General features: G+C 41.4%; 3 protein-coding genes and 1 long non-coding RNA gene across 4 annotated transcripts in view; 3 read left to right on the forward strand and 1 right to left on the reverse strand.

The window, feature by feature from the left end:
* Positions 1-9,252: 9,252 nt before the first annotated feature.
* On the reverse strand, positions 9,253-57,989 carry LOC306776072 (contactin-associated protein-like 4; the record flags this gene model as incomplete). Its single annotated transcript, XM_079266657.1, has 22 exons — positions 9,253-9,449; positions 10,393-10,464; positions 10,881-11,096; positions 15,421-15,508; positions 16,814-16,947; positions 19,577-19,801; positions 22,232-22,471; positions 25,946-26,164; positions 29,423-29,593; positions 30,586-30,713; positions 32,430-32,592; positions 33,739-33,939; positions 34,053-34,172; positions 37,171-37,277; positions 39,568-39,739; positions 41,384-41,530; positions 42,640-42,949; positions 44,348-44,494; positions 44,795-44,970; positions 52,952-53,155; positions 54,127-54,274; positions 57,789-57,989. 22 exons carry the CDS (start codon positions 57,987-57,989, stop codon positions 9,253-9,255), a joined length of 3,786 nt encoding a protein of 1,261 aa, XP_079122783.1.
* Positions 57,990-81,516: 23,527 nt separating this feature from the next.
* On the forward strand, positions 81,517-83,392 carry LOC306776993. Its single transcript, XR_013771944.1, has 2 exons — positions 81,517-81,640; positions 82,067-83,392. It is a non-coding gene; the product is annotated as an uncharacterized lncRNA (long non-coding RNA).
* Positions 83,393-84,638: 1,246 nt separating this feature from the next.
* Positions 84,639-96,128, forward strand: LOC306776820 (ceruloplasmin-like; the record flags this gene model as incomplete). The annotated part of the gene is made up of 24 exons (XM_079267678.1): positions 84,639-84,799; positions 85,631-85,875; positions 85,950-86,162; positions 86,632-86,805; positions 86,887-86,978; positions 88,585-88,747; positions 88,867-89,005; positions 89,256-89,395; positions 89,983-90,123; positions 90,241-90,285; positions 90,376-90,590; positions 90,854-91,010; positions 91,139-91,351; positions 91,829-92,033; positions 93,146-93,285; positions 93,424-93,552; positions 93,767-93,873; positions 94,039-94,094; positions 94,256-94,327; positions 94,761-94,852; positions 94,989-95,128; positions 95,229-95,285; positions 95,811-95,916; positions 96,018-96,128. The coding sequence occupies 24 exons, from the start codon at positions 84,639-84,641 to the stop codon at positions 96,041-96,043; spliced, it is 3,228 nt and encodes a 1,075-aa protein (XP_079123804.1). The 3' UTR covers positions 96,044-96,128.
* Positions 96,129-142,046: 45,918 nt separating this feature from the next.
* LOC306776074 (transmembrane 4 L6 family member 1-like) overlaps positions 142,047-144,179 on the forward strand; it is a gene marked incomplete at its 5' end in the record, with an annotated part of 2,885 nt that continues 752 nt past the window's right edge. Inside the window, 4 exons of the mRNA XM_079266659.1 lie at positions 142,047-142,088; positions 142,363-142,431; positions 143,037-143,179; positions 143,606-144,179. The exon at positions 143,606-144,179 is cut by the window's right edge and continues 752 nt beyond it. Coding sequence (XP_079122785.1) covers positions 142,047-142,088; positions 142,363-142,431; positions 143,037-143,179; positions 143,606-143,804 — 453 coding nt within the window. The 3' untranslated portion in view covers positions 143,805-144,179. The remainder of the gene's footprint in view (positions 142,089-142,362; positions 142,432-143,036; positions 143,180-143,605) is intronic.

The following is a 144,179-nucleotide window of genomic DNA, read 5'->3' on the forward strand; positions in this document are numbered from 1 at the left end:
CTATGTCCACAGGGAAACAGCTCAAACTAAATAAAAAATGTCTTCATACAGTAACAACACCATTTGATGCATTCTAATGTAAATTCATGTGATGGAAATTAAATTGCAAAATGCAGTTCTTGTTAACTCTCACAGTGTCAAGAAAAAAAACTTGATATCATACGTTTTGCAAAAGGACATTGAGGTGTAAATGTATTTGAAGGTTCAAGCTGTGTTTCGTGGAGGCTTATCTCTTCTCACCTGGTGAGACACATGATATCATAACAACAGGAATGATATTAGGAGGATAAAACATGAGAGCCTCCTATGTAATGCCTTTGAATATACTGATATAAATTGTTGGTTGAAAAACCCAAGTTGGCATTGTCAGTGTTGCATATTGCTGGGTCACACAAGCTAATATCTCATTTGGTGACTTTATCAAAACATGTAAATAAGCAGGTTTATTCATTTAGTTTGAAGCTTCTTCTGGAGGTTTAATGGAAAGCTTTGTTCTTCCCCAGTATGGATATAATATGTGGCCTGCCATTGTCATATCGTGTTTATTGTGTTGTTTAATTAATAATGTAGTGGATGTTAAAGCCCTTTGAGGCAGTAATTGTGACATACTGGATAAACACGTCATTGACTTGCACAACTTTGGACTCCCCTTGGGCAGTGAGAGTAATTACCATTTGGGAAACATGGAGCACCAGCTGAAAGTATGGCAGAAGTTATGAGGGAAAAACCTGAATACAGTCAAAGAAACGTTTTTGAAGTGGATGCTCCAAAAAAAAAGAGTCTGTGTTCAGAGTAAGGATTGAAGTTATCTAGGTCACGATTCATCAAATAACAACTCTTGGTCAGTGCCCCTCGGCACTGATATCGATGCACTACCCTTTCAACTAACTCTCAACCCACTTGCATCATCATTAGATGCTCAGAGTATAAAGAGCAAGACAGTCAATGCAGGCGGTGGGTCAAACAAACACAGGACTTTCATATAGGAGATGGCTGTTCGTGTCCCAAGCGAAACTAAAAGCTGACATTTTGTCACGTCTGTCGTTAGTCACGTGATTCACATGCGTCACTAGTCACGTGACCCGTTTGTCTTACCAGCTGACATCTAATTGGGCATGTGAGTCGATGGTCAGTCAAGTTAACATCTACCACGCTATTTTCCTAAACCCAACTAAGTGGTTTTGCTGCATACACCTAACTTCCTGTGTTGTCAGTTTGATTATGAAAAGACACTACGCATGTAACGAGTGGAAACCGACACGCCGTCCCTGACACGTCCAAAACTGACGCTATAGATCGAGCGTCACATTGTGAAGCTTCGAGCCACTGACCAAGCCACTGCCTGCTACAGCTGTCACTGTAAACTGAAAAGATGCTATGCAGGAACAGAGCATTTCACAGTTATAGCAACAGTAACATGGTTATTATTTCTTTTTTTGAGGACACTTGCAATTTATACTTTTTTGAGACCATTTTTCACCCTTCACAAGATGAATTAAGTATCATGGTTACTTGGGGTTACTGTGCAGCCCATTCAAGATAGCAAAGGACCAAATTAAAATGTACGATTAATAATGATCAACACCTTAGAATGACCTATGAATATCAAGACTACAACTCAGAACATTCTTTCAACTCCAATCTCTCACTATCAAGCTTTCCATAGAGCCATCAAAGCCCAGAGGAGCAACGGACGGTGCCAACTCAGACCTTTGAGACTGCCGCTGCTGACAACAAATCTAAACTGCAGCAAGGCCACGTACCACAGAGGGAGATGTTGAAGGTTGGGGTAACAAGCTGCTTTATTCTCCAAGTGCATTCAACTGAACCATGGCCGAACAAGAAGGCCAAAGCAAAAATAACCTTCCTTTCAAGTTCAGGGTGGATGCCAAGAGATTTCCCATGGCGTTCGAAACACATTTTCTTGGAAAATAAAGCTGCTCAACGGATGATTATTGAGTTGTGAGTGAAGAAGAGTTTGAGATGGAACAAGGCTGATTAGTCCTAAATTAAAAGACGTGCAAGGCAGAATCACTCATGGATGATCAATAGGCACAACAATAAAATGTGAAAGTAAAGTGATAACTAGTTTTACAAATTCTCTTATCGGTCAGTCACACCTACGGAAATACTAATTTCAAGCTAATCATATGGATTTTGAATCCGGAAAAAGTAACTAAGCTGAAGTGGATATGTTGCCCCTTACACTGGCCCTGTCTTTTTTTAACAGAAATAATGTGATTTGGCCTTGTGTTTACTGGTTGAAACACTGAGGCTATATTTTCACCCCACTCCACTCAAGTGTCAGAGAAAAGGAGTCTAAAAAAAGGGGGGCCTTTGTTGATTTGCTGAAATATTTCACTGTCTCAGAGAGTTCAAGCCTGGGAGACGATTCATCTATCACAGACTTGGCTCCCCGGCCTCTCCGCTCTGACCTTGGGCCATAAACAGCATAACTGATGTATTACAGTAGCAGAGGCTGAATAATTACACGGAGGAGTTTAGGGAACGACGCATAGCACGAGAGGCTGGATGTTGCCGGCATGGTTGGGCTTAAATACCGTATGTATTTGAGTCAAGATACGACATCAAAATCACATCGTAGGGCATGATTATGATTCATCTGGAACAATGATGGTTTATGATCCATAGATATAACATCACAAGCCTGCTTCTACATCTGTGCCTCCATGTCTGAACAAATGAACCGAACAATCTCATCTTCACTTATATATTTATTTATGGATGTGGATTTAGAGCTGTGGAAGACTTAAACTCTTGCGAATGGAGCTGAAAACAACGCATCACACCACAGCAGGTCCATACCCTACAGTGGGTGCAGGTGGAAGCAGAGTTAACAAGTGTTTTTTATTTCATATACTTGAATTCATTCATGAATCCTCTGATGCCATATCAAGCAAAAGAATCTGCGTACAACAGGGAACTTAATTCTCAGTTATGTTTGTCTGATTTACATCCTGTTTAAAAGGTGCAGGATACACACACCAGGACCAATGCCACTACAGTTGTAGAAAGACACCCACACATCTCTTATGTTAAAGTAATTACAACATAAAATCTAGTCACCTTAGTTCGACTGATGAAATATAAAAACGTTGCGAATAGGGTGATGGCTGCTTCAAATCCTCTTAGTTAGCATTGCATTGAAGTCATTAAATCATGAGGATAGTTGGCAAAGGTAATGGAAAATTGAAAGGGAGGAAGACAAATAACCTAGAGAGGATATGACTTACCATCAGTCTGGCAGCAACAAACAGGGGGGTTAAAATATGTGTCAGAATGCAAGTTTATTTGGTGGGATTCATGCCATGTACTGAATTAAAAGTTGTAGCAGAGGAGGCCCAGCCTTCTTAACTCCAGTAACAACAGTTCGTATTGGCCAAGGCTATGATGGACATGGACAGTGGATGCCCTTTTTTGAAAATGCTACAGGGTGTCTGCATACAAAGGTGTTCACGCATTTGTCAGCCTGTATGCTCGGCACAGGACTTGGTGGCCTTGGGTAGGTGATAAAATGTTCCATCATGGGGACTCTCACAGCCATGGGGATGCAGAACACTTGGGTTACTTGGGCTTTTATCACCGGAAATTATGTTTTTAGGAAAATGTTCGCATAACGTTTTTTCTCAAAAATACAACACATAGTAATAAAACAACTCAGTTTAGGTGTGTTTAACTCAAACCACTTGGGTGTAGGCCAGGGACATTTCACACTACCAGCAGAGAGAAGGAAAGTTTAAGACACTTAAAATTGGCTTCACATGTCAGAACCGGAGGTTGCCACCTGGGCTGGCCTGAGAAGAAAGTAGAGAAAGAAAGTAGAGGTTGTTAAAGAAAAAACTAATTTGGTTTCACAGAATATATTTGTATTCTTTAGTTTTTAGTTTTTGCTCTTAATTAACATACAGTATAACACTCAAGGGCATGAATATATTTTGGCGCTTCACACAAAATCTAATTTCCTTTTCCTGAAAAATACTAAAAAATTTGACCAAAAACATAATTTTACTGGAACAAAGTACACATTAACTGTATATAAATCCAAAATTGTCCGTGTATTGTTAATGCAAAACCATTGGTGCAAAGTAAACAACCGAGCATCTTTCACATATGTGCTGTACGTTACTGCAACACATCATCTGTCAAGACACTTGGAGGTGAGACTGAGGTCCTGCTGACGTCCTGTGTGATGAACTGAAGCAGTGAACGATCTGAAGGATGAACTCCGACTGTTTGCGTGCATAATATCAATAAAACATGAGGCGCTGGAGACTATGTGTCAGCCAGATTGTGTTTATTTATGAAGCTTCTTCTGCATAATGCTGCTGAAGATGTAATCAGTGGAGCAGCAAAGCCCAGTGATCTATGTCCGTACTCTTATCTGATCACTGGTGGGTTGAACCCTGGCAGGGCAGGGACGAGATGTAGCAATGTTCCGAATTGATAGTCGACATTGTTTAGATGTTGCGAGGTCAAAAACCAGCTACTGCTCTAAACCACATACACCTTCTTCCTCACACATATCTGTTGTGGCGATAAGAGACAAAGGTGATGTTGAAAAATGTCTCAGATAAAGTTATTATCTAACGTTGAAGCCCCAATATGGCTTGGTGGTGAGAATTGATATGTATCAGGAGGAATATTAATTCCCCTGGTGGAAGCATGCAGAGAGGAGACCCCCCTCATCTCCAGAGTAGCCTCCATATGTTACTGACCATTGCTATGTCTCCAAATTACTGAGATACCAAAACGTAGCAAAGGCAAAACCAAATTCTTGCATTGTTCTGTCTGAGGAAATACAACGCTACGTTGGTTTCTCTAGATGCTGCTTAATTCTGTCACTTTTGGAAACATACATACATTCTCTAAATACTGCACACGTCACAGTAAATCAAGTCTGTGTTGTCAGACATGCTTGCTCAATCGTATTTTTTAAAAACTCGACACAGTGTTTTGCCAACGTTAAGGCCACATTGCAATGCCAGATACATTTTCCAGAACAATTATGATGAATACAAACTGACAACAGAGGTCTGCGATGTCGTTTGTAATCAGGTGGGTGGCGATGTGGTTTCTGCCTGCAGCGCTGCAGTCTCATCAGATCACTGATCAGGGAGAAGGCCGCTGGGAATTATCCAGCCCACCTCCAGAATGCAGCAGGAAACAGCAGCCGAGTCACCGCACTCCTCGGCCTGCCTCCTCGGCCTGCCTCCTCTCTTCTTACCACTAAATGCTGCTGTTTCATCTGCACGGAGAAGCATTAATCAACTCTCTTCATTCAAGTGAGAGCCATTTACACATAACACTTGACACCAACCTTGAGTGAGCAGTGTGTTAAATTCGATTAACATTGCAGTGAGCCGTGGAATGCTCTTGCAAAGACATTACATTGGAGACAAGCAGAAATCCTAATGGTATTTAGGTCATTTTGCTGCTAATTTACACTTTTCAAGAGATACGGGCTACCACCTGCTAGAATCAGACAAAGCATTCTCCGTGCTTTCAGATTCAGCCATATTCAAACCCACATATCATCTCGCACGGGCACACTGGAAGCTACATTTCTGACACATCAGAGGAAGGAACTTGTGCACACCCTACCACCAAAATGGTCATACTCGCTGTCCCAAACAAACATCTATCAAACAACTCAGAGCAATGTATTAGCATCTACCTTCCCCAAAGCCGACATCTACTTCCCCACAATGAACGACCTCAAATCAATTAACACCATCGCAACACACTTTCCGCAAGAGGCATGCTGTGTACAGTAATTAAAACTTGAAAATTCCTGAATGACTGTATGATAGAGAGACACACAGAGAGGGAGAGAGAGAGACAGACAGAAAGATAGACAGAGAGGAGAGAGAGACAGAGTGAGTGAGTGAGACAGGCAGACAGACCTGAATGACTGTATGAGAGAGACACACAGAGAGAGAGAGAGAGAGAGAGAGAGAGAGAGAGAGAGAGAGAGAGAGAGAGAGAGAGAGAGAGAGAGAGAGAGACAGACAGAGAGAGAGAGAGAGGAGTGTGTGTGCGTGTGTCTCAGTGCCTCTGTGTGTTTATCAACATCAATTTGTTTTCTGCTAAATGTTTGATTTTGCAATACAATATATGCTTGTTGGGAGCATTATCAAGCTTTTTCTATGGTCATGTTTTGGCAACATCATCTTTTCTTTGAGGTTCAAGGAGAAGATCATAGTCTGGTTTAACAAAGAATAGTTAAAAATTGTTACACAGGTGAAAACAACTCAAACAACTCAACCCTGCTTGTGTCTCTCTCCCAGGAGGGCTGCATCCGTGGCAGATGAAAGGTCACTTTCTGTTACTTGTTTCAATTTAGATGTGAAGGTACTACTTTGTGGTTGAACTCTGCTCTCTGTTTAGCATCACCAACCACAACATTCAATCTGGCTTCATTTCCTGTCAGAGGTGTTTCTGAAGAGGTGTTTTCCATTTCCATCTCCTTGATGTTTCAGTTATTTAGTCAGCTGTCTTTATCTCCACTCCGCAGACAGAAGCATATTAATACCCATCAATAATGGCACCTACTGCACAGAACCCTCGCCTGAAAAGTTTAGGAGGAACAACGATCTGTGATGTAAATTTATGGTAATTAAATTTGCTCCAGAGGGGGAAAGTGTTTCTGTGTTTCAGCTTCATTTAACAAGGAAACAAAAGACCTCTGCTGCGTGTAACACTGTTTTTCTACCATATTTTCTTGTTACACTAATGATAATGCAAGGCTCTGAATTGGCGCAGAAGTTTACTTTCAGCTCATAAATTAAGAATATGAGTGAATCCGATATAAAAGCAGGTCAAAACTTAGAGTAACTTATTTTAAGAAGCTCATTTGACTGATGACATGCTTCATTAATATCAAGGGCAGCCCCGTCAGTCATGATGGGTTTCACCAGAAGACTAATGCAGATAAAAGGCTGCACATAACTTAAATCTGATCAAAGGCTGGGAGAAAGAAATCGAGCAGGTTAAGGTGTTAAAACGAGGGTTTTCTCAGCTCATATCATCGTATTTCCTCAGTTGCACCAAGGAGGACATTTATTACCCTTTACCCTTTAGACTCAGATTTAAAATATACTGCAAGGCTGATAAGGGAAGTGGGAACAGGTGAGCAGATGGGTGGGGCAGTCAGGTGATGGGGAATGGAGGGAACAGGGGTTACTGAGGGTCAGAGGGGAGTAGCTGCGTCTGATTAACAGGAAAATGAACAGACTGGGAGAAAATAATGACATGAATCAAGCTGATGCTGTGACATAAGTGAATAATTCAACTGCTAAAAACAAGTATTGATGACAATGATTGATGACAATGCCTACTGGTAATATGTTGGTCTCTATGCAGCTCAGTTTCCTGATTTTGTTTTAAATATGCTCGATGATTTCTTTTCAACAACGATTTTAGATTCAGCAAATGCTGCTTGTTGTCTGTGATACAATGGTAAAGACTGCACCATCAAGAGTTAATACTATATACACACTGCAACCACGAAATGTAAAAAAAAAAGTCGAATAGTTACTGCAACAATCTGGATTATTTTGTCGTGTTTGAAGATACAGACACTCACCGGCTGGAGGAGCAAACTGCATGTTTGTAGATTTATAGTCATCTAAAAAGTAGAACATCAGGAGGTTTCTCCTATGGACGGTAGTAAGGCGGAGGGGGTGCGGGGTCCGTTAGTTCGCTATTTATTGTTTCATTGGTGATCTGATAATCAGTAAACTCGTCAAACTTGCAAATAGGCTATCTAGTCACCAAAATAGGAAAAAAGACATTTTGGTAGGTTTCCTGCGATTGGTTCGAATGGTGTTGACACCAGAACAACTGCCACTTGCCAGCGGGCCGAGACCATCCCTTTGTGGCGGACCAATGAGCGGTTGTTTGGTCCGCACCAGTGTTCCAGACCTGAGTCTGGCGTTCACGCTAATCCAAACAAACGTCTGCACCACAGACGTTTTCAAAGACAGAGCAGGAGTCTAGAGTAGGCTAAATGCTTTCATGAACCATCATTGTTAATCCCACTCAATCATTATTGTGTGGGATTATTCTGTGCTTCAGTATCAAAGAGACATTTGTTTATTTGAAAAACATCTTGAAGACAGATGTGGGTGACAAAAACCAAATACTTCATCAGTAAGAAAGCAAAACCATTGAACATGAAATCATTCTGAATGTAGGAAAAAAAAACATTTCCAATGTTCATAACCCAGGATTTATATGATTGCAGAGACAAGGAAGTATAAATATCCAGTATTACTATTTGGATGGCTGGTTTGCATTGCATCATTTATATATCATTGTCAGCTTATCTTCAACTCATTCAGTTTCTAATATCATCTCTTAGTTTACTTTTCATTCTTATTGTGTTTTAGTGTACCTGTCAGGCAAACACAGATTAATGCTTCTGCAAAAACACATGAATTGTTGTCAGAGCGGAGGAGGTGACAGACAGTCAGTGTTTTATAGTCGGCGCTGCAGAAAGCTTCACTGTTGAAAGTTACTTTGAGATTTCTGGTGCAGGCAAGAAGTAAAAGTACAAAAACAAATAAATAAATCCAGGTCTCTTTGTAAAGTTTTAATTTTTTTCAGGATATAAAGAAAAAGCACAGCAAGTAACATAAAAGCTTTCTGACTAACTGAAAGCCTTAAAGTGTGAAAGATGATACCAAAGAAGTGACTTTAATATTGTATTCATATATACAGCATGTGTTGAAATCATGTTTGCTTATGACAGATGGATTTTAGTCGATTCGGAAACTGTGACACAAATGTCAATCCTCCGCTCATTCTTCTCACGTTATGACAGATAGTGTATGGCTCTGACATCTTACATTGCAAAGAAAGTGCATCGTCCTTGTAGAAAAAGTGCTTCATAAATGAAGTCCAAAGTGTTGTTCAACTGGAACAAAGTTGTGTTTTGATCAACACATTAATTCTGCATTTTTCCTTTTGATAAATTATTTTCAATACATCGGAGAACTATTGTTCTGAGCACACAAATTACCATTTACATTTTTGAAATATTGAAATCCTTAAATTGAGAGCAGAAAGGACCTAAAGAAACCCTTAATAAATTGTTCTGTTTGTGACTTCACATCTCATTGATACACCGGTGCCAGTGGCTCAGAGGCTCTGTGTGTCTAGTAACGCACTGAGCTCTCGGTGAATCCTCCAGCTCTGTCCTGGCGGGTCAGTGGGCGCTCCGGGCTCCTGCTAAATGAAATACTCCTTTTGGTTTTCACTGGGAGCGCTCAGAGAGTCTGCCTGGCTGCTGAAGGGGAGCTCGTGGCCATCTTCAGGCTGTGCTGCTTTGACTTCCTGGTTTCGATACGTCTCTTTCCTGCTGCAGATGAATCTGGCCATTATCGCCAAGGCAGACACAGTGACGAAGATCACCACTGCAATCACCCCTAAAAAAAAACACGAAAGGACTTTTGATTTAAAATCACATGCATGGAGGTAAAAAACAAGGTTATTTTCGGCTTTTTGAAGAACATCCTAAAAGTGAAGAGTAACTTTGAGTCAGATATCATACAAACCGTTGTATGAGGATATCATGAGACAGAGACTGGAAATTGGGTTTTAGTGAGAAACAATCAATGTAAATATAACTGTACTTTGTTTACAAGAAAACTTCAAAAGGCACCTTTAAATATGGAGCTATAGGTGGGAGGCAGTTTGCTAAGACTCAAGCAACAAGAAACGGTCAGCAGGTTTTGTAGATTAATTCATCACCTTGTTGAAAATGTATGAATATGGTATAGCGAGTAAGGGAGGACCATACATCAACTTATATATATGGTTATATATATCAACTAGACATATACTGTATCATATGCCGATGTCTGTGAAGACAAGGGTGTGACATGACAGGTTTACTAGCTGCAACACTGGTATTGTTTTAATTTTGTTATTCTGTGTGTGTGTGTGTGTGTGTTTGTGTGTGTGTTTGTGTGGCAAAATGTGGTCCTGGAGTAGAGGGAACTACCACAGTGGTGGTTTTGAGTACTTTCCCATGTCTGTCAAAATGGTCTCTACTTCTCTTCATCTGTGATTTCCATCCCCCGGAGGAGGAATCTGTATCCAATCAGTAAAAAGTCTAAAAAAATAGTTTTTGGTAACAAAATAAAATTGACATTACCCAAGCTTACGCTTTTATTTGTAAACCAAACTAACTTTTGCGACACAAATAGCCACTTGACTGAGTTGAACGCTGCATTTAAGTGGTTTTGAAATGGAAACACAAATCTAAAATTATTTTGTCAGCAGTAAGTTTTTTTGCGTAAAATCTGATTACACACTTTCTCAACCGTTAGGATATTTACTTCCTCCTGCTAAAATCAATTGCATTACCTCCAATTAGTGCTGAGTCACTCCTGATGGCGTTGACTAAAGGTTGACCTGGATCCACAGAACCAGGTTGGTCTGTCGAGAGAAAGACAAAGAAGAAGAAAAAAACAATAAAAGCAGAAAAAGAGTCGAGAAAAGAAAGGTAAAAAGTACAGACAAGATATGAAGCGGGAGAACAAAGAAGATGAGGTGAAGGAGTGTATGGGGATAGATAGAGTCACTGCGAGAACCATCAGTCAGTGCAGACAGTGCTTGTTTGAAAGCCTCGGAACAGCCTCAAAGGACTTCACTAGAGTTGTCTGACTAATCTCATCTGTTGTAGTGCCATCACTTTGTCTGCTTACCGTGGAGGATGGTTAATGAGCCCATAAAAAGTCGAATGAACAGCCCTAAGAATACTATTGAAGACATACCAGAAAGGGAGAAGGGTGGGCTGGTTGCCTAATGATATTCAGTATAAGGGATATAAGGGCCGAGTCTGCTTCTTGTACCTGATAAGGAGTGTGTGGTTTCTGTCGCGTACGGATTGGCCGGAGAGGAAGAACCGCAGCTCGACTGGGCCAACGGACCACTGACAATAACAGGGCTGTCAGGGTGCAGCAGAGCGGCTTTCAGAGGACTGATGGAGTTGAAGAAAACACCTGACAGACAGCCGGAGAATCCAAGAGAGGCCAAGCTGGCAAGCCCTGCATCCAACTCAGCAGCATCTGAATACAGAGAGAAACACAAAGACTGAGTGAGAAGACGCATTTGTTGTCAGCAAGTTCCAATTACATATTTGACATAAACCAGTGACACACATGTATCTTGATGAGGGCACGTTTGTGATGATAAGTGGTATCTATCTAACTCTTAATGATTTTAATATCCATTTTGATGCTGCAAAACTTGCTGGAAATGATTTTGCAAAATAAAACTCAGGATGAAACTGAAAAACCACACATCACGTTCAAAGGCTTTTTCCATGTTTCGAAATGTTGAAGGCCGTGTTTTAAAACAATTATTCCTATAATATTCATGCATGCTAACTGCAGTCTGGTTCTATAATCGTACAGGCTTCGCCATCTAAAGGCTGTCGCTATTGGGTTGATCCCCACGCACATGTGCAGTCTTGTGCCCTGCATGGGCCTCTTCTGGGGTCCGCCCAGCGGCCGGACTGGCTACATCCTCCAGTCAGACCGTCGTTCCAGCAGCATAGCAGCCTCAGTGCTGTCCATGCCGGGCTAGTGCTTAACCCGCAGTCCTCTTGCCAGGCTGATAGAACTATAGCCTGAGGGGGATTGAGCATGGGTGCGATGTTATTTGCTGTAACCGCCGTATGAGTGCAGTGCGGCGCGGCGGCCATTGGACTGAAAATGTGGCCCCCTGAAGAATTTAGCTGAATTACCCTGCTGTATAGTATGAAAGTGCCGGGTGAATACCTTCATGTTCCAAGAGCGGAGGCAAGTGAATATTTGTACCTGATGATGTGTATGTCACTACTAACAGTTATAACGTTCAGCATTTTGTCACTCACCAGATTGCCTCCCAGCTGTCATAACTTTGAAAAACAAAACACTGCCCCTGAGTCTCACTTGTGGTTGATGCGCTGATGTCATTATTTGTGACAGAAGGTGCTCAATAAAATCTTCAATGACTATAAATGTCAGTGTAAACAACAATTATTCCTGCAGTGCAATTTGATTACACAGCACATTAAATGCCACTCATCTCAGTTATTACTGGTGAGAAGCAACCTTTCACCACATGAATGGGCTACTGCAGAGTGGCCTGGCTGGAGAGGGCTGTTCATCAGCTGTATATTTGATCAGGCTTTGATTACGTGATCCTCTGAGCAGCAGGAAATAATTTGACTTTGAATTATATATCTTATGACACACGTATTGAGCAGCCTGCAAGGTGGAAGGCAAATAAATGACAACGGGAGAAAAAAATGTCATGACACAACAGATCTAATTGACAACTAAAAAAAACACTGCAGATGCAGTGCCTCGTGGCATCACGGTGTGCACCATGTGCCGCCCTTAGCACCAATAGAAAGCGCAATGCTGCAGCCCATCTATTTGTTCTTCACATGGTTAATACTACTTTTTGTACAGTAAAATAACTGAGTACTTCTTCCACATGTGCACTACCTTAAAATCATGTAGAGATGCTCACTAGCAGATTCTCAGAGCTATGGATCGCCCTGCCAATGTCTTCATAGACTACTGCAGGGATGACGTATTTTCATAGGCCAGCCCCAGATGTTAGCGTCGCACTGGTCCCCTCGACAAAAGGCTGATGGTATTTTTCCACTGGGTTTTTGATAAGTGCAGAAAATAAGCTCTGTGGCACAGTTTACGATACTTGTACATTTTGTTCAGGGGGATAATCTTCACAAATGAAGACCACTTTTATGATTTTTGAAGCATGAATGGACAGAAGTAAAAAGCTAAGGCTATAAATGCATTACACCACAGTCGCATGAGTGCGTGTATCCACAACAAGGCTGTAAAGTTGCACTAGAGTTGGAGACGTTTTGTAGTCTCATTTAGTCTGTGGTTACAAAGCGTCTCTTTTTAAGAGAAAATTCATGAGAGCTGTATTTACTGACGTATTCTATAACGGACAGCAACATGTTAAAATCTCTTTCAGTTGTTTTCACCACAGATCTTATTTCAGGCAGCTAACCAAAATAAATAAATAAATAAAACATTCACTTTGAGATGACGGAACCGGAAGTGCAAAAATGTGAACTCATTTACAGAATTCAGGATTAATTCCTGCAGCACTCCATCACGACGGGATTGTGGGTTGAGATATTTCTCGATTTTAAAAACCTCTTTCCTCATCCATCCATTGACATGCACCAGAGGAGAGGAAGTCAAGCTGGCATGGGAGCAGAGAAGGCGAGAAGAAGAGGCTGAAAATAGGACAGTGGTGTGAAGTGGCGTGGCGCACCGAGTGCCAGCATGCGCACCGAGTGCCAGCATGCGCCTAGGGGCGGCTGTTTTGACGTACGCTGTTCGGCGGCAGTGTGTCTTGGCTCTTAGTGTACCTTTTTTTTCTTCATTGATTAGAAGACTTTTTCTCGATATTAGCTTCACTGTAGCCAACTAGCTATTATGTAGTAAAAAATGCTATATTTGTAATAATATCTATGAGGAATTTCTATGAATATGGTGAAAACAAAACCCCAATATTTGAAACCAAACAACTAAAAGTAAGTATAAGAGACACTAGAATGTGTGGTGTTTCTTTCAATGAAGAAAAAAATAAATAAAGATAAAAAATGTGCGAGCTGTTAAACCTTACACTGACAGCACTGTACCGACAAACTGAGGATTACTGTCCACCCACACCAAGCTGTTGCCCTTTACCTACACCTCTCTCTGTATCATTATCTCACCCTCCCTCTCTTCATCTCTCTCTCCCTCTCTTCATCTCTCTCTCCCTTTCTCTCTCACTCTGTGTGAGCAGCTCAGTCTCTCCATTCTTTCCTGGTCCATTAGTTAGGCTGATAGATGACAGCGCTGGCAGGGAGTGACAGTATATCAACTATCTTGCTGCCTCTGTGATACTGATATGACTGCCGAGTCCTCTGGCTCAGCAGAGGGAAGGCTGGGTCACACAGCAACATGCTCTGGGTCAACAGCAAAAACAAATTCAAGGAGCTGAACGTAAAAACAGGACCGACATCAATTCTAAGCCTATAGGTTGGGATATTCTATAGACTTCAGTTCTGTTTCTGGTTCTTCTTCTTATCATTGTTTCAAATTGTGTCATATTATGTAAGAAAGAAAATAAACCCAAATTATGTTGAAAGCAATAAACTTAAAGTAGGTAAAAGCAGGCATACCTTAACAGCCAGTTGACCTTTTGATCAGCAAACTGTCGAGCATGTACCCTGCTTCTCACCCAATATGTGCTACGTTTGCAGCTCCAGAGACCCTCAACATGATAAGCAGGTTAAAAAAAGGATGGATGGACGGATGGATGGATAGATGATCAGATTTTATGTAATTGTTTAATGTCTCCATCAATGAAACATATGCCATGTTTCGATGGGATCTGTTTCAGTTGAACTTCTTTCAATACAAACACTGCTGGTTGGCCCTCCACCAGCTAACAATTCAATGACTTTTATTTGTCAACGACTTTTGGTCACCAAAGTGACTGAAAAGTGAATGAAAGCAAGACAGACCCACATGTTTGTGACAGCATTTGTTTGGCGCTGTCCAAAAGTAAACACAGCAGACAATAACACAAAGGCATCACAAATGTGGTACAAAGTCGTTCCCCTTGAAGAGGAGCTTGGGACAGACGGATCAGTCCTGAGGACAACAGGATTGATGTGAAAGTAAAATGTTCTGTCAGGCAGAGAGAGGCTGAACTATACTGTCTGACTTCCTGGTTTAGTTTGACCCCACACACATCAGCTGAGACTTATTGGTTGTTATGCTACATTGCCGGGTGCTGACTCCAATCTTCCAAGTAATTTGTTCTTTTCAATCTCTCCTCATTACCATACAAAGTGAAGGACCTTTTCTAAAGTTATTACCATTACAGCTGTCTGAAGCCCCGCTCAGCGAGACAGACATGAAGACTGAATTACTCACCGCTTCGATAACAAAGATAGAAGTTCGCCAACGTATACTGTATAATGTGAACTTATGCATTACTGAGAACAACAATGCCATTTGCACAGATACTTTCCCTACCTCCCTTCAAAATGCATCTAATGCCACATAACAGCAACTTAAGTGGGTGGCTCAACCTTTTGTCATTTCTAAGGTTCTTATTTTGCATCTCCACAGTAAAGTGCTCTCTCTGTGACCGTTTGAATATGGATGTCAAGTTGTTTATAAAAAGCACCACAGCTGTTGCTCAGACTGCAGCTTTCCCTCTGGTCCACCCAACATGATGAATAGAAAACAGCATAAAGCTCCAGAACAGTGTTTTGTCGCATAGGGCACCAGACATCTCAGTGCTGTTATTCAAATTAATCTGTTTAAGTGCTGGAGTGTGAGCTAAGAGAGCCTCACTTACCCTGCACTCTGCCCAGAATGAGTGATTTGATGCCGTTGAATTCCACATCAGATGTCAAGGTGAAGTCCTCCCTGGTATTCTGGTCGATCTGAAAGATAATGTACGTCACATCTGTAAAGGTAAAAGTTTAGCAGGTAGAAAGCGAAACCTGATCGCAGCAACAAACTGTGGAGGACAACTTTCTATTGTTAAGTGTTTAAATAAAGGATGCTCTGTGATGAAACGACGAATGGCTGCAGCGAAGGAAGCAATTACACATGAAGAGCTAGCCGGAGGCTGAACCTCTGGTTTGACCTGCATGTTTAAATGGGATTCAACCCCAAAGATGGAAAACAATAGACCCGTGAAGCACGGTGGCTGAACAGAGAAGTGGAGCAGGTTCTGAGATGGTAAATGCCTCAGAGAGAGACACTTTTATAATAAAAGAGCATGCGTGATGCATTGCTTGAAAACACAGTGATTTGGATTTTAGTGGATCATTTATCAATAAGACATCCTCTAATGTTGATCAACCTGAGATGAAATGGGAGCCACTGAAAAGGAGGCGATAGAAAGTAGCTAGAAAACAAAGAGGAAATGTAGGATTTATCTATTATATCAGGTTTCTAAAAGCTTTTGTTCAGAGGAATATCTCCAGACATTTTGATGCCCGCGGTGAGATATCCACTGGCACGCCTAACGGGATTGATCCTTTAATCATAACTTTCTATCCTTTGATGATATAATAATGTGAAGATTATTGCTTGCCGACGTTCACCGTCATATCATCAATTGAAACTGCTGGCTGATGTTTCTGTATTCTGTGGTTGGTCAGTGTTTAACTGAGCACATTGGGATGACATGATGAATGACAGCTGTCAATTGGAGAGCAAACATCTGGATTTATAGCCAATACCTATTAATCACAATTCCTGGATTGGTCATCTGTTGCTGTGGATGGGCTCAGGACAACCTTACTTTTATTTTCATTCCAGCATGTAGATTATTCAAAATAATTTTTATCAAGTTACGGATGCTCCTTTGCACAAAGTTTTATCCCAGTTTGGATCATATTACGACTTGGAGGAACATAATTAAGCTGTAGGCTCTTGTAAACATGATTCATTTGCTGTGGGAGAATGAACCATGGGGTCGCAAAATAAGTATCAGCCAGCAGTTGTAATGAATCATATGACAACTAGCGTTAGCGTTCCTGTGCAGTCTTCCTTTCATTATCAGGTATTGAGTGCAGTGTGAGCAGTGGGTTTATTTACCAATGGCATGCATTTTTGGATGGCATACTTTTAAAGGAACATTGAGCATGCAAAATGAATTAAAAAAGATGTCTTCCTACGCTTTGGTTTACAGTGTTTGTGGTGATCTGTGAGACACAGTGCGAGTTATGTGTGTGTACCTGAACAGAGACGGTGTCTGCCAGTCTCCTGATGATCACCGTGTGCAGACGTCCATCAGCCAAGTTGGTGACTCTGCTCCCCATCACTTCCACATCTCTGCTGCTGTGCAACTTGTACCTCAATTCCAGCTCATCTTTGCAAACGCACAACACCACAATCTTACTATTTAAAGCAAGCATGTACAAAATCACAGGAAATCAAGTTTCAATCGTCTTTTCTTTGTCAGTAATGAAGCGTGATTTTAACTTAAATCTATTAGATAATAATGTCAAATTACAACATTCAGGAAGAGCTTTATTTGTCCCTGAGGGGCAATTTGAGTAGGGCACTGAAGAATGAATATTAGACATAAAACTGATGTAATACAAGCTCGTGCTCAAAACTATTTAAGTTATATATACTATACACACTACAATTGTTGATCACTGACAATAAGGGGAAGCAGAAACAGAAAAGAGAAACGTAAAGAGACACATTTTAACCAGTCTCTGATTCACGAAGCACTTTATCCTTAAAATGTCCATGTTCTGTCTCTGAACATCTTAGAAGACATATTCACTCCTTTAAAAGAGACATTTCATCCAGAAAGATACCAGCTGCTGAACTAAGACTATTTAACTATTTTATACTTTGCGGATTAATACTTTATCTCTATGAATAACTCTCCAATATTAAATTATCCCTCCTCCCCTCTTTTTTTTTTTTACAGTGATACACTTAATAAATTCCAAGTCGCTGAGATAATTGAATACTCCAAGATCTGCAGACTTAACTGGTTAGTAACAATGATAGGAAATTGTTTTTTTTCAGGGGGCAAAGAGTTTCACACTCTGAGTGAGTGACTTAGACAGTAAAGTGTCTTTGTTTGCAGCAGCTAAGGCTCCTGTTACTACAGCATCAACAGAGAGAAACATGAGAAAAGCCTTTGTGGTGCAGCCAAAAGAAACCTCTCGCTGGAATATAATTAGACACTTTAGCGGGACGGCAGATACCTGATGACGACTTGATAAACTACACAAAACCTTTCGTCTATTTCTCTCACGAATTTAAAAAAGCTGAAAGTTACCTCTACTAACAGCAGAGTTACAGTATTTCTCAATTGCTAAAACACTGAAACCCATTGGCTGAACAAAGTTCTCAGTTGCCTGAACTCATTTAGCTAATTGTGCAGTCTGTTGTCAATACCTTAAACTGTGTCACATGGTGAAACACAATTTGCAGATCTCACTTAGACTTTTCAGCAAAACTCTAAACACATTCTCAGTCTCAAAACACATTCTGCACTCTAATGCACATGTCATCCATACTGGTAAACACAAGTGGCAACAATCAAATAGAAATAGAGAGCACATGTCATTGATTAAACACAATCACTCAAAATTGATTTCACTTGTATCAAATGATGTGACACAACCAATATTAGCCAGTTTAGAGAGCAAACAGGTGGTTGAAGGTGATGTCGACGAAGTGCTCTGGCCTGACCCAGCCCAAAGACAAGTGGAAGCACATTGATGACATGTTGACTCCTTTGATTTTTGTCCCTTTTACTGTAGTATTGTATACTGTAGTAGGCCTACAGTGCATTATAGGCTGTATAATGTACAATACGTAAACAAATTGTATGGCCTTGAACATGGTGCTTTCTATTTGTTACAGTAACAGTACTGACTGCTCAATAGATTTTGACTGGTTGCAGGTTCATATCAACAAAGAACAAGAATTACAGAATCACAGAGACAACGGACACGTTTGTGAGATGCAGGGTACAGTACTGTAAAAATAGGGGTACAAGGAGGAGGAAGAACAAAATAAATTGCAAAGAGCAAAGCACAGTAGTAATTTCTGATCAATTTTGAGCGACTGTAATAGAACATGTTTTCGTTCATATGAAATTTGTTTTGAGATTAAAAATCTACTTCTCCCTGAGAACTATATGTTTTGAACAATGTGTTTTCTATTTATTGGTGTATTGTTTACTGACTGCTTGATGGTGTATATTATTTTGATCACTTTGTTTATGATTTGAGAGCAGTGTTTGATTTTGAGCACAGGTAAAACTGTTTTGAGGCGAAAGTTTCATTTTGCAAGAGGATTCAGAGGTTTTGTAAATAGTGCTTGAAGATGAGGTTTTGTGTTTACAGTTTTGAGAGAATGGGGGACCGTTTCAAGAAATGTGTCTTAGCAATCGAGAAAAACTGTAATAACAACCATAAATAAATCATACCAATGATATTAAAAGTACATTTCACCTAATGGCTTAAAGGATCCCACAACATATGTTCATCAATGGTTCAGTTTGCTACTTTTTGTTGAATAGTACAACATAAATCTCTAACACCTGAACTCAACTTCACACTGGCAAAACAACAACATGTAATTCATTCACATTTACAAGTTCCTAAAATCCTATTTTGCTATGCAGGAATGCAGGAATGCTGGCATAGCTCTTTGCTAACCAGAGCTCTGTGAAGCTCTATGGCAAAGCCAGTGATGAAAATGTAAACACAACAAACAATCACAATGGCAAGAACAAGGGAAAAAGGACCCCCTGCTGCAAGCAGAATTACATTGTAATAGTAACTGCACCTAATGTTTTCCTTGAACCGTGCACTATAGCAATTAGCCTGACTGCGTGACGATTCGGGCAGCAGAGGATGACAGACTGAATGCAGAGGGTGAAAAGAAGCGAGTGAGATTGAGATTTAAGAAAATGTCTGGCTGGTAAAACCAACATAAGAATAGAAAAATGTCATTGTCCTCACCATGTATGTTGATGAGCAGTGCCAGGTACTCCCTATAGAAAGAGTTGACGTAGAGTAGCAGAGCAGGACACTGACTGGTCCTGAAGCTCAGGGAGATGTTTTCTCCTCTCAGCGTCATATCAGAGTAGATGGAGAAAGGCAAGGAGCTGCTGTTCCTGTTGGGTTCATAGGGCTCCTTGAAGTTGTAGGCGACAGACGTTGATGACTTAAAGCTGGCTGAAACCTCTGCAAGTTAGAAAATTGATAAGTGAACTTCCTATGTGTGGCTTTCACTCTGACATGCTCCTCTCTATTGCATCGGTAATAAACTGTCGTCACTGGATATGGAAGGAAAGACGTGATAAGTATACAAATATCTTTCTTATTTGATTTATACGTTTAATATGTTGGAAACATAATAAAAATGCATTTGCAATATCAGCATATAAAAGCTAACTGAACCACACACATATCCTACGTAGAAGTAGTTCCTTAAGATGAACGCACAACTTTATTTGTAGCCACGGTCATTTTCGATTTCATGTCTAAAATCCAATACTTTTTTGTTGAATGTTCTTAACTGGTAAATTTGGTGCACTGCCACTATTTGGCAGGGGCGGGACTTGTTAGTCCCCTCTCTGCGCTCATTTGCTCGATAGCTTCTTTGTTGTTTCATGTCACGATGCTAGATGAATCAGAAAACTCGGTTGAGTATGCAGGCAAATAACTTCCAGTTCAGGTTGCCTGGATTCAGAAGTGTTTGCTGAGTTTTAGGAGATGACTTCAAAACTCCATTTACTGTGACCAGCCTAGAAACAGTAATAACCATCAGTAAAACTGCAAGTTGTTTGTATGCCTTGGGTTTTGTTCAGATTTTAAAAATCAAATAAAACAAACAAACAAAACAACATGTCAATAAGTGAGCTTTTAGCCAGGCTAGCCATTTCCCTCTGATTCCAGTCTTTATGCTAAGCTAGGATAACCAGTTGCTGGCTGCAAAACACACAAACACGAGAGTTGTCTTCATCTTCTCTCTAACTCTCAGCAACAAATTGATAAGTGTATCCTACAAAATGTTGAGATATTCTTTAATAATATATGTCCACATACTGACAGTGTGTGATATGTTGACTTTCAACACTGTACAACGAGCCCTCGATGCATCGCATGGTCGACACAATGGCATGGTGGGCTAGAAGAGTCTTTTAACATCATCCCGATGCTTGACTTTCACGACAGAACAGGCTCATTATGAACCACTCAAAACGAGCGTCGAAAGGCCAAGCTGTGCAGACAGTGAACGAGAGAGACAGTCAGGGTCAGTCTAATGTCTGCCGACTGAAGGATCCTCTTCAGAAAGCAGTCCCATCTTTGCCCTCGGCTCCACATTTGCTGCACTTAGAAAATGATTGTTATGATAGTCAACTAGAAGCATTCAAAAGTCAGCTGTTAACATTTGGAAGAGACACGCAGGCAGGCAAAACAGTTTCATTAATGAAAAGCTTGCTTTTGTCTTCCTCTGTCTGATAACAAGGACCACTTGTTAATAAAATCAGGTGGTAAATCTGCAACTGTTGGGAACTGTGTGAGAATAAAAAGCTTGACAGGCAAAGCATCAGTAACTAAGGGGGGTGTGGCTTAGCATACTGTAACACAGTGGAGTTTCTCTTTAGTTACACAAACAACGAGGGATGGTGAGCCAGATAAAACCACTTGTTTTTTAAATGTAGAGAAATTGCTAAAGGTATGTAGATTCTGACTACTTTACTGGCAAACAAATCTCTTCCCCTTTGTTTGGATAGCCTCTGAATAGAGCGCACAGACTAAGCTGGTCAAATGCAATAGAAAGCAGTAGAACAGGCAGGAGTCGAGAGTTGCTATACTGATACCATATGAGATATTATAAACTCAATGTTGAGTGGGTGCAGTATAACACATGAAGAAATGAGGTACTAGGACAATTATGCTAAATTGAGGGACAGAAAAACATCACATGTAACTTCTTAAATCTTTTACCCTATTACTGTTGTTAACGTAATCACTCAAATATGACTGTTGTAGTCACAACCAGATACCTTCTGTGTCTCTTAATATTATAGGAACATTATGCAGTGCTTGAAATGATGACATTTAAAATACAGTTTGAGTATAATTGTTGTTGTTAAAACCGGCAATACCAGATCATTCTCCTCTCTTTCTTTCTTTACCCAGAGAAATGTGTCAGTTTTATGGCATACAGCATATCTGCCCTCCGTGGACACAGTAATGAACTCAATGCTAAATGTGCTTCTCTCATCTCTTATTCACAAGGAAAATAAATGGTCAAGGCTATTGTTGGGACAAAACACTGAACTTGAAGTTGGAGGAGAGACTGTGTTTTATCTTTAAAATGACATCAGACCATGTCTCTCTCAGGCTTTTTCGTCCAGTATGTCAATCTGTCCGTCAAATATAATTGAATCCGAGAGTGTTGGATCTTCGAGCAAACTTAAACTTCACAGCTCTGAAATCATGTTATCTGTACTTGTGATGAAAGTTCACATTACTAGTATCTTGAAAGAGAAAAATGTTTTTGTATTGATATTAAATTGTTACTTCAAGGCACAGAACATCAATGATAGCATATCAGAGTGTTTATTGCCATTCAGTCTCCAGTGTATATTTGAATGCACGTACCTTCATGACAGAAGGCTCCAGTGTAGGCTGACTGGTCACAGTTGCAGGAGAAACCATTAACTCTCTCCACACAGCGACCCTGGTTCTGGCAGAGCAAGCCGTAGCTGCTGCAGTGGCCCGGGCATCCAGGCCTGACACCTGGGGTGATCTTCGCCCTCTCCTCCAGGTCCAGAGTCACACCATTCAGCTGCAGGGAGCGGATGCAGCCGAGAAAGCCCTTCTGTCTCGAGGCGGTGCCTCCTGCAAACAAAAACAGATACTGTACACACTACACACAACTACTAGCACACTGTGTCCATTACCTCAGATTGGACTGACACCAAGTAACCCAATCAGAGCTTAAAACCTGCCCAATAGTCATATGTTCAAAAGCATCTCAGCTATATGCCTCTTATAATCAAGCCAACCCAAATCAAAGGTAACAATTGTCAAAAGAAAACCATCTCCACCAAGTCCTTTAGATCATTTTGCATACAACCCAAAAAGTATTCACTTATATGGAGAGATGTACCTTTAATTACATTTCTATTGTGAAGCTCACTTAACAATGACAACCTGACAATTACCATTCTAATATAACAACCTCACACTGTTCACAGAGTTTAGACTTGGACAAATTACAATTCTCCCTGCGTTCAAAGCTGGCAGCGTCTTTATTTTACATCCACGCATTACAGTTGTTATTGTACTTGGCAAATGGAGTTGGCAGGGTATTACTCTCACAGTTTGAGTCTGGCAGAACCTCTGCGCCTCTAGTTCCCATCTGCAGCAACAGTTATTAAACACAAAAAGCACACTAAGAGCAGAAATAGCGGGAAATTGAAGTAATACTTTCTGTTGGCTCAATAAAGAAACATTTGGTTCTGCTGAATCAAAGAAACATGCACGGTGAACTTTTATTAAATGATGATTTAACCAGGAAGACCTGAACTGGAAAGATGGTAGAAAAGACTGGTTGGGACTGCACAAAACGATCAACGTTTTAGTGCACTTTGGCCAAAAGACCAATAACATACTTGTGAGGGACAGAAACTTTGACAGAGGGAGAGAAACAAAGGACAGGAACTGCCAGAGAAAGAAGTCCTGCAGGACTCAAAAAAAGACCCTGTTAGGATGTCGGCCCCTAAAGCAGCTTTTGAGGCTCACCTCATGGTGTTACAACACCAAAGGGGTCTTGTTTTGCAAAAGAGCTGCAGTGTTTCATTAACATACTGTGGGAATAGAGTATTTTAGTCAAGTGAAATTAATTGTGTAAACATGTGCTTTAAAAGGTAAAAGGTAGGTCAATTAAAATGTACTTTGGGTAAACATTACTGTGGTTACATACCTCAAAAAAAGAATAATTAAAGAACACCTTTAGGCTACAAAAGTGCAATAAAATGTCAACCTATACACGAGCGGAACAACACCCACCGTTCGCAAGTATGAACCGCACCACATAACCCTTATGTCCAAACCCTTTAATCCTGAGCACACAATTGATTATAAATTATAAAAGTCATTCCCCAAAACACTCCGACACACTCACACTCCACCAGTAAATGTATACAGATAGATGTATGTTTTCCAGATGATCAGATGAGGTCAGATTTAGTCTTCTCAGGAGCTCTGACCTCCTGCAACAATTTATCCTGTTTCTTTGTTGTCATAAACACAGATATTTGCTCACAACCAACACAGACACAAATACAATAACGTATTTATATGAGTATTATCTTAAATATAGATCATACAAGGATGTTTGTTACAGTGTGTACACAAAATGAATAGCTTCCTATGGCAATAAATAAAGTTGAACAACTTCGTGTCGTATAAATTTAACCGAAGCAATATTACGGTTTAGTAATTTAAAATATGGAATAATCTGTCTCGTTTAGTTTTACAAATCAATTTTATATATTACAAATAGGACACACTATTGATAGCGGTATCATAGTCTCTGCAGTGTAGCGATTTATGATTTCACAGATAAGAGGCTGCTAACATTATGGATTAACAATAACAACTTCCGGAGCACATGGCCCTTCACTTTCCAAAACAAGTGAAGGAGAGACACCCAGCTGCACATTGCTTTGCAGCGAATCAAGTATTTGTCAAACACAAACGCAAACTTTCGATCCCACAGTCTATTTCATAATCCCATCACATTTCCATTCAAACATATGAATATCTTTGCATCGCAGGTAAACACCAACCCGGGCAGCAATAACCAGGAGAAAGACATGATCACTTCTTTCTGGCTGTTCAGGATGGATTATTAGCTTATTGCTGCCAGTCAATCAATGCCCGCCTCCTTCTCTCTGCATCTCTCCAATCTCATCCTTCGTTGTTGTTTGCTTGTCTCTTCAGAATGCTTGTTTACAAATGAACGAATATCCAGAGTATTTGCTCGAAGATAAAGCCTGCAATGAATGTAAGTTGGATTTGCATCCACTCAAACACAGTTAGACAGATAACGATGAGGGGGTAAACAGAATTATGAATCTGTCTGTGGAAGAGATGAATTGAAAACACTTTAAGCTGATGAAGTTGAGAGGAACAGCGAAAGACAGAAAAGTGGAATTGTTCAAAAGTTGACCCAAAATGTACAACCCTGTCTCAAAATGATGTTCCTATACAACTAAACTGCATTCTTAATTCAGAAACAGATTTTGAAACGTAAATTGAAACAAAACAAAAATGCAACAAAACGACTTGGTTTGTTAAGACATCATGGTTTGGCTTAAGATAAGTAGGCCAATGTTTGATACCTTCTAAGTTACAGACATAAATTGAAAAAGGTCAATAATGACTTTTGGTTTCCTGGGTAAACGTACTGTGTTTATTTGACCCGCCCGTCCATCCCGACCTTCTACCTACACGGAGCCTGTTATGGCTTATTGTTTTGTGCCATAGAGCTCCATTATTGTCCAAAAACACCTCACACATACACTGTCCTGCTTCCAGAAATAGTCACTAGTGCACCACATCTTTGTAAAGCTTTATATCACCACGACTTGGAGGCAAGTGTCTCAAACAAGGTAGAAAAGAAAAGTAATGAGAGGTGCCAGTCTATAGCGCTTCTTACGCAAAGATTCCTCAACACTGCCATAAAGAAGATCTGCCTTTATCCAACTCCAGCTGCCCATGTGGGACTTCTGTGGTGCAGAGTACAACATTGATCCCATAATGCGGTTTAATATGAACTGAATGGAAAAGAGGGCAGACATAGCAGAATTTACTTTGTAAAATAAAGTCCACCAAGGTTAAACTGATCTGAATAGCTGTCTGCTTGTTGTTGAGACAAAAAAAGACTAATCTCCTGGATTCCTCCACTCAGCGAATGCAAAGTGCATGTGTTGCTGTAGTCGCTGTCACAGATAAGAAAAGAGAAGACACGACAGCAATTGTCACTTGCACTCAGCTGCTAATGAGATTACTGTTCAAACACCATAAATGACTCTCCCCCTAATGCGTAATCTCAATCCTTACTATAACCTTAAACTCACCCTGACTCCCTTTAACATAAAATCCAAATCCTAACACGAATAAAACTTTTCAGTTCTCTCACTTTGCAATTTTCTTACATTTCTAAGGCATTGGGAAACACACACACACACACACCTACACACACACACACACACACACACACACACACACACACACACACACACACACACACACACACACACACACACACACACACACACACACACTCTCCCTCCTGCCCCTCACCTATGAATAACTGGCTGTTGAGCTGCAGATGACTGTGTCCGTCAGCAGGAGCCTCTTGCGTGGCGGCAGGGAACTCGTCCACACGTAGCGACGCTTCCTTTACATTCCGATCGGCTCGTATACTGTGCCACCGGTTGTCGTTCAGCTGGACGCTCGTCTCCACTCGAACCTCCAGCGGCCCGTTTCCCACGTCGAAAGAGAAGACGACCTCTGAAGCAGCTGGAGAGGAGGGTGTTGGTCGGCACAGTTTCAGCAGTTAAAGAAGGAGCAACAAATGAAATTGGTAAAAGAGAGAGATTGTTGCACACATAGACTGTTTATTAAGAAGCATTTGGATGCCTGGGTGACAGTCACACCAGCAAAGTGAGTTTGACGTGTTCCCGCCAAATTCTACCAGGCTGATTAACAAACATTCCCTGACACTTTTAGATAACGGTGTCCTCTGATGAGTGAGACATTGCAAACCCCTCATGTTTCCCAGCTCCGTCTTTGCACAGAGAATAACACACTTTAAACGATCCATCATGGCAGTGTGTGTAATGGTGTTGACACTCTTAAAACTGTAGTGTGTTGTGTAGGTTCTGTTTAATTATTCATATATGATCAAAATGAATTTGCTGAATTTTCTGACGTTCTAAGTGAAAATGTGTGAAATCCATTCAACCAATGAGGAACTATGGCAGAAGTATGAAGACCCTATTCTGTCAATTATTCTTACACAGTTAAGTATGTGGGTGGAATAGGAAGAGGGAGGGGAATTACATTCTTTAATAGTTTAAACATGATCTTACCATAAGGAGCTTTAAGAATTTATTCAGAAATATTATTGTTTTCTAACCATTTACTATTTATTGTAAAAATGCTTCAGACAAAAATGTGGATTCTTTTTTTCTAACACACTGTTACATTTTACTAGACTGTGTCATCTTTCATTGAACCCATTAGTGAGTCGTGTTCCTCCATCACAATATGTTGGCGGAAGTTTGAAGTCACTTCCTCCCATCAGACCATCTGCTGGCAGGATGGACAGACAGCTGGACACAGATCTGAGATGATCCAGAGACCAGTCCAAGGCTCGACAGAAAGGCTGCAGCTACAGACTCACATCTGTTCGTTTCTCTGTGTGATTGTGCCAGCACTGCTGAAACCAAGCCTGAGCACCAGTCAGAGATCATGCAGTTGTGTGGTATCAACCGTGTCTATAGCTATTACCTTCTTCAGTCTAGCTCTGCATAGTCGGCATAACAAGCAGCACATCTAACGACAATTTCCACATCCAGTGCGGATTTTGTAGGCTCACTGTGAATGACAAGTGTGTCATCTGGCTATGATTTGCTTAATATTCTCAATTGGAACTAGTTGCCTTGCAAATTTATGACTGAAATATCTAAACAAATATTGGACAGATTGTTTTGAAATGTTTGGATGAATAATGACACCCTGACTTTTCCTGTAGCGCCACAAACAGGTTTACATCTGTGGTTTTGAGTTCGACATCTCCACAACTATGGGTGGATTGTACTTTGTAACTTTAGTGATCCCATAATGTTTCATCTAGCGTCATCATGAGATAAAAACTTATATTTGTCCAATACTTTGATTTATGACTAAATACCTGCAAAGTTGTGCCTAAGTACAGCCTCAGCGAGCCGATAACTGCAATAATAATAATAAGTGGTCGTAAGCTTCACTGTTCTCCACTTTGTTCAGAAGTGGAAGAAATAGATATTTTACTAAATTAAAAGTAGCAATACCAGAAACACTCCATAACAAGTAAAAGTACAAATTGTGTACCTTTACTAAAGTAAAGGTTGTTGATTATATGTTGCATTATTCATTTGAATCTGCAAAGCAATAGCAGTAGAGTAAAAGTTCAACACAGTATTTGCCTCTGAAATGCAGTAGAGTCAAAGAAAAGTCATCAAATATAAATACTCAAGTAAAGTACAAGGGCCTCAAAATTGTACTTAGCTACAGTTATTGAGTGAATGAACTTTACAACCTTGACTTTGCTGATACATCACATAAAAAAATAACATTCAACTTTTGTAGCAGAAAGCAATTTTAAGACATGAGAATGTACCATATGTCATCTAGTGGACACAAATCCAATGCAGTGCACTTTCTTATTAAAGTAGGTTGTAAGTATGTGCCATCACGGTGGGACTGAAACACCAAACCTAATGTAGGTTAGCATGCTTAAGTCATTAATCTCCACAGCTCTATTAGGTTAACAACTTAACCTATAATGAAGAGAGGTGAGGATGAAGGCCACATGGAGTCCGTTCACCCATCACAACACTGCCAGCATGCCTACACTCCACATTTCGGGGTGAAGTTATCAGAGAGGTGAGATCTGTGCCTGAACACAACATCCTCATCATCATCCCTCATGAATGACACAGACAGTGGAGGTAAAGCTGTACCACTGTGGGATTGTGGAACCAGTTGATAGAACAATCCAGAGGCTTCATTGAGAGGCTGCTCTCTGGCCCAGCTCCAGCCATGTTACTCTGACAGCAGTAATAACGACACAGAGTCTTAAGGAACACCAGCTGTCATAATCATAATATTGATAACAGTAATAGAGCTGCAGTGAGATAAGAGATGCGTGTCACTGTAACAATACCAGGGTTTCCCTAACGAGGAGGGTTACCATTTGTCTTGTGTCGTGTGTGTGTGTGTGTAATTCCCACAGATCATGTCACACTGGATTACATGCAACAGACTTCTTTTTCAACTTACACAAAACTAAAGCATTCCTTCCTCTGCAGCAGAATCATTTATGATTACGCTATGAAAAACATTAATTCTAGGTCTCAGCCTTTCCTGATCTGACGCAACTATCAGCAGGACATCATTTAAAAGTGCCTTTCAAAACTTCAAAAAAGAAATAAACCCAATTTCTGTTCTTTTCTATTGTTAAAGCTTGGAAAGGTTTAGGTACAGATCATGACTTTGGTGAAAATAAGTACCGTACTTTGTTCGGGAAACATTATGGTTTGTATTGCATTGTCATGGTTAAAAAGAAACCAACTCTGACTTTCAGTAGAAAACAGGAAATAAACAGCGCTCCCCTGTGTCAAAATCAACATAATGTTGAGCCATCCAGGTAATCTATCCAAGGATTCGATCTTCAAATTACATCGACTCACTTTCCCAAAATGAAAAATCGAATCCATGAATATGCTTTTTTTTTCATTTCAAAAGTCCAACTGACACAAATGCCACACATTGTCTCCTGCTTCCACAATGGGATGTCACAAAGTCATGCTTGTATGTGCACACCTTAAACTAAGAATTCAGGTGAGCACAGAGAATCTTTCCCCTTTCAGCTGATGACAGTAAAAACAGAGGGACTTTAACATCATCATGCCATTGTTGGTTGTTGCTCTCTTTTAACTTGAGAGTCTCCCACTACCAGGTATTTAGAAGACAACTGATAATGACGCAGAACATTGTTTAGATTACACTTACAGCTGAGTTCGATCCGAATGAAGTCCTTGATGCCAAGATTTTCCAAGAAGACCCCGGAGGAGGACTTTGTCTTGAACAGGAAAGCAATGTCTGCATTCAGCTCTCCGTGGAAGGTGGGAAAGTGAAGGTAAGATGTCTCCTTGTCAAAAAACGCAGCGTTCCAGAAGTTCTCTGAAAGTGTCAAACAAAGTGCTTAAATGCTTCATATGCTTACTCTTTTGTTTCCTAAAAAGGGGGTACATTTATGTTTACTTTTTCAAAAAGTTGACATATCAGTCTGGAACGCAGCTTATTTAAAAGAAATCTCATTATGATGGCTGTATAATGAAAAATCGTGTAGTAAACAAATACACCAACTGTAATTAGCCGACAACAAAGTCATAACTCCAACAACGCTATCTCATTTATGTTGATTTATCTCGCATGGTGCTTATTTATTCATTAATTTACTCATTAAACTGAAGGCTGAAATTAGAGGCAATTAAAACAACGTAAAATGAATCACTTCGATTCGTTTTATTAAATAGCTTTTCACTAGAGGTTGTTATTAAAGAGAACAAAGTAAGTCATATTTCAGTTGCCGGTCTGCTAATTAGCTTGTGTAATTGGCCTATTAACCAATTGTCCATTAAGAAGTTAAATGGCAGGGGGAAGATTGGATACAGTTATTCAAGTAGTTCAGTTCACACAAGAGTTCAACAATGGGCAACTGGGGCTAAGTCGAGAGCAGGGCCGTCTGTCAATCAGAGGATCGGCAGTTCGATCCCCGGCTCTGGCTCCGCTAGTTGAATGTAGATGTGTCCTTGAGCAAGACACTTAACCCCCCAAAGAAATTGCTGTGTGTGTAGAAATGTGATAGAATCTGAATTGTAAGTCGCTTTGGATGAAAGCGTCTGCTAAATGACTGTAATGTAACGTAACATGTTCTCACCTCCAAACCATCAAATAAGACCGCATGGTCAGTAGCTCTCAGCTTCAAACTATGACGCTCTAGTTACCTTTTAGCATCAGTTTTGGACCTGTCGGTAAGAATGGTCTCTACAGCTGAATAAAACAGATTGATTGAATAATTTCAAATTCCATAAAAACACTATTGTCAACGAAGTGTTAACATTGGCACCAACTTCTTGTCAAACAATAACCAGCAACTGAAATGGACTTACTGTCTCCATGACAGCGTAGGGGTCCCACCCTGTAGGCAGCCTCTGACCCCGCCCGCTGAATGTCACCCAGCACCAGAGACCTGACTGGGAGGCTCCCCTTATGGGCGAGTAGACCCGAGTCATCAGCCCTGTAGGAGAAGGAGGATGAAAAGGACGAGGAGCAACATAAAAAAGACAAAAAGGAGGGGGCATTTTAAGCATAGCCTATTCAATCAATTAAGCATAGTAACACATTTCTGCCCTGCTAAAGGTACTTCTTCCGCTTTTAACAGAATTTGTTTCGTGTTTCCATTTGTCTTAGTTGAAAAAAGGTAGCTGTCATTTCTGTGTAAGTGTGTTTGTGCACTGCCAAGGAAGTAGTTGTTACAATTACAATGTAAAACATGTGCCCACCTGAACTCAAATCAAACCGTTTTAGAGGGAGTGGGACACACTGTAACACTTGAGCTCTTGACTGTCTTCATTTGTTCATTGAGGTTCACAAGTAGACAATCAACTGAAGACATTTCAGCTGACACAACATGTCTCAGCAGCCGTTTGGTGGAACCGTTGTCCTAATGAACGTAGGCCGAGCAATTCATCTGCACATTCATCGCCACCATTCACTCTCTCAGCTTTGTGGTGTTTCAAATTTTGCTTTGCTGCTGAGAAGATTTTGTCAAAAAATAATTATAGGACTGTGGGCCCACACAGCGCCAGCAAATGTGATGAGAGATTGACGGCAGATAAAGTCTATAAGAATAAAGTAAAAGTCGCACAGAATTAGGCAGTGAGATACTAGAGAGAAGGACCTTTGGCTATGCAGACAGTTGCAAGATTGGTTTCAATATGGGAAAATGAGTCAAACTGCAAAATTGGTTCCAGGATTGGGGACGGTGACCTAAATACAGAATTGCTTACAGCATGGATAAAAGGATTTAAATACAGGATTGGATAAAACATGGAGGGATGCTTGAATATCATGGGATTCATCCTGGATGTCTCATGGCTCTTTTCTGTCCAGTACGGCAGGATGCGATGGAGGTAAACACTGACTTGTTAATCAATGACTTAATTGGAGCAGTAGGACAGATTCCACTCAATCATTGACTCTAATGAGTAAAAGGTTTCCTTTCAAAGACAATCTTACGTTGTTTTATACCTGTCTTTAAAATTAACATTAAAATATTTCCTTTTACAGCTGGTCCATCCAAATCATTGTCTTGATAACATTACATTTCATATTACAATAACATTTTTAATTATTTACTGTTACCAGCTGTAATTACACACAGTGTTGCTTTAAGCTAAATGGTTACAACAGCATTCTAACATGCTCACAATGATAATACTAACATGCTGATGTTAAGCAATTATACTGTTAACTATGTTTACCATCTTCATGGCTGATCAATAAGCTATCAATACTTGTCAATGTATGTTAAAGTGCAGGTAACCATAGAATCCACACCTCACTCTACATTACCAGTTAACTCATTGGTGAAACTAACCGAAACATGGGCTAACCTGGAATAAATGAATACAACTTTGACAACATAGCCTCCATTATTTTCCTTTTGAGCAATAGTGCACTCCAAAGTGTCGCAATATAGGAAACAACTCTGTAAAGTGCACATTGCCTCATGTTATTGTGAGGAAACCCTATATGTTGTATGCATTGGGTACTCTGTAAGACAGCTGATCATGCATTATTGCTTACTTTATTTTGAAAATCAAAAGGTCAGATTCTAAAGATTGTTTTCATCAAGATAAGATAAAACCTTTTTTTGTCCCTTCACGTGGAAATTTGTCTTGCATCACAAAACGTCCTAACTTTTTCTAACTCACACAATAAGGTACAGTACCATTGGTCGTAGTCAGCGTCACAGTTGCAGTAGTGATTTGAATCCAGACAGTTGTCCTGCAGACCACAGGCACACTGCCGGCTGCCCGGCAGAGCCCCGCCCCAGTACGTCTGGATCTCACCTGGATCTGGACCTCCCACCCACCAGGTGAATGGAGCACCCTCTGAAACACACACACACACACACACAAATATACACCATTACTACAAATCCTCAGTCGGCAACGTCGCTTACGTCACTTGCTCTGACCGAATACAAAACATTTGGCATATAATGCATTCTGTGGTTTGCAGAAACGTCGGTGCCAACATTGTTTTCCGAGCAACTGGGCTGATAAAGATAGACACACACACACACAAACACACAAAAAACACACACAAAACAAGCACTAATTTGCAATAGCTGTGACCATGTACGCACATGTGTGCACACGCTCCTGCGCTGACATGGTCACAGCCATTGCAAATTAGTGCTTGTTTTGCTAATTTGATGAAAGATGAATTTCACATGAATCCACAAAGAGGTAAGACAATGACTCCTACAGCTGACATTTGAATGAAAAGTGTTTCCAACTGAGAATTCTCACTCATCTATGTTCTCATAACAACACATTTTGTTGATGCATCTGCTTAAGTCAGCACTCTTGCAAATTGATTTGCAAATCAAATGGGACACAGAAACATCTTTCTGTCAATTTCCTTCCCCTTCCCCCTTTATTTGTCGTCTTCCATCTGGCTGTCACCAGTAACAACACCCATTCATTTAGGATTTCAACACAAACCACTACACTTGTCTCTCTTACAGCCTTGCACAGCCTTGGACAGAACATGGGCAGCTACTTTTTGAAGACATCTCTCCCTAACATGTATTCTGATGCTTTGTAGTGATACTCAATGATGGTTCACAGATGACAAGATGGGCATCTTTCTTCAGAGCAGTTTGAAACTCAATTTCTATTTTCCCTTTTAGATGAGTAAAGGTGTAATATTTATAGTCTTTTAGATTTAATTTATGTTTTAATTATGTTCTAAATTAACTAAATCAGCAATTTACATCACCCCTTTCTTGTTCTAGATATAGATCCCTCAGATACAGAAATCTGGCTTTGCAAAGACCTGCTTTTGAACCTACCATTCCCATTTTAACAACACCACGCCATCCTCCTCCATCTTTAAACACACTCAAACTTACGAAATGCAACAAAACAACATAAACAATGCCAATAAAACATACACATCTCACAGTTCTCCAAAGTATGCCATCTCAATAACTCAGACACACAGAAAACATCAGTGGGCATAAGTCTTACCGGGTGTGTTGAGGATGCGGGACTTCCTGCAGTGGTAGGACAGTTCCTGCTCACAGTGCTCCGATTGGCTGATGATGGCTGCCAACTGCTCCTCTTCAGAAGCGTAGGCAAAGTGGGCTGAATGTTGGTTTCTCTCAGGGGACGAATACACTCTTGTCAGTTCTGTGTTATTGTGCTGGATCACCATCCATGCCATGTCCTCTGGTGGACAGACAAAAAGAGACAGACAGACAGATGGAGAGAAATAGATGAATAAATATACTAATGTATTGTGTGTGTGTTCAAGTGTGACGATGTGTGTCTTTGTTTGTTACCTGTCATGTTACAGTAGATGAGCTGGGGTTTGATTGGTCCACTGCCGTCCACGTCTATGTGATAATGTCCTGATGTGTTGCCTTTGTGTTTGTACGCCTCACATGACTTTTCATATCTCGCTGTGAAAGAAAGAGCAACAAAAGCATATTAACAATACTACATCTTCTGGCAATCAGATTTGAGAGGAAACATTGCCCCTATCAACTCATACAAGCAAAGTTCAAGACTACTACACTTCCATCTGCTTTGCTGGCTCCATTTCAGACAGAGCTGCTCATGATAAAGAAATAGATAATTTAGTGCAAATGGTTATAAAGTTAGAAACTTGAGGGAGCTCTGAAAGACTCCAAGCAGCAATAAGGAGTCTGCTTGGAGAACTACCCATGAAGATAACTGTACCAGAGCTGCAATGACATATGGAGAAGTTGGAGTGGTGGAAGGAGTTGCAACAACAATCAGTTGAGTGGGACTTCAGTGCTTGGCCTAAACAAACATTATGCTTTACAGATGTCAAACATGCCTGAATCAGGTGTCATGTCCCTCTGAAATAGTTAAGAAAGTTATAATTCAATTTGTGCAGAACAAGATAGACAATATCCAAATCTGTTATAATTTTACCTGATCACCAAAAACAATAAAACACCATGTCATATATCGTAATTGTCCTCTCACCAAAATCTGCCAACAATAAAGATAATTTAGCTTATTTATAATATATTTGAGTTCATTGTCATACATAACCAGTAGGCAAATAATCAAAAATAGCTTCTGATAAAAACTGCAAATGATTAACATAATCTGAGGAAAGCTACCTTATAGGTGAAAAGCATTCATATAACGCCCTCTGGTTACACACACACACACACACACACACACACACACACACACACACACACACACACACATTAGAAAATAGTGCAGGAAAGAAAAGGTCAGCGCATTTTAAACATGCGTTTTTTCTTTATCTCATGTCAGTGAAGCTCTTCAGACCGTTCCCCGAAACAGCTCAAGCTGATCATACCACCAGAGTGTAAAAAGATTCAATCACAATTTGGCAGTGTAATCAAAGCCTGAATCGCTTTCATTTCTAATTTGACTCACCTAAAATACTGTGGGCAGTCTCTATGTTGAAATCCATTTATGTAGAAAGAACAGTCTGCCGTAGGACTCACTCTGCTCTTCTGCCCTCTTGCTCCTATCCTCACCCTCCTTATCTTTCTCTCTGTATGACTTCTTCCACTCATTTCTTTTTTTTGCTTTCATCTTTCTATCTTCTCTCCTTTCCATATGGCCAGGGAGTTAAAATAATGTTGCGGTTTGTTCCGAGACTAACAAGAAGTCTTTCATTCTAGTTCAAATGTTCTGACAGCAATATTTAGAACTGGTTATAACAAAAAAACATCATATTATAGTTGCTTTCAAGGCTAAATATAAAAACCCACACTTTTAAAAACTATCTCAAAGAAACTTTCAATAAAGAAACCCAGGGTTCTGTCCCCAGAATTAAAGAAGGGTTCAATATTAGATTTGTACAGAAAAATAGTACCGTAGTTCATGTTTAAGCGGAGGAAAGCTACGGCACTGTCTCTATTTACATATAAACGAGAATTAATGTCTCTGTATCTGTGTGCATGTGTGTGTCATTACTATTGTTTGCCAATACTGTTGATCTGTAAGTGTTTGAGAACATATTAATGAATGGCCTGTAAACCTCATATACCTCTAAAATCAAATCACTAAACAAGTAGCAACACCTCTTTCTCCGACTCTGTCCTTGACGTGTGCAGTTTGAAATAGACGAGCGTTAAAATTGTGTCTTTCATCTTCATCAGCAGGCCAGTGTTCTTTCTTCAGTTGCCTCGCAGTGGAAAAAAGCGAGACTTTATTTCTGTATTAAGTATTATCAATAAGGCTATTTTTGTTAAGAAGCAGCACATTCTATTTGAAGCAAACTTATCCACACGCTTGTTTCATTTATTTTATATTAAAAGCATATTTAATGAGATTTAAACAGTATCTGATGAGGGAAAATGCAACAGAAGTGCAACAGAAGTGTTCAGAGATGCTTTCGGCATTGTTTAGAATGCTGAGTCACAGAACTGCAGCAGTTAGAAATTAGGAGCAAAATATTGTCATCGCAAAACTGACCTTTAATCAAATCAGCCTGTTCTGCGAAAAAAAAGGGTTTTTCACTTGAGATTTTTTGAGACACATGAGTGATTGCTTCCATGTCTTTATTCATTGTTTATGCTCCCAAATATGGGGAATTGCGTTACCCTGTGTTTGTTTGATTTCAAATAGAAGATGTCTGTGACCAAATGATACAGTTTGAGGGACGGGTGTTGAACCTCTGCCTCATCACTTTAGACTGGGCTAGAGTTGCGCACACATACATACATGTATCAAACAAATATGCAAACACATGTAAAATGAACAAATCAAATAATATAGTGTGCCATCTGCAGGTGTGAGGAAGCAAAGCTTTTAAGCGTTTCAAATTAAATGAAAATTGAATTTACTCAGTATAATAAAGTACCAACAATCTGTTTAGTCTATTCCCGATTGAACACAGCTAATTAAAGTTCTGAAACTATGGAGTTGAAAGTAATTTAAGTGTTAGGGGACATGAGGTCTCACTGTCATTAAAGCAGAAGCAATGAGAACATTGCTGGAGTGCTGTATTAATCATATTTTCTACTAATTGAAGACTTCCTTCACAATGTGTTAGAGTTTCTCCATCTTTGATATGAAACATTGCACATAAAGTCAATAGTTTCCAATATTGACTTTTGCTTTTTCAGTTATCCAAGACACAAAAATCTTAAAACCACAAAAAAATTATAGTAATAGGGGTGAAATATGTTCAAGTGTTTTGTATAAGAAAAACACAATAGCTCATGAAATAAATAGTATTTCACTAACATAAGCCTCTACTACCCAACACATGCATCATAATAACTTGATGGTGATAATGCCCTTACAGCATAATGACAGATAATAAAATAATTTAAAAGTATTGACCACATTTCAAGACTTTAATAACTTCCATTCTCATCGTTATAGTTTAGGCATCAAGCATTTCAAAGACCTGCAGATGCCCTGTTGCTGGTTGCTTACAGCTGTGGCAGGTGGCTCCTCTGTAGCCGCTGTTGGAGCAGTTACAGTGGAAGGTGCTCCACGACTGAGTGCATCTACCTCCATGTTCACAGTGACTGGGGGAGCACCTGAGAGACAGAAAGAGATACAGAGAGAGAGAGAGATACAGTATATAGTGTCTGTTAAAACTTAAAAATAAGGGATTTTGGTATGAAAAGGAACAACAGGCATTCAGCACATTTGTCTGTTCAGAAAACTTTTTTTCAAGACCATGTTTTGTTCCTTAATTTCCAATCTACTGAGTTGCTCCTTAATTAAATGTAGACAGGACATTTTTCTCAACAGCCTCTGATCAAACTGTTTTGTATTTGTGGTTGAAGTGGTGCTATTAGAGGTGAGGGGAGGTAATTTGCTGTTGAGGGCCGATAACATTAAGAAGTCAGCTGCAAAACAGTTCCAAGTGCAATTTAATTAACTCTAGTTGAGTACTAATAAGCTAATTCCAATAAGGAGGTATCTCATTTAGAGTGAACAATAATTTATCACATGGTGCACAAAAGAAGAATAGTGTGAAGAGTCCTTGGCGAATAGACCTCATCGTGACACAGTATATTAAAGGGGGTCGTGATGCCGTGGTTAGTTCAGGAATATTCCCCCCTGGATGAGCACAGCCTGAGCCAAGCCCCGCTTTCCCTTTCTGATTCGGTTTGCCAAAACCTCCCTGAGGCCAAATTAAAGTCCTTCACTATTGTCTCTCCAAACACCCGTTTTTTTTTTTGCCTTGGCAACCGCTGCCGCTCTTCTGGCCAACCGGGACCTGTCTGCTATTTCCAGAGACCCGTGGACTAGCCAAGCCAAGACTTTGCATCTGTCAGGAACCTGACAGAAGCAAAGAGGGTCAGAATTACTGCCTTGTGACAGCTTCATCGATCTCGCTTCAAAACACATTCTCATACAGTGAGGAGAGAGGTCGGCAGGAGGGAGTAATAAGTTCAGTGATTTCAAAGCCTTGGACAGCAAGTGTGTCCTAAAGGTGTCAGTATACTTCAAACAAGTGCTTGTTCAAACAATGTCTGACACACCCTCCCCCAACACTTTTCACATGTCAGATTTTGGAGCCGTGTCCAAAAATGTTATACTTTTCCAAAAGTGTAATACCCGAAAAATAAACTGCTGTCTTGTTTTTTTCATTCGCGACACAATTTCCGTGACTTTTAGTATTTACAGCCGAGTGCAACTCCATGAATGGCACCAGCGAGCGAAAAAATGGTGCGCCGTTATCCCCACTAGCATGATTCACTGATTCACTGTGTCAGACCTTTTGCCCTGAGTTTACAAATGCAGTAAACTCTGAAATGAGAGACCACTGCAGCGCTCTCCAAGATCCTGAACCCTTAGTCAGCAGCAAGAGCCGTCTAAGGTACTGCCTTCCGTCCATGACAGCCACTGGGACAGTCCAACCAGTGAGCGCCATTTATAATCCTTTATGCCGTATTGGTGGTTTGAATAAACACCGTACTAGTTGTGTTGTGGTTGCTGAGTCTTTAATACTACTCCCCAGTTTATTCCCTAGTCTGTGTTTCTCAAACTGCTCAGTTAAAGAACAAGGCTGGCGATATTCTATATTTTTGTTATTATCAACACAACGCATAAAAAAACCAAAGCCAACAGTGCATTCATCTGCCTAGTTCTCAGCCAATTTGTTGCAACTGAAAATGGAAATCTTAATGAATTCATGAAGAATATATATATCTACTGAAAATGAACTACATTGGTCAAGTTTATTGTGACATAGTAGCTAAGTGGTGCAGAAAAATAAGCTATCTCAGGCTTTGGATACAGAGACAATACTTGTTAGCAGGATCAGTTCATTGTTGGTTTTGTTTTCTAACAGATAGTGTGCTTTAAATTATTATTCCCTTGTCTAGGTGTCTATTGTTGAGTCATAGATTCCCAAGTCTAGTTAAGAAGCACTGTTGACTTTAGTGGTTTTTGTGTCGTCAATAAAAGCCCCTTGAGGACGTCTACAGTTCCCTGATTCTGTATATACTTGCATTCTCAAATGACTTTAAAGAGGACAGCAACAAATAAAATACAAATTTTCCATCTGTGTATCTAATTGAGCATGGTAAAGGAGAGACCTGTCTCACTTATAATAGGATATTTTAAATGTGCAGTCCAAACCAGGGGAAAAATGCAAATAAATCACAAACTGAGTGCTTATTATTATCACTGTTTTCACAAATCCCAAATTGACTGTGGAAACCACTTCAAAACAAATCAACACACAAATCAGAAGAACATCATAAGAAAAGGTAATGATGGCAGCCCAACACACACACACACACACACACACACACACACACACAGGGTGCATGTAAACAGCAGTAAAAAAACAATTCAGACGGTGATACTAACCTGTCGATGATGCCACACATATCAATCTGCAAGTGGCTGTAGTTTCCCAGGAGCCTTTGTTGCACCTTGATGAGGTCAACGGGTTGGTTATCCACAGTGAAGAGACGCATACAGCCCTGAAACACTTTGAAGGGGTTCTTACACTCCTGACTGCGCTCCTGAACAGGGCATCCTAGGGAGGGAACGCATGACACCCAATCAGTGGTTGGTCTGCTGCTTTGTATTTTGTTTGTATGCCGTTTTCTTGGTAGGCCCATCCATAAACATGAAATTAAATCAATTTTACTTGAAAAACAACAACAGTGTCAGTATACGTCTAACTTCATCACTTCATGTGGGAAGTTACGGATGCCAGCTTTGTTACAATGTTTAAACTTCACTGTAATATTCTACAGGGGGTTAAAACACACACGCTAGCAGTGTATAACGTAGCTGCAATTAGCTCCACCTTTACCAGCTGCAACATCAAAGTGATGTACACATTAATGCAGCAATCATTATAATCCAATATTACAATATGCATTGTTCTTAAATAGACCATTCTGCATCATGGATACTTTTACTTTCATTGTTTTAAGTTTATTTTACACTTTTTTACTTTGACTTATGTCAATTTGTGAATGAATTCCTTTTACTTTTGACAAAGTATTTCTCTACTCTGTGGTATTTATACTTCTGAGTACATCTTCCACCACTGCATCTAGCATTTGCAGATTCAATGTGTACAAGTAACTTATTACTCAAACATTGCTGCAGAATCTACTACTTTGGGTTTTGTTCTCTACCTTGTTATCTGTGTATCTGATGAGACTGATTTTTGATTCTCTGTTTACCCTCATCTAACCCATTACCGTCGGTAGACCCGAGGTGGCTGTCATATAAAACCACTCTTCGCCAGAGGGTGTGAATGAGCTCAGGATTAATGCTTGAAGTTGATCCTCGATGGTGGCAATCTGTGGCCAAATACAGCATTCCTGCTCCAGGCTCTACGTTGCTCTAATTATAGTCAGCCCATCAGGCGCAGAGTTCAATACCTCCCAGCAGAGGAGGGAGGAAGGACGAGTCACTGTTTCTTGTCACTTTGAATTTCAGGAGCTCAAAAGGAGATTTAGTTGGAGCCGCTTTCCTCTTGGCAGTGATAATGACTCACGGAGGAAGTTTCCGATATGTGGTGCTTCACATTGAGGAATAAAAAAATCGCATCACCACTTGAGTCAAACTCACTGTATTTTTTTTTGCCCTATAGAGACTGTGTTCTATAATCTTACATGTGTGCAGTGGGTTAATGTTTACATCTACAGCATATGCTTTTATTTGTGTGTGCAAGTATGTGTGTGGACAAATGAGGGATATTAAATACACGCACTGCAGAGACAGGATGGGGGGGGGGGGGGTATAAGTAAGTTTGAGGTAAATTAAAAGGGAAGGTGTTTGGAGAGAGGGGTATGCATGGAAGAAAGAATAGCAAAACGGGAACTGGGAAAGAGGAAAGGAAAGAAAAGAAGAGGAGAACCATCATTTGAAGGAAGGAGACATCAAAGAAAGAGAGGGGAGTCTAGGCAGCGTTATGACATCACTCCTCTCTGGGCATGATGATAATTATACCCCGAGTACCTCGTGTCAGCAGTTTTCCTATCTTGAGGTCTACTTTAAGTACACTTTAAAATATTTGACAAGAGAAGGTTTTTAGTTCAGAAGATACATCCCTTTTGGCAGCTCTCCTCAGCTGTGGCTGCAATCAGGTGAATCCGTTTAACTGCTCAACAACAGATAGAAACAGTACATGTGATGCAGGTTTTATTTCACGTCTTCTTACCACCGAAAAAGAGTTGACTGTCTGTGGTGAGAAGTGGGATGCTGGTGTGAGCCGTGGCTCCTTCGTCTGTGTCCACTGTGATGCTCAGATGATCTTGTCTGGAGTTCAGCTCCACATGATGCCATTGACCATCATTCAGACCTGAGCCTTTATGCACACATAGACACAAACATAAATGCCAAATAAATGTACTGTTTGTGTTAGTTTCCATTTTCATTATGACCTTCACGTACAAGTGATTTAATTTTTTTTTGCTATCTGTGTTTTCCAGCAAGTCAGGAACATGACTAGTTCCTTCAACTTGATGAAAGTGTTATGGATATGTTTGCTGTTGTGATTTTAAAAGTGGAAGAACCAAGAGTGGGAGCATTTTGTTTGACTCTCAACAGCTCTCTACATGTTGACAGCAAGCCGGCGGCACATAGCTGGGGGCGCTATCAGTGCCAACATTGCTAATTATGGCAAAAGTGTTGACAGAGCAAACAGTGTTTACCTGACGGGGAACCGTAGGGTGGGTGCTACGCTAACACAATGGCGCTATCAGATGGGACGGCATTATCAGCTGCAATTGCTGTGTGACAGCAGTGCTAAGCATCGTCCATGAGCTTACCAGTGGGGCACGCGCACATGCACTTACATGCACTAAAAGCACACGCGGCGAGCCCGGCTATGCCAAAGTAGCAAGGAGAAGCTCCGATAACAACACACACAGAGGGAGAGCAACTTCAGTTGTTTGCTGCTATATTAACGTCTGCAATGTTAAATACAGCTCCTTTAAGTATGTAGTTAGTTAAGTTGTATTGTGTGTCACTTAAATTACTGTAATAATGAGTAGCCAAATCTGGAGAAATATGAAATTTCAAGAGTTTAATGAGTCAGAAGAAAAATTTGGATTGAGCAAAAAAATCTTAGCTTCCAACAACATCTCATGGTCTTCCACTGCAGAGAAAGTTTGACAGGGGTTACGACTTTTCCTAATATTATCATGTGTCAGAAGTTCAACACTGCAGAGCCATGACTGAGCCAACTATCCACTGAGGAAGACTGACATGCAATTCAAACCTTGAGACAATGCTTTTGTTTTTTTAAATCAAGAAACAACTTGCATGCTTCAGATTTCTATTGAACATTCTTTCGTTCGTTTTTGTGCTTGGATAAAACACTCTTCTGGTGTTGTATGTCTGCGGCATGAATCTGAGCTATGAGAACTTGTTATGTCATCTCTGCTACAAAACTGAACAACATGGGTAACATACCTCTCTGTAGGTGTAACTCAGCAAAATCCTGCTTGGACCAACCTGCGCTTAACTCCAGCTGGGCCCTGCCAGCTTTATTAATCTGTAGGCGGAGTCTGCCCTCGCTCAGGTACAGCCAGACTGTGCTCTCCTGCTGTAAGAGGTCGAAGGTCAAGATAAGCCCAGCCTTGTTCCACGTGCGAAACTGCAGCGCCACGGAGACGACACCTGATGACCAAGATGTCAGTCCTGGCAACTGCAGGAAGCTCTGGGAGTCAGTGAACGTCACAGCAACTGAAACTTGCTCAGCACAAGAAAAGGTCACGTTGCCCTGAGAAAGAAAGGAGGGAAGGGACGGAGAAAATGATCATGAAAGAGATAATAAAACATTAATATTCATTAGTTGCAGAGGCTGACGAGGTTTGACTCTATGTCACCGAGGTCTCATCAGCAGCTCTGTGAAAAAAAGGAAACTGAAAAAGGACATCTTTATTACCATATTGATATTGGGTGAGCAGTTAAAATAAGCTAGAAAACTGGAGGCATCAGAGTCACTCAGCATTTGCACCCACCTACACTATTTGTCTCATATCTGCTCATCTCAATATGACATTGGGAAACAGAAACTCTACGATGAATAAAAACATGAAATAAAGCATGGTTTAAATTTCCATAACACATTCGAAAAACCAAATAACCTATGGAGGGAAATAAAGATACTCAGCACAATGAATATATGGTGTGGTTAGTATATAATGTTTTCAGGGAGATCTCCTGTTGAGCACAATGTGAGGCACAAGTTGTACATTGATTCACATTATTCTAAACTCGTATGAAACAAACATTTCTGTGAAGTCTACTACACAGAAAGTACCAGTTTCTCACTTTCCTCCCCGGTTCCTTCTTTCCGCCCTTCTCCTCATTTTCATTCTATACCTCCTTTCCTCCCTGATTTATATTACTCAGTATGAGACTACTTTTCTTCTCAAGTTTGATTGCGTCGGGCTTTATAACTTGAAAAATGTGCAATGATGACATTGGTGATGATAATGAAGGATATTATGAGGATGCTAATGACAATGGTGATGATGATAATGGTGGGTGTAAAAATGAAGACGAAGATGACACAGATAATGAAAATAATGATAATGACAATATATGACCAGAAGCATGGTAATGACATTAATGCATGAGGAATAAAATAAATTTCGATATTGTAACCCTAGTTCTATAAGCACAGACGGAGCCCTCTATTAGACTCTATCGGTAATACTCGTTTCCAATCACGAGCACACGTTTGCCCACTGAATATTTCCATAAACATAGCCGGCCAATCAATGTGCCTATACAAATACATGCTGACTTGACAGTATATAAGGCAGCAGACACCGCTGTCTGCCATCCTACACCTTCTTGGTAGAGGCTCACACAGGTCCCGCCCTCAACTGGGTACAATGGCGCGACATATCATTGACCCAAACACACTAATCCTGACCGACTGATCCTGCAACGTCTGTTGGAAATGTTGCACTATATTCAGTCTCTCTCCTGCTTTCTCTACGCCTCACCGCATTGTTGTAGCGTATAAAAGAAAAGTATAACAACATGCTTATGCACACGTCTGACACTGTAATTGCCCATGTACAGTCACCTACTTGTCCTAATGATGAATGCGGAATGTCAGATTTCCATGATGATGTTCGAAAGATGCAGCAACGCATTGACTTACCACCACAGAGGCCTGGTGGTTGTTCCGTTTAGCCAGGTGGATCAGGTTGAGGTCGTTGTAGAGCAGGTTCTCCATGCAGCCATGAAAGTTCCTGTTGGACAGGATGGGTTTCTGCAGTCCATGGCTTTGGACAGCTCCCAGACTTAGCTGCACAAAAAAACAACACACAAAAATAAATATATAACAGCCATCACCCCCTGTAGGATTCAAAGGTTTCTGAAGTTTTGACAGTGAAAATGTATTCTCTTTATTCATAGACTCAGTATGCTCAGGATTGCAACCAACATGAACTCAAGCTGATTATAACTTCCATATTCCATAAAGGACAAAACTACAAACGTTTTGCAGCCAACTTTCAAGTGTACAGGTGTTTGGTATATAAAAGACATTCTAAATAGAGTACCACTTCAAAACATGTGTTTTTGTCTGCTGAAAAGTTTCTCTCACCTGGTGAATGTCCCAGTGGCTGAGCTCAGCTGGTATGTGAACCTGATGAGTGTTTTTATCCACAGTGAGGTTGAGGTGACTGCTGAGCCTCTCCAGCTTTACATGGTGCCAGTGCTGGTCATCCAGCAGACTACCCACAGAAACAAGAAGCTGTCCATCGGAGGATGAACTCACATCTGCAAGGAAGGCGAGGATGTGAAAAACAATCGATTGTGTTGTCTTGATGGTGGCTGAGCAATGTCTTCAGCTAATGCAGAAATCCTCGTATGTGGAATTCCTGCTGAGGACATTTTTTCCCTGAGGTGTACTACCCTAAAAAACACTTTGCAGTTTGCATTCTGTGTCCTTCTAATGCACTTTTAACAACGCTTTAAAGATGCTTTAAAAAACATTTTGAAATGCTTCCTATTTCAAGGTTCATGTTTTATTTTTCAAAAAAAAAAGTCGTGGAAACATTGTAGCTTCAGTGAAATATTTCCATCTTTGTTTTAAACAGGGAGCTGGTCTCTGAGGTCACCCTCTCTCATTAGAGAGCGCACATATCTCGATGACGGCAGGGAGGAGGAAGAAGCACGATACATGATGAGGCTGCAAAATGACAGCAGGACATAATTAATGACAGACCCAACACCAGCGGGTCCAAATTGGTGGGTCCATCTCTCCATCCCCTAACGTTTTTGGGAGAGAAAAGAGTTTCTGCTGACAGAAGGAGCTACAACAGAAGGAGCAGGATACACCAAGTCATTAATTATGAATGACATTTTCTTTAAAAAGGGGAGAGAGAGATGGAGAGATTGATATCGAAAAAGGTAATGTCACTTACTTCCACGTACTAATGGTACAGATACCTTGTCTGAAGGCTGGTAGTAATTTTGAAGCTCATGGCAGCTTACATTTATTTGTTTTCATTCGTTGCAACCAAATGTACCTTTTTGTGTTTGTCTGCTTTGTTTTCAGCATTGAAGTTACAGGTGTCGTTGCAACCTCAACAGCTTAGTTTTGAATCAAACTGAAGCTTGGTCAGGACCCCTTGAGTCATAAAATGCTTGGAAGCCCAGCTCGTCAAACTATGATGGTTCGCAGTAAAACACGTGGGTGACGTTGTGAATTGAAACTAAAACACTTGCTCAAGTTTAACCATCATGGTTGGGCTTAAAAATAATTAAGTGAACTAAGCAAAAAAATACATAACTTCTAAATAATTCAACAACACTTTTAGACACAAACACCGGTCTCCTGGTCGAAGTCCTTGTTTTGTGTTACCCACCTGCCCTGTGTGTTTTTCCTGACTACTTGGGGCGACCGTGGCTAAGTGCAGAGCAGAGCCGACCTTCATTCAGAGGATCGGTGGTTCAAATGCTGGCTGTGTTATGGTCCATCGACATGCTAGTCGTATGTCGATGTGTCCTTGACCAAGACACTTAACCCCAAAATTGCTCCCGTAGCTGCGCCTATGGTGTATGAATGGAAATTGTAGAATTGTAAGTCACTTTGGATAAAAGCGATCCCTAAATGATTGTAATGTACATCATCACACTCCCAGACAATTTTGTCGAATAAGATCATGGATGGGTTGACGTTGCTTGATTCAGCTAGTTTTACATTTTCACAAGTCATGAGCCCACTTTTAACAAACAACTCAAGTTAAGTTTAGTTCACTCACGCTGTTAAGGCAGTAGGGAACTTTAGATGGAGCCACGTGTATCGTCTGCTTCCAGTTTTTATGCTAAGCTAAGATAAACCTGGCTCCGGTTCCACGCTTAAATGCACAGACAAGAGAGCTGATAACAGCATTTCCCAAATGTCTAACTATTATTTCAATGCCATTTGATGAGGTGATGCATTGCGTTACAACCTGAATAACTGGAAATAGAGAGGTGGTGATCGATACAAGAAGTCTGAGGTAAAACAATTATAGAAACACTTTCATTCATGAAACTCTCTCTCCCTTCCAGTCTCAAGTCTCTTCTCTTTTCCTCTCCTCACCTTCACGCCTGTGAGGACGCTGTGAGGAAGGAGGTTCAATCTGAGACCACAATATTATATTACATATTATAGAGTCGGCTAATATTGCATGCTCTTGTCTTTAAGCTATGAAGTCTACGCTGAACACTACTTTCCAGGAGTTGAGTGTTCCAGACAGCTCCCTGAGGCAATATCACCTAATCATATTCTGTCTGCTACTCCATTAAGGCTCTTTGCTCAAGCTGTAAATCTGTTTATGAAGGACGACAATGACGGGTCTTATCACGAGGTGCCATTATTTGAAATACAGCTAGACTATAAAAACGATGTACTTTCTCTAAACCAATTCTCAGCTTTAGTCACAGTTAGTAATTTAATTTATCACCATAAAACAAACTGGGGAGAAAAGGAGACGGCACAGTTACATTCATGGGAAGAATGTCACTTCATGTGTCAGGTCTGTCTCTTCAGTTCAATTAATATTAATACGACATGCTGTTTTAAAAAAACAACAACAAAAAAACATATCGCCAAAGCATTTTTATAAACAGACATAGGGTAAATAATACATAAAAAAAGAATTGGACTTAAACAACGTATTTATATCCTTCAACACTTGATGACATTTGTAAAACAAATAAAGATTCTAACAGATCATCTGTCTGTCTGTGGGCAGATTTAGTCAGCTTCACAACCAAATAAGGCAAATGTTTATCAGCAAGTCTGGGTAGAATTTGTCGACTTACATCCTGATGACAGAGAGTTTAAAACACTGACCATGTAATCACGATGTCCCTGGTTTGAGTCACACCATGGACCTTTGTTGCATGTCATCCCTCCTCTCTACCGTATTGTCTGTCACCTCTCCACTCTCCACTATCACAAATGAAGGCAAACCTGTCCCAAAATGTTGCTTTTCAAAAATGTCTCTCTTCTCCACCATCTTCAGAGGCAAATCATTTACATTTCCCTGACTGTTTAGCTATATGTGTAGCTTCTCTTTATTTTGAGATACAAACCGTATTGCTGCTGCACACAGAAGAAATCAACAGTAAGCAATTTATTATACAGCAGGGGAGTGTGTTACAGTAAGAGTCCCATGGCTATTTTAGCAATCTCAGGCTCTGGAAATACAGAGGCTGCTTACTGAAATTCGTATGAGGCTGCTAACAACAGAAACGCCTGGAAGCTCACTGTAAATCACTGTTCAAAAAAAGTGGAGTAGAGTACGCAAATGCAACAGTAATTACCACGATTCATTGTCTTCTGTTGTCTCACTCAACAAGGCAAGGCAAGGCAAGTTTATTTGTATAGCACATTTCAACAACAAGGTAATTCAAAGTGCTTCACATAAAACCATTAAAAGCATCAAAACATAAGGCAAAAGAAAAGGAGATTTAAAAACAATTAAGAACATTCATTAAAACATTTTAAAAAAACAGTGCAAGAAATAAAATGCAGTAGTAAAATGCAGAAATGCAGGAAATTGATTAATATATTAATTGAATGTGGTTCAATTAAAGGCAGCAGCAAACAGAAAAGTCTTCAATCTTGATTTAAATGAGCTGAGGGTCTCAGCAGACCTGCAGCTTTCTGGGACTTTGTTCCAGATATGTGGAGCAGAACAACTGAACGCTGCTTCTCCATGTTTAGTTCTGACTCTGGGAACAGATAGTAGACCGGTACAGGCACACTTTGGACAGAGATTCATCTAAAGCGATAAGAGAAATGATATGTGATCATGAGGATGTTTCATAACTGTAAAATCTGAATTATTCAGGGATTTTTGCACCATACCACAGCCAGAAACCAACCACAATATGTCCTGATCCAGAGAAAAGACTGGATTTCGCTTAACGTTCAACTTGGCCTGCACGCCTCTCCAATGCCATCCTAATTCAGTCAGCAATACTTAACACCACTCGTCCAGAATGCACTGCAGCGGGACACACCAGCCCTTGGTGCATTTACTGTTGTGGATTACAGCTTCCCTGTGACAGTTCAGAAGTGAACTGAATTATGAAGCAGTTTTGCTACATTGGAGCAAACTGACACTTTGATAAATGTAAATCAGAGAGGATATGTGATTGTTTTGGATAGCGGACAAACATTCTAATGAGCCAACCAATTCATTTCAACTGCTTGGACAATCACAGGATAGAGGGGGCTTTACTATCTCACTGCTGTATTTATCTGTTTGCTATACTGCATATATGTCTGTCTTACTGTTTTTCATCATCATTGATTCATGCTAATAGTAGTTACACAGTGTCTGACAAAAGCACATCTGCTCTAGCCGAGCTCTTTACGTTTGTGTTTGTAAGCTACACACATCCCTGACGCTCAATGTTAGCCAACGTTTGCCATCTTTAGCTCTTGTGTGTCAGACAGCTTGTTAATCTCATGATGCCACATGGATCACAAAGAGAGGCCCAGGACCAACGGGATCAGGCTGCCAAATGGGAGAGATAAAGTATGAGGAGCCCAGAGAATGGCCCACACTCTGGAGCTATGGATACAATGCATTCAATCTTCAGGTTTTATCCTTGCTACCATAGTTTAAGCTTCTCTTTTCTTCTCTTGAGCCAAGAGCTGACGGTGGAGGAGCATGCTGTGGCTCACGGTGGATGCTCCAAGCAATTGATCTAAATTGCATTGTCTGCAAACTCCAGGGAGAGTGTGAGGGAAATACGGGATGTGAAAGAGAGAAAGGAGAGAAAGGCAAATAATCACCACTGGAAAAAAAATATAGCATAATTGGGGCCACATAGGAGAAAGGCTGTAATAAATAACAAAAAAGCTCCAATACAAAAAGGAAAACTGTTTAGATTAGTTCCCGGCTACGCTGAGTTGGTTGAGCAGTTTGTTGACTATCACCTCAGGTCTAGCAGGGAGATGTGACAGGCGTCGTTCAGAAAGCCGATGTCAGACTGATTGCTGTAGCAGATAATGCCTCTTCTCTACTGGGGGCAGATTTCCAACCTAGTGAAATCCAGCATGTCTCTCCAGTAAAGAAGGCATAGCAGCACAACTACTGCCACTGCATAGATCAATTATTAAATCAACCAATGCAGAGCATAATGCAGCATATATTGGCTGTTGTGTGTGGTTGTTTGAGAAACCAAACAATGAAGAGAGAGGGCAGCAGTCAGATAAGCATTACATGTAATTGCAATGACTGCTTTTAGTTTTAACAGATGTTAAAATGCAGTGTGACCAGCTACGTTGAAGGAATGCAGGGAGGGTCCTATCTACATCGCCAGTGGTGGGAAGCGTGAAGGAAATGAGTTGAGCACAACTTTCCCAGTGCCCGTTCTTGCAAGTTTTCCAAAATCCCCAGATGGGAAACTCTGGGGATCAACTGCTGAACTTGTTCATTATATTTCATCAAGGAAACTTGCTAACAGTCCCACAATTTTCCCTCTTCAAACATCATTTCAGGGAAAAACTTGGTCGCAGACATGTTACTGTTGTATTAAACAGACATAAAGATGTGGCTCAGGGAGCCTGAAAGTGACATGAACTCAAAATGATTTTCCCTGCAGAGAAGCCAAAGACAAATGTCCGCTGCAGTGGACGATAAAGTCAATCTAATCTAATGTAGTGAATGAAAGATGTCTTCTTCAGACATCATTATATACAATGCAACTGTTGTAGTTACTTGAACATGCTAAAATACAACTTTGAAATGTCATTATTACTTTATTAATCTTCGTGGATCAACCTTTCCACTGGAGAAATGTCTTCCAACTGCATTTCATGCTAACATTAACATTGGGAACTAAGTCACTGACCACTGTAACATCCCAGTTTGCGCCACTTAGGGGACCACCATTACATTTCATTCACCATTTCTCTCTCATATCTTATGTCAGTTATCTAAAAAGTCATAAAATGCCAGCTAAATCACGAAACAAATAGCTTGCACTCAACGTGCCTGAATCAGACATGGGCTCCATTTTCAAATCAAAGTGCAGCGTGTCCTTAACAGGTGAAGTGAATACAGTATATAGCGCTAACATTACAGCTAAATTCCCAGGAACAATTCTATTGTTAGGCCCTGCAGATTTTTATCAGACTGTGCCATCATACATCATACTGGGCCGTCTGACAGGAGATAAGGTATGCTTTAGGGCAGGGGTATTCAATTTAAATTCCAAAAGGTCCAGATTGAGAAAATCTCCTTGTGCAAAGGTCCGGAACATTAAAATAATATCTAACTTGCGCTATTTGGTGCCATGAATATATATATATATATATATATATATATATATATATATAAAATATATATACAATTTTATATATATATATATATATATATATATATATAATCAGGAAGCCTAGTAGTAGTAGTAACAACGTCTCTGTGTAGTCAACAACTGTCAAAAGCAAATAAAGAAAGTACACATCAATTATATTTTAACAAATATTATTCTCAGTTTTTAAATTTAACTGGATAAATAATACATAGAAATAAATAAATAAATATTCTTCTCTCATTTCAAGTAAAATAATGGCCCCATCTAAAAATGAAATACACAAAAAATAACTTGAATCAATGAATTACATCGCATGCAATTGGTCGATGTGTTTCCTGGACTGCTAAACGAGTGTGGTAATGGTTAGAAAAGCTGCGCAGGTTCAAATAGGAGCGCTCCTCCAACATGTATAATTCTCAAATATCCATCAATGATCCGTCCGGGTCCGGTTAGGACAGCATCTGAGTCCGTATCCGACCGCGGTAAGCCTATTAGTGAGTGATAGAGTAAAAGAGCGGATATGAAAGCAGCTGTCAAACAGAGAGAAACAATGCGAGGAAGCGAGAGACACAGTTGATCAAGGGAAAGTGAGAAAACATCTGGGGGAAAAACTAACTCAAGACAAAACATGTTTTCCCTTACAAATGATGCTGTCCTCCTCTACAGTCATTGACCTGCAACTACACGCCTGCAATGGTGAACAGCACCAATTCCCCAAGTTTATTCAAAGTCTGATTAGTTTTGTCTGAGATATTGCTTGCGACATATGGATAAACAAGAGAACACTGTACTGAGTTAATCAGCAGAAGCAGAGAGAAGCGTAATACCCCTGAGTTTCCTCAAAATTGGATCAGTGGTATCTTACAAATCACATCTGACAAACACACACGCAATCAAGCAGATGGCCAGAGACCGACTTGAAGCTGCCTCCATTTCATTGTAGGGACAACAATGTCTGAGATATTAAATTCCTGATATAGAGGTGGGTGAGCGGAGAGAGTGCACTCACACATACACTGTACGGTTTAGGCATTTAGCCGACATTCACTCAGAGAGAAATGAACAGACAGATAAAGCTGCAGCGTTTGCCGGAAAAAAACGTCCAAGTTCCAAAACACTTGAAAAATTCAAATATCCAAAGTTTCAGCAGCATTTTACACCAAGATCCATCCAGGTACTCATCTACAGTCCCACTAAAACCAGACATTGTGTTCAAGAGATTGCAATTTAGATTTTGTTTTTCTTTTTTAGAGATAAAATCTTTATGAAGAAGATTGCAGAAGTATATATCGAGTACAGAAGAAGAAGAAGAAGAAGAAGAGATTATAAAGCTCTGAGCTCATTGTTTGCAGCAAGTACACACAACAATGACATTCACACAGATTTGACAGCAATATACCGTTTGTATTTAATATAACTCCATTATTAAATACATTCGTTCTTGATTTGTTGGGTTCAGTCATATACGAGTAAAAGTTAACACCATTCGACTAGTATATGACTGTATACATTTTATTTTTATATTATTTGCTATATCACGGTATTTGCTTCCATTTCTTTCAAATATATTTTATAGGAGAGTATTATTACTGTATACTGTATGTATGATACACTACATTATATATTATATACATTTATATCTTATTATGTGTACTGAGTTAATTACTCACACCCAACTTGTATTTTACTGTAGTACATACATCTTGGCTTCAGAAGTTGCACGACTGGATTTATTTTGTGTAAATGTTTGCACAATGCTGTTTACAGCATAAGGTAATTTACCATAGATTTTTAGAGCGCCTCTAATTTCCTAAATTGCTTTTTTAATTTTTTTTAAATTTCATTCACACAGTACTTTATCTGTTTCATGTGAATTTCCAGTGGGAATCATTTGCCTTATCGTATCTACATATTGGAAGAGTAACGCTGATACCTTGTTGGTGGTAGAGCAGCAGCCGTCCCTTCTCCAACACCAAAGTGAGGCTGTGATCTCTGTTTCCCTCCGCATGAAGCAGCGTCCCAGAATTCTTCAGGGTTTTAAACTTCAGAGAGACAAACTCCATCGGCTTCCAGATCGGCCGTACACTCCGCCTGTACACCAGGCTGCTGCTGCCGTCAAAGTTGGCCACGTCCGAAGCTACAGAATGAATTGAACAGAAACAAATTGGAGTGTTTGTTGCAATGACCGCAAATGCTGGAATCGCTTGTATTTCAGTGGAAGAATTTGTCATGTACGAAAAGTTTTCATTTTCGTATGAGACAATGTGGTCACTGTAAACCTCAAAAATACACAGCCCATCACTTATACTGCAAGACTGTATTTTTTTACGGTATTTATTTCCTCTCTGAATACTGTTTCTACTGAGCGAGACAACCATTGGCCCTTTAATGTACAAAGGCTTCAAACACTGTAATTAAACCATATGGTCTAGTGTCTGCTATACTGATGATACATCAGCAAAAAATGTTTACTGCTGTAAAAGCAGAATTCATGTGAATCTGTGAGCTAAAAAAAACGTGTTACCAGAATCATCAGTGTTTTCCTCAAAGCTCACAGCTCTCATTAAAAACTGTTTCCAACATAAAAATGTCCTATGCACCTTTATCACAACTCTTCTAAGATGTGACAAGCGAAAAACACTGTTAAGTATGAAAAGAAGAACTTGAGCCTGTTTGAACCAAAAAGTAATCTGTCTTTGTGCCACGAAACAATGAACTCAATTTCCTGTCAAAACCAGCCCAGTATTAGATGCAGTATGAAGGACAGCACAGGCTACGACGTCTGTTTGTATATGGTGGCGAAAACGAATGCCTCAAAATGACTATTGTTTATTTTCTCATTACATGCAGCATCTTAGATCTGTCACCGAATGCCTAAATGTTCTAAATGAATGAATATTTCTTGATTTAATATTTCTATGGTATTATCATATATTTTTAATTTAAACTTTTATATTACAAATGCTACAATGTTAATGAACCTGAACTGAAAAATTGAAAATAAAGTTACATCACTTCATGTTTATATCTTCATTTGAGTCAAGAGTCCTTTTTTTAAAGGCACAAGACAAAACTGACAAAGAAGTCAATTAAAGGTATCAGACTTACTATAACGACATCCATATATCTCCAGTCTGAGTCCAATCCTCCCAGTGGGGTTCCAGTCCAGAGGAATTAGGCGGAGGTAGCGAGCTATCACCGGCTGTTTCAGCTTGTACTGGACCACAGTGTCTGCATTACTGTTACCTGGGAAAGCCTGAAATGACAGAACATGCTAGTTTGCCTCAATTTTACATCCAACCATCCATATTTTACTGGTTGCTGAAGTTGTACTTTAATGCTCACCATGTTGCTAACCAGTGGAATGTATTCAATTTGAAGTTTTGCAGCCTTCCTAGAGGATAAAAGCTACAATCTTTCTTTTGACCAAAAGTATGATGTAAAAATATGTTTGGAATGAAACAATCCTGAAAAGAAAGAGATGAATTACTTCCCGTGAATAAAAACTCTCTAACCTCCTGAATCCAAAGACAGTCTTTGTGTTTTTAAACGTTAGGCTCACAGACCATTGATCTTAACTGCTGATGAAGTCTCTCCCTCCCTCTGTCCAGTGATCGATAACTGCGGGACCTATTCTGTCTCCATATCAAGCCTCTCTTCAAAGACTAATATGCTCTATTTTCCCAATCAGCTGCCTGTGGGAATCCAGTAGGATTATCTGCTTGACAGGGAAACCGCTCACACACTGTAGACCAGGGGTGGCCAAACTTTTTTGTTTTTGGACCATATACAGAGAAATATGACGAGTCCCTAGCCCCAAAAAAAGTCAATACTTAGTTTTCAACCAGTAACAATGTAAGGAAATCCGTATTTCTCAACCAGAATATCCCATGGAAAATTATATCAAAATGAATGCACATTGACAAATATATATATATATATATATATATATATATATATATAAATAATATATTTTTTTTCTGTTGAAGGCCGGGTCAAATTAAAAGATTGCAATTGAAATGTAAATCCAGATGTAAATTTGTAAGTCTTGTATTGACATGCAACAAAAAAATATGGCAGAAATGGTATAATAGTGTTTTCTGTGCAAAGAGGTTAATACAGAGATAATTTCACAAAATGTTCTCAACATCTATGTTAACTAAATGTAAAAGGGTGTGCAATACAGTGTTCTTCATGAGAGATATGCTTACGTCATATTATAGTTTATTTAAAAGACATTAATCACTAATCCCAGCTGTAGACCAACACATGCATTGGGGAGGGAAAAAGAAGAAGCTGCATTTGTGCTTTTGTGTGTATATGCTCTGTGTCTGTCCTCCCTCATTGAGAGTGAGTGTGCACTGACGTGGCTATGTGAGTGAAATTGTCTTCCCTGGTCCTGCGTAATTGTGATCTCAGTGCCGTCTTCAGCGCTTTGAAGGGCTGAGCCGGCTGGCCAGCGGAGCGTTAAGCTCAACAAACGGCTCCGTTTCCTGCTGAGGAGGCTTAAGAGAGCATTTTTTGAAATACGAGTAGCCTCTTACAATCCTCAGTCAAGGAGAGAGAGAAAGGTCGAGCATGAGGAGGAGGGGCGATCAGGTGTAGAAGAAGTACTCGGCAGTAATAACATACTGTAAAAATACTCCAACACAAGTTAAAATTCTGCATTAAAATTGTTCCTCAAGTACAAGTACATACATATTATAGGCAAATAACGAGCTGATAACGATGGCGTCTCGCAATAACTTGGTGTTTTTGGCGAAGGTTGTGAGGCAAGATGCGATACAATGGACATGATACAATGAAGCCGATTAAATACACACTTAGTCGGCTACTTAAACAAACAATACACTGTGCAATATTATACAGTGACATGGAAACATTTCTTCATAAGGAAGTGCGATGTTCCATTATGTGTGCCAGCCATGGAGAGCTCTGGAGCTCTGCAGTGGGAGGCTAATGGGGAAATACACAATGCAGCAGAACTGAGAAAATGAGTGCTGTACTGTCCACTTGAAATGTGTGGGAGCAGAAGTCTAAAGTAGCAGGACATAGAAATACTCAGGTAAAGCACAAGTGGCTCTAAATGGTACTTCGGTACAGTAAATGTTCTAAGTTGCATTCCAACACTGGGGACCCGAACAAACTTATATGCTTTTAAGAATGCAATGTACATGAATGAGTCCAATGTTATACGTAAAATCTTCATCTCAGAAGCAACTACTGACTGTAGCTTTCAAATAAACAGATAAAATACTGAATATTTGCCTTGTAGTGGGTTAGTATAAAGTAGCACCTCAAAATAAAAAACAGGCCTACCTCAAAATCACACTTAAGTAAATTTAAGCATTTATATTCCGCCAGCGCAAAGGGAGAAATAGGGAGCATCTAAGCTGCGAAGTCAGTGTGAAGCTGAAAGTGATGCAGCTGTTTTTGCAGTCAAATCTCCTCCTTAACTGACACGCTAAGCTGGCCTGACTAATATATGGAGCTTTAGAAACACACCGAGAGCTAATCTGCTGCCAAACCAACAGGTTTTTAAGCTTTTAGAAGCCATACCCTGTTCTTTCTCTTTTTAGTGATGACTCCCGGGCTTCAGAGAGTTTATATCCTTCACTATGAGAAAATCGCATCCTGTCAAATCTAAATCAAAAGCTGTTCTCCGGGCTGATACTGCTACAAGAAGGGTGCACTCTCTTCCATAAAGGAGAGAGGAGATGCTTGACTGCCTCTGAATCAAATCTAATGCTGTTCAATCAACAGAGGCCTGCATGTCTTCCTATCATTCTGACATACAGTACAGTAGTTTGCTTTATCACAAACCTCACTGTAGACCAGTATTCTCTCTCTTTACTGAAACATGGGATGGTTATGAGCTTTTAAAAATGCTATACAACGCAGGAATATAAGGATTTTGAGAGCAAAAGCCCACTGGGGGAATAAACAAACATTAAAATCGGAGGAAAGTGCCTGAGATGTTCTTTCTCCATGCCGCAGGGAGGACTTCATACATGAGCTTGATTATCAGCTGCACTACAGAATATTCAAATCACCACATGCACGTCTCAGTCAGCTTCCTCATTCACATTTACATTTTAGACACTGAGCTGACACTCTTATCAAGACTGGCTCACAATGACTGAGTGTACCATCAGCGTCTTGCTCGGAGACTGATGGACACCTTCGCCTCTGCAGGAATCAAAGCTGTGACTTTTTGTACATCAGGCAGTCATTCTAACAACGACACCAGCCTCCCCATCAGCAGAGGTTCAACTGTTTGACAGCAGCTCCATGTAGTCAACAGAGCCCTGCCCAGGTTCCTTTTATTGTCCCATCCATTATTAATAAGGACTGAAAGTCTCCTGGTGGGCAGGCTTGCCGCTGCAGGCAGTACCAGTCCCCACAGATCATGTAAATTATGTCTATGATAGTAAGGCCAAATTTATTTTAACTTCAATGCACTTGAGTTTTCAGCTGCACTACCGCCGAAGCGGTCTTCATAGCTGTTTGAAAATCAAATAATGATATTGTTTAAAGTTACTGCATCCTCATCACGGTGTGAGCAGAGTCATTTTATAAACATGGAGCATTAAAAAAAAAAACAGGAGTAGGGACAATTTGACCACTGAATGTACATGTCATGTTACTAAACAATGAAAAGAAAAGTAATCCGTCGACATTACGACATTTAAAAGGTATTTGCTTTTGCAGATTAGCTGTGCTTTTCCTGTTTGTACCGGTTTGATTAATGATTATTGCAGGAGAGTTACCCCTAAGCTGTCTTCCTGCCGGTGTTGTCTCCAGTTGTGTCCTGTGTCGCTGAACATCAACAGGTAAGCCGTCAGCCAATCAGAGCTGCCGTAGCGTCCCTGCGTAGCAACAGCAGTGATCCGGGTCCGCCTCCCCAGATCAACCTCCAACCACTGGTATCTGTCTGAGACGAGAGGGGACCAACCTCTCTGTGCAACCATGCACAGTCAGCATGCTGACTGTGCAGATGCTATGACCAGTGGTTTTTCCGCGGCCTGCCTCAGAGCTTTCCAGGTGTCTTCTGTGGAGTTGTTGAAGACAGTAGGGGCAGGCTGAAGATCTAGATGATGGCATGTGGAGTGGGACTGCCCTCAGTGGAAGAAACCTTGAGCACCGATGTGATGATGAATGGGGAGGAGGGTCACATCGGTTTCTACTGAAATGACAGCTGACTGCACAGAAGAGAACAGGTCTTTAAAGTTTGACAGGAAATATATGATTGGCTGAGGGAGGCCGTGGCGAAATCGCCCACTGTCAGCTGATAGAGTAGGAGCCAGAGAGCGAGAGCCAGAGAGATGAGTGAGTGAATGAGAGCATAACAAGACTGTCCTAATGTAGGAAGTTAGAGTAAATCCTCAAACTTTACATACCGGTAGTGATAGTATTTATAATCATACAGTTGTAAATTAATTCTTTCAAAATATCACTCCTCTGAGCACAGCTCTAAGTTTTACTGTACTTGACCCTCAATAAAAAAGCAATGCTAACAATTTGATATTCAAGGAGGGATTTGGTAATCCTTAAATGATTATAGTGGCACCAAACATACTAAGCCAAATTAAGAAAAGTGCGAATGGACAAAATATATTCTGAATCCAAAGTTACAGGTCAGATATGCTGCTGGTTCACACGACAGGAGTTTGGTGAGAGTATATTACCCCATCATCGTACATCGGACACCGGAAGTACCCAAACGCATGTTGGCACATGATTTGAAGACTGGCCATCCCCTTGTTTGATACTACTGAAACAGCAGCCCAACACAGTGACATGTCACCGTTCAGGACTCTCACTCAGGAGATACGTGACTGCCTCTCCCCGACAGTACACGCTCACTGTCACGATCAGGGCAACCAGGGAAGTTACTCTTGCATGTGTCACAACTACGTTAGAGGCAAGACCAGTGTCCAGATATAACAATGATCCATAGAAACTTGTGAGCAACATTTTACACAGTTTGTGAATTATTTTACAACTGTATGATTATAAATACTATATTTCAAAATATCCCTCCTCTATGCAAAGCTCTCTAAGTTTTACTGTACTTGACCCTCAGTAAATAATCAATGCTAACAATTTGATATTCAAGGAGGGATTTGGTAATCCTTAAATTATTATAGTGGCATCAAACATACTAAGCCAAATTCCGAAAAGTGCTAACGGACAAAATCTATTCTGAATCCAAAGTTACAGGTCAGATATGCTGCTGGTTCACACAACAGGAGTTTGGTGAGAGTATATTACCACAGCAGCCGACATCGGACACACCGGAAGCCTGAAGTGAGCTCTGAGGCAGACTGGCACACAGGCTTCCTGCCCCCTGGTAGCATTGAAGACTGGCCGACCATCTTTACACTCTGCTGACGGCAGCCACTCAAGCTCCAGAGGAACAAGTCCTCCGGGCCGCGCTGGCTTGCCCCACAAAGAGACACCTATCACCATGCAGGGCTTAAGAGCACGACTGAGTCTTCCCCATAGTCCAAACGCCCACCGTCAGCATTGGCTCCGAGAAGCCAGGGCTACTACCTGGGTAACTCCGTAGTCTTCCCAGAATGCAGTTCTTAAGACAGGGGTGTCAAACTCAAAGCCCACGGGCCGGAGCCCGCGGGCCTCGAGTACCCCTGTCTTATCATCAGCGCCATGCTTTGTCGTCGGACGCAGCATGCTGACTGTGCAGATGCTATGACCAGTGGTTTTTCCGCGGCCTGCCTCAGAGCTTTCCAGGTGTCTTCTGTGGAGTTGTTGAAGACAGTAGGGGCAGGCTGAAGATCTAGATGATGGCATGTGGAGTGGGACTGCCCTCAGTGGAAGAAACCTTGAGCACCGATGTGATGATGAATGGGGAGGAGGGTCACATCGGTTTCTACTGAAATGACAGCTGACTGCACAGAAGAGAACAGGTCTTTAAAGTTTGACAGGAAATATATGATTGGCTGAGGGAGGCCGTGGCGAAATCGCCCACTGTCAGCTGATAGAGTAGGAGCCAGAGAGCGAGAGCCAGAGAGATGAGTGAGTGAATGCGAGCATAACAAGACTGTCCTAATGTAGGAAGTTAGAGTAAATCCTCAAACTTTACATACCGGTAGTGATAGTATTTATAATCATACAGTTGTAAATTAATTCTTTCAAAATATCACTCCTCTGAGCAAAGCTCTAAGTTTTACTGTACTTGACCCTCAGTAAAAAATCAATGCTAACAATTTGATATTCAAGGAGGGATTTGGTAATCCTTAAATGATTATAGTGGCACCAAACATACTAAGCCAAATTAAGAAAAGTGCGAATGGACAAAATCTATTCTGAATCCAAAGTTACAGGTCAGATATGCTGCTGGTTCACACGACAGGAGTTTGGTGAGAGTATATTACCCCATCATCGTACATCGGACACCGGAAGTACCCAAACGCATGTTGGCACATGATTTGAAGACTGGCCATCCCCTTGTTTGATACTACTGAAACAGCAGCCCAACACAGTGACATGTCACCGTTCAGGACTCTCACTCAGGAGATACGTGACTGCCTCTCCCCGACAGTACACGCTCACTGTCACGATCAGGGCAACCAGGGAAGTTACTCTTGCATGTGTCACAACTACGTTAGAGGCAAGACCAGTGTCCAGATATAACAATGATCCATAGAAACTTGTGAGCAACATTTTACACAGTTTGTGAATTATTTTACAACTGTATGATTATAAATACTATATTTCAAAATATCCCTCCTCTATGCAAAGCTCTCTAAGTTTTACTGTACTTGACCCTCAGTAAATAATCAATGCTAACAATTTGATATTCAAGGAGGGATTTGGTAATCCTTAAATTATTATAGTGGCATCAAACATACTAAGCCAAATTCCGAAAAGTGCTAACGGACAAAATCTATTCTGAATCCAAAGTTACAGGTCAGATATGCTGCTGGTTCACACAACAGGAGTTTGGTGAGAGTATATTACCACAGCAGCCGACATCGGACACACCGGAAGCCTGAAGTGAGCTCTGAGGCAGACTGGCACACAGGCTTCCTGCCCCCTGGTAGCATTGAAGACTGGCCGACCATCTTTACACTCTGCTGACGGCAGCCACTCAAGCTCCAGAGGAACAAGTCCTCCGGGCCGCGCTGGCTTGCCCCACAAAGAGACACCTATCACCATGCAGGGCTTAAGAGCACGACTGAGTCTTCACCATAGTCCAAACGCCCACCGTCAGCATTGGCTCCGAGAAGCCAGGGCTACTACCTGGGTAACTCCGTAGTCTTCCCAGAATGCAGTTCTTAAGACAGGGGTGTCAAACTCAAAGCCCACGGGCCGGAGCCCGCGGGCCTCGAGTACCCCTGTCTTATCATCAGCGCCATGCTTTGTCGTCGGACGCAGCATGCTGACTGTGCAGATGCTATGACCAGTGGTTTTTCCGCGGCCTGCCTCAGAGCTTTCCAGGTGTCTTCTGTGGAGTTGTTGAAGACAGTAGGGGCAGGCTGAAGATCTAGATGATGGCATGTGGAGTGGGACTGCCCTCAGTGGAAGAAACCTTGAGCACCGATGTGATGATGAATGGGGAGGAGGGTCACATCGGTTTCTACTGAAATGACAGCTGACTGCACAGAAGAGAACAGGTCTTTAAAGTTTGACAGGAAATATATGATTGGCTGAGGGAGGCCGTGGCGAAATCGCCCACTGTCAGCTGATAGAGTAGGAGCCAGAGAGCGAGAGCCAGAGAGATGAGTGAGTGAATGAGAGCATAACAAGACTGTCCTAATGTAGGAAGTTAGAGTAAATCCTCAAACTTTACATACCGGTAGTGATAGTATTTATAATCATACAGTTGTAAATTAATTCTTTCAAAATATCACTCCTCTGAGCAAAGCTCTAAGTTTTACTGTACTTGACCCTCAGTAAAAAATCAATGCTAACAATTTGATATTCAAGGAGGGATTTGGTAATCCTTAAATGATTATAGTGGCACCAAACATACTAAGCCAAATTAAGAAAAGTGCGAATGGACAAAATCTATTCTGAATCCAAAGTTACAGGTCAGATATTCTGCTGGTTCACACGACAGGAGTTTGGTGAGAGTATATTACCCCATCATCGTACATCGGACACCGGAAGTACCCAAACGCATGTTGGCACATGATTTGAAGACTGGCCATCCCCTTGTTTGATACTACTGAAACAGCAGCCCAACACAGTGACATGTCACCGTTCAGGACTCTCACTCAGGAGATACGTGACTGCCTCTCCCCGACAGTACACGCTCACTGTCACGATCAGGGCAACCAGGGAAGTTACTCTTGCATGTGTCACAACTACGTTAGAGGCAAGACCAGTGTCCAGATATAACAATGATCCATAGAAACTTGTGAGCAACATTTTACACAGTTTGTGAATTATTTTACAACTGTATGATTATAAATACTATATTTCAAAATATCCCTCCTCTATGCAAAGCTCTCTAAGTTTTACTGTACTTGACCCTCAGTAAATAATCAATGCTAACAATTTGATATTCAAGGAGGGATTTGGTAATCCTTAAATTATTATAGTGGCATCAAACATACTAAGCCAAATTCCGAAAAGTGCTAACGGACAAAATCTATTCTGAATCCAAAGTTACAGGTCAGATATGCTGCTGGTTCACACAACAGGAGTTTGGTGAGAGTATATTACCACAGCAGCCGACATCGGACACACCGGAAGCCTGAAGTGAGCTCTGAGGCAGACTGGCACACAGGCTTCCTGCCCCCTGGTAGCATTGAAGACTGGCCGACCATCTTTACACTCTGCTGACGGCAGCCACTCAAGCTCCAGAGGAACAAGTCCTCCGGGCCGCGCTGGCTTGCCCCACAAAGAGACACCTATCACCATGCAGGGCTTAAGAGCACGACTGAGTCTTCCCCATAGTCCAAACGCCCACCGTCAGCATTGGCTCCGAGAAGCCAGGGCTACTACCTGGGTAACTCCGTAGTCTTCCCAGAATGCAGTTCTTAAGACAGGGGTGTCAAACTCAAAGCCCACGGGCCGGAGCCCGCGGGCCTCGAGTACCCCTGTCTTATCATCAGCGCCATGCTTTGTCGTCGGACGCAGCATGCTGACTGTGCAGATGCTATGACCAGTGGTTTTTCCGCGGCCTGCCTCAGAGCTTTCCAGGTGTCTTCTGTGGAGTTGTTGAAGACAGTAGGGGCAGGCTGAAGATCGAGATGATGGCATGTGGAGTGGGACTGCCCTCAGTGGAAGAAACCTTGAGCACCGATGTGATGATGAATGGGGAGGAGGGTCACATCGGTTTCTACTGAAATGACAGCTGACTGCACAGAAGAGAACAGGTCTTTAAAGTTTGACAGGAAATATATGATTGGCTGAGGGAGGCCGTGGCGAAATCGCCCACTGTCAGCTGATAGAGTAGGAGCCAGAGAGCGAGAGCCAGAGAGATGAGTGAGTGAATGAGAGCATAACAAGACTGTCCTAATGTAGGAAGTTAGAGTAAATCCTCAAACTTTACATACCGGTAGTGATAGTATTTATAATCATACAGTTGTAAATTAATTCTTTCAAAATATCACTCCTCTGAGCAAAGCTCTAAGTTTTACTGTACTTGACCCTCAGTAAAAAATCAATGCTAACAATTTGATATTCAAGGAGGGATTTGGTAATCCTTAAATGATTATAGTGGCACCAAACATACTAAGCCAAATTAAGAAAAGTGCGAATGGACAAAATCTATTCTGAATCCAAAGTTACAGGTCAGATATGCTGCTGGTTCACACGACAGGAGTTTGGTGAGAGTATATTACCCCATCATCGTACATCGGACACCGGAAGTACCCAAACGCATGTTGGCACATGATTTGAAGACTGGCCATCCCCTTGTTTGATACTACTGAAACAGCAGCCCAACACAGTGACATGTCACCGTTCAGGACTCTCACTCAGGAGATACGTGACTGCCTCTCCCCGACAGTACACGCTCACTGTCACGATCAGGGCAACCAGGGAAGTTACTCTTGCATGTGTCACAACTACGTTAGAGGCAAGACCAGTGTCCAGATATAACAATGATCCATAGAAACTTGTGAGCAACATTTTACACAGTTTGTGAATTATTTTACAACTGTATGATTATAAATACTATATTTCAAAATATCCCTCCTCTATGCAAAGCTCTCTAAGTTTTACTGTACTTGACCCTCAGTAAATAATCAATGCTAACAATTTGATATTCAAGGAGGGATTTGGTAATCCTTAAATTATTATAGTGGCATCAAACATACTAAGCCAAATTCCGAAAAGTGCTAACGGACAAAATCTATTCTGAATCCAAAGTTACAGGTCAGATATGCTGCTGGTTCACACAACAGGAGTTTGGTGAGAGTATATTACCACAGCAGCCGACATCGGACACACCGGAAGCCTGAAGTGAGCTCTGAGGCAGACTGGCACACAGGCTTCCTGCCCCCTGGTAGCATTGAAGACTGGCCGACCATCTTTACACTCTGCTGACGGCAGCCACTCAAGCTCCAGAGGAACAAGTCCTCCGGGCCGCGCTGGCTTGCCCCACAAAGAGACACCTATCACCATGCAGGGCTTAAGAGCACGACTGAGTCTTCACCATAGTCCAAACGCCCACCGTCAGCATTGGCTCCGAGAAGCCAGGGCTACTACCTGGGTAACTCCGTAGTCTTCCCAGAATGCAGTTCTTAAGACAGGGGTGTCAAACTCAAAGCCCACGGGCCGGAGCCCGCGGGCCTCGAGTACCCCTGTCTTATCATCAGCGCCATGCTTTGTCGTCGGACGCAGCATGCTGACTGTGCAGATGCTATGACCAGTGGTTTTTCCGCGGCCTGCCTCAGAGCTTTCCAGGTGTCTTCTGTGGAGTTGTTGAAGACAGTAGGGGCAGGCTGAAGATCTAGATGATGGCATGTGGAGTGGGACTGCCCTCAGTGGAAGAAACCTTGAGCACCGATGTGATGATGAATGGGGAGGAGGGTCACATCGGTTTCTACTGAAATGACAGCTGACTGCACAGAAGAGAACAGGTCTTTAAAGTTTGACAGGAAATATATGATTGGCTGAGGGAGGCCGTGGCGAAATCGCCCACTGTCAGCTGATAGAGTAGGAGCCAGAGAGCGAGAGCCAGAGAGATGAGTGAGTGAATGAGAGCATAACAAGACTGTCCTAATGTAGGAAGTTAGAGTAAATCCTCAAACTTTACATACCGGTAGTGATAGTATTTATAATCATACAGTTGTAAATTAATTCTTTCAAAATATCACTCCTCTGAGCAAAGCTCTAAGTTTTACTGTACTTGACCCTCAGTAAAAAATCAATGCTAACAATTTGATATTCAAGGAGGGATTTGGTAATCCTTAAATGATTATAGTGGCACCAAACATACTAAGCCAAATTAAGAAAAGTGCGAATGGACAAAATCTATTCTGAATCCAAAGTTACAGGTCAGATATTCTGCTGGTTCACACGACAGGAGTTTGGTGAGAGTATATTACCCCATCATCGTACATCGGACACCGGAAGTACCCAAACGCATGTTGGCACATGATTTGAAGACTGGCCATCCCCTTGTTTGATACTACTGAAACAGCAGCCCAACACAGTGACATGTCACCGTTCAGGACTCTCACTCAGGAGATACGTGACTGCCTCTCCCCGACAGTACACGCTCACTGTCACGATCAGGGCAACCAGGGAAGTTACTCTTGCATGTGTCACAACTACGTTAGAGGCAAGACCAGTGTCCAGATATAACAATGATCCATAGAAACTTGTGAGCAACATTTTACACAGTTTGTGAATTATTTTACAACTGTATGATTATAAATACTATATTTCAAAATATCCCTCCTCTATGCAAAGCTCTCTAAGTTTTACTGTACTTGACCCTCAGTAAATAATCAATGCTAACAATTTGATATTCAAGGAGGGATTTGGTAATCCTTAAATTATTATAGTGGCATCAAACATACTAAGCCAAATTCCGAAAAGTGCTAACGGACAAAATCTATTCTGAATCCAAAGTTACAGGTCAGATATGCTGCTGGTTCACACAACAGGAGTTTGGTGAGAGTATATTACCACAGCAGCCGACATCGGACACACCGGAAGCCTGAAGTGAGCTCTGAGGCAGACTGGCACACAGGCTTCCTGCCCCCTGGTAGCATTGAAGACTGGCCGACCATCTTTACACTCTGCTGACGGCAGCCACTCAAGCTCCAGAGGAACAAGTCCTCCGGGCCGCGCTGGCTTGCCCCACAAAGAGACACCTATCACCATGCAGGGCTTAAGAGCACGACTGAGTCTTCCCCATAGTCCAAACGCCCACCGTCAGCATTGGCTCCGAGAAGCCAGGGCTACTACCTGGGTAACTCCGTAGTCTTCCCAGAATGCAGTTCTTAAGACAGGGGTGTCAAACTCAAAGCCCACGGGCCGGAGCCCGCGGGCCTCGAGTACCCCTGTCTTATCATCAGCGCCATGCTTTGTCGTCGGACGCAGCATGCTGACTGTGCAGATGCTATGACCAGTGGTTTTTCCGCGGCCTGCCTCAGAGCTTTCCAGGTGTCTTCTGTGGAGTTGTTGAAGACAGTAGGGGCAGGCTGAAGATCGAGATGATGGCATGTGGAGTGGGACTGCCCTCAGTGGAAGAAACCTTGAGCACCGATGTGATGATGAATGGGGAGGAGGGTCACATCGGTTTCTACTGAAATGACAGCTGACTGCACAGAAGAGAACAGGTCTTTAAAGTTTGACAGGAAATATATGATTGGCTGAGGGAGGCCGTGGCGAAATCGCCCACTGTCAGCTGATAGAGTAGGAGCCAGAGAGCGAGAGCCAGAGAGATGAGTGAGTGAATGAGAGCATAACAAGACTGTCCTAATGTAGGAAGTTAGAGTAAATCCTCAAACTTTACATACCGGTAGTGATAGTATTTATAATCATACAGTTGTAAATTAATTCTTTCAAAATATCACTCCTCTGAGCAAAGCTCTAAGTTTTACTGTACTTGACCCTCAGTAAAAAATCAATGCTAACAATTTGATATTCAAGGAGGGATTTGGTAATCCTTAAATGATTATAGTGGCACCAAACATACTAAGCCAAATTAAGAAAAGTGCGAATGGACAAAATCTATTCTGAATCCAAAGTTACAGGTCAGATATGCTGCTGGTTCACACGACAGGAGTTTGGTGAGAGTATATTACCCCATCATCGTACATCGGACACCGGAAGTACCCAAACGCATGTTGGCACATGATTTGAAGACTGGCCATCCCCTTGTTTGATACTACTGAAACAGCAGCCCAACACAGTGACATGTCACCGTTCAGGACTCTCACTCAGGAGATACGTGACTGCCTCTCCCCGACAGTACACGCTCACTGTCACGATCAGGGCAACCAGGGAAGTTACTCTTGCATGTGTCACAACTACGTTAGAGGCAAGACCAGTGTCCAGATATAACAATGATCCATAGAAACGTGTGAGGAGAGAAAGCACAGAGAGTGAGTGAATGACAGCATGAAAACACTGTCCTAATGTAGGAGGTTAGAGTAAATCCCAACATTTTACACAGTTAGTTCATTATTTTACAACTGTATGATTATAAATACTATATTTCAAAATATCACTCCTCTAAGCAAAGCTCTCTAAGTTTTACTGTACTTTACGCTCAGTAAATAATCAATGCTATCAATTTGATATTCAAGGAGGGATTTTGTAATCCTTCAATTATAATAGGGACATCAGATCCAGAGTGGATCCGTGTAGAATATCAGCGTACACAAGACCTGGCGCGGTAACTCTGCTGCTGTGAATTTATTTTTCGGGCTAGAACAAAACGGTTTGTATCTATGGAAAGGTTATAAAATGTAGATTAATAATATCAAAACATCTGTATTCATTGCTCGCATACATTGTGACGAACTAGCCCGAGAAGGCGAGTAACGGGGGTTCCACCGCCGCCTCGCTGCACGGCACGGAGTTTCCGGCAATGACGCGACTTGCACAAAACCATTTACGGTTGTTACCGAACCTTATTTGGAACAGCCGAGAGTAGTCACGATTGAAGCAGACGATCGCAGCTCCATGCAGGTGGGTCAACGAGATTTCTAAGTACACGAGAAGTTTGTTGACTTTCAGTTTTGAGCTTTCAGTTAGCAAAATCATGCGTCTATCATCACTTTCAGAAAATCGATTTCACTGTATCTTGTAGCAAAAAGTACATAGAATCTGTTGGTAAGTAACAGAAATCCCTATAAATTGATTAATCGGCTGTAAATGAATGTTTTTCTGACCCACCATTCCCGCCGCAAACGCCGGCTGCCTTGGGCGATGCCATTAAAGCCATAACCCCTTTCTGTGACGTCACGCGCTCAGTGTGAGACATGGCGGATGAGTCCATGTGTGCTCCAGCAGGGTTGGGAAGTCAAATTAAACCAGATACGGCCTTTTTTAACTTGGCTATCTCTGGATCACATTTCAAGTTGATCAAACTCAATAAAAAAGATATAGAACCAAATTAAATTCTCCTAGCCGTGAAATATATGCCTTATACCTATTGGGAATCGATTCATAGATAACAGAGCAAACACATTCATAAAAATAAAATTTGTCACTGTCATCTTGAAGATCGGCTTTTGTTTGTGCCAAGATCCAAATGTCATGGCTGCAAGTATAATTCAGAGCAAATGGTTACATTTTGTTTGCCAAATTTGTGATAATCCTCCACATTACGGTGCCATTGCCTATAATACAGATACATGGAAATCTATTCATTAATCCACACGTTTCTACCATCTTCAAAGTGGAATAACTTTGTAACGCCTTGACCGAATTACATGATCTTTGTATTATTTTATTCAGACAAGGCATAGCTATCTAAATAACAGAACCAAACAACTGAAAGATGGATATAAGATTTTGACCTGATGTAGCTACTATAAGCAAAGCTCTCTACGTTGTACTGTACTTAACTCTCAGTGAAGAATCAATGCTAACAATTTGATATTCAAGGAGGGATTTGGTAATCCTTAAATTATTATGGTGGCACCAAACATACCAAGCTAAATTACGAAAAGTGCAAACGGACAAAATCTATTCTGAATCCAAAGTGACAGGTCAGACATGCTACTGGTTCACACGACAGGAGTTTGGTGAGGGTATATTACCCCATCACACTACATCGGACACGGGGAGAACACTCACGCTGAATAGCACATGTGCCACAACAGCGGCAGGTCCAGCAATCCGGTGCCAGATAATAGATATGATCCAAACAAACCTGCGCGTGAATGATAGCATAAAGACTCTGTCCTAATGTAGGAGGTGAGAGGAAATCCCAACATTTTACACAGTTAGTTCATTATTTTACAACTGTATGATTGTAAATACTATATTTCAATATATCCCTCCTATAAGCAAAGCTCTCTACGTTGTACTGTACTTAACTCTCAGTGAAGAATCAATGCTAACAATTTGATATTCAAGGAGGGATTTGGTAATCCATAAATTATTATGGTGGCACCAAACATACCAAGCTAAATTACGAAAAGTGCAAACGGACAAAATCTATTCTGAATCCAAAGTGACAGGTCAGACATGCTACTGGTTCACACGACAGGAGTTTGGTGAGGGTATATTACCCCATCACACTACATCGGACACGGGGAGAACACTCACGCTGACTAGCACATGTGCCACAACAGCGGCAGGTCCAGCAATCCGGTGCCAGATAATAGATATGATCCAAACAAACCTGCGCGTGAATGATAGCATAAAGACTCTGTCCTAATGTAGGAGGTGAGAGGAAATCCCAACATTTTACACAGTTAGTTCATTATTTTACAACTGTATGATTGTAAATACTATATTTCAATATATCCCTCCTATAAGCAAAGCTCTCTACGTTGTACTGTACTTAACTCTCAGTGAAGAATCAATGCTAACAATTTGATATTCAAGGAGGGATTTGGTAATCCATAAATTATTATGGTGGCACCAAACATACCAAGCTAAATTACGAAAAGTGCAAACGGACAAAATCTATTCTGAATCCAAAGTGACAGGTCAGACATGCTACTGGTTCACACGACAGGAGTTTGGTGAGGGTATATTACCCCATCACACTACATCGGACACGGGGAGAACACTCACGCTGACTAGCACATGTGCCACAACAGCGGCAGGTCCAGCAATCCGGTGCCAGATAATAGATATGATCCAAACAAACCTGCGCGTGAATGATAGCATAAAGACTCTGTCCTAATGTAGGAGGTGAGAGGAAATCCCAACATTTTACACAGTTAGTTCATTATTTTACAACTGTATGATTGTAAATACTATATTTCAATATATCCCTCCTATAAGCAAAGCTCTCTACGTTGTACTGTACTTAACTCTCAGTGAAGAATCAATGCTAAAAATTTGATATTCAAGGAGGGATTTGGTAATCCATAAATTATTATGGTGGCACCAAACATACCAAGCTAAATTACGAAAAGTGCAAACGGACAAAATCTATTCTGAATCCAAAGTGACAGGTCAGACATGCTACTGGTTCACACGACAGGAGTTTGGTGAGGGTATATTACCCCATCACACTACATCGGACACGGGGAGAACACTCACGCTGACTAGCACATGTGCCACAACAGCGGCAGGTCCAGCAATCCGGTGCCAGATAATAGATATGATCCAAACAAACCTGCGCGTGAATGATAGCATAAAGACTCTGTCCTAATGTAGGAGGTTAGAGGAAATCCCAACATTTTACACAGTTAGTTCATTATTTTACAACTGTATGATTGTAAATACTATATTTCAATATATCCCTCCTATAAGCAAAGCTCTCTACGTTGTACTGTACTTAACTCTCAGTGAAGAATCAATGCTAACAATTTGATATTCAAGGAGGGATTTGGTAATCCTTAAATTATTATGGTGGCACCAAACATACCAAGCTAAATTACGAAAAGTGCGAATGGACAAAATCTATTCTGAATCCAAAGTTACAGGTCAGATATGCTGCTGGTTCACACGACAGGAGTTTGGTGAGAGTATATTACCCCATCATCGTACATCGGACACCGGAAGTACCCAAACGCATGTTGGCACATGATTTGAAGACTGGCCATCCCCTTGTTTGATACTACTGAAACAGCAGCCCAACACAGTGACATGTCACCGTTCAGGACTCTCACTCAGGAGATACGTGACTGCCTCTCCCCGACAGTACACGCTCACTGTCACGATCAGGGCAACCAGGGAAGTTACTCTTGCATGTGTCACAACTACGTTAGAGGCAAGACCAGTGTCCAGATATAACAATGATCCATAGAAACGTGTGAGGAGAGAAAGCACAGAGAGTGAGTGAATGACAGCATGAAAACACTGTCCTAATGTAGGAGGTTAGAGTAAATCCCAACATTTTACACAGTTAGTTCATTATTTTACAACTGTATGATTATAAATACTATATTTCAAAATATCACTCCTCTAAGCAAAGCTCTCTAAGTTTTACTGTACTTTACGCTCAGTAAATAATCAATGCTATCAATTTGATATTCAAGGAGGGATTTTGTAATCCTTCAATTATAAGCAAAGCTCTCTACGTTGTACTGTACTTAACTCTCAGTGAAGAATCAATGCTAACAATTTGATATTCAAGGAGGGATTTGGTAATCCTTAAATTATTATGGTGGCACCAAACATACCAAGCTAAATTACGAAAAGTGCAAACGGACAAAATCTATTCTGAATCCAAAGTGACAGGTCAGACATGCTACTGGTTCACACGACAGGAGTTTGGTGAGGGTATATTACCCCATCACACTACATCGGACACGGGGAGAACACTCACGCTGACTAGCACATGTGCCACAACAGCGGCAGGTCCAGCAATCCGGTGCCAGATAATAGATATGATCCAAACAAACCTGCGCGTGAATGATAGCATAAAGACTCTGTCCTAATGTAGGAGGTGAGAGGAAATCCCAACATTTTACACAGTTAGTTCATTATTTTACAACTGTATGATTGTAAATACTATATTTCAATATATCCCTCCTATAAGCAAAGCTCTCTACGTTGTACTGTACTTAACTCTCAGTGAAGAATCAATGCTAACAATTTGATATTCAAGGAGGGATTTGGTAATCCATAAATTATTATGGTGGCACCAAACATACCAAGCTAAATTACGAAAAGTGCAAACGGACAAAATCTATTCTGAATCCAAAGTGACAGGTCAGACATGCTACTGGTTCACACGACAGGAGTTTGGTGAGGGTATATTACCCCATCACACTACATCGGACACGGGGAGAACACTCACGCTGACTAGCACATGTGCCACAACAGCGGCAGGTCCAGCAATCCGGTGCCAGATAATAGATATGATCCAAACAAACCTGCGCGTGAATGATAGCATAAAGACTCTGTCCTAATGTAGGAGGTGAGAGGAAATCCCAACATTTTACACAGTTAGTTCATTATTTTACAACTGTATGATTGTAAATACTATATTTCAATATATCCCTCCTATAAGCAAAGCTCTCTACGTTGTACTGTACTTAACTCTCAGTGAAGAATCAATGCTAAAAATTTGATATTCAAGGAGGGATTTGGTAATCCATAAATTATTATGGTGGCACCAAACATACCAAGCTAAATTACGAAAAGTGCAAACGGACAAAATCTATTCTGAATCCAAAGTGACAGGTCAGACATGCTACTGGTTCACACGACAGGAGTTTGGTGAGGGTATATTACCCCATCACACTACATCGGACACGGGGAGAACACTCACGCTGACTAGCACATGTGCCACAACAGCGGCAGGTCCAGCAATCCGGTGCCAGATAATAGATATGATCCAAACAAACCTGCGCGTGAATGATAGCATAAAGACTCTGTCCTAATGTAGGAGGTTAGAGGAAATCCCAACATTTTACACAGTTAGTTCATTATTTTACAACTGTATGATTGTAAATACTATATTTCAATATATCCCTCCTATAAGCAAAGCTCTCTACGTTGTACTGTACTTAACTCTCAGTGAAGAATCAATGCTAACAATTTGATATTCAAGGAGGGATTTGGTAATCCTTAAATTATTATGGTGGCACCAAACATACCAAGCTAAATTACGAAAAGTGCAAACGGACAAAATCTATTCTGAATCCAAAGTGACAGGTCAGACATGCTACTGGTTCACACGACAGGAGTTTGGTGAGGGTATATTACCCCATCACACTACATCGGACACGGGGAGAACACTCACGCTGACTAGCACATGTGCCACAACAGCGGCAGGTCCAGCAATCCGGTGCCAGATAATAGATATGATCCAAACAAACCTGCGCGTGAATGATAGCATAAAGACTCTGTCCTAATGTAGGAGGTTAGAGGAAATCCCAACATTTTACACAGTTAGTTCATTATTTTACAACTGTATGATTGTAAATACTATATTTCAATATATCCCTCCTAGTGGCACCAAACATCGTGAGCCAAATTTTGAAAAGTGGTAGCAGTCAAAGTCTATTCTGAATCCAAAGTTACAGGTCAGATATGCTGCTGGTTCACACAACAGGAGTTTGGTGAGAGTATATTACCACAGCAGCCGACATCGGACACCGGAAGCCTGAAGTGAGGTTGAAAAGCTTGCAAGTTCATCTGCCAATTTGTCAGATGACAGACCTTCACAAGATGACACCTCAACATTCTCTGCTGTGTTCCAGTTTCATCCAGCATTCTCTCACCGACGTCACGATCTCCTTAGTTACGAGCAGGTGCGGACTGGCCATCGGGGATACCGGGGGAATCCCCGGTAGGCCGACGGGGTTTGGGCCGGTCTCTGACATCGCCGGCCCCGACTATATTATATGCTTCACAGAACACGTTCAATTGACTCTAATACCGAAAGTCAATAATCAGTGAAAACTGTATCAACAGTATAGACTGACATTATACTACTCCTCGCGATCTGAGACGCCATAGCACGGCTGGACACTACGGTGCTTTTAAAAACTTTTCTCCATAACCGCGGTCTGCGCCGTGCGCTCGTGCCGGGCGACGGTCGGGGCGGGGCCGCGGAGGTGCGAATGGCCGCTGTAGACCGGCGAAATACAGGGGCGGCTCGACTGTCACGGCGTCCATGAATCGAGAAGGACTTCTTACTGGAACTGAAACGATGTACTGGGATTAAATTCTTTGTCAACAAAGAATTTGGTAAGTGACAAACTGCGTTTGTTTTTTTACATCTGCAGTAACGTTTTTATGAATAATATTTGATGGCTCGTGCTCTTGTGTGTGGTGGAATGCGTGGATCCGCTGCAGGTCTGCTGGATTGATGTGCTTTGTTGTCATATGAATATATGTGACTGGTTCTTATGACTTTGTGGCTGTCATTGTGTTAATTACGTTGATTTGACCATGCGTTGTCAGTTATTGACGTAGCGTCCCGTCACGGATTCATGTATCTGCAGCTTGCGTCACTCGCTCAGAGACAAGCCGTTTTGAGTGCGAGCTAGCAGCATGGCACCGGTACCAAAACGTAAATCCTTTAAAGGTGGAGCTGAAAAGCTCAGGGAGAAAAAGAAGAGATATCTGGAGGAAGGTGCATCAAAATATTTAAAAATCTCTGACTTATTTGGGAAACCACCGACTGGTGACAGTGTTATGATGGTAAGTTGTGGCATTGACTTGGCCAATGTTAGCTTGCTTTTCACAGATGAGGTGTTCGGCTACAAGCTAGCCTAGCTAACGTTAGCTAGATAAATGATAAATGTCCAAAATTGAGACCGTTATGATCTGGTCAAATAAGCAAGCTGGCGCTGTTCGCATCATCGAGATTATTTAATTTAACATGTTAGCCGTAGTTACTTGCTTACAATCGATGAGCAAGCTATCCATGGTGGTAGTTGTAAAGAGGGCAATCTTATCATTTCTAATAATTTATGTCAAATAATGTTTAAGTTAACCAGCTCTCAACAGCACCTGGAGGCTTTTATGTTGATGGCTACTCAGACAGATGTTTTGCAGATGCTGGACAGTGAGAAAATCATAGACGGTGTTGCAGAAAAGAGTGAGCTGCTACTCGTGTAGTGAGGTAATAATAACACATGAGTATACTGATATTGTTTTTTATTACTATGTGACTATAATGCACCTGGGCTGGCAGAGTTAGTTTAGGTTCTGTTACTTAACTTATTGTTTTGTTATGCACCTTCAACACCCCTACACACACACACACACACACAATCACACACCCAGCATGCAACACTACTGATACCACTGATGTTCACACCCCATCGTATGTTCTGTTCATTTCAATATAGTTCAAACTAATTCTACCCTCTGATTCCAGTTTCTTTATTGTGTGGTCTTTCTCTGCTGACATTCATTCCTTAAGGCTCTGTAGTTATACGTATAACCATCTGATACTAGCCCAAAGTTCAGCATATTCATCGAGCAAACTACTACCTTGGAGTATTATTATAAAAAAAACATATATGATGTAATTTCTTTGTAATCATCGAAAATAATGTTAAGTGTATGGGTATTTTTCCAAGTAGGCCACTGACATCGATACGTGCGATGCATTGAGTGGGCCGGTCTGACAGTAAACTCCCGGGCCACTTTTTTCCCCCAGTCCGCCCCTGGTTACGAGGTCGGTCGGCCATGTTGGAGTACATACAGATCCTACATGGCGGCGCGTAAACAAGGAAGTGCGGCGAAAATACCATACTTTGAATCACTGGATAGTGCATCAAAGGTTCGCTACCTGGCCAAATTGAAGGTTATTGGTAACTTGGATCCCTATACGATGAGTGCAGATCATTTCAGTGCCGATCCTACTTATCTCCATCGGTAAACTACGCCAACATCTACGCATATCTCGTGAACACCCCCAGTCCTTACACAAAAGACGAGCTGGAGTGCTACAAAGGGCTCGACGCTTATAATCAGTTTGTCAGTGGACGGGTCCGAGACGTCAAAGCAACGGTCATCGACAATTCTCATCTCGTCATTGGAAGAATAAATATATACAGATCTGGTCAGATATTTAGCAATATTCAATGTTTACTCAGCGCAAACAGACACGTGTGTTTGTTTACATTGTACGTGCATGTCATTGTGTGCGTGTGTGTAGGAATTCACTTTCAACTAACTCCTAACTTCATCCCCCCCCCCCCACACATATATATATATATATATATGATCTGACGTTAAACTCATATCAAGCAATGCTGAGGCTGCATCTCTGTGTTTCGCCTGTTGTACACGCTCGACACGTCTCTGGCACCGACTGCTGTCACGGGCCGATGAAGCTTCGGTAACCTTCTCATGTCCAAGTTTAATTTATATTTCCTTTATTAAATACTGTTCACAAACGAATTTGTAAATAAAATCACTGACCACTTATAAAGTGATCCGCACATACTCTAGTGTACGCCAAATTCCATTCCTTTATATCTCGAGAGATGCGTGACAGCCATTTCTCGCGACGTCGCTTGGATAGCTCCTTCGTGTCATTTCCTTGATGTGTAATGACCGCTGGCAAACGAAAGAATGATTTCTTGTCTATCAGCTCTGCTGCCACAACCAAAGACAGCACAAAAGTTCACCATGATCGATAGGTTATGCGACTCAGCCGTGCATGCCAGTGGCTTTGTGTGTACTCCAACATGGCCGACAGCTAAACTGTGACGTCACACGAGACCACTCCATTCTGTTCTATTCTATGAATTCACTATTTGCTGGTCCAGTGTTCAGCATGTTTTCACAAAACTCCACACATTATGACCCATTAGCAGTAATGATACAACACTGTATATTAAAAAAAATAATTTAGTCTATTGCTTTGCAGATATTTTAAATCATACATGCAACCAGTGGTGTATAGTAACGAAGTAGAAATACTTAGTTACTGTACTTAAGTAGTTTTTTTGGGTATCTGTACTTTACTTTACTACTTATATTTATGTTGACTTTTACTTTTACTTCACTACATTTTGCAAAGAAAACTGATACTTTTACTCCGATACATTTCCCCTGAAACCTTCGTTACTCGCTACAAAATCAAATCTATCTTTAGAAACAAAATGAATGATGAGAGCAGCGTCGGGGACTGTGGTGGAACACAGACTGCAAGCAAGCAGGTTTGGTGAATCAGTGGTCCTAGCAGCAAGTTAAATCATTGGTTAATCACGTTAATGCACAATTGCAAACAAGTGCTCTCAAAGCTGCGGCGTTTTGATTCCCAGTGATGCCAGGATGCTACATGCTATAAGCTAGCGGGCGACTACATGAGTATAATTCCACTCTACGATGACTGATTTCATGATGGAAGCAGAAATGGAAGCACCTGCTACTCCCGCAACAAACTACGGTGGTGACGAAGACCAACATCAGTGGATCGCTAGCGAGTTAGTGAGCTGAGGAAGTGTTGACAGTTGTGACGGGAGCCGAGAGAGCGCAGCGTTAGCATTAGCGTTAGCATTAGCATTAGCGTTAGCATTAGGGAAATCCTTCGCAGCTGTGCGCAAGCTGTCTGTGACGCTGAACACACCTCTACCTGCCTCAGCGGCCTGTGAAAGACTATTTAGCATAGCAGGACTAGTCTTCAGCCCAAGAAGAGCGAGACTGAATTCTCGCAATTTTAAAAACCAACTTCTTTTGAAGATGAACAGGACATTTTTCAGTTTCAAGTAATGACTGTGTTGCTGCTTTAGTATTGATCATGTTTTGATATTTGAGTCATGTTGTGGATGATCAGATGGAGTTATGATGGTAGCAGTCGCCCAATTGCAGATTCAGCTTGAGCAAAACCTTTGTATTCAAATCAGACCCATAGGAGTTTACAAGGCAGGTGTCCTTTCTCTAAACACTGACCTGATGCATCAAGTGGATATGTTTTGCTGAACATAATATTATGCATTTGTCCTCTACATCCTCTAGTCTAATGAGCAGACTTATAAACGCACTGTTACAACTCCTTCATAGTGTCATATTGCTTTTCAGAGAATTATGATGATAAGTTCATAGTAGATGCAAAAGTATACTTATGTACAATATATTATGTTGAACATTGTTGCTCCTGAATGGATCACAGCCAACCCAATTATGTTCAACACAGCTCCATGTCCTTGGTCATGGTGCCACAGCGCTTAAAAGAATAAACTTGATAATTCTCAAAATTCTGACCCTTTGCTTTTTTATTAACAGCATTTACTTGTACTTTTACTTTCAATGAACAGGTTATGATGTTCATTTAATGTTCAGGTTATGATGTACATTTAATATCAGAAAATTACTTTTGTACTTAAGTACTTTTGTACTTAAGTACAATAAATATCAGATACTTTAAGACTTTTACTCAAGTAGTATTCTAATAGGTGACTTTTTACTTTTACTGGAGTCGTTTTCCAGTAAGGTATCTTTACTTTTACTCAAGTATGGCTTTTGGGTACTTTATACACCACTGCATGCAACAAGTCACAACAAAAGTTTAAGCTGTTGCAAGTAACTCCACAAATGATCCTTTTAACATTGTTAAGCTGTCTCTGTTTGCAAATTCATATTCAAACGCTAATATGTTGCATCCTGTGTTCTGACAATGACACCCGAAGTCTGTTCCTGATGTCCACTCGACTCCGCCATTTTGTTTTGATTGCTGTCACTGCAGAACATCCCGCTTCACAAAGAGGAGGTTGGAAATGAAAGCAGGGTTTTCAGTGCTCTAGTGGCGATCTCAGGATATTCAGCCTCGAGTTTAATCCAAAACACCAGCAGAGTTGTGACCGAGACAAAGCGTCTTGACATGTCAAGAGGCACAGGTGGATGAAATTGCGAGAGAATTCGGTCATCTTTCAAAATAAAACTTCCTTCAGACTCTGATAATCAATAAAACGGAAATAATATAATATTTATTCTTCCTGTGCGGCCGGTACCGGTGGTTGGGGACCACTGCTCTAAACTAAAGCTAACCTCAGTTACTATAAACAATGATTCAATTATCAGTGAGGTTATGTCGGCCATATGATTAACATGCAGTAGATTCAGACTAAATCATCATGATGGGCCTTAATGTTGCCACCTGTCCTGTAAAATGCATCTATCAGCTGTTTTTGATTTTTATTACGTTCTGCTGTCCCATTGGCCAGAACCATATACTTTTTCCTTTCTATAAGTTCACTTGAGACTGTTGTATTCATTTTGCTTTTAAGTTCTGAACAAAAAAAGAGAAAACACTCAGTACTTTTCATTTATTGAAGTCACAGGAGTATACAAAAATATACTTGACCATGTGGTCATTTCATAATAAGGTTATTTATGTCTCAAAATGACGTAAAAAATACAGATGAAAATACAGAAATTTAAAAAAATACAGAAATACACTGCATTATAACTTTACAGTAATATGCTGTTAAGTCATTTCACGGTATGAATACTGTAGAATTACAGGACATTGCTGGCAGCACTTTACTGTTATTTAACAGAGAAATTGTAGTGTAGGAATGTTTCTTTTATATTTATATTGAATGAGAGGACTACAGATGTTTGTTCCTCATAGTGAGAATTAAGCCTCCAGAGAGGCAGATACAAAGATTCATCACTTTACTTTGCAGCTCTGCAGAACGTTTAAGCCTCTTTAAGCTCATTGTTTTGGTTTAGGACACATTCACGGTTTGGTTCGGTGTCCCCACTCTCGTCAACAAGCAGCTGTTTTGAGCTGACACACCAATACAAATCCACTGAGCGCTGCCTGCTCGGCACCAAATAACGGACAGAAAGTGGAGCGGTCAGTGTCTAAAGCAGGATTCTCAAACTCGCCCGCAAAGGGCCGGTTGTAAATGTAACTACTCGTAACATATTGTTAAATAACTGTCTGCATTCACAGTTTAAAGTAGTCTTCAATGTGCTCACAATACATATCCATGTCAAATGTACAGTAACCAGTCAAAGAGCTGATTCTAACTGTTTAAGTGTCTCATAATTTTGACTTTCTATTTCATCATTTTGACTGTCAATCTCATAATTTTGACTTTCTATCTCAGAATTATGACTTTCTATCATAGTTATGACTTTCTATCTAATAACTTCGACTTTATATCTCATAATTTCGACTATGGGGATATTTTTATTATTATTAGTCTAACTTAAAAATTAAAAAATTAAAAGAAATAAAAAATGATTTTTTTTTAAAACTTTTTTTTTGCTGGCGGATTCGCGGGCCACATAAAATGATTAGGGCCGGGGGTTTGAGACCCCTGTCTTAAGACCGTTGAGAGTTGAGCCAAATTCTGACAAGTTGAACCCGACTGAGTCTTAAATGGCCTGCAAACATTCGATTAGTGTGAAATAAGCAACACAGCCTCATGTTGCACATTTGTTTACGTCCCAGGCGATTTGTCTTTTAGGTGACGTCCATATGTACAATACTGCTTTCAACAAGGATGGTGATTGACAGGTGGGACAAAACATGTGTCGAGGCCAAGGTGCTGTATGTTTACTGTATGTATGTGCTGTATAAAACAATAATACAGTATGGGTGGTGATAATGATATGCTAGCTGCTAGCAAAGAGAAGCAGGATCAATAATCTTTTCTTGTAGTAGAATATGATTATTAGCCTAGCTTACGTAGCTTTAGCATCTATATATACTGTATATATAGGCCTACTACTATAACGATTTAATGTGTATCACTTCCTGCCATTTCAAATGATGAAAAAAAAATGCTGCTGTTCAGAAATGTAACTCTGTGTTTCCAGATGCTGGTTCCAGCTGTGGTCTTCATCACTCTGGGGAAATGTAACTGTTGTTGGAATGAGAGCTTAATGGTAAGGGACTTATTAAACCATCACACTCAAAATCCACAGGAGGTATATGCTAAGCTAAGTCTGCATCAAACACTCCAGGAGTAATGACACTGATGCTCAGCTGATGCTTAGCAGCATCCTCATTTCCCATGCTGCTCTCTAAACATATAAAAATACTTATACATTTCTGTTTGCTGCACACAGATCAAAATCACATCTTTCACGAATTGTAACTCTTAGTGTCCCCATTTTACTGCCATTTTGTTGTTTCTTTCTCACCACTTGGAGAATAATACTGAACAGTTGTCATTAAGCCAGACAACACTGTGTCCTTATGAGGTGGAATGTTAATGCTAATCAACTATAATAATTCTACAAGGGTCCCATTGTTACTCAAATCTCAACAAAGTAAGCTTGGCTCACACCATTCAAGCCACATGCACAGCTGCTGTTATGTGTGTGTGTGTGTCTATAGCAGTCTCTGTATCTGATCTATTAAACACATAAATGAAACCGTTAACATTTATACAGACAGGCATTCACACATACAGTCACAAAGGCATGCCAACACGTTCATGTTCTTCTATATAATCACTTTGTGTGTCTGTGTTGCTCTCCAGAAGTGCGGGTCAGTGTTGGCAGCTGTGGTCGGCCTGGTGGGGTCTGGTTACTGTTTCGTCATATCAGGACTTGCCTTGGTGCAGGGTCCCCAGTGCTTCACTCCTTATGGATGGACGTACCCATTTGCAGACCAGGGGGGCAGGTAGAGAGATGCTGTGTGTGTGCGTGGGTGTTGGGGCATGGGGGGTTTATAAACAGAGAAGAATGTGTGTATACATGTCCTTAACTTTATATTTCACTGGTAAACAGAATGAACTGACTACAAACAACTGTAAAAATGTACAGTTTTACCCGTTGCCTTTTGTGGTAAATGTGACTAGGTGCCCTAATCTGGAAAACAATGGACTTTGCCTCCACTTTTTTTGTTAATTTCGTAAATGAGGACACCTTGTCATGTGTCGACTTATGTCATCAATGTATACTTAGAGACAACTCTCCCCCTTAGTATTTCAGTATTTTAAGAATGTGGTGCAGCACTCACAATGAGTTGTAACCAATGCAAAAAATATATAAAATATAAATGTAGTAAATGCTGTCCGTGATTGATCTTTCTCTCTCTGTGTCCCAGGTATCTCTTACAACCAGAGACGTGGTCACGGTGTCTTCAGCCGGTTCACATCGTGGAGTGGAACGTGACTCTGCTGTGTGTGTTGCTGGGCCTGGCTGTGCTTGAGTTCATCATCTGTCTGTTACAGCTGGGAAATGGTTTAGTCAACGCCATCTGCCGGCCCTGTTGCTACAAGCAGGAGTATAGTCTGAACGCGTAGATCAACACACACGTGTATGTAGACTCACCTGCTGAGACACAAGTGCCTGTGCACCCATAAACAAATCACACACGCAATATGTATGCACAGATACAGGACGTTAATGGACACACATGGAAGCGGAAGTCTGCACACACTGCACCATGTGTGCGAGTACAATTCAACCTTACTTAGACACACCTACAGTATCATGGACTTCTGACGGCCACGTCAGTGTAATCACTATATTTTCAAGCTTTTGATTTGCCCTTTTAGAGTGGCAAAAATCACGAGGCAGTCATTGATTATGATTATGATGATGAGCTTTTCTGGTGCAGAAGTCTCAACATTTCAAAGGCAACAGGTTATTAGTACATAATAATGTAGATATGTGTGTGAGCGTGTGTCCTGAATACTCCATAGAAAATACAGTAAACTTAAATAATAAAGACAAAGTAGACAATGATAACGACAATAATATCAATAATATTATTTAGTATGTTGTCCTATCCTACATGGGATAGGTTTCACTGAAGTAAGTAGCAGTGTGTGAAACTTTCATTTGCTTTTTTAAAGAAGAAGATACAAAAACAACTGTTCTCAAACTTGAGTGACAACTGTTCACTTCATGAAATTTACATTCTTAATTTCAAGGTTGCTCACTTTCTTTGTTATCATTATTGGCGGTATACTTTCTGTACCTTCAGAAACCCAATAACTACATTAACGTTTTTATTGCTTAAACAGATGATATTACACTTCAAACCAATGATATTAAACTAGTGTACTTAAGATGGCAGCCACATATGAGATAAGCTCTTGTGTCATTGGTGTTGCAAGGAGAGAAGCACATTTCCATTATTTGGTTGTTTATCCGCATCTTGGCTGACATGATTATCTGGATGCACCAGGAAGTGGTTGTTGTTGTTCCAACATTTATACACTGTTGGATCACTTAAGGATTACGAGCAGATTTTTATGTTTGTACATTTGTTTTAATTTTCAGAGCATTTTGTTGTAAATTGTTTTCTTTACGTCTTTCAGAAGCTAGATCAGTGTAAACAGACATTTTATATATGTTTTAGTGACATATTTTTTATAATGTTTGTTTGTTTGTGCCGCCTTTAATAAAAAAATGTCTATTTCCATTTTAAGTATCCAGTGAGTCATTAAGTTGAGGCTGATCTTTGTCCACAAAAACAGGTTCTCTTTTCATAATTGGCATATATATATATATATATCCTGTGTGTGTATATGTGTATGCATGCTTGACTCCCCTGCTGCACCTCCTCCAAACTGTTACTGGAAACAAAATGTTTCCATTAACTTATCTGGAGAAGGGGCCTTGCACAAATGCAATATTAGCTTACATTTAACAGTGTGTGTGTGTGTGTGTGTGTGTGTGTGTGTGTGTGTTTAAAGTGTCCTGGAGTTTCCAGAGTTGCCCGTTATTGATCGATGTCAGGACACAGACTGAGTAAATGTGGCCTCAGACCCTGCAGTCAAGTCCATCACAAGACATTTTTCAATTCTTTATCACACGGTGGCTGTGGGGAGAGTATTTTTTACTTTTTATGTCCATGTCACATTGTGAAAAAACTACTGCGCTTTAAACCTTAAAACAATGACAAACCAGTTTTGGTAGCAGAATTCATTGACCTTAATTGTCTTTAGGGGTAGGTGAAAGTACTTCAAATTAGTTTTAATTCAATTACTTAGCTTGGTTAGACTGATTTTGTGGATTAGGACAAACGCAAATCGAAACAACGGAATCAGATTTTTCTGTATCATTTTCAACCTTGCAGTTAATATTGGACAGCAGTAGTGACTGGATCAAAAGTCTGTGTTTTCATCACTGGCAAAAATCTTGCTTAGTCATGTGTACATGACTAAGCAAGATTTTTGGCTGCATTTCCACAAGCACGGAAAATATAACTGACTGTGGTACAGATCTGGCTTTCTATATTCTGACAAATATGAGATATTCTGCATAATGTCTGATGTAAATGTAAGTTAAATCTGATCTCTTCGTGGTTGTGCCATCAAATGTGGACATTGCAAAGAATAGCATGTTCTGTTCTTATGCAAATGTAACCTTTTGATCAAAAAGTCTGTCAGGGAACGCCCTCCCTTATCTCTGTGATGGGTTGGCTCAAACCCTGTCTGTTGGTCAGTGACCCCTCTGCCCTGCTTGGCTGTTCCCACCAGTCAGCTTAGGTAGTATAAAGACACACAGAGGGTCTAAAGCCTCTCAGACAGACTGACTTACAGCTGTCAGGTGTCTGCACTGCTTGTCTTCATCATTATCATCCTCTGGATCGCTCAACAGAATTAAAGAGTCATCGTCCTCCTTGGGCAGGTTATCAGTGGTAGTGCCAGCGCTATATCTTCAAAATGCAGCGACTGGGGTTAAGGGGAGTGTTGTTGCTGTGTTGTGCAGCAGTATGTGCGTCTGGGATGAGGAGAGAGTACTTCCTCAAGATAGAGGAAGTGTCTTGGAACTATGCCCCAAGTGGGATGAACATCATTCAAAACCGCACACTGCAAGAGGATGAGTGAGTACAAACTTAGTACATTGTCTTGATTACGTTGGAAAGATTATGTTGTCTTTCCAATAGCCACTTCACCCCCATACCATGATCTCAATTAAGATGCATGGATGTTTGAGCATTGTCATTTTTTGACCCACACTGCTCAACAATTTAACCTTCAATGTCAAGTATTGCAATATTATTACGACAATCTTCACTGTTGTGTGAAAACCTTGTATCTCGAAAGAAGGCAACTTTTAAAGACATGACAAATAGCCTTACTTTAACACTTATTCCATCTCTTCATCAAAGAAAAATTCAGTGTCACCACGTGTAGTGCAGAGTTTCCTTTGGAGAGTGATTCTTTATATTTGATGTGCTTTCTGTGCAAAATGCATTTTACATGTTTACTTTTACCCATTTAACCAATTACTTATGTTTCATGTGAACTATTTATTTTGTAATTTTTAACCTCTCTGCTCAGCATGCTTTAAAAAAAAAGAAGAAGAAGAAGAAGAAACCGCAGTAATGAATTGTGTTCCACAATTAATACATTTATCGAAATAATCTAAATAATAAGACCGTTTGTGGTTAAAATCATGTCCGATCATGAGCAGTGTTTGTGGGTAAAAAAGGTATATTGTACATGCTCACTCACTGTCATACTGTCACGACTTACTGGGAAACTTGATTAGATCAGAGCCATCGTTAATGTTATGAGTTACACCTCTGCTTTCCCTAAAATCACAAATCAAAATGTCTGATGTGAAAAGGCCCTAAAATTTTTAGCCAATCACAGGTTTTTGTAATATTTTAACTGCAACCCATAATAATCCTCGTTCTCTGTCTCTGTAGAGAAGCCTCCGTCTTTTTAAAGAAAGGCCCCCAGCGCATTGGCTCCGTCTACAAGAAGGCTGTGTATAAGCAGTACAGCGACGCCACCTACAGGACAGAGGTGGTGAAGGCGGAGTGGCTGGGCTACCTGGGACCCCTGTTGATGGCCGAGGAGGGAGACACAGTGACCGTCCACCTGAATAACACGGCAAACAGACCTTACAGCATCCACTCACATGGACTGAACTACAGCAAGGGCAATGAGGGTGAGGCATTAATGAATCGATGGGCAGCCTTAACAGGCTGATATATGTGTGACTCTGTGTGCTTGTATCTTCAGGAGCCCTTTACCCAGACGGTACTGGTCCAGAGCTGAAGCGTGATGACTCAGTGGCTCCTGGTACAACAGTGACATATGAGTGGAACCTCCCAGAGAGCCACAGCCCAACATTAGAGGACAGCAACTGCCTGACCAGATTCTACCACTCCCACGTTAACCCACCAAAAGACATCAACTCAGGACTGATGGGACCCCTCATTGTCTGTAAGAGAGGTACTGGAACCTTTTTTAACTTATCTGGTGACGGAACTTAAGTACATTTATTTAACTGATGTAATATTTTCAGGTACTTCTGCTTTAGTTTTAATTTTCTGCTTCTATATCGGCTACTTCCACTCCATTCCATTTCAGAGGGAAATGTTGTACTTTCTGTACTTTCTGTGGTTTATTCTGAAGGGGAAACCTACTTTAAGGCCCAAACAACGTTTCCCTCATTTAACTTCTTACTATCAACTTATCAATTTTTGAGCCAATCGTTTCACCACAAATTAAACTATCAAAAATATTGCTGGATTCTTGTCAAATCTGTGAGATCAGCTGTGGCAATACCAAAAAGCAGCATCCAAAATAGTAAGAAGTTAATTGAGAAAATAGTTGTGTAGGGGCACTACTTACTGTAGGTTTCCCCTTCAGTACATTAATGCATGTTATCCTAAAATGTCCTCTCTCCACTCCTCTGTAGGAACCTTGGACCTGCATGGAGACAGCTCAGGAGACTATCTTTACGCTCTGCTCTTCATGGTGTCAGATGAGAACTTCAGCTGGTACCTGGACGACAACATCAGGACGCACATTACAAATCCTGCCAGTGGCCTGAAGGAGGATGAAGATTTCATTGAGAGCAACAAAATGCACGGTGAGTGGTAGTATCCAGGTACACATACGCATACTCATATGCATACACATACAAATACCTTTAACTCTGATTTAATTGCAGGTATAAATGGTTTTCTGTATGGTAACCTGCCTGGACTGAGCATGTGCCAAGGCAAGAAGATCCACTGGCATATGATTGGCTTAGGCAATGAGGTAAATATTGTATTTTTAATATCATCATCATCATCATCATTATTATTACTGTTGTTAATAGTTGTATTATTATTGTATAGTATTATTGTACTATTACTATTATTAATGGTATTGTTATTATTATTATTATTATTATTACTCCCACGAATCAGAATATTGTTCTAGTTGCATGTGTCATATTTAAAAAAAAAGTCTTAATTGAGGCACATAACCAACCAAAGTTCAAAATATGCAACTAGCCCTTTAATCCTTTAATTTTTCATTTTCATATTTTCCACGAAGATCATGCGATCGGTCGCGTGTGTGTGCGCATGTGTGTACACCCTTAAGTGAGTGAGTGAGTGAGTGAGAGAGTGAGTGTGTGAGTGAGTGTGTGAGAGAGTGAGTGTGTGAGTGAGTGAGTGTGTGAGTGAGTGTGTGAGTGAGTGAGTGAGTGAGTGAGTGTGTGAGTGTGTGAGTGAGTGTGTGAGTGAGTGAGTGAGTGAGTGTGTGAGTGAGTGAGTGAGTGAGTGTGTGAGTGAGTGAGTGAGTGAGTGAGTGTGTGAGTGAGTGAGTGAGTGAGTGAGTGAGTGAGTGTGTGAGTGAGTGAGTGAGTGAGTCTGTGAGTGAGTGTGTGAGTGAGTGAGTGAGTGAGTGTGTGAGTGAGTGTGTGAGTGAGTGAGTGAGTCTGTGAGTGTGTGAGTGAGTGAGTGAGTGTGTGAGTGAGTGAGTCTGTGAGTGAGTGAGTGAGTGAGTCTGTGAGTGAGTGAGTGAGTGAGTCTGTGAGTGAGTGAGTGTGTGAGTCTGTGAGTGAGTGAGTGTGTGAGTGAGTGAGTGAGTCTGTGAGTGAGTGAGTGAGTGAGTCTGTGAGTGAGTGAGTGAGTGAGTCTGTGAGTGAGTGAGTGTGTGAGTGAGTGAGTGAGTCTGTGAGTGAGTGAGTGAGTGAGTGAGTGTGTGAGTGAGTGAGTGAGTGTGCGCCTCTGTGTCTCCCCTCGGCTAATCTTGCATTCTGCTGCAGCAAACATAATGATATTTTTGGGTGCCCATGGCTGCATGCTCAAGAGCCTCTCGTGGTTGTGATGACTCACACTGTCTACAAACAACTTTCACAACTATTTTATACGGCCATTGGCTGCCTGCTGGCTCGTCACTCACTGCTCTCAACCATTTTGGGGTGTTTTCATTCAATCACACAATACAGCAGTGGTCGTAGCAGACCCGTCTTGCCGAGATCTGCTTTCTACTGAGTGAACCTTTTGTAGTTATTGTCTGATTTGTCTTTTTGAGCACATTTAGAAGAAGCTCAAGCTTTGTCTGACTGGGCCTATATTGACAATATGTTAACGTATACTAACAATACCAAGTACCTGTAATAGGACTCACATTTATTGTCTGAGTGCATGCAGTTCTAGTTCTCATTTTGTTGGTGAAAGTCTGAACAGTAACCGTCACATTTACAATTGCATCTGGCCTCTGTTGACAGTTTGTTGAAAAAACTAAATTTGTGAACATGTGTTACTTTTTTGCAGGGCTGCTAAACTGGACTCACAATAGCCCACATCATGTCTTGGTGTTAGCAGCAAGCACCTGGTCTTAACCCAGTTTAAATGTATTTTATCTGCAACAGGTGGACATGCATTCAGTTCATTTCCATGGCCAGATCCTGACCACTCAGAACCACCACACAGACATAATCAGTCTTTTCCCCGGCTCCAGCACTACAGCTGAAATGGTAGCTGACAACCCTGGACACTGGCTGCTGACGTGCACTGTCAATGACCATTTGATGGGTGAGCCGACTTCCTTAATTCTTAATTTGATTCAAGCAAGTCCTTTTGTCACCCAGTTGGATAATGAACAAATTTGTTTAGTATTTCTTTGTGAGTTTTTGTTTTGTGGTTTTGTCCAGCTGGAATGCAGGCTCTGTTTGAGATCAAGAAGTGTTTCCCCATCGTCCACAAGGCCCGGCCACACGGTGAGCTCAGACCGTTCTTCATTGCTGCTGAAGAGGAAGTCTGGGACTACGCTCCTACGCCGCCTACTGATGGGTTGGTTACTGCACACACACACGCACGCACGCACGCACGCACACACACACACACACACACACACACACCTACACACACACACACACACACACACACACACACACACACACACACACACACACACACACACACACACACACACACACACACACACTCTCTCACAGAAATTGTCCAGGCTAATCTTCATGATTCTGTAAGAGACCTGCTAATAATTTGTATTGTGTGTTTGTGTGTGTGTGTGTTTGTGTAGTGAAGCAGATATGTTTGTAACTAGAAGTCAAAACCGTATTGGAAGCCGCTATAAGAAGGTTCGCTATGTGGAATACACGGACATTACCTTCACAACAAAGATGCTACGCAGCCCAGCGGAGCTACACCTTGGAATTCTGGGTAATCCAGGCTGGGCAGGGGTTGGTTGCACTTTTTTTTCCAGAGTCAGCGATGCTCTGGAGGCACAAATAAACTCAAATTAGTACAGCCAAACATGCTTATTACTCAATGAAAAATGCTATATATCGATAGTATGGTATGTAACGAAATATATTATATGTCTTGCTCCCCTTTCTGGTTAAAACTTTCCATACAACATTGGACTGTTTCATCATTGACTAATCTGCAGATTACTTTTTCATTTTTTATTCATCACAACTTCCCAAACATTTTCAAATTGCTTGTTTAGTCCAACCAACTGTCCCAAACAACCAAAGATATTTGGGTTACAACTAAAAACAGCTTTAAAAAAAAATTCTTCTGACCTTCTATAGCTTTGTTATTGTTGAAGGAGGTCTTTGTTCATATTTTGGACAGACTTCGTCAGATCACTTCAACAACAGTTTGCCAGTTCCAACACTAATGTTTGAAATATGTCGGCAGGATTTTGTTAACATGATGAGATATCTCCCAACATAGTGTCATCTAATGGTCCTTTGTCCTAAATGTGTGCTTGTGTGTCCATTTGTGTCCATCCATGTCTCCAGGTCCTGTGCTGCGAGCTGAAGAGAAGGACACTATCAAGGTGGTGTTTAAGAACAAAGCCAGCCGGCCTTACAGTATACAGCCTCATGGTGTTCAGTACAGTATAGAACAGGATGGGACGCTCTATCACAATGAACTGGAAGGTTAATACAAGCACATGCACTCACACTGTTATCAATGTACTAGATTATACTTTAGACACTTTCTTATCTTGTTTTATGTCTCCGTCTTTCCTGCCCTACACTTCTTCTCCTCCTCAGAGTCCCATACAGCAAAGAAACTGCGGGAGTTGAAGAGGGAACCAAGTGAGCTAAAAGCTGGAATATTACAGTGCCAGTCTAAGTTAGCATGCATTAACATCATTATAATATTCCTCTTTCTTTTAATACATTTAGGAGTGGTGACCCCTCCCCCAGCTGCTCTAGTCAGACCTGGAACGTTGCACAGCTATGAATGGACGGTGCCATTGGGTGCTGGTCCAGTCCAAGGGGAGGCTGACTGTCTGACCTATCTGTACTACTCTGGAGTGGACCCTGTTAAAGACACCCACTCTGGACTGGTTGGACCGCTCCTTATCTGTCGTCCTGGATCACTGAAAAAAGGAATACAAGTAAGAAGAGGGCATCACTAAACTTATGTTTGATCAGGTCACATCCCATTAAATCTGGTGTTTCCAGTTATGATTTGGGGGATATTTGCAGTATATGTGGACCTAAATCTGATACATATCTGGCTTGTGGCAAGAAGGCTGGAGAACAGCTTCAATAGAGGTCTGCCATAGAGGGACACAGAAAACTGAAATGACTGAAATGTATTGATGAAATCACAATTAGACACCTTTCCTCCTGATCCTTCTCTCTTCTCCTCATGTAGAAAAACTATAAAAAAGAGTTCCACCTCATGGCCACTGTGTTTGACGAGAACCTGAGCTGGTATCTGGATGAGAACATTATGTCCCTAACCCCTGCTCCCATAGAGCCTCCTTTTAACAAGGAGGACGATGGCTTTATCGAAAGCAACAAGATGCACGGTGTGTAGGCGACGCACACTCACACACTGATCACTGGCAGCTCAGCTCAGCTTAGCTTTTTCCCTTCATGATTTTATCATTTTTGAGCTAATCACTGTATGTTTTGTTTCTGTGTCTTTCTCTTTTAGCAATCAATGGCTTTGTGTATAGGAACCTCCCAGGCCTGACCATGTGTAAGGGGGATACGGTAACATGGCACGTGTCAGGACTGGGTTCAGAGACGGACATCATCAGCCTTTACTTCCAGGGAAACCGCTTCATCTACCGCCAGAACAGACGAGACACCATCAGCGTCTTCCCTCACATCTCACACACTGTCACTATGGAGCCAGACAGCATGGGTATACATCTCTCTGTCTCTCTCTGTCTCTCTCTCTCTCTCGCTCTCTGTCTCTCTCTCTCTCTCTGTCTCTCTCTCTCTCGCTCTCTCTCTCTCTCTCTCTGTCTCTCTCTCTCTCGCTCTCTGTCTCTCTCTCTCTCTCTGTCTCTCTCTCTCTCGCTCTCTGTCTCTCTCTCTCTCTCTCTCTGTCTCTCTCTCTCTCGCTCTCTGTCTCTCTCTCACGCACACATGATTGTACTTCTTACTTGTGAGAACCTTCAGTGACATTGTTACAACTTTGTTTTGATCTCACAATTCAAACAGAATGAGAATATAACGTGTGTGTGTGTGTGTGTGTGTGTGTGTGTGTGTGTGTGTGTGTGTGTGTGTGTGTGTGTGAGAGACCGAATGATTTCAAACATTGGGTGTCTGGGATAATTATTGAGCCGAACGTGTACATTGTGTATTTCTGTACATATGATGATTGTGTTTGTTTCAGGTCAGTTTGAAGTGGTGTCAGCCACAGTGAACCATTACCGTGGTGGGATGAGAGCCAACTACACGGTAGCGAAGTGCAGCATATTTCAGCGTCAGGGTGAGACTATGTTGCGCTCAAAAACCTACTACATCGCTGCCATGGAGATGGACTGGGACTACTCTCCAAACCGTACCTGGGAGGCTGAGATGTTCCGCGGTCATGAGAAGTACAGTACCACCTGCACACACCAATTTTCTTTTTTCCCCTAAGATGTCAAAGTCATGACCCGACCTACTCTGCCTGTGTATGAGGAGATAGCTTGGTTGGGGTTAGGGTAATATCAGGGTAAGCCAATCAGAGGCAGAGTAGGGCGGGTCATGCCTTCGCCATCGTCGGAAAAAAATATCTGGACTTCTGCGGACAGTTGGCGGCAAAATTGGCCTCCAAAGATTGATGACAGCGGAAACCATGCACTACCTTAACATGCATGCAGTTTATTTTATTATACAAACATTGTATAAAACTTGAAGGATAAGATAAATGTTGATTCCCTGAATATTTCTTACTGTCCACAAATGTCAGAAAAAGACCAAAACCAGCAATGCAATTGATCTGACTAAGAGGTATTGCCTTTTAAGCTTGATGCATCTTAGACCTCAAGTTTTGCCCCAAAACTATTAAAAACCCCATCAATGAGCCATATTGTTGCTGTTGGTGAGATGTTACTTCAGTACAAACACACATTATTTTTGAGTCAATCCCACACACCGGCATGCAGCTGAGCACCAGACATGGAGTAATCCGTATAAAAATGGTGCCCAACAAGTTCTCTGTGTACTCCTGTTTGAGTAAAGTTTTCTTAAAATTCCCAGCTGTTTTAGAAAATGGAGCCTTTTGAAAATGAGATTATTTATTGGAGACGTGTTTATTAAAGGTCTTGCGAAGGAACCAGAGGGGCTGAGAGATGGACTAACACATTGTTGGTTTTGGTGTTTTCATGGGATTTTTTAACAATAAGAAAAATGTACAGTAGAATACCACCAGTCTTATCCTTTAAATCTAACTTTGCACTTTTATAAAACTTCTCTCCTTACTATTTCATTTAACTCTGCTCAGTTATTTATGTCAAGATGAAATAATATTGTACCTAATGTTTTTTGTTGTCTTTAGTGTTTTGTATCTTTTGATAACCAAACAGCAAAACACAGATTCATGCACAAAGACATTTACATGCAAATGGAAGTGAATGCTTAAACACATCCGCATGAGGTGATTGTACCATAAACACACACAACATTTAATCCTCTGCAAAATAAGCCCGTCTCTCTCCCTCCGCAGCCCTGCTTCTGTCTTCCTGGACCAGCAGGGTGGGTTTATCGGCTCCCGTTACAAGAAGGTGGTCTACCGCCAGTTCACCAATAACAAATTCACCAAGCAAGTGGAAAGAGCAGCTGATATAGAACACCTCGGCATCATGGGTAGGCTCTCAGCCAGGGCAGCAGGAATGCACAAACTGTGATTGTAATATAAAAGCCACAAAAACTATGTATGAAACATCTTGGATTTATGTTCCAGCTGGATTGGTCTTGTAATCAAAACACTTTCCCGTCTTCCAGGTCCAATGATTCACGCTGATGTGGGAGACAAGGTGACGGTGGTTTTTAAAAACATGGCGTCCAGGCCTTATTCCATCCACGCCCATGGAGTCAAGACAGAAATCCCGGCAGTTCATCTCACCCAACCAGGTAGTGTGTCTACCTGCTTGCAGACCATCAAGAAATATTGGAATTAATCCCAGAATGCAACATTTTAATTGTAGATTTACTTCATTATTATTGTGTAACAAAGTTACAATTTTCTGAGAATACCAAAAGGACTCTGCAAAGGTCCTTCACTTAGCTCTAATATACTTTTTTCACATAGTATAGGATTCAATACCTAGAAACATGTCTTTCCTAGGTGAGACTTACTCCTACCAGTGGTACGTTACAAAGAATACAGGACCAACCACAGAGCAGGAGGAGTGCTTTGTGTCAGCATACTACTCCACTGCTGATGTTACCAAGGTACGCCACACACACACGCACACACACGCACGCACACGCACGCACACGCACGCACACGCACGCACACGCACGCACACGCACACACACGCACACACACGCACACACACACACACACACACACACACACACACACACACACACTTACCTCGCCTCCCTGCCTAACAGGACCTGTACAGCGGTCTGATTGGTCCGTTGGTGATCTGTCGCCGTAGCTGGGGCAGGTGAGTGTCTCTGCATCATTTCATGCAGCATGTACTGTGTGCGTGTGTGTTTTCAAGGTATGATGAGGCAGGAATGAATTTTTGTTCTGCATCACAAAACAATATTATAAAGTATTTTATAGAGTGCTAATTTACAGCTTTATAAACTGTGTTTCTTTCAGGAGTCTTGGTATGAAAAAGCAAGTGGAAGAGTTCGCGCTGCTTTTCCTGGTTTTTGATGAGAATGAAAGTTGGTAAGTGGAGTCTAACCTTAAAACTAACTATGAACTGTTTAGACCTTTAGTAGTTAAGGTGTCTAATTTAAATGCAAAACTGATTTTGTCCCTTTACTTCATGGTATCTAAAAAAATGTTCTTTTGGTTTTATATTCTGAGGTTTTGAAATTGTCTGAAATGTATGCCGCCACCACCATACAATGGAATTGATTGGAATTTCAATTATGGTAATTAACACTGTCAATTTGAAATACTTACTTTCTGTAAACCCTCTCACAGATAATCAGGATAATCCACACACTTTAATAATGTCAACATTTTCCGTTTAGAGAATTTCATCAGTAGATGGTTCAACAGTGAAGTTTATATGCAATTTTATCGGGTCCCACCTCATATCCTTTTATTATTATTATTATTATTATTATTAATATTATTATTATTATTATTCCAGGTATCTGGATGAAAATATCAGGACCTACATCAGGAACCCTCGCACAAACTTGAAGGATGATGAAACCTTTATAGAGAGCAACAAGATGCATGGTGAGATAAAGATAATCTTTATCAAAATAAACGGCATCATTTTGACCGATGGTATTTTTTTTTACTTTCGATGTCGATCGAAATATTCTTCATGTCTTTCCAATATGTTTGTTTGTGTGCTTTTCTGTATATGCAGCCATCAATGGTTATATGTATGGAAATCTGAATGGTCTAAACATGGAGGTGGGTGATAAGGTGTACTGGTACCTGATGGGAATGGGCAATGATGTGGACATACACACCGCACACTGGCATGGGCACAGTGTGGAATATAAGGTATACAAGACAAACAAACTTGCAAGACATGCCTACACAATCACACATTACGCAAACTAATACACACAAATTCCAACTATTTTTTGCTCTTTCTCTCCAGCTGGGTGGAGGTCCTCATCGTACGGATGTGTATGAGCTGTTTCCAGCAACCTTTCAGGTAAAACCTCAAAACATCCTGACGTGGCATCAACTGATTTAATTTGTCTTATTATATTCACAACTTCAAGGGATCAGTGTCGTAAAAGGTTATTGTTCATCATCCATTGGATTGTAAAATATATTAAAATATTATCTTCTCTTAAAACAGGTTACAAAATTCATATAGACACACCAAATAAGGAATACAGATTAACTTAAAATATTTTTTGCTCACTTTTAAAAAAGGAAATCAGGTAAAAGTATTGTTTTAATTGTGCTGCTGCATATATGATATAAGTGTTCCTTTGCCAATCCTACCATCTTTAACAGCATATATATATATATATATATATATATATATATATATATATATATATATATATATATATATATATATATATATATATATATAGAACTTAAAATGTTAGAACATTTTGCATCAGTTAGTTGCAGGAAAACTGGATTCTGTCGGTTCAGTGTTGTCAAACATGAATAAAAATGAAACTTGTGACTCACTTGACGTTTCCATCCTCTCCCTGTTCAGACTGTAAAGATGCGTCCTGAGTATCCTGGTTCCTGGCTGCTCCACTGTCACGTCATTGACCACATTAAAGGTGGCATGGAGGCGATGTATACTGTTACTGAGAAAGGTAAGAACACTAATTGGGCAGGGACATGAATTCAGGCTTGGAGAAATGCGAGATAATGAGTATGCTGTGCAAAGAGTGACATGTTTGTTTCTCGTCAACAGCAAAGAAGAAGGGAATCTTTGGCTGAACAGTTGAGAAAAAAGGATAGAAGACAGCCGAGATGAGCTGACATTTTATTTCAGGACCCAATTCATTAAACGCTCTTCATAAACTCATCTTAATGTGAACGGTTACTTGTGCAGATAATTACATCTCAGAATAGACATCACAATTCATAAATAATAAAATGTGCATTTTTAAAATTGTCTATCTGCTTTGATATTTTCCCAAATGACACTGAAGCCTGTAAGAATACTGAAAAAAATAAAGAAAAATGTAAAATGAATGAACAGTTCTATATAACTGTTATGTGTGGCATGTAATGACAGCAGTCGGGCAGCAGGGGGCACTGTAGCCGTAGAGTTGCACTGTGTGCGGAAACTAAAATTATTTGTAACACAAGTGAACATTGTTGTCTTCAGCGATGTAACTCACATAACACATCAGCAGGGGAAACATGTATCCTTTGGAATAACCTTTTGAGTGATTACTGTGAGGTAGGGATGTAGTGTTGCCTTGCGCATGATTTTGTGTTCATACACTCACACACAAACTGCTCAGCTTTATGTCTTTCAGAGCAACACTTAAAAAAACATTTTTATGTTTTAATATTATGTTGTAGGTTATTCCCTAAATACCTGAATAGTCTTTCTAACTTTCCCTAATGAATTTAAGATGGGAGTAACTGACGCTGTTCATTATTAGGGTGATTGGCAACCCAGCAAATACGGCCTATTTAATAGGCTAGTTATGTTGTCGTGGGATTCTTTGTAATAATAGCATCAAAATAGTATTTGTAAAAATAAAAAATTTAGATTTTCTTTCATTCCAACATTATAACTCAAAACCCCTAGTAGGCTGAACAACATTTACTGAAAAAGCATGCAGTACATGTTCTCTAGAGGTCTCATGCTTGGAGGGGTAAAAGAGAAAACTTAGGACTGAAACAAATGTTAGCCTAATGATGTACGGTTAGGTTTCACAAGCATGTACATGAAAGCCACCGGAAACCTGCAATCAGGATATCAAGTTGTTCATACTTTGACACAAGCAAGGGTTCAGTCTGATCCACCAGTGGATTGCAGTAATATCACTTTAATGCATATTTAGCAACATTAGCAGTCTACGACCTGCAAGGCTGCATCTCTACAGCTACAGACCAGTGTGAAGCAGCTCAGATGTCGCTGATGCATGTGTCTGTCTGTAACTGCTGGGCTATGTCTTTTTGATGCAGTGTGATCATCTGACTTTCTACAAACATTATACACAATAACACTTTAAGTGCACCGGAGGGATGCAGGAGTAACACATGCTCGGCTTGACTTGACCAATATGTTTAGATGAAACTAAGGAAGCAATTTAGAAAAGCAACTGACAGTTCCTCTTTTCATCCAGCTGATGTCACTGCGAACTAGGAAATTTGGATCCACCTCTGACTTTTCAAGATGATGCAACTATAAGCCTTTGACCTTGTCAGTGTCCCACAGAGGAACCTTTGAGAGGGGATCCATTAGGAGCAGTTAGTCCGCAAGTACTGATGAGAAATTGAATGGCTTCAATCTCTCATACACATCTGTGTGCCACGTGTCCTGCAAATCCTGTGAGCGGTGTCTATGATTCCTGGAGTCTAGTGTCACAATGAAAGTGCTCGACAAGGCAGTCTAGAATCCTGGAAGTTAATCCCAAAATAGAAGATGCTATGAATCATTTTAGCATGTCCCAGACTCAGATAAAATCCTCAAATATATTCAAATAAATATGCAGTTTGACAGGCTTGTGAGGAGTCACTTTATTCTGACTTTGCCCCTTTTTCATTGTTCAAAGGGATCTGATATTGTGAGGATCAGCTATCATCACCAAACACACACACATACCAAACACGTAGACGCTCACACACTCACTGAACTGAGAGCAGATCAGTGTCTTAGCAGCCACCTGCAGTGCTCCATTAGCTGACTAGGAAATGGAATTTAAAAGATTCAGACCATGAAATGTGGCCAATAATGCCAGCTCTGATCTAAACCTGTACTGCATCTCAATGATGTGCCAAACAGTTCTGTCATATTCAGCTGGTAAAACTTTGCCTGATACTCGCTCTCACTCGGCTATGGTGACTTTACCCGAGCCATAATATGTTGCTGTTTAAGCCTGCTGAAGGAGACAATTTAAAGCTGCAATTCAGATTTGAAAAGAACAAAATAATAAGTATGAAAGTAATGCTATAGCAACATGCGAGGCTGTGACTTTCAGACAAATGTTGTTACCCAAATAAAACAGGTTTAACCTCTTTACGGTAGCAATGGTAACATATGTTCACAAACACACAGACTGCACTGTCCTACAGGCAAAACAGGTGCATGAATCTAAAGGCAGCTTTAAATACCTGATGCAAACTAACTTTAGGCGGGTGAGAAAAGACAAACAATTTAAGCAGTCAAGTTACATAAAGATCAGATTTTCAATTAACTGTACAATAACTCAGGAACACCATATTCAAGCCAGAGTTGGTCTTGCTCGGGCTCACAGGAAAAATAAATAACAAATCACAAAATAGGAAAAATCCATGGCTTCCTTCACCCCTCTAATCGCATGTCAAGATTGTCAACACTGCTGGTAGAGAGGACAGGGAGTTCATGTGCAAGTGTTCATGAAAGGAAGTGGACCTTGAAATGTCAAAAAACATTTAGAAAGCAAAGTAAACAAGATGTTACAGTTATCCTGTATCTGGGGCCGGATGTGTAAAGACATGTGTAGACATTTGTGAATTTGTGTTCCGAACGTAGTTTCTTAAAAGTAACTGCTTAGTATTGGCTGTGTAATGTATTTGTTTCACTCATCTAGTCAGTGTTTATTTTTTGGGACTGACCCACTTCAGGACATGTTGAACTTGCATGTCTATAACTCATGTAACCTCAGGCCGGGCGTATCTGACGACCCTTGTATGAACTGTAGTTTCATGCCACTGTCAGTAAAAATGGCAAGACTTGCAGAGATAGGTGAGGATTTTGGGCTGCTGCCTGCTCGTGTGTCTGCAGACCCAACAACATCAAAGAGGCTCAAGGCGGTCTCACATGGTCCACCAAAAAAAGTAAGAAAGGTTGAAGCTTTGGCTCTCAATGTTGGTAATCTTTCATCAGAGTTTGCTCAGATTAAAGAGCTCCTCCTCAATCTCCAGCCTTATAATAGGGAGGCCAGCTCCTCTTAGTGACTCCGCCACAAGGGACTCGCCTTGTTTAGAGGATGATGTACTGTCAACTGCAGCCTCCTGCAGTTTGTGTGATGATGGGCAGAGCGATAATTGAGATACAGGGCATCTGATGCTTTTTCTCAGGGGTCTGATGGTGGGTCTTTATATGGATCAGAGGCTGGCCATGCCACAAGGAAGCCAGCTATTAGGATGGCTTTAGCATGGCTGGGGCTGGATGAAGCTCCTGTAGGAGCGGCTCCTTTGAGTGCTTCTTTCAGGCAGACGCCACAGCCTTATGCCTTCTCAGTCCCTCCTTCTAAGCCCTGTATTGAAGAGCTCCAGAAGTGCTGGTTAAACCCGAAATTGTTCTCCCATCACACTAGTGGTATCAGTCATCCAGTGCATTTGTTTTAGGAAGAATTAAATAGAACAAGAGTTCTGAATGTAACTATGGGTCCATGAATTCTGGTTGACCGCCAGAGTTGTCTGTCACTCAGAATCTGGGCAAGAAGATTCTGAAGGAACAGAATGCGTGACGACTCGAGGGTCATCCAGAATTCATTGAACCATCGTTACATTTGTAACTCCCATTTTACTTCAACAATATACAAACATTTAGTCAGTTCTGGATTGTACCTTTAGCAGCGGTTCCCAAATTGACCTTTTAAGGTTTCTGTATTCTCATTGTTGTTGTTTTCTACATTTACCATACTTTATTATGTTATCTATGTTTTCTTTCTTAATTTACTTGTGTTTGGTTTATTTGGATATTTTTTTCTTGGAGGCAGCTGTGCACTGAGCTCTCAGGGCCACCTAATATACAAAACATATATCCATGTGATCAATTCATCAGTGATCCGTTTGATTGGCAAAATATAGGTACTGCTCCAATCTTCACACATGACCCCCTTGAGTTGTTCCACACATATTAGATCGTATTATAAAAGTGCAGCTTCAAGCAGCCAATAAGTGAAGCTGACTAGCTCTCAATGGGAAAGCGGGATGTGGGCACTGTAATGTGCTTAAACCAATGCATTCAACCCGAGTTACGACCTTTAGTTCAGGCTTAATCAGTACAAACAGCATCATAAACTATGAGAAGCTTTTACCTTTATTGTGGATTAAATGTATGCAATCAGCTTCCATGAGGGCTCATTATGCTATGGTACATCTGTGCAAGTGCATGTCATCTGTGCTTCTGTTTTTGTGTGTGTAGTTACATTTCATGGAGGTGTCGCTAGAAGGTCTTTTATAGTGGGATGATTTCTGATGCAGCCTGCCAGTATAAGGACCTGAAGAAGCCCTGTTCAAGTGCTGCTGAAACAACTACTTGGGTGTGTATTAGGACTGATACCCTGCGACATCAGCGTGTTGGAAGCAGATGGCCGGTGGTGCCTGCAGTCGTATCTCTCTCCCACACCAGGCTCTCTGGGCAGATTCGACATCAGCTTAATTAATGATTTGATAACTGCAGAGGTGTTAAAAGGAGCATGGAGACCAGCGTGAATTCCAAATTTCTGTGCACCAATCAGAGTTCAGTCAGGATCACTTTATTTCCATGTTCAGTACATCTGGCAGTATGGCTCTGTTCTGCTGTTCTGGGAGCACCCGTCTTTTGCTGATATAGTGTTGAATATGTGTGTTATAGAGAAATATATAAAATTGTAAACCTCTTAAATTTTAAGAATCTTTGAAGTTAAAATAGTAAAAAACATAAACAAGTTAAAATCAGAAGATGGAGAAGATAAATCACCAACATATTACAGTATGCGCAGTATAGGTGCACTACTAAACTTCAAAACTTCAAACAAAACACCCCCAAATTTTACAGTTTCAGTGTCAGAGACCAAGTGAGAAACCCATCGTGATGCTGGTGACAATCATGACGATGATTCACTTCTGAATAGCCTTCCTGCTTCAAACAAAACCCACCCAAAAAACAAAATTGTTCTTGCCATTTTGCACCACGGAAGAATAAAAGATGCTGTTTCCTCCGGCCAGGCTGGAGGAAACATATTCATGCACTTGTTTCTATGGAAACAGAGCAGGTCGGGTGTCAGGGGACAGCATATGTGATCCCCGTGGCTCTCACGCTGAATATATAAACCCTGTGAAACACAACACATTACTGCCTTGCTTTGTTGAAAAACACCAAACAGCCACCTGTCAGCAAAATAAATAGTATCGGCCAGGTATAAGTTTGGGAAGTCCACGAGTCAATCCATACACCATAGCAGCAGCAGCAGGAGGATGAGCTCTGCACAGTTGTTGTCGGAGGTATTTGTTGAGAGTTAAAAAAGCACAGAACACATGGCCTAACTATAAGCAACTTTGAGTTTGTTCAATACCCATTTGGTGATGAAGAGGTAAGGAGAGTTAACTGAACATCTGGATGATGGGACGTGGAGCAGGACTTCTGATGAGCTCAGTGGAAGGAACTTTGGCTCCTGACGTGATGAAAACTGTTGGTGAACGAGGTGGAGGAGGGTTGCGTCCGTTCGCACTTCAATGACAACTGACAGCAGAGAAGACAACAGTCTTTTATCTAAAGTTTTACGGCAATGATATGATTGGCTTCAGGAACATCTGGTTGATTTAACTAGAGCCGATATTCAGCAGACAGAAAAGAAACCGGAGCGTGCGAGACAGATTTGTGAATGACTAAGAGTCTCCCTGACTGAACTCCTGCTAAGCTTCATTCAAACATGAATCATGCCTTAGTTGCCAAAATGTAATAAAATAGGCATTATGTTTCTTTCAAGATGTATTTCCTGGTTCAAATTAGTTATTATTAGTTATTATTTTTAGGATCCTAATCACCTATTGATGTAATGTTTGGGACTTACCTTGCTCAAATGTCCACATACTTTCTACATTTCTGTTCACACAGAGTGCTTTGATAACTGAAAGATGATTACAGGTCATATATGAGAGTAATTCCTCTCTCTGTTAGCCACACACCATGACTGTGAAGCAGATTAGTGCAGATGTATTCAAACCAGTGTAATTAAAAGATTTCCTTATAGATAAAGACAAGAGCAAAACTAATAGCAACAAATATCTGCACATACAGTGGAGAGATGAGTTTTACTTTTACAATAGTTAGTGCCATGTCATTACCATGAGACGACATCTTAAAAGTGCTCCAAATATTGATTGAAGCGGTCTCCCTGTTAGAATTCAATCTTGTTGTTACCCAAAACACTCAAGGAAAAGTGACAGTCGGGGGAATTTTAAATCCAGCTGGAATTCTAAAGCTTGTTTTTTCCCTTTCTTCTTTTTTAAGTGCCAGCTGGTCATCTTGTCTAAAATAAGACCGTTCGAGTGGAGTTTAGCACAAGGACATCTATAAGCTCTGAAGCTTCTATTGTCTGTAGTCAACTCTCCTGGTAACAGAAAAACTGAGAAAAACACCTGTGTGATTGAGTGACCTTGGGTTTGTTTGTCGCTGTCAAACTCTGAAACAATATACTGGGGAATCTGGGGACTTTGCTTCTTAAGACTCAAGTTGTTCAGCAACATTCAGCAGCAGCAGATTAAAACTCCCCGGAGGACATCAACATCTACTGCTGTCAGATGTTCCGTCTGTCTTTCGTCTTTCCTCTAAAAGGCTACACATGTTGTATATTGTTCAGCCAATTTGAAATGCACCGGCTTCATTAGCAGCCATCAATTTTGACTAAGTGCATGTTTAATAGGCCATTTTTAATATAGGCTGTGCTTGGAATAAGCATCACCTTATATCCACTCTACTCCCCATCAGAATCGGACAGTTTCTCAAGGAACGGCCCCTTTGTTTCAGATAACCTTTCAGCCCACCTTAAAAGTATAAACTCATTGTTGTGAGCTGCTTAGTCACAAAGTCATAAATCATTTCTGTCCTCCGCACTAAGTCTGATCAAACTGAATGGAAACTATTTAATCCAGTGATTAAAAAGGATTGAAAGAACATTGAACTGAGGAAATGTCTATAGAGCTGATTTGGTCAGACTCGAGGTACAGACTGTGTGGGTGGGAGAGCGGCCCGTCGGATAGAAAAACTGCCTCATAACTGATTTCACCCATAGATTGCATGTCCATCAACATCCGTGTGTCTGTGAGTAACACACTGACCCTCAACCACCTAATTTAACCACCTAATTAAGACATTATATCAGCCTCAATTTGTCAGAGAGTCCCTGCAGTGTTAGTTCTCAAGCTAAAACACGTGGCTCAGTGGCAGAGCAGGGACGTCCTTCAATCAGAGGATCGGTGGTTCGATCCCCGGCTCCGCTAGTCCATGTCAATGTGTCCTTGGGCAAGACACTTATCCCCAAATTGCTCTGTGTGGGTATTAATGTTAGTTACTTCTGATGGGCAGGTGGCATCTTGCAGGGTATCCCCTGTCATCAGTGTATGAATGGTGACATGTAATGCAACTTTCCCACACATGCCCCTCTTTGAATATCATTTAGATTCTGTTACTATTGGACCTCCCCATCACCACCATGAGCTAGATACTCCGAGAGGTTTCCATTAACCACATGTTGACTGTACTCCACCACCAAAGATGGAAATAAAGTCTACAAATATTATAACTGATGAAAATATTATTGTAATTTATATCTTATTTAAGTGCAGAATTATAGAAAGTGCAACATTTTGCACAAACGTGTCAGCACTCAAATGTATGCAAGTGTGCTTTTGAGTGTGCGCTGATTCTGTTGTCACCGAAGATCAAATCCCAAATAAGAAACGTTGGTGAATGTCAGTCTTTGTGGGTTTTAAGAAGATATTTCGTCTCTGCATCAGGTTGGTGAATCTGTTTTAAAATAGTTTTTTAGCCCAAATAGAGCAGCCAAGCAGAGATATTTGATACTAAATGGTTGTTTTCATTTATCACCTTGTCTTTTTTATTAATTAATTAATTTGACATTTAAATCATTTTGCAGCTGAGGTGGTGGTGAGACACAATACAGAGAAATACTTACCGTACTACGGTTGCTTCACTCTGCTGAAGCTTTCAAGCCTTCTGAAGGTAAATTCAAAGGTTTATCAGAAGCAAAAAACAACTAAATCTTGTGATTGAATTGACCTACTTTTATTTCGGATTAAATAGTCCTCACCAAACTCCAACGAAGACACAAACCATTTATGCTGAAACCATCGCTTGTCACTTTTGAACTACAGTGTTGAACCCTGTAAACATTACATATGACAACAGGCTTGTATTTCCCGAAAACAACTTGAAACTCTGTAACTTTCCGCGATGATTTGTGGTTTAAAAGCCTGAAAGAAAACACTCCTTTGGAAATCACAGCCTTCTCCTTGTGTCCTTGGTTCATCCCTCAAGGCTCTTCTTTGATTAAATGCTATTGTCGTTTTTTTGGGTTGTCCTTGACTCAAGAAAATCTATACTAGAGGATTGTAGTGATTAATAGAGAAGTTCATTTAATCTACAAATCTCTGTTTATGCTTTTCATCTGTTTTTGTCTTGGAGAACAAAAATGGGACCTGCCAAAATGAGTAATGACTCTCGTGAGTCACGTGACAAATTAGTTGCGTGACTAACGACAAAGTGACAAAATGTCAATGTTTACTTTTAGTTTCATACAGGACACAAACATGGGTCTCCTAGATGAAAGTCCTGTGTTTGTGGACTCTCTTGCTCTTCATACTAAGTGAGTTGCTCTGCCCATCTAATCATGACGGGGGTGGGTTTACATTGGAGTTAGTTGAAAGCACGGTGTGTCTGTTTCAGACGGCAATGGGCACTGACCAACTGCTATTTGACGAGTTGGGAGTGTGAATTGGTTGCACACGCACATGCACACGAAGCATAGCTCGTGAAGAAATTGTGGTTACATATCAAGTGCTGACGTTAATGCCAGCGTCTCACTGTTTTTAGCTGTCAATGTTCGAGCCGAATGCGAAAACATGTCAGTGGTTTCATTGTCGATCAGTAAAATGGACTTTCTGGATCGCTCTCATTAACTCAGTGAGACACCCATTCGCTGTCACTCACCATGCCGGAATATCAGAGAAAATTGGCACCTTTGCCCCGTCCCGATGCAGAGAGAATTTAAATGGTGTGATCAAACATTCATAGACCAGACACAAAGGTGGAGCAGGAGTTTAACATTCACTCCTTGTTCCTGTCGCCGTGCATGCTCAATCCCCGAGGCTGAACACTTTCTTCGTTTAAAAAACACAGCATAAGTGGTGATTGTTTTTTAAGCAGATCATCTTCTTTAATTAGAGGTAGTTCTAGCATTTTCAGGATCAAAAGATCCCTGTCAAATTGATGGTGATATCCAGGCATAATTACTCTAAAAAAAAAAAAACGTTGTGAAGATAGTGTCACACCAGTCTCACACCACATCAGATCACATCACATCACTCCTCTGTCTCACACCAGTGGTGATATAATGCTAGTGTCTGAAAAATGTAAACAAATATGAATTGTATTTTATTTGATGTGTATTATACCCACATTATTCACACTTCATGTATGAGGCAGTTTCAAAGTGCATGAAAAACATTCGCTACTTCAACACATTCTTTATATCCAAAGAAAGGGTTTAAAAATGAGAGGAACATAAAGCAGAAAAGTTAGAAAGCATCAAGTTTCTCCACATCATCCATCTTGATTGTATAAAGCAGTTTGCTTCAGCATTGGTTACATTAAAGCAAACTGTTTTTTCCACAGAACAGTGGCCCAGCAAGTTGAAAACATACAGATTTGTGTGGCCACTCCGCAGTGACAATTTGTATCGATCTTGCTGAATTCGGTAAACAGCGAGCAGGGTTTATGTTTTAAAATCCAGACTACCTCAGAGTCTGATCCTTCTGCAGTTTATTCAGTTTACAAATTGAGTCAATCAAACGATGGTTAGAACAAACAGATCCTGTCACATATTATGTAAAATGCAGTTTTTACATAATGGTGCAGCTGATTTTAACATGTTTACAACATTCATGTTTGGATTTAGAGTTAAACGCCCTGTGCAGTAGCATAGATCAGATGCAGCACAGCAATACTCAACAGATATTTAGAGCTGCATTTAGGGTAATGAAAATCACAGTTGGAAGCAGAGTACATGAACAAGTCAAACTCGTGTTTAATCCAGTTGTCTGATTGTACAAATTCTTTAGATCACAAAACAGCACTCTGAGCATTTGTTTTAATTTTCTTTGGAGGTTTATTAATATGCGGTGCTCATCGTTGTTTCTGGCTGTTTTAAATGGTTCCCATAATCATCAGAGATCGGTAGCTCAGCATTATGAGCTGCAGTGACTCCAAACTGCAGTATCTTAATAGAGATCTCCGTTTGTGCTTGAATAAACTCTCAATTATGTGATTCAACTTTTAATGCAAAGCAAAGAGCAACATTCTGAACACTTAATATAATAAAACACAAAACATACAGGTATTCAGAGTAATCCGTAGAATAATTAGTTATAAATGTTACCTTGTATTATTCTGAGCCTACGAAAAATCCATGAGTGGTTTCTAGTAATGTGATGGCATGTACTGTAAGAGACCCAGTTCCCATAATCGGTCTGAGAGATTAGACAAACCAGATTTATAGTTTTCTCTTCAGACTGAAAATGTTTGGCAAGATGAAAGCAAAGTTTTCATGTATGCTCAGTTGTGTTTTATTTATTTTAATTCAAAGTCCGAACACAACTGAAAAACCTCAAAAATACCTCTAGATGTCTAAATAAGTCAGTTTATAAGTAGTTTATACATTTTCACTGTTGGTCAAATTAAGACACTCAAAAATACAACCTGTGCATACAGCAGTGCCTTGTCATCCAATTTCCTGCATAATCTGTTTCTTTTGAGCATGTAAGCATACCTAATGGTTCAATCTGGATTGAGACTAACTCTATTGTAACTTGTTTAGCCTTCAATATGCACCTTTTCATTACCATACACACCCAGACTCGGCTTGTTGGCCTGACTTACAGTATACAGTAGCTAACAACAACAACAACAACAACAAAAAGCCCTCTCCAACATCTACGCTGCACTGTACATCTAAAAGCAGCCCTGTTGACATGAGGAGGAAGCGCTGTGATGTTTGAAGGTAAGCCACAGCTGGCAATAACTTAACGCCTGTCTGTTCCGTGCTTGTCTCCATAATGAACCCACCTGGTGGACTTACCTGCATGTCAACACATTCAACACATCTGGCTATTGGCATTTCCCACTGGGTTAAGAGCAGGACACGATGGTGAGCGGCACGTAAATCACTGTAGAGGATGTAATCATCATGCAAAGCTGATCGCAAGAATCAGGTTTGCCTGGGGTGGCTAGAGACCACACACACACACACACACACACACACACACACACACACACACACACACACACACACACACACACACACACACACACACACATGTATCTGACAATCAATGTCTGCTCGTTTATTATTGATGCTCTTCATATCCCCCCATCCATCATTGGCCTGCACTGTATATTATGAAGCTGTCTCATGAAACATAAATGGATGTGGTGGGATTACAATAACATGCCTCTCTGACTTTGTCTCCTACAGTGAATCCTCATTGGTTGAGGGCTGAGCTGCTGCACCTGAATGGGTGGAAATAACTGAATACTAATACAGCATAATATCTGTCAGAGATCTCCAAAAGCCTCTTTAGCACTGAAGATATTAAGATATGAATCATTAATTTCCCCCAATATAAAAACATAATTGAGACTTCTTTAGGACTTCCATTATTCATGTTCCTGCAAGCTGCGGTCTGATTCCAGATCGGCTGGGAATCCAAAGATCTGTGTAATTACAGTATGAGGAATGGCCGAACGATGCATCAGACAGAAGTGATTTTCCTTCCAAGGTTCTGTGTATTATTTTGCTCTTTGATTCTGCAGCTTTCCCTCCATGTCAGATACCTATAGATCACACAGCTACAGTATTGCTCTGCTATTACACAGCCTTACCTTCAATGGGTTTTCTTTTCAGAATAACAATGGACTCGTGGCTAGATTCCATTTTCCATTGCACCAAGTAAAGGTAAGAATAAAGGGAGTTTATTGTCTCCCACGCAGGCAGTGGGTTTAGCAGGTATTAGTCTAGTCTTATCAGTTGGAGGCACAAAGAGCTGGGGCTCTGGGGTGAGGAGGGGAGCAAACCTTAAGGGCAGCAACATGTGATCCTTCCCATCCTGACATCGTCGTGGGCCTCTGCAAGGAGGGCTGACATAGCAACAGTGGGATCTTTTGCCGTGACTGTGTGGTAAATGAAACGCCTTTAACGTGCTCTGCATCCAAAACTACCCATATGACAGAACTAAAAACAACTCCTTGTTTTTCATGCATTTTCTTACGAAAGTCCAGCAACACGAGGCAATTTCCATTCGTAACAACCATACAGTCTTTTTAAAAGAAACTCCACTCTTCATAGGAAACGAATGAGTCAGGTTTAGTCAACAAAAGTACTTCGTTGGGTTTAGGAAAAGTCAACATTGACTTCTTGTTTCCCACAGGGCACGAACGAGAGGCCGGTTTTTGTTTGACCTATCTGCCTCGCGTCCCACCCGCCCTGAGGGAGTTTTGCGGTGTATATTACATATGAATTGATTTCGTTAGATATCTACAAATTACAGCATCTTTATTCACGTAGATTTAGCTGTGAACGCCGTGTGAGAAAAGCCTGAGGAAAACAACTATGAGTGTTGGAAGGACATGGAGTGTGAACTTTTGTCTCCTTCGCACCTGCTGAAGATGATCCACTGCCACCACAGCTGGTGAAGCAAGGGCCTCAATCAGGGCTTACATGTACATCGTGGTCTATTTTCGCTGGAGCAGCTTGCATCTCTAAAGCATTACACTCACCTGAATATGAATTTGCTATTTAATGAGTAATTATTGACTTTATCTATATGTACTTACATAAAACTAGTTTTCTTGTTTGATTTTATTAATCTTCTCTGAAGTCAGTGATCCAGGATAAGGAATGACTTGGTTTTCCTCCTGCTGATATTCAGGAAAGATAAGACAGGATGTGTACACTAATTAAAACAAGTAAAGCAAAGCAAAGTGGGTTTTTTTTCAAAACTTGTTTTACTTGTTAAACACAAAATAGAACTAAAACACTTTTAGTGGACTTTGGAACAGTGCCGGAGTCGTGCTACATCATGTCACACCCAGATAGGACTTGCATGGCAGTAAAACAACATGCTAATTAAAACACACATCCAATGCTGCTGTTTCCTTGGAGAGGACAATCATTAAACATGTTCAAATTGATTAGACACTGCATTAAAACAATAGAAAGTACGGACCTATGTTTCTGGATTTTTTATATTAGAGACTTCTCTTTCCTCAAAGTAATGGTCCATTCATCATAATCTGTTACCTCCTGCACAAAGGCACAGGTAGAGGGAAATATTGTCAACGTCATCCAAAAAGCTGTCCAGAGTTTCACTGTCTTTTTGATGAATGAGCCAATTTGATGGTCTGCTTGCGTATCAGTTTCTCTCTTGCTGCTGTCTGTCTTTGTTTTTACACGTATGTCTCTATTTTGTTGGTCTGTCTTTCCATCATCCTGCATACTGTCTTGGTGGTTTCCTGCCTGTCTTGTGCTCTGTTTGCATGTCTGCCCATAAGTCTGTCTTTGGTTCCCAAAAGAACAAGATCCCATGTCAAAGGAAATCACTTTGACAGGCTTTGAAAAGCTTTGAAATCCTCCGATCGACCCTCCTCTGCGTCTCCTTACTGCTGACCTTTCACATCTACAGTATCAGCACTTATTCTGTCACAACAGCATTTTTACCCTGCATCCTGTTTGGTTTTGTGTCAGAAAGATAAGAAAGAGGGAAAGAGACAAAAGCTACAAAGACACTACTTCAGCCCTTAACCAGAATTCATGGCTGCGGTTGGATAAGTAGACCTGAGACAGACGAGCCTCCAAATGGAGGGGAGATGGGGGCAGGTTCCTGCTGAACAGCCCTTTTCTGGATGAATACATTTGATCTGAGGGCTTATTTCATTCATGTCCTGAATCCTGGACACTCTAATAGGAAGTGTCACAACTGTCCTACACCTGAATGGACCAGTCGTTTTGGGTGCTGCAGCTAACGCAGCTCCTCAGAACTACTGTCATTCAACAGTTTTTGAAAAAAATGAAGATAGAAAAGATATCTAGAAAAAGAAACCCTCCACAATCTTTCTACTGGAAATTGTAATAACTTTGTCCTGAACCTACTTTTTAACAGAAGGCAATTCATGACGCTTTGGAGGTTTACTGTTTTAATATCCAGTCAGTTGTCTGTGGTTATTACTGGCCACCCACCTTGTTATATTTTTTTAAAATTTCAAGTGCTGTGAGAGTTAAAAACTTTACAAGAACTAAAAGGAATAATACTTTTCAACATCTTAGCTAGCTAGCACGAAGTGTACACCCTTGCACCATTCAAATCAACCGATGGGATGCTTATAGGGGCCCTAGCCATCAGGCCCACCTCACGACCGGAAAGTTCAGGTTAAACGCGTGCACACAATACACACATGGTTTGTCGGTCCAGAGCCAAAAGTGCGGTAAGGCCAGTTCTGCTGTGCCCCACGAAGCAGAAACGGGCGAGCAGCTTCAGGCAGAAAGACAAGGTTACACACATTACAAAGCAATATGTAGTGATGATGAAAGATTGCAAAAAATGTCATGAAGTAGACGAAGTTTGCCATTATTGTATCTGAAATAGAGAAAAGCTTATAACTTCCTACAGCAGAGCCCCACGGGCTCTGCTGTAGGAAGTTATAAGCTTCATTATAAGTCATAAGCTTCATTATAAGCTACATTTAGGCATGAACATTCTTAAAGAACATTAATATTACCACCAGTCCTTCGTGACCAACCAACATCTCTTACTGCCCTCTCCATTCAAAGCAGTCCAGAACCTCAACAGCAATCCTCTGTGCCAGGACATGCTCTGCAACAGCATTATGATTGTTGTATCTGCATTCAGTCTGTATACTTTATTACTCCGTCGATCAAGAGGATAGTCAGCAGAGATCCCAGAAGTATTAACTCTGTAACAAAACAATCTGATGAAAACCTGTCAATCTTTCTGCCTGATTCATGCTAAATACATATTTTAGTCATGTTCATGTTGAGAGGCATTTACAGTATTGTTCACCACAGTCAGGGGCTGCAACTCAGGGAGAAGTGTTCACAGAATGGTCATGCTGTTTCGGTGATTCTGTCGGTGACACCTCGAGGCATCCTAATCGCTCAGCGTGCCTGTGCATGGGCTTTCCTGGCTTCTGGCTAAAAATATGATGAAATAGCCGGTGGATGCAATTACAAGGAAGTCAAAAGGCTTGTGCTGAACAAAGCAATATCAAGTATGTGGAGTAAAAGAGGTTGAGCGAATGTGAGAGGCTGCCGGTTTGACTGCAAGGCAAGTCTTTGCAATTTCATATGGATAGATTCCCAGGAACTTAAACACAACTGATGAATATTTTACTTTTCAATTTCTTGAAATGTCTTGTCTCAAATGTCATGGCCCTGTTGAGCTTTCTGTAGGGAGATGTCTACCAATGATCATGCACTCTAATTATAAGCAAGTCAAGTCTATTTTACTGGACCACTTAAAAGTCACATGTTAAATTCAAGCAGGTGAACCAAGTTTTGACGCCATATTTATTTATTTGATGACTCATTCATTTCAGTGTTAAACATACAGTACGGAAATGTGTTTTATGTTTTATGTATTTATCATGAACTGTTTAAAATGGTCTAGTTAAATGTATGGATGCTTTTACTTCCAAATTTGCAAAGGAAGTAACGTGCTTTATTAGAATCCTTTGGTTTTTGTCATTAGGTTTAATTATATGTCGATGCGAGGTGTCATGTGCAGAAGGCATTTGCTTTAAAAAAAAATGTTTTTCTTACATTTGCGAGTCAATTGTTTGTTTCAAGTATTGGAACTATTAATTAACACAGTAGCTACAACATTTAACTATCAAAATAACATAAACTATCAAATAACATTTAACTATCAAAAACAGTCAGCACAGTGCAGGAAATAGAAACATATTTGAAATGTACAATAAGATATGGAATATAGGATATGGAATAAAGTGCACACAAAAACAGATAACAGGACCGTAAACCAAGTGAAGTGTATGAATGTTAAAAGTGACGAGTGTGTTTAAATAGAGAGACAGGGATGTGCGGGGGAGAGACCAGAAGGAAAGAGACCAGAAGGAAATTGTCCTGGGGATGCCAGAGTCAGTGGGGGACCCGGGCTCTGTTAATGAGCCCGACTGCCGACGGGAAGAAACAGTTTGTGTGGCGTGAGGTCTTAGTTCTGATGGACCGCAGCCTCCTGCCAGATGGAAGGGGCACAAATAGATCATGTCCAGGGTGGGAGGGGTCGGCAACAATCTTTCGTGCTCGCTTCATGGTTCTTAATGTGAACAAGTCTTGGAGGGAATGCAGATTGCAGCCAATCACCTTCTCAGCAGAGCGGATGATGCGCTGCAGTCTGCCCTTGTCCTTTGCAGTGGCTGCAGCGTACCAGACCGTGATGGAGGAGCAGAGGATGGATTCGATGATGGCTCTGTAGAAATGCACCAACATTGTCTTTGGCAGGTTGAATTTCTTCAGCTGCCTCAGGAAGTACATCCTCTGCTGAGCCTTCTTGGTGATGGAGCTGATGTTCAGCTCCCACTTGAGGTCCTGGGTTATGATGGAGCCCAGGAAGCGGAAGGACTCCACCACGTCGACGGGGGAGTCACCCACAGTGATAGGGGCTGGTGGGGCTGCGTTCTTCCTAAAATCCACAACCATCTCCACTGTCTTTAGAGCGTTGAGCTCTAGGTTGTTCAACCTGCACCAGGTCACCAGATGGTCAGTCTCCCACCTGTAGGCGGACTCATCCCCACCAGAGATGAGTCCAATGAGGGTAGTGTCATCCGCGAACTTCAGGAGCTTGACGGACTGGTGACTGGAGATGCAGCTGTTGGTGTACAGGGAGAAGAGAAGAGGGGAAGAACGCAGCCTTGGGGGGAGCCGGTGCTGATGGTCCTGGAGGCTGAGACGTGTTTTCCCAGCTTGACGTGCTGCTTCCTGTCGGACAGGAAGTCTGTGATCCACTTGCAGGTGGAGTCGGGCACGTGCAGCTGGGAGAGCTTGTCATGCAGCAGAGACGGGATGATGGTTGATGATTGAAAGCAGAGCTGAAGTCCACAAACAGGATCCTGGCGTAGGTTCCTGGGGAGTCCAGATGCTGGAGGGTGAAGTGATGGGCCAAGTTGACTGCGTCATCCACAGATCTGTTGGCTCTATAGGCGAACTGCAGGGGGTCCAGGAGTGGGTCGGTGAGGGTTTTTAGGTGGGACAGGACAAGGCGTTCAAAGGACTTCATGACCACAGAGGTCAGGGCGACGGGCCTGTAGTCATTGAGTCCTGTGATTGTTGTGAAAAATAAAGTTATCTCCCACACTCAGAGCGGATTTAAGAGGATAATGAAAGCTCTCACGAGGCGTTATAGTTATATTAAAAGCAATAGGTTTATTTATCAACAGAGTTATTCAGCCCTGCAGTAATACGTGCACGGGTCACTAATAGCTTCGCTCGCAGAGCTCCACCATTTAGACACGCTTCAACATAGCAGCGTAATCATTTATATAGGGTCCCTCCTCTAGAGGCCCATTGGTTCAAGTCAAAGTTGCAGGCTGAGCATGTTTTTACATGTATTCAACCTGGTTGGGACCTGAGCATATCCGCCCACACTGGCCCGTCCCAGAAGGTGTAGTCATCTGTCAGTGCGTATGAGATGTTGTCGGCTGTGGGGGCAAGGAGAATGGGCACTGCTAGGGCGCTGTCTCTTTCCTGTCTCACTCCTCTATTATTCTACCTTATCTAAAAATGGCAGCCTATCCCTTTGTGACGCAGTTAAAGTTATCAATCTCCCACTGGCTTCTCCGTTGCCCTAGCGTGTACTGTGTGTATTGCGTGAGTGATTATTAAATCTGCATAAACTAATGATTATTAAATCTGCATAAACTAATGATTATTAAATCTGCATAACCTAGTGGCTATCAAAACTGCAAATAAGCTAATTTTCTCAACAAATCCCTCTCTTGACGTCTGAAAGACGTCACTTTCTTTACCTTCCTACCCTGTTACACGCCTGTGTCTGGCTCTGCCTCATCTGACCCTAACAGGCTGGTCTGCTCCTCCCATACTGGGTAAGCTCCATAAGGAGGGGGTGGTAATGGTTCCTTGGAGAGGGCAGTTGTGATGAGACGGCTAACCTAAGAACGAATACAGGGTATTATACAACATCCACATGACACCAGTATTGCAATGAACACTCCCGCTGACACTGCTATTGACAAGATCAGGTGCTTCCATTTTCCAAACATGTTTTCCATCCAATCTCCAACTGGATTGTTTACACCTGATGCTTCCTGCATTTCTTTTGACAGTGCCCTCAGACTATTCAGTGCTTTTATGACTGAACCGTCCGGCGCAGTGTTGTTGGGGATGACAGTGCAACACAGATCTCCAAACATTGAGCAAACACCCCCTTTTTCAGCAAGCAACATGTCTACAGCATTCTGTTCTGCATAGAAATCAAAGAAGTTGGGGCCAGCTGCTCAGCCAGGCCCTCTATTGCATCCCTAGTATGATTAGCCAAGCGAAGAACATTGTAATGCACATTATTAATACGATCAACATTTTTATTTACTGTTATCCATGGAATGATACATACGATACTCTCAAAACCTGCTGGTCTACCAATTTGTATTCATTAGGCACTCCTCTGGGCACTCCGATTTCATCTATGTAGGTTGGACCTTTGTCCAGACTGAACTCAGTTCCAGCTGCTCTTTTTGCTAAGATATGTCTGCGTCTGCATTGGGTCAGGCTTTGTAAGCTTTGAAATATCCTACTGCAGTTGCGTTATCAATTGGTGGAAATATGGATGCCAGAGTCATGCAATTTGATGGAGTAGCCATTTTAGTCATATTTGTCATGCATGCGTATCCTGTTGGGTCAGATTCAGGATATAGTGGTGCTGGTTCGGTGAACCTAGCTGGTCTAGCTGCAGCACAAGCTATACAGCCACTCATTTTGTTTTTTATAGCATTTTGAACAATTCAATTTAACCAAACATTGTCGTTTCCATGTCCTGTAGCTAATTGGATCACCTGTTGGTGGTTGCTGAAAAGTCAAATTACAAATTACAAAACAAATTATGCATTTTGCGTCAGATTACCTCGGACCTCTGCTAGGGGTCTGGACGGCTCAGGTGCTGGGGCACAATGTGACAGGTGGTGCCAAGGTGCTCCTGATTTACCTATGACCTGGACCGAGTGTGAAGTAACCTCCTTCACTTCGTACGGCCCTATCCACCTGGGGTCAGTCCACTTTCTCTTATGAACTTTGACCCTGACCCAGTCACCCACTCGGATGAGATTTTTACCTCTTCCTGGTCAGCTGCACTGGTTCGCTGGACCTGTTTGGAGAGAGCCTCCGTGAGAATGATTAATGCAGTCATATACACCTTCATGTCTACCTGCTGCACCTCTAGGGCAGGAATATGACTATTAACTCATGTGGTGAAAGACGCGTCTCATTTCCTTGTGCCACTGAAAATTGCCATTAGAGCTAGTGGTAAAGCTTCAACCCCTGTCAGCTTTGATGCTGCACATGTTTTTGCTATTTTTCGATTTTAGCGTCTGATTTGCCCTCTCTACCAGTCCTTGTGACTGTGGATGATACACTGATCCATACCTATGTCTGATTCCTAGTCTGGCTTCCACTTCCTGCAAATCATGATATCATTCAACATATTGTAAAAAAGGCTGAACCACTTGGTAAGTGTAAATCAACCAGATTGTTTCACAAGGCTTTGTGAAATACACCAGGGCTTTTGGGTGGCAAAAGTCTGTCCTCTCTGGGGATTAATAAAGTTGTCCTAATCTAATCTAATCTAAATAACCCTAAGGACACCTGGGTCCATTATTATATAGCCTTCAATAAAAACTCAAAAACAGGTGTAATACTTTCAATAGCCTCTCATTTGAGACAGCTCAGCCATGTTGACGGATGTGTGTGTGTGTTTTATCAAACATAAGTTGAATGACTCTTTTTACTGATAAAATTGATTTGTGTAAGTCACCTTTGTTTCTGTACATTACCAGGATCCTCTATATTGCTGAAGTCAGTGAATTGAGTCTGACTTGCTGCCAGTCAGACATGTCCTTCACACCAGTCCTGGTGTACCATGTGGAAACATGTGGAAACATGTGGAATCCTCCCCCTTTACAAACTCAGATTGTGTGGGACACAGAGAAACAGACAGCAGCAGTACTTTTTTGTCCAACAAACTGTTATTATACCATTATATAATTTCCACCTCTCTAAATCATACTTCCTCTAACCTTGCATCTCGTTCACGTAACCCATGTGCTGTGCAGTGAAGTGAATCAGCCTGCATGTGACAGTCTAAACATTTTCTCTTTTTAGTTAACGTGACTTGCTGTGACTTTCTAAATCCTTCAATCTCATTCGAATACATATGTGGGTGTGAGTGGTGTTTGTCTAGTTCCTAATGTGTGTATTAAATATACAAGTTTGTCATCTAAAGAATCTGAAGTTAACTCACCCTCGGTGTTGTATTTGTGTGCGCGTCGTTGGTCCAGCTCTGGTCTCACTCCGGTCCCTGCTGCACCCCCCTTTGATGGCTGATTGTCGAGCCCTCCCACCACTCCTTGTTCATGGAGCGTGAGCATCTGTTCCTCAATGTTCAAGCTGCCACATTTATGGCACACAAAGTCTTCAGTTGGTGTGTGTCAAAGTCTCAAAGTGTCTTTCAGCTTCCTCTCATGCCCTGATACATTATCAGCTGGGCATGCTTGCATCTGTGCTGACGAAACTTCTCTGTTGTCCGTTGTTGAACTGATCCTCATGTTCAGCATGCTGCATGTCACACAACTCTCTTGTGTGATGTTCTCCAGGCTTATGGATGGCGGAAAGCTTTCTTACAAAGTTCAGTCAGAGCTGTCACCGCATGTTTATACGGCCAGTTTTCACCATCCTCGTATGCAACTCACTGCAGGTTTGAATGCCGCAGATATTTTCTGTAGCATTGACATGGTACCTGTAGATTTTGACGAGTCTCATTCGTCTTCTTCATCCTCAACGTGTTGAGTGGTGGGTGTCGTTGTTTGTGGCTGGGGAGCATACAGCAGGAAGCGGAATCCCCAGATCAGGACCAAGGACTAAAAATCAACAAAACAAACAAAACAAAACAGCTGCCAAAAGTTCAGCAGCAAATGTTAGACATGTAGAGATACAATTCTTAGATCCCTGTGTTTCTGTGTGTGCGTGCCTCTGTGTGTGTGTGTGTGTGTGTGTCTCACCCCTGCATTCCTCTCTCTCTCTCTGCTCACATGCCTCTCTGTCTATTTTAAACAGTTACACCTATTTTCGTTTCCTCTTGGACATCAACTTATTTGTATCTGCTTCACCCTTTTCTCTGCTCCCAGCACGTTCTGAGTTAATCAAATTTTAATCATAGGCTAAAACTGCCTCTTTCAGGGAATCCCAATTTTGTTTACTTTTTACTTTTACTTCACTACATTTTGCAAAGAAAACTGATACTTTTACTCCGATACATTTCCCCTGAAACCTTCGTTACTCGCTACAAAATCAAATCTATCTTTAGAAACAAAATGAATCATGAGACCAGCGTCGGGGACTGTGGTGGAACACAGACTGCCAGCTTATCTCCAACCTTGGCCTTGCTATGTTTTCGCTCCTAACTTTGTTTAGTCTCCCAGTAAACTGAAGTATTAACCCTTAGCACACATACCAAATTAAAACCATTAAAACCATTAAAACCAACCCCTCTGAAATATGCACAAATCACGTATCGATCTATTCTAATGTTTTATGTTTGTGTTTGATAGCAACGGGTGTGTCTCATATGCGTTTCCACTGTCCCTCAAACTTTGAAAGTCACACACACACATTTGCAGCTCAGCTCAGCAGCTCAGCAGCTCTCTTTCTGTCATATGCACGCTCAAAATAATCACATTCATTTAACCAAAATTAAAACCAAGCATACTGCCGTCTTTGGAATGCGCACAAATCACAAATACGGTCACAAATACGGCCGAAAGAAATGGATACTTTTACAAATACATTCAAATAATAAACACAAAATTAAAATCATCCACTCGGTCTGTTCTTTTAACCACTCAACAGTCAATTCACTTCCTCACCCTCAGCAAACAGACTGGCGCATCGATGACCTCTTGATCACGATACAAATGACAAACTGCTTTTTCAGCAAACAAAATACAGTCAAATCATAAAAATTCTTTCCCTAACCAACACACAAAACAAACAACGTTACTTTGCATCACAGCGGCCGCTGCGTATCATAAAACACAAGTACAATATCTGCTTCGGCTGGGGTTCGAACACGGCCCTACCGCGTGGAAGGCCGCAATGCTAACCCCTATGCTACTGGCCCTGTGTATCCACAACACAATTTAGCACACTTAAATAGCGACGGCCTCTGCTCCGGCCTGTCTCCTGTCGACTTTTCTTTTACACTTCGTCCGTTATCAACAATACATCGGTTATCTTGAATTTTGTGCTCTCACCCAGAAACTCCGTCGAGGATACTCTAAGATATCATGGTTTTCCACTAAGCGCCACACACAAATTCAGTGTCCTGAGACTCGATGCCTCGATAAGGTAATTTTCTCTTCGCCCGCTATCAACGACTCATCGGTTATCTTAAAACCTGTGCTCCCGTGCAGAAACTATTTAAAGGTTACTCTACGCAGAGTTAACTTGGTTTTACACCACACGCAACACACGTCCGGAGACGGACACTAAATGTCTTGATACGGTAATACTTCACGGTCTATTTTCTCAATGACTTTTTACATATATCCCCGTCATGTTATGCCGTTTCTTCGTAGTCCAAAACGTTTTATAAATTACGTTAAAGATTACGCTATTTGTGGCATGAATTCGAGCGCTTCATGTGGCGCGCGTGACCGCGACAGAAGAGGCGCGCGACCGCGTCTCACACTACTTCACTCTACGCTGCCACAAAAACGTCATTTTTCGCCTTTTATTCTACGTTTTCTGATGGACTCATTCACTCATGTGTACAATGACTGTATAACAACTCTGTTGCTCGGTCGATTATTCTTTACAAGTACTCTATAACTATGCAATACTTACAGCTCGGTCAGTCTGATAAAATCTGGATCAGCCTATAAATACAATATTGCAGAATTCAGTTAAATAGGTTTCTGCGCTCACCTTCGTTTGTACCGGTACAATCAGACTGTCGAGCTGCTCGCACGGCACTGGTGGCAATTACCAGCAATCCCAGCCTCAGAGGGAAAAAACAACGCCTTTTTGGTTCTGAACAGATAAAGAGAGGTCCATTATTTCTCTAATCCGAAGCTCTGTATCGTATCTATCACGTCGGGGTCACCATCTGTTGTGAAAAATAAAGTTATCTCCCACACTCAGAGCGGATTTAAGAGGATAATGAAAGCTCTCACGAGGCGTTATAGTTATATTAAAAGCAATAGGTTTATTTATCAACAGAGTTATTCAGCCCTGCAGTAATACGTGCACGGGTCACTAATAGCTTCGCTCGCAGAGCTCCACCATTTAGACACGCTTCAACATAGCAGCGTAATCATTTATATAGGGTCCCTCCTCTAGAGGCCCATTGGTTCAAGTCAAAGTTGCAGGCTGAGCATGTTTTTACATGTATTCAACCTGGTTGGGACCTGAGCATATCCGCCCACACTGGCCCGTCCCAGAAGGTGTAGTCATCTGTCAGTGCGTATGAGATGTTGTCGGCTGTGGGGGCAAGGAGAATGGGCACTGCTAGGGCGCTGTCTCTTTCCTGTCTCACTCCTCTATTATTCTACCTTATCTAAAAATGGCAGCCTATCCCTTTGTGACGCAGTTAAAGTTATCAATCTCCCACTGGCTTCTCCCTTGCCCTAGCGTGTACTGTGTGTATTGCGTGAGTGATTATTAAATCTGCATAAACTAATGATTATTAAATCTGCATAAACTAATGATTATTAAATCTGCATAACCTAGTGGCTATCAAAACTGCAAATAAGCTAATTTTCTCAACATGATCCTTGGTTTTTTTAGGGACAGGGATGATGGTGGAGACCTTGAAGCAGGCTGGTACGTGGCATGTCTCCAGGGAGGTGTTGAAAATGTCTGTAAACACCGGAGACAGCTGATCAGCACAATGCTTTAGGGTGGAGGGGGAGACAGAGTCCGGGCCGGCTGCTTTGCGGGGGTTCTGTTTTTTAAAAAGCCTGTTTACCAGGCTTGATGAGGAGCATCTTCCTCTCGCTCTGTACCGGTCTTAAAGATATAAAGTACAATCATTTGTCTTGACAAGCATCCTCCTAGAATTGCCCTTGAGTCAAACATTGATTCCCTTCCAGTCATGGGATGTTAATGTGTATCTTATGACTTGGACTGGCTATATGTAAGAAAAACATCTACTCAGGATAAGAAGCATAATGCTGGGATGAATAAGTATTAAAGATCAATATTGTAATCACACACACTTTGTCTCAGCCAGGTTTTCTATTGAGCTTTTTAAAATCTTAGTGGGACGAAGATTAATTAAATAAAGGATTAAATGTGCTATGTGTAAGATCTTGCCACATGCTCCAAACAAATATGGGTCAGTTTCACCTTTACCACTGTCTGTTAGTGCTGCCCACGGGGAGTTGGGGCAGTCGGCCGGGATCAGACCCCAAAAGCCAGGTGACTTTGCCTGGAAGAGAGTGGAGACAGCTCTGGCGGGGCAGCTCTACTTTTTCGTCCTCTCATGTTGGACTGAGGGCAGACCGGATGCTCAAGAGACTGAATGCTCATTTTAGTAGATTTCTGCAACGTAATACATAGACGTCTTCACTGTTACTTCTTCACATAGTTGATAATGTTTGTCAATAACAATAACAATGATCCATAGAAACTTGTGAGCAACATTTTACACAGTTTGTGAATTATTTTACAACTGTATGATTATAAATACTATATTTCAAAATATCCCTCCTCTATGCAAAGCTCTCTAAGTTTTACTGTACTTGACCCTCAGTAAATAATCAATGCTAACAATTTGATATTCAAGGAGGGATTTGGTAATCCTTAAATTATTATAGTGGCATCAAACATACTAAGCCAAATTCCGAAAAGTGCTAACGGACAAAATCTATTCTGAATCCAAAGTTACAGGTCAGATATGCTGCTGGTTCACACAACAGGAGTTTGGTGAGAGTATATTACCACAGCAGCCGACATCGGACACACCGGAAGCCTGAAGTGAGCTCTGAGGCAGACTGGCACACAGGCTTCCTGCCCCCTGGTAGCATTGAAGACTGGCCGACCATCTTTACACTCTGCTGACGGCAGCCACTCAAGCTCCAGAGGAACAAGTCCTCCGGGCCGCGCTGGCTTGCCCCACAAAGAGACACCTATCACCATGCAGGGCTTAAGAGCACGACTGAGTCTTCCCCATAGTCCAAACGCCCACCGTCAGCATTGGCTCCGAGAAGCCAGGGCTACTACCTGGGTAACTCCGTAGTCTTCCCAGAATGCAGTTCTTAAGACAGGGGTGTCAAACTCAAAGCCCACGGGCCGGAGCCCGCGGGCCTCGAGTACCCCTGTCTTATCATCAGCGCCATGCTTTGTCGTCGGACGCAGCATGCTGACTGTGCAGATGCTATGACCAGTGGTTTTTCCGCGGCCTGCCTCAGAGCTTTCCAGGTGTCTTCTGTGGAGTTGTTGAAGACAGTAGGGGCAGGCTGAAGATCTAGATGATGGCATGTGGAGTGGGACTGCCCTCAGTGGAAGAAACCTTGAGCACCGATGTGATGATGAATGGGGAGGAGGGTCACATCGGTTTCTACTGAAATGACAGCTGACTGCACAGAAGAGAACAGGTCTTTAAAGTTTGACAGGAAATATATGATTGGCTGAGGGAGGCCGTGGCGAAATCGCCCACTGTCAGCTGATAGAGTAGGAGCCAGAGAGCGAGAGCCAGAGAGATGAGTGAGTGAATGAGAGCATAACAAGACTGTCCTAATGTAGGAAGTTAGAGTAAATCCTCAAACTTTACATACCGGTAGTGATAGTATTTATAATCATACAGTTGTAAATTAATTCTTTCAAAATATCACTCCTCTGAGCAAAGCTCTAAGTTTTACTGTACTTGACCCTCAGTAAAAAATCAATGCTAACAATTTGATATTCAAGGAGGGATTTGGTAATCCTTAAATGATTATAGTGGCACCAAACATACTAAGCCAAATTAAGAAAAGTGCGAATGGACAAAATCTATTCTGAATCCAAAGTTACAGGTCAGATATTCTGCTGGTTCACACGACAGGAGTTTGGTGAGAGTATATTACCCCATCATCGTACATCGGACACCGGAAGTACCCAAACGCATGTTGGCACATGATTTGAAGACTGGCCATCCCCTTGTTTGATACTACTGAAACAGCAGCCCAACACAGTGACATGTCACCGTTCAGGACTCTCACTCAGGAGATACGTGACTGCCTCTCCCCGACAGTACACGCTCACTGTCACGATCAGGGCAACCAGGGAAGTTACTCTTGCATGTGTCACAACTACGTTAGAGGCAAGACCAGTGTCCAGATATAACAATGATCCATAGAAACTTGTGAGCAACATTTTACACAGTTTGTGAATTATTTTACAACTGTATGATTATAAATACTATATTTCAAAATATCCCTCCTCTATGCAAAGCTCTCTAAGTTTTACTGTACTTGACCCTCAGTAAATAATCAATGCTAACAATTTGATATTCAAGGAGGGATTTGGTAATCCTTAAATTATTATAGTGGCATCAAACATACTAAGCCAAATTCCGAAAAGTGCTAACGGACAAAATCTATTCTGAATCCAAAGTTACAGGTCAGATATGCTGCTGGTTCACACAACAGGAGTTTGGTGAGAGTATATTACCACAGCAGCCGACATCGGACACACCGGAAGCCTGAAGTGAGCTCTGAGGCAGACTGGCACACAGGCTTCCTGCCCCCTGGTAGCATTGAAGACTGGCCGACCATCTTTACACTCTGCTGACGGCAGCCACTCAAGCTCCAGAGGAACAAGTCCTCCGGGCCGCGCTGGCTTGCCCCACAAAGAGACACCTATCACCATGCAGGGCTTAAGAGCACGACTGAGTCTTCCCCATAGTCCAAACGCCCACCGTCAGCATTGGCTCCGAGAAGCCAGGGCTACTACCTGGGTAACTCCGTAGTCTTCCCAGAATGCAGTTCTTAAGACAGGGGTGTCAAACTCAAAGCCCACGGGCCGGAGCCCGCGGGCCTCGAGTACCCCTGTCTTATCATCAGCGCCATGCTTTGTCGTCGGACGCAGCATGCTGACTGTGCAGATGCTATGACCAGTGGTTTTTCCGCGGCCTGCCTCAGAGCTTTCCAGGTGTCTTCTGTGGAGTTGTTGAAGACAGTAGGGGCAGGCTGAAGATCGAGATGATGGCATGTGGAGTGGGACTGCCCTCAGTGGAAGAAACCTTGAGCACCGATGTGATGATGAATGGGGAGGAGGGTCACATCGGTTTCTACTGAAATGACAGCTGACTGCACAGAAGAGAACAGGTCTTTAAAGTTTGACAGGAAATATATGATTGGCTGAGGGAGGCCGTGGCGAAATCGCCCACTGTCAGCTGATAGAGTAGGAGCCAGAGAGCGAGAGCCAGAGAGATGAGTGAGTGAATGAGAGCATAACAAGACTGTCCTAATGTAGGAAGTTAGAGTAAATCCTCAAACTTTACATACCGGTAGTGATAGTATTTATAATCATACAGTTGTAAATTAATTCTTTCAAAATATCACTCCTCTGAGCAAAGCTCTAAGTTTTACTGTACTTGACCCTCAGTAAAAAATCAATGCTAACAATTTGATATTCAAGGAGGGATTTGGTAATCCTTAAATGATTATAGTGGCACCAAACATACTAAGCCAAATTAAGAAAAGTGCGAATGGACAAAATCTATTCTGAATCCAAAGTTACAGGTCAGATATGCTGCTGGTTCACACGACAGGAGTTTGGTGAGAGTATATTACCCCATCATCGTACATCGGACACCGGAAGTACCCAAACGCATGTTGGCACATGATTTGAAGACTGGCCATCCCCTTGTTTGATACTACTGAAACAGCAGCCCAACACAGTGACATGTCACCGTTCAGGACTCTCACTCAGGAGATACGTGACTGCCTCTCCCCGACAGTACACGCTCACTGTCACGATCAGGGCAACCAGGGAAGTTACTCTTGCATGTGTCACAACTACGTTAGAGGCAAGACCAGTGTCCAGATATAACAATGATCCATAGAAACTTGTGAGCAACATTTTACACAGTTTGTGAATTATTTTACAACTGTATGATTATAAATACTATATTTCAAAATATCCCTCCTCTATGCAAAGCTCTCTAAGTTTTACTGTACTTGACCCTCAGTAAATAATCAATGCTAACAATTTGATATTCAAGGAGGGATTTGGTAATCCTTAAATTATTATAGTGGCATCAAACATACTAAGCCAAATTCCGAAAAGTGCTAACGGACAAAATCTATTCTGAATCCAAAGTTACAGGTCAGATATGCTGCTGGTTCACACAACAGGAGTTTGGTGAGAGTATATTACCACAGCAGCCGACATCGGACACACCGGAAGCCTGAAGTGAGCTCTGAGGCAGACTGGCACACAGGCTTCCTGCCCCCTGGTAGCATTGAAGACTGGCCGACCATCTTTACACTCTGCTGACGCCAGCCACTCAAGCTCCAGAGGAACAAGTCCTCCGGGCCGCGCTGGCTTGCCCCACAAAGAGACACCTATCACCATGCAGGGCTTAAGAGCACGACTGAGTCTTCCCCATAGTCCAAACGCCCACCGTCAGCATTGGCTCCGAGAAGCCAGGGCTACTACCTGGGTAACTCCGTAGTCTTCCCAGAATGCAGTTCTTAAGACAGGGGTGTCAAACTCAAAGCCCACGGGCCGGAGCCCGCGGGCCTCGAGTACCCCTGTCTTATCATCAGCGCCATGCTTTGTCGTCGGACGCAGCATGCTGACTGTGCAGATGCTATGACCAGTGGTTTTTCCGCGGCCTGCCTCAGAGCTTTCCAGGTGTCTTCTGTGGAGTTGTTGAAGACAGTAGGGGCAGGCTGAAGATCGAGATGATGGCATGTGGAGTGGGACTGCCCTCAGTGGAAGAAACCTTGAGTACCGATGTGATGATGAATGGGGAGGAGGGTCACATCGGTTTCTACTGAAATGACAGCTGACTGCACAGAAGAGAACAGGTCTTTAAAGTTTGACAGGAAATATATGATTGGCTGAGGGAGGCCGTGGCGAAATCGCCCACTGTCAGCTGATAGAGTAGGAGCCAGAGAGCGAGAGCCAGAGAGATGAGTGAGTGAATGAGAGCATAACAAGACTGTCCTAATGTAGGAAGTTAGAGTAAATCCTCAAACTTTACATACCGGTAGTGATAGTATTTATAATCATACAGTTGTAAATTAATTCTTTCAAAATATCACTCCTCTGAGCAAAGCTCTAAGTTTTACTGTACTTGACCCTCAGTAAAAAATCAATGCTAACAATTTGATATTCAAGGAGGGATTTGGTAATCCTTAAATGATTATAGTGGCACCAAACATACTAAGCCAAATTAAGAAAAGTGCGAATGGACAAAATCTATTCTGAATCCAAAGTTACAGGTCAGATATGCTGCTGGTTCACACGACAGGAGTTTGGTGAGAGTATATTACCCCATCATCGTACATCGGACACCGGAAGTACCCAAACGCATGTTGGCACATGATTTGAAGACTGGCCATCCCCTTGTTTGATACTACTGAAACAGCAGCCCAACACAGTGACATGTCACCGTTCAGGACTCTCACTCAGGAGATACGTGACTGCCTCTCCCCGACAGTACACGCTCACTGTCACGATCAGGGCAACCAGGGAAGTTACTCTTGCATGTGTCACAACTACGTTAGAGGCAAGACCAGTGTCCAGATATAACAATGATCCATAGAAACTTGTGAGCAACATTTTACACAGTTTGTGAATTATTTTACAACTGTATGATTATAAATACTATATTTCAAAATATCCCTCCTCTATGCAAAGCTCTCTAAGTTTTACTGTACTTGACCCTCAGTAAATAATCAATGCTAACAATTTGATATTCAAGGAGGGATTTGGTAATCCTTAAATTATTATAGTGGCATCAAACATACTAAGCCAAATTCCGAAAAGTGCTAACGGACAAAATCTATTCTGAATCCAAAGTTACAGGTCAGATATGCTGCTGGTTCACACAACAGGAGTTTGGTGAGAGTATATTACCACAGCAGCCGACATCGGACACACCGGAAGCCTGAAGTGAGCTCTGAGGCAGACTGGCACACAGGCTTCCTGCCCCCTGGTAGCATTGAAGACTGGCCGACCATCTTTACACTCTGCTGACGCCAGCCACTCAAGCTCCAGAGGAACAAGTCCTCCGGGCCGCGCTGGCTTGCCCCACAAAGAGACACCTATCACCATGCAGGGCTTAAGAGCACGACTGAGTCTTCCCCATAGTCCAAACGCCCACCGTCAGCATTGGCTCCGAGAAGCCAGGGCTACTACCTGGGTAACTCCGTAGTCTTCCCAGAATGCAGTTCTTAAGACAGGGGTGTCAAACTCAAAGCCCACGGGCCGGAGCCCGCGGGCCTCGAGTACCCCTGTCTTATCATCAGCGCCATGCTTTGTCGTCGGACGCAGCATGCTGACTGTGCAGATGCTATGACCAGTGGTTTTTCCGCGGCCTGCCTCAGAGCTTTCCAGGTGTCTTCTGTGGAGTTGTTGAAGACAGTAGGGGCAGGCTGAAGATCGAGATGATGGCATGTGGAGTGGGACTGCCCTCAGTGGAAGAAACCTTGAGCACCGATGTGATGATGAATGGGGAGGAGGGTCACATCGGTTTCTACTGAAATGACAGCTGACTGCACAGAAGAGAACAGGTCTTTAAAGTTTGACAGGAAATATATGATTGGCTGAGGGAGGCCGTGGCGAAATCGCCCACTGTCAGCTGATAGAGTAGGAGCCAGAGAGCGAGAGCCAGAGAGATGAGTGAGTGAATGAGAGCATAACAAGACTGTCCTAATGTAGGAAGTTAGAGTAAATCCTCAAACTTTACATACCGGTAGTGATAGTATTTATAATCATACAGTTGTAAATTAATTCTTTCAAAATATCACTCCTCTGAGCAAAGCTCTAAGTTTTACTGTACTTGACCCTCAGTAAAAAATCAATGCTAACAATTTGATATTCAAGGAGGGATTTGGTAATCCTTAAATGATTATAGTGGCACCAAACATACTAAGCCAAATTAAGAAAAGTGCGAATGGACAAAATCTATTCTGAATCCAAAGTTACAGGTCAGATATGCTGCTGGTTCACACGACAGGAGTTTGGTGAGAGTATATTACCCCATCATCGTACATCGGACACCGGAAGTACCCAAACGCATGTTGGCACATGATTTGAAGACTGGCCATCCCCTTGTTTGATACTACTGAAACAGCAGCCCAACACAGTGACATGTCACCGTTCAGGACTCTCACTCAGGAGATACGTGACTGCCTCTCCCCGACAGTACACGCTCACTGTCACGATCAGGGCAACCAGGGAAGTTACTCTTGCATGTGTCACAACTACGTTAGAGGCAAGACCAGTGTCCAGATATAACAATGATCCATAGAAACTTGTGAGCAACATTTTACACAGTTTGTGAATTATTTTACAACTGTATGATTATAAATACTATATTTCAAAATATCCCTCCTCTATGCAAAGCTCTCTAAGTTTTACTGTACTTGACCCTCAGTAAATAATCAATGCTAACAATTTGATATTCAAGGAGGGATTTGGTAATCCTTAAATTATTATAGTGGCATCAAACATACTAAGCCAAATTCCGAAAAGTGCTAACGGACAAAATCTATTCTGAATCCAAAGTTACAGGTCAGATATGCTGCTGGTTCACACAACAGGAGTTTGGTGAGAGTATATTACCACAGCAGCCGACATCGGACACACCGGAAGCCTGAAGTGAGCTCTGAGGCAGACTGGCACACAGGCTTCCTGCCCCCTGGTAGCATTGAAGACTGGCCGACCATCTTTACACTCTGCTGACGGCAGCCACTCAAGCTCCAGAGGAACAAGTCCTCCGGGCCGCGCTGGCTTGCCCCACAAAGAGACACCTATCACCATGCAGGGCTTAAGAGCACGACTGAGTCTTCCCCATAGTCCAAACGCCCACCGTCAGCATTGGCTCCGAGAAGCCAGGGCTACTACCTGGGTAACTTCCCAGAATGCAGTTCTTAAGACAGGGGTGTCAAACTCAAAGCCCACGGGCCGGAGCCCGCGGGCCTCGAGTACCCCTGTCTTATCATCAGCGCCATGCTTTGTCGTCGGACGCAGCATGCTGACTGTGCAGATGCTATGACCAGTGGTTTTTCCGCGGCCTGCCTCAGAGCTTTCCAGGTGTCTTCTGTGGAGTTGTTGAAGACAGTAGGGGCAGGCTGAAGATCGAGATGATGGCATGTGGAGTGGGACTGCCCTCAGTGGAAGAAACCTTGAGCACCGATGTGATGATGAATGGGGAGGAGGGTCACATCGGTTTCTACTGAAATGACAGCTGACTGCACAGAAGAGAACAGGTCTTTAAAGTTTGACAGGAAATATATGATTGGCTGAGGGAGGCCGTGGCGAAATCGCCCACTGTCAGCTGATAGAGTAGGAGCCAGAGAGCGAGAGCCAGAGAGATGAGTGAGTGAATGAGAGCATAACAAGACTGTCCTAATGTAGGAAGTTAGAGTAAATCCTCAAACTTTACATACCGGTAGTGATAGTATTTATAATCATACAGTTGTAAATTAATTCTTTCAAAATATCACTCCTCTGAGCAAAGCTCTAAGTTTTACTGTACTTGACCCTCAGTAAAAAATCAATGCTAACAATTTGATATTCAAGGAGGGATTTGGTAATCCTTAAATGATTATAGTGGCACCAAACATACTAAGCCAAATTAAGAAAAGTGCGAATGGACAAAATCTATTCTGAATCCAAAGTTACAGGTCAGATATGCTGCTGGTTCACACGACAGGAGTTTGGTGAGAGTATATTACCCCATCATCGTACATCGGACACCGGAAGTACCCAAACGCATGTTGGCACATGATTTGAAGACTGGCCATCCCCTTGTTTGATACTACTGAAACAGCAGCCCAACACAGTGACATGTCACCGTTCAGGACTCTCACTCAGGAGATACGTGACTGCCTCTCCCCGACAGTACACGCTCACTGTCACGATCAGGGCAACCAGGGAAGTTACTCTTGCATGTGTCACAACTACGTTAGAGGCAAGACCAGTGTCCAGATATAACAATGATCCATAGAAACGTGTGAGGAGAGAAAGCACAGAGAGTGAGTGAATGACAGCATGAAAACACTGTCCTAATGTAGGAGGTTAGAGTAAATCCCAACATTTTACACAGTTAGTTCATTATTTTACAACTGTATGATTATAAATACTATATTTCAAAATATCACTCCTCTAAGCAAAGCTCTCTAAGTTTTACTGTACTTTACGCTCAGTAAATAATCAATGCTATCAATTTGATATTCAAGGAGGGATTTTGTAATCCTTCAATTATAATAGGGACATCAGATCCAGAGTGGATCCGTGTAGAATATCAGCGTACACAAGACCTGGCGCGGTAACTCTGCTGCTGTGAATTTATTTTTCGGGCTAGAACAAAACGGTTTGTATCTATGGAAAGGTTATAAAATGTAGATTAATAATATCAAAACATCTGTATTCATTGCTCGCATACATTGTGACGAACTAGCCCGAGAAGGCGAGTAACGGGGGTTCCACCGCCGCCTCGCTGCACGGCACGGAGTTTCCGGCAATGACGCGACTTGCACAAAACCATTTACGGTTGTTACCGAACCTTATTTGGAACAGCCGAGAGTAGTCACGATTGAAGCAGACGATCGCAGCTCCATGCAGGTGGGTCAACGAGATTTCTAAGTACACGAGAAGTTTGTTGACTTTCAGTTTTGAGCTTTCAGTTAGCAAAATCATGCGTCTATCATCACTTTCAGAAAATCGATTTCACTGTATCTTGTAGCAAAAAGTACATAGAATCTGTTGGTAAGTAACAGAAATCCCTATAAATTGATTAATCGGCTGTAAATGAATGTTTTTCTGACCCACCCTTCCCGCCGCAAACGCCGGCTGCCTTGGGCGATGCCATTAAAGCCATAACCCCTTTCTGTGACGTCACGCGCTCAGTGTGAGACATGGCGGATGAGTCCATGTGTGCTCCAGCAGGGTTGGGAAGTCAAATTAAACCAGATACGGCCTTTTTTAACTTGGCTATCTCTGGATCACATTTCAAGTTGATCAAACTCAATAAAAAAGATATAGAACCAAATTAAATTCTCCTAGCCGTGAAATATATGCCTTATACCTATTGGGAATCGATTCATAGATAACAGAGCAAACACATTCATAAAAATAAAATTTGTCACTGTCATCTTGAAGATCGGCTTTTGTTTGTGCCAAGATCCAAATTTCATGGCTGCAAGTATAATTCAGAGCAAATGGTTACATTTTGTTTGCCAAATTTGTGATAATCCTCCACATTACGGTGCCATTGCCTATAATACAGATACATGGAAATCTATTCATTAATCCACACGTTTCTACCATCTTCAAAGTGGAATAACTTTGTAACGCCTTGACCGAATTACATGATCTTTGTATTATTTTATTCAGACAAGGCATAGCTATCTAAATAACAGAACCAAACAACTGAAAGATGGATATAAGATTTTGACCTGATGTAGCTACTATAAGCAAAGCTCTCTACGTTGTACTGTACTTAACTCTCAGTGAAGAATCAATGCTAACAATTTGATATTCAAGGAGGGATTTGGTAATCCTTAAATTATTATGGTGGCACCAAACATACCAAGCTAAATTACGAAAAGTGCAAACGGACAAAATCTATTCTGAATCCAAAGTGACAGGTCAGACATGCTACTGGTTCACACGACAGGAGTTTGGTGAGGGTATATTACCCCATCACACTACATCGGACACGGGGAGAACACTCACGCTGACTAGCACATGTGCCACAACAGCGGCAGGTCCAGCAATCCGGTGCCAGATAATAGATATGATCCAAACAAACCTGCGCGTGAATGATAGCATAAAGACTCTGTCCTAATGTAGGAGGTGAGAGGAAATCCCAACATTTTACACAGTTAGTTCATTATTTTACAACTGTATGATTGTAAATACTATATTTCAATATATCCCTCCTATAAGCAAAGCTCTCTACGTTGTACTGTACTTAACTCTCAGTGAAGAATCAATGCTAACAATTTGATATTCAAGGAGGGATTTGGTAATCCATAAATTATTATGGTGGCACCAAACATACCAAGCTAAATTACGAAAAGTGCAAACGGACAAAATCTATTCTGAATCCAAAGTGACAGGTCAGACATGCTACTGGTTCACACGACAGGAGTTTGGTGAGGGTATATTACCCCATCACACTACATCGGACACGGGGAGAACACTCACGCTGACTAGCACATGTGCCACAACAGCGGCAGGTCCAGCAATCCGGTGCCAGATAATAGATATGATCCAAACAAACCTGCGCGTGAATGATAGCATAAAGACTCTGTCCTAATGTAGGAGGTGAGAGGAAATCCCAACATTTTACACAGTTAGTTCATTATTTTACAACTGTATGATTGTAAATACTATATTTCAATATATCCCTCCTATAAGCAAAGCTCTCTACGTTGTACTGTACTTAACTCTCAGTGAAGAATCAATGCTAACAATTTGATATTCAAGGAGGGATTTGGTAATCCATAAATTATTATGGTGGCACCAAACATACCAAGCTAAATTACGAAAAGTGCAAACGGACAAAATCTATTCTGAATCCAAAGTGACAGGTCAGACATGCTACTGGTTCACACGACAGGAGTTTGGTGAGGGTATATTACCCCATCACACTACATCGGACACGGGGAGAACACTCACGCTGACTAGCACATGTGCCACAACAGCGGCAGGTCCAGCAATCCGGTGCCAGATAATAGATATGATCCAAACAAACCTGCGCGTGAATGATAGCATAAAGACTCTGTCCTAATGTAGGAGGTGAGAGGAAATCCCAACATTTTACACAGTTAGTTCATTATTTTACAACTGTATGATTGTAAATACTATATTTCAATATATCCCTCCTATAAGCAAAGCTCTCTACGTTGTACTGTACTTAACTCTCAGTGAAGAATCAATGCTAACAATTTGATATTCAAGGAGGGATTTGGTAATCCATAAATTATTATGGTGGCACCAAACATACCAAGCTAAATTACGAAAAGTGCAAACGGACAAAATCTATTCTGAATCCAAAGTGACAGGTCAGACATGCTACTGGTTCACACGACAGGAGTTTGGTGAGGGTATATTACCCCATCACACTACATCGGACACGGGGAGAACACTCACGCTGACTAGCACATGTGCCACAACAGCGGCAGGTCCAGCAATCCGGTGCCAGATAATAGATATGATCCAAACAAACCTGCGCGTGAATGATAGCATAAAGACTCTGTCCTAATGTAGGAGGTTAGAGGAAATCCCAACATTTTACACAGTTAGTTCATTATTTTACAACTGTATGATTGTAAATACTATATTTCAATATATCCCTCCTATAAGCAAAGCTCTCTACGTTGTACTGTACTTAACTCTCAGTGAAGAATCAATGCTAACAATTTGATATTCAAGGAGGGATTTGGTAATCCATAAATTATTATGGTGGCACCAAACATACCAAGCTAAATTACGAAAAGTGCAAACGGACAAAATCTATTCTGAATCCAAAGTGACAGGTCAGACATGCTACTGGTTCACACGACAGGAGTTTGGTGAGGGTATATTACCCCATCACACTACATCGGACACGGGGAGAACACTCACGCTGACTAGCACATGTGCCACAACAGCGGCAGGTCCAGCAATCCGGTGCCAGATAATAGATATGATCCAAACAAACCTGCGCGTGAATGATAGCATAAAGACTCTGTCCTAATGTAGGAGGTGAGAGGAAATCCCAACATTTTACACAGTTAGTTCATTATTTTACAACTGTATGATTGTAAATACTATATTTCAATATATCCCTCCTATAAGCAAAGCTCTCTACGTTGTACTGTACTTAACTCTCAGTGAAGAATCAATGCTAACAATTTGATATTCAAGGAGGGATTTGGTAATCCATAAATTATTATGGTGGCACCAAACATACCAAGCTAAATTACGAAAAGTGCAAACGGACAAAATCTATTCTGAATCCAAAGTGACAGGTCAGACATGCTACTGGTTCACACGACAGGAGTTTGGTGAGGGTATATTACCCCATCACACTACATCGGACACGGGGAGAACACTCACGCTGACTAGCACATGTGCCACAACAGCGGCAGGTCCAGCAATCCGGTGCCAGATAATAGATATGATCCAAACAAACCTGCGCGTGAATGATAGCATAAAGACTCTGTCCTAATGTAGGAGGTGAGAGGAAATCCCAACATTTTACACAGTTAGTTCATTATTTTACAACTGTATGATTGTAAATACTATATTTCAATATATCCCTCCTATAAGCAAAGCTCTCTACGTTCTACTGTACTTAACTCTCAGTGAAGAATCAATGCTAAAAATTTGATATTCAAGGAGGGATTTGGTAATCCATAAATTATTATGGTGGCACCAAACATACCAAGCTAAATTACGAAAAGTGCAAACGGACAAAATCTATTCTGAATCCAAAGTGACAGGTCAGACATGCTACTGGTTCACACGACAGGAGTTTGGTGAGGGTATATTACCCCATCACACTACATCGGACACGGGGAGAACACTCACGCTGACTAGCACATGTGCCACAACAGCGGCAGGTCCAGCAATCCGGTGCCAGATAATAGATATGATCCAAACAAACCTGCGCGTGAATGATAGCATAAAGACTCTGTCCTAATGTAGGAGGTTAGAGGAAATCCCAACATTTTACACAGTTAGTTCATTATTTTACAACTGTATGATTGTAAATACTATATTTCAATATATCCCTCCTATAAGCAAAGCTCTCTACGTTGTACTGTACTTAACTCTCAGTGAAGAATCAATGCTAACAATTTGATATTCAAGGAGGGATTTGGTAATCCTTAAATTATTATGGTGGCACCAAACATACCAAGCTAAATTACGAAAAGTGCAAACGGACAAAATCTATTCTGAATCCAAAGTGACAGGTCAGACATGCTACTGGTTCACACGACAGGAGTTTGGTGAGGGTATATTACCCCATCACACTACATCGGACACGGGGAGAACACTCACGCTGACTAGCACATGTGCCACAACAGCGGCAGGTCCAGCAATCCGGTGCCAGATAATAGATATGATCCAAACAAACCTGCGCGTGAATGATAGCATAAAGACTCTGTCCTAATGTAGGAGGTTAGAGGAAATCCCAACATTTTACACAGTTAGTTCATTATTTTACAACTGTATGATTGTAAATACTATATTTCAATATATCCCTCCTAGTGGCACCAAACATCGTGAGCCAAATTTTGAAAAGTGGTAGCAGTCAAAGTCTATTCTGAATCCAAAGTTACAGGTCAGATATGCTGCTGGTTCACACAACAGGAGTTTGGTGAGAGTATATTACCACAGCAGCCGACATCGGACACCGGAAGCCTGAAGTGAGGTTGAAAAGCTTGCAAGTTCATCTGCCAATTTGTCAGATGACAGACCTTCACAAGATGACACCTCAACATTCTCTGCTGTGTTCCAGTTTCATCCAGCATTCTCTCACCGACGTCACGATCTCCTTAGTTACGACTCCCGCCAGTCCGCCCCTGCCCCGCCCCTTAGTTACGACTCGTAACTAAGGGGCGGGGCAGGGGCGGACTGGCCATCGGGGATACCGGGGGAATCCCCGGTAGGCCGACGGGGTTTGGGCCGGTCTCTGACATCGCCGGCCCCGACTATATTATATGCTTCACAGAACACGTTCAATTGACTCTAATACCGAAAGTCAATAATCAGTGAAAACTGTATCAACAGTATAGACTGACATTATACTACTCCTCGCGATCTGAGACGCCATAGCACGGCTGGACACTACGGTGCTTTTAAAAACTTTTCTCCATAACCGCGGTCTGCGCCGTGCGCTCGTGCCGGGCGACGGTCGGGGCGGGGCCGCGGAGGTGCGAATGGCCGCTGTAGACCGGCGAAATACAGGGGCGGCTCGACTGTCACGGCGTCCATGAATCGAGAAGGACTTCTTACTGGAACTGAAACGATGTACTGGGATTAAATTCTTTGTCAACAAAGAATTTGGTAAGTGACAAACTGCGTTTGTTTTTTTACATCTGCAGTAACGTTTTTATGAATAATATTTGATGGCTCGTGCTCTTGTGTGTGGTGGAATGCGTGGATCCGCTGCAGGTCTGCTGGATTGATGTGCTTTGTTGTCATATGAATATATGTGACTGGTTCTTATGACTTTGTGGCTGTCATTGTGTTAATTACGTTGATTTGACCATGCGTTGTCAGTTATTGACGTAGCGTCCCGTCACGGATTCATGTATCTGCAGCTTGCGTCACTCGCTCAGAGACAAGCCGTTTTGAGTGCGAGCTAGCAGCATGGCACCGGTACCAAAACGTAAATCCTTTAAAGGTGGAGCTGAAAAGCTCAGGGAGAAAAAGAAGAGATATCTGGAGGAAGGTGCATCAAAATATTTAAAAATCTCTGACTTATTTGGGAAACCACCGACTGGTGACAGTGTTATGATGGTAAGTTGTGGCATTGACTTGGCCAATGTTAGCTTGCTTTTCACAGATGAGGTGTTCGGCTACAAGCTAGCCTAGCTAACGTTAGCTAGATAAATGATAAATGTCCAAAATTGAGACCGTTATGATCTGGTCAAATAAGCAAGCTGGCGCTGTTCGCATCATCGAGATTATTTAATTTAACATGTTAGCCGTAGTTACTTGCTTACAATCGATGAGCAAGCTATCCATGGTGGTAGTTGTAAAGAGGGCAATCTTATCATTTCTAATAATTTATGTCAAATAATGTTTAAGTTAACCAGCTCTCAACAGCACCTGGAGGCTTTTATGTTGATGGCTACTCAGACAGATGTTTTGCAGATGCTGGACAGTGAGAAAATCATAGACGGTGTTGCAGAAAAGAGTGAGCTGCTACTCGTGTAGTGAGGTAATAATAACACATGAGTATACTGATATTGTTTTTTATTACTATGTGACTATAATGCACCTGGGCTGGCAGAGTTAGTTTAGGTTCTGTTACTTAACTTATTGTTTTGTTATGCACCTTCAACACCCCTACACACACACACACACACACAATCACACACCCAGCATGCAACACTACTGATACCACTGATGTTCACACCCCATCGTATGTTCTGTTCATTTCAATATAGTTCAAACTAATTCTACCCTCTGATTCCAGTTTCTTTATTGTGTGGTCTTTCTCTGCTGACATTCATTCCTTAAGGCTCTGTAGTTATACGTATAACCATCTGATACTAGCCCAAAGTTCAGCATATTCATCGAGCAAACTACTACCTTGGAGTATTATTATAAAAAAAACATATATGATGTAATTTCTTTGTAATCATCGAAAATAATGTTAAGTGTATGGGTATTTTTCCAAGTAGGCCACTGACATCGATACGTGCGATGCATTGAGTGGGCCGGTCTGACAGTAAACTCCCGGGCCACTTTTTTCCCCCAGTCCGCCCCTGGTTACGAGGTCGGTCGGCCATGTTGGAGTACATACAGATCCTACATGGCGGCGCGTAAACAAGGAAGTGCGGCGAAAATACCATACTTTGAATCACTGGATAGTGCATCAAAGGTTCGCTACCTGGCCAAATTGAAGGTTATTGGTAACTTGGATCCCTATACGATGAGTGCAGATCATTTCAGTGCCGATCCTACTTATCTCCATCGGTAAACTACGCCAACATCTACGCATATCTCGTGAACACCCCCAGTCCTTACACAAAAGACGAGCTGGAGTGCTACAAAGGGCTCGACGCTTATAATCAGTTTGTCAGTGGACGGGTCCGAGACGTCAAAGCAACGGTCATCGACAATTCTCATCTCGTCATTGGAAGAATAAATATATACAGATCTGGTCAGATATTTAGCAATATTCAATGTTTACTCAGCGCAAACAGACACGTGTGTTTGTTTACATTGTACGTGCATGTCATTGTGTGCGTGTGTGTAGGAATTCACTTTCAACTAACTCCTAACTTCATCCCCCCCCCCCCACACATATATATATATATATATATGATCTGACGTTAAACTCATATCAAGCAATGCTGAGGCTGCATCTCTGTGTTTCGCCTGTTGTACACGCTCGACACGTCTCTGGCACCGACTGCTGTCACGGGCCGATGAAGCTTCGGTAACCTTCTCATGTCCAAGTTTAATTTATATTTCCTTTATTAAATACTGTTCACAAACGAATTTGTAAATAAAATCACTGACCACTTATAAAGTGATCCGCACATACTCTAGTGTACGCCAAATTCCATTCCTTTATATCTCGAGAGATGCGTGACAGCCATTTCTCGCGACGTCGCTTGGATAGCTCCTTCGTGTCATTTCCTTGATGTGTAATGACCGCTGGCAAACGAAAGAATGATTTCTTGTCTATCAGCTCTGCTGCCACAACCAAAGACAGCACAAAAGTTCACCATGATCGATAGGTTATGCGACTCAGCCGTGCATGCCAGTGGCTTTGTGTGTACTCCAACATGGCCGACAGCTAAACTGTGACGTCACACGAGACCACTCCATTCTGTTCTATTCTATGAATTCACTATTTGCTGGTCCAGTGTTCAGCATGTTTTCACAAAACTCCACACATTATGACCCATTAGCAGTAATGATACAACACTGTATATTAAAAAAAATAATTTAGTCTATTGCTTTGCAGATATTTTAAATCATACATGCAACCAGTGGTGTATAGTAACGAAGTAGAAATACTTAGTTACTGTACTTAAGTAGTTTTTTTGGGTATCTGTACTTTACTTTACTACTTATATTTATGTTGACTTTTACTTTTACTTCACTACATTTTGCAAAGAAAACTGATACTTTTACTCCGATACATTTCCCCTGAAACCTTCGTTACTCGCTACAAAATCAAATCTATCTTTAGAAACAAAATGAATGATGAGAGCAGCGTCGGGGACTGTGGTGGAACACAGACTGCAAGCAAGCAGGTTTGGTGAATCAGTGGTCCTAGCAGCAAGTTAAATCATTGGTTAATCACGTTAATGCACAATTGCAAACAAGTGCTCTCAAAGCTGCGGCGTTTTGATTCCCAGTGATGCCAGGATGCTACATGCTATAAGCTAGCGGGCGACTACATGAGTATAATTCCACTCTACGATGACTGATTTCATGATGGAAGCAGAAATGGAAGCACCTGCTACTCCCGCAACAAACTACGGTGGTGACGAAGACCAACATCAGTGGATCGCTAGCGAGTTAGTGAGCTGAGGAAGTGTTGACAGTTGTGACGGGAGCCGAGAGAGCGCAGCGTTAGCATTAGCGTTAGCATTAGCATTAGCGTTAGCATTAGGGAAATCCTTCGCAGCTGTGCGCAAGCTGTCTGTGACGCTGAACACACCTCTACCTGCCTCAGCGGCCTGTGAAAGACTATTTAGCATAGCAGGACTAGTCTTCAGCCCAAGAAGAGCGAGACTGAATTCTCGCAATTTTAAAAACCAACTTCTTTTGAAGATGAACAGGACATTTTTCAGTTTCAAGTAATGACTGTGTTGCTGCTTTAGTATTGATCATGTTTTGATATTTGAGTCATGTTGTGGATGATCAGATGGAGTTATGATGGTAGCAGTCGCCCAATTGCAGATTCAGCTTGAGCAAAACCTTTGTATTCAAATCAGACCCATAGGAGTTTACAAGGCAGGTGGCCTTTCTCTAAACACTGACCTGATGCATCAAGTGGATATGTTTTGCTGAACATAATATTATGCATTTGTCCTCTACATCCTCTAGTCTAATGAGCAGACTTATAAACGCACTGTTACAACTCCTTCATAGTGTCATATTGCTTTTCAGAGAATTATGATGATAAGTTCATAGTAGATGCAAAAGTATACTTATGTACAATATATTATGTTGAACATTGTTGCTCCTGAATGGATCACAGCCAACCCAATTATGTTCAACACAGCTCCATGTCCTTGGTCATGGTGCCACAGCGCTTAAAAGAATAAACTTGATAATTCTCAAAATTCTGACCCTTTGCTTTTTTATTAACAGCATTTACTTGTACTTTTACTTTCAATGAACAGGTTATGATGTTCATTTAATGTTCAGGTTATGATGTACATTTAATATCAGAAAATTACTTTTGTACTTAAGTACTTTTGTACTTAAGTACAATAAATATCAGATACTTTAAGACTTTTACTCAAGTAGTATTCTAATAGGTGACTTTTTACTTTTACTGGAGTCGTTTTCCAGTAAGGTATCTTTACTTTTACTCAAGTATGGCTTTTGGGTACGTTATACACCACTGCATGCAACAAGTCACAACAAAAGTTTAAGCTGTTGCAAGTAACTCCACAAATGATCCTTTTAACATTGTTAAGCTGTCTCTGTTTGCAAATTCATATTCAAACGCTAATATGTTGCATCCTGTGTTCTGACAATGACACCCGAAGTCTGTTCCTGATGTCCACTCGACTCCGCCATTTTGTTTTGATTGCTGTCACTGCAGAACATCCCGCTTCACAAAGAGGAGGTTGGAAATGAAAGCAGGGTTTTCAGTGCTCTAGTGGCGATCTCAGGATATTCAGCCTCGAGTTTAATCCAAAACACCAGCAGAGTTGTGACCGAGACAAAGCGTCTTGACATGTCAAGAGGCACAGGTGGATGAAATTGCGAGAGAATTCGGTCATCTTTCAAAATAAAACTTCCTTCAGACTCTGATAATCAATAAAACGGAAATAATATAATATTTATTCTTCCTGTGCGGCCGGTACCGGTGGTTGGGGACCACTGCTCTAAACTAAAGCTAACCTCAGTTACTATAAACAATGATTCAATTATCAGTGAGGTTATGTCGGCCATATGATTAACATGCAGTAGATTCAGACTAAATCATCATGATGGGCCTTAATGTTGCCACCTGTCCTGTAAAATGCATCTATCAGCTGTTTTTGATTTTTATTACGTTCTGCTGTCCCATTGGCCAGAACCATATACTTTTTCCTTTCTATAAGTTCACTTGAGACTGTTGTATTCATTTTGCTTTTAAGTTCTGAACAAAAAAAGAGAAAACACTCAGTACTTTTCATTTATTGAAGTCACAGGAGTATACAAAAATATACTTGACCATGTGGTCATTTCATAATAAGGTTATTTATGTCTCAAAATGACGTAAAAAATACAGATGAAAATACAGAAATTTAAAAAAATACAGAAATACACTGCATTATAACTTTACAGTAATATGCTGTTAAGTCATTTCACGGTATGAATACTGTAGAATTACAGGACATTGCTGGCAGCACTTTACTGTTATTTAACAGAGAAATTGTAGTGTAGGAATGTTTCTTTTATATTTATATTGAATGAGAGGACTACAGATGTTTGTTCCTCATAGTGAGAATTAAGCCTCCAGAGAGGCAGATACAAAGATTCATCACTTTACTTTGCAGCTCTGCAGAACGTTTAAGCCTCTTTAAGCTCATTGTTTTGGTTTAGGACACATTCACGGTTTGGTTCGGTGTCCCCACTCTCGTCAACAAGCAGCTGTTTTGAGCTGACACACCAATACAAATCCACTGAGCGCTGCCTGCTCGGCACCAAATAACGGACAGAAAGTGGAGCGGTCAGTGTCTAAAGCAGGATTCTCAAACTCGCCCGCAAAGGGCCGGTTGTAAATGTAACTACTCGTAACATATTGTTAAATAACTGTCTGCATTCACAGTTTAAAGTAGTCTTCAATGTGCTCACAATACATATCCATGTCAAATGTACAGTAACCAGTCAAAGAGCTGATTCTAACTGTTTAAGTGTCTCATAATTTTGACTTTCTATTTCATCATTTTGACTGTCAATCTCATAATTTTGACTTTCTATCTCAGAATTATGACTTTCTATCATAGTTATGACTTTCTATCTAATAACTTCGACTTTATATCTCATAATTTCGACTATGGGGATATTTTTATTATTATTAGTCTAACTTAAAAATTAAAAAATTAAAAGAAATAAAAAATGATTTTTTTTTTAAACTTTTTTTTTGCTGGCGGATTCGCGGGCCACATAAAATGATTAGGGCCGGGAGTTTGAGACCCCTGTCTTAAGACCGTTGAGAGTTGAGCCAAATTCTGACAAGTTGAACCCGACTGAGTCTTAAATGGCCTGCAAACATTCGATTAGTGTGAAATAAGCAACACAGCCTCATGTTGCACATTTGTTTACGTCCCAGGCGATTTGTCTTTTAGGTGACGTCCATATGTACAATACTGCTTTCAACAAGGATGGTGATTGACAGGTGGGACAAAACATGTGTCGAGGCCAAGGTGCTGTATGTTTACTGTATGTATGTGCTGTATAAAACAATAATACAGTATGGGTGGTGATAATGATATGCTAGCTGCTAGCAAAGAGAAGCAGGATCAATAATCTTTTCTTGTAGTAGAATATGATTATTAGCCTAGCTTACGTAGCTTTAGCATCTATATATACTGTATATATAGGCCTACTACTATAACGATTTAATGTGTATCACTTCCTGCCATTTCAAATGATGAAAAAAAAATGCTGCTGTTCAGAAATGTAACTCTGTGTTTCCAGATGCTGGTTCCAGCTGTGGTCTTCATCACTCTGGGGAAATGTAACTGTTGTTGGAATGAGAGCTTAATGGTAAGGGACTTATTAAACCATCACACTCAAAATCCACAGGAGGTATATGCTAAGCTAAGTCTGCATCAAACACTCCAGGAGTAATGACACTGATGCTCAGCTGATGCTTAGCAGCATCCTCATTTCCCATGCTGCTCTCTAAACATATAAAAATACTTATACATTTCTGTTTGCTGCACACAGATCAAAATCACATCTTTCACGAATTGTAACTCTTAGTGTCCCCATTTTACTGCCATTTTGTTGTTTCTTTCTCACCACTTGGAGAATAATACTGAACAGTTGTCATTAAGCCAGACAACACTGTGTCCTTATGAGGTGGAATGTTAATGCTAATCAACTATAATAATTCTACAAGGGTCCCATTGTTACTCAAATCTCAACAAAGTAAGCTTGGCTCACACCATTCAAGCCACATGCACAGCTGCTGTTATGTGTGTGTGTGTGTGTGTGTCTATAGCAGTCTCTGTATCTGATCTATTAAACACATAAATGAAACCGTTAACATTTATACAGACAGGCATTCACACATACAGTCACAAAGGCATGCCAACACGTTCATGTTCTTCTATATAATCACTTTGTGTGTCTGTGTTGCTCTCCAGATGTGCGGGTCAGTGTTGGCAGCTGTGGTCGGCCTGGTGGGGTCTGGTTACTGTTTCGTCATATCAGGACTTGCCTTGGTGCAGGGTCCCCAGTGCTTCACTCCTTATGGATGGACGTACCCATTTGCAGACCAGGGGGGCAGGTAGAGAGATGCTGTGTGTGTGCGTGGGTGTTGGGGCATGGGGGGTTTATAAACAGAGAAGAATGTGTGTATACATGTCCTTAACTTTATATTTCACTGGTAAACAGAATGAACTGACTACAAACAACTGTAAAAATGTACAGTTTTACCCGTTGCCTTTTGTGGTAAATGTGACTAGGTGCCCTAATCTGGAAAACAATGGACTTTGCCTCCACTTTTTTTGTTAATTTTGTAAATGAGGACACCTTGTCATGTGTCGACTTATGTCATCAATGTATACTTAGAGACAACTCTCCCCCTTAGTATTTCAGTATTTTAAGAATGTGGTGCAGCACTCACAATGAGTTGTAACCAATGCAAAAAATATATAAAATATAAATGTAGTAAATGCTGTCCGTGATTGATCTTTCTCTCTCTGTGTCCCAGGTATCTCTTACAACCAGAGACGTGGTCACGGTGTCTTCAGCCGGTTCACATCGTGGAGTGGAACGTGACTCTGCTGTGTGTGTTGCTGGGCCTGGCTGTGCTTGAGTTCATCATCTGTCTGTTACAGCTGGGAAATGGTTTAGTCAACGCCATCTGCCGGCCCTGTTGCTACAAGCAGGAGTATAGTCTGAACGCGTAGATCAACACACACGTGTATGTAGACTCACCTGCTGAGACACAAGTGCCTGTGCACCCATAAACAAATCACACACGCAATATGTATGCACAGATACAGGACGTTAATGGACACACATGGAAGCGGAAGTCTGCACACACTGCACCATGTGTGCGAGTACAATTCAACCTTACTTAGACACACCTACAGTATCATGGACTTCTGACGGCCACGTCAGTGTAATCACTATATTTTCAAGCTTTTGATTTGCCCTTTTAGAGTGGCAAAAATCACGAGGCAGTCATTGATTATGATTATGATGATGAGCTTTTCTGGTGCAGAAGTCTCAACATTTCAAAGGCAACAGGTTATTAGTACATAATAATGTAGATATGTGTG

The sequence above is a fragment of the Melanostigma gelatinosum genome, assembly GCF_949748355.1.
Source record: "Melanostigma gelatinosum genome assembly, chromosome: 4".
NCBI classification, from domain to species: Eukaryota; Metazoa; Chordata; class Actinopteri; order Perciformes; family Zoarcidae; genus Melanostigma; species Melanostigma gelatinosum.